At 32.4% G+C, this 121,896-nt stretch overlaps 5 protein-coding genes across 7 annotated transcripts; 2 read left to right on the top strand and 3 right to left on the bottom strand.

Annotated features, from left to right (window-relative positions):
• Positions 1-4,107: 4,107 nt before the first annotated feature.
• LOC114329793 (ubiquinone biosynthesis protein COQ9, mitochondrial) lies at positions 4,108-40,268 on the bottom strand. The gene is made up of 5 exons (XM_028279010.2): positions 39,999-40,268; positions 19,390-19,676; positions 12,302-12,514; positions 11,527-11,736; positions 4,108-4,263 (listed from the first exon to the last, which is right to left on the bottom strand). Exons 1-5 carry the CDS (start codon positions 40,042-40,044, stop codon positions 4,228-4,230), a joined length of 792 nt encoding a protein of 263 aa, XP_028134811.1. The 5' UTR covers positions 40,045-40,268; the 3' UTR covers positions 4,108-4,227.
• Positions 23,041-33,283, bottom strand: LOC126878434 (glomulin). Its single transcript, XM_050662471.1, has one exon. The coding sequence runs from the start codon at positions 33,010-33,012 to the stop codon at positions 31,300-31,302; it is 1,713 nt and encodes a 570-aa protein (XP_050518428.1). The 5' UTR covers positions 33,013-33,283; the 3' UTR covers positions 23,041-31,299.
• A 4,715-nt stretch (positions 40,269-44,983) lies between the features above and the next one.
• Positions 44,984-119,549, top strand: LOC114329788 (F-actin-uncapping protein LRRC16A). Of its 3 annotated transcripts, XM_028279003.2 has the most exons (22): positions 44,984-45,223; positions 45,881-45,978; positions 51,731-51,781; positions 54,277-54,486; positions 54,718-54,947; positions 63,522-63,781; positions 65,627-65,814; positions 65,930-66,007; positions 66,070-66,251; positions 66,978-67,129; positions 71,184-71,536; positions 74,697-74,918; positions 74,979-75,224; positions 75,587-75,762; positions 82,542-82,764; positions 83,940-83,960; positions 85,407-85,623; positions 89,543-89,794; positions 94,023-94,253; positions 95,096-95,341; positions 99,069-99,127; positions 106,542-119,549. In XM_028279003.2, exons 1-22 carry the CDS (start codon positions 45,187-45,189, stop codon positions 106,647-106,649), a joined length of 3,840 nt encoding a protein of 1,279 aa, XP_028134804.1. In that variant the 5' UTR covers positions 44,984-45,186; the 3' UTR covers positions 106,650-119,549. The 3 variants fall into 3 exon arrangements, with proteins under 3 accessions (XP_028134804.1, XP_028134807.1, XP_028134806.1); XM_028279006.2 differs by lacking the exon at positions 99,069-99,127 and having other exon boundaries at positions 44,991-45,223; XM_028279005.2 differs by lacking the exon at positions 83,940-83,960 and having other exon boundaries at positions 44,991-45,223.
• On the top strand, positions 46,104-50,167 carry LOC114329789 (DNA/RNA-binding protein KIN17). The gene has a single exon (XM_050662473.1). It carries the CDS (start codon positions 46,202-46,204, stop codon positions 47,351-47,353), a length of 1,152 nt encoding a protein of 383 aa, XP_050518430.1. The 5' UTR covers positions 46,104-46,201; the 3' UTR covers positions 47,354-50,167.
• On the bottom strand, positions 79,618-80,824 carry LOC114329790 (adenylate kinase isoenzyme 6). The gene is made up of 2 exons (XM_028279008.2): positions 80,383-80,824; positions 79,618-80,086 (listed from the first exon to the last, which is right to left on the bottom strand). Exons 1-2 carry the CDS (start codon positions 80,576-80,578, stop codon positions 79,737-79,739), a joined length of 546 nt encoding a protein of 181 aa, XP_028134809.1. The 5' UTR covers positions 80,579-80,824; the 3' UTR covers positions 79,618-79,736.
• Positions 119,550-121,896: the final 2,347 nt, after the last annotated feature.

The following is a 121,896-nucleotide window of genomic DNA, read 5'->3' on the forward strand; positions in this document are numbered from 1 at the left end:
ATTAAATATGGGAAGTTAAGTATATTTTATCAGGTATTCAAAAGTTTGCAAACAGTCTCAACCTCATGGACTCAATGATGTATAGATATATATAAAAAGTTCAATACTCACAATCTTTATTAAGGTGTTAAAGAAGGCGACCGGTTTTGAGGCTTACATTTTATGCCTCATCTTCAGGCTCAGTGTAAGAGTTTGTTTTGTAAAAACAGTACTAAAAGATATCAGTTAAAACTTCTTAAAACTAATATCTTTTAGTACTGTTTTTACAAAACAAACTCTTACAAACCCCTGAAGATGGGGCATAAAATGTAAAGTCTCGAAACCGGTCGCCTTCTTTAACACCTTAATAAAGATTGTAAGCATTGACCTTTTTTCATATATCCATATATTTTTTATCATTTATGTTATCAATTTTTTTTTCTGAACTCTGTATCTGTAACCAGACAATTTGTTTCAATTGCTGTTATCACTTTTGTGACAATTGTATCTTTATTTTCCTTCTTATTATTATTATAATTGATCAATCTCATCAATATTTGTGGTGTATGTCATACATATATATTTTTTTCTTCTCAAACTATTATTAATTTGGAAACGACAATTTAAATTTATGCTTTCTCTCCATAATCTCTCACGCCTGGTTCTGTTCTTATTTTTGCCCTAATAATTGGTTTTCCGTGCATCCTCTTTATTCCTTAATTTGTTCGTCTTCTCCAAATATTCTCTGCCAGACAGGCTCCAGTATCTAGTATCACTTACTCATAATTTTGTTGATATTTGTAATTTATAAATTTGATCTTCGTAAAATTTTCAAGTAGATTGTGATACTGATTACAAATATTTTTTTTAAATAAACTTGTTTAAGAGATTAAATAGCATTTGCCTGTATCAGTGTTGTGTTTTTGTACAATATATTTTATTTTTATATTGGTGTCCCGCTAGCCTGTCCCTTTATTCGGCGCTGGTTGTTAACTTTCCATATTATGAAACAAATGTGACAATAAAATAGTTGTGAGATCTAGCTCAGTTCTTGGAATAATGGTTACACCTAAAACTAAGCATATTTACGAGTATATAATTAAGTATAAAACTGTAACATAAACGCACAGTACATGGCCTCCTTTATTGTTAAACGTATTAAGCAACAAATTAGATTATAATTTATGATATGGATTGACACTGTGTGTAAAAATAGATTTCTTCTTGTCTGTGTCATTTCTCTGGTTTACATTAAGTGTAAGTTTAGGTCCATATTTCGGCAAGGAATTTATTTTTTTCTTACATAATTCCAACTGAAACATTACTTTTATTCCAAATTTGCAGTTATATACACTGCTCGTCAGAGAAAAGGGCCACCCACAAAAAATTTGGAAATTTTATATTTTTTTATGCAGGGTAGTGAGAAAGTATGGAAACACGATAATTTCTTGGAAACCGCTTGAACGATTTTTATAAATTTTGGCGGGTAAGGGTGTTCTAATGCGCCCGATTTTATAGTGGTAATTGCATTGTCAAATCTTTCGCTTTTCTGGAAATCTAATAAACTTACTTATTTTAAATGAAACACCCTGTATATTTTTTGCGTTTTGAAGTTCTTAAGAAATACTGATTATTTTTCATGTTATATTCCCTATACCTAAATGCCATAATTTCTAAGTTATTGCTACATTTATTAATAAAAAAAAAATTTAACTAATTATAAAAATCAATTTTCTTGGTCACAAAAAGGGTCTTTTGTAATTTTCCACAAAAGTTAATCGTTTCCGAGTTATACACAATTTAAAACTGAAAAAAATCGAAAAATGACAATTTTCTAGGTTCAAAAACACAAGTAGAAAAATTATTTTTGAAACTACGAAGTGCCTAAATACAAGTTCGAACCTTATTGTATCAAATACCGCTAAGTTATTTGGTCTTAAAATATGGAAACATATTTTTTTATACAAAAATATATGCAAAAGAAAAGCAAGAAAAAAAACACGAAGAAAAGCAATTTTGTTTTTTTGCCCCATAACTTTTTCCACAGAGATATAGTATAGGCATTGCTTCAGCGAAAAATAACGACCGTCCTTCCTTTTTAAAATAAAGTTTGGTAAAAGTCTCTAGGATTTATAGTTTCCGAAATAGTATTTTTCAAAGTTCGCCGCTCACAGCATTTTTGGGCCATTTTCCCCATTATTTCGCAAACATTATTCTGTAACTTTTTTTCTACGCAGTTCTAGGTATATGCAATGGTCATTTAATAGAAAGAAAAGTCAATTACCTTTAAAATGGTATATCGTATAAGGACATACGGCTCTTTTTAAGCAAGTTATGCTTTTTCAAGGTTTTATACTTTTAACGATTTTTGATATTTTTAATGATTATTTTTTAAATTTCTCATTATGACTTCTTTTCTTGTACATTTAGGTATATACATTGTGGAATAAAAGAAAGCTTATTTTCTTTACTTTAAAATGGTGTATTGCAAAAAATTCTAGGACAGTTTTTAAACAAGATATCCGTAGGATATCCGAGAGTATCCGTGTTTTGAGAAAAATTGGAAATTTTTTTCAATTAGAAGAATATAATTGCATATGATAACATAATTTTAAATTCCAAATAACTTTTCTTAATAACACTTTTCGATATTGTGAAATATAAAAGTACTTTACTCTTGAGCGAAATTCATATTTTTTAACATACCTCGTACACTATTGATAAAATTTTATATCTGATGATTGCATCTTAGGTTTTAGACTATGCAGAGCATTTTATAAAGGATAATTTTTTTCCATAAAGTTAATAATATAAAAGTTTTCCATATGGTTCCAGCTTAGTGGGACCTATTGCATGTGTATCATGTCTCATTTTGAAAAAGCATATCTTGTTTAAGAATAGTCCTAGAATTTTTTTACAATACACCATTTTAAAGCAAAGAAAGTAAGCTTTCTTTTTATTGTACAATGTATATACCTAAAACCTAAATATACAATAAAAAAAGTTATAATGAGAAATTTAAAAATAATCGTAAAATATATCAAAAATCAATAAAATTATAAAACTTTGAACAACCATATCTTGCTTAAAAATAGTCACACAGCCTTCTACAATAGAACATTTTAAAGGTAATTGACTTCTCTTTCTACTAAATGTACCATTGCGTATACCTAAAGCTACGTAGAAAAAAATTACAGAGCAATGTTTGAAAGGTAACAAGGAAAATGGGCCAAAATCGCTGTGAGTAGCGAACTTTGAAAAATCATATTTTGGAAACTATCAATCATAAAGACTTCTACCAAACGTCAGTTTAAAGAGGAAGGATGGTACTTTTTTTTTCTATGAAGCAATGCCTATACCTATATCCCTGTGGAAAAAAGTTATGGGGCAAAAAACAAAATTGCTATCAATCGTATTATTTTCTTGCTTTTCTTTTGAATATGTTTTTGAAAAAAAATATCTTTGACTTTAAAAGGTGATGTTTCGATAGTCAATTTAACCTGGAACAAATTTCCTGTAGACGTGTTTGTACCAAAAGTGTATAGAACTCACCCTAATTCGCCCTGTGCCTAGGGACTAATTTACCCCTGTCTCAAAAACGCACTCCTTTAAATGGTAACACTCCGCGGGTTTTTCATATTTAGAGGTCCATTAACTAAATGAAACAATAAAACCCCGTTAACGTTGTAGTTCCTCTTTAAAATACATAATCAACAGCCGAAATGGTGTATTGAATTTTTCAATACATTTATTAATTTCTCAAATTTTTCCTTGTTTTCCATTTGTTACTAATGATAATGTTGGGTTACGTGCTACAAGAGTAACTGACTCAGTACATACATTTAATTTGATATTAATAAGAAAACAATTTCTAAAATTTTGTGGGGGTCCGGTTTCTCTGACGCCCAGTGTCTCTTCCAAAATGGCAATATTTTAAAAGTGCAACATGATGCTCTTTTCAATGAAAGATCCTTACACGCTAAGGCAAGTGTAGTAGCTGAGAGTTTTTTGTTTCATTTCCAATTTTCATTTAGTCCCAAAATAGAAATACTTTAAATTGTTATAATTTGTTTCATTTGTTTTATAAATCTGTATTTACAAATTTGTGATAAATAAAACGATTCTCAATAAACTAACAGTGTGTTTATTTATTAAAAATCACAATTTCAATTTTATATCTTACCGAGAGAAGCAATAAAAAATATTAACTCCTAATACTTTCGGTATGATGATCACTCCATCATTATCCTATTTATTCCAGTTGATTCCTAATATATTGCGGGCCTAAAATGAATGATTATTATTGAAATTGATTTTAGGCGAAGCAATAAAGCACTAAACTTTACCTCCGAAAAAAAAACGACAAGACGGATCTTAATAATTCTTTTTGCATTCGATTCGTGAATGCGCCCGGAAACTTTGTGACCCCTAGCCTTGAGATAATATTGAAAAACTGCATACAAAAAAATGCATTCTTAAAGTGCATCTCAAACAGACAATAAAAACATTCAGAACTCGTCAATTATCGGCGGAAATGAGTTCCCTACGGAGTACCCTGGACACCAGGTACTCCGTAGATCACTTACGACGTCATATTCGTTTTCAGCGACCCCAAAAACCCCAGAGTAACAAAATTGAACTCATTTCTGCCGATAATTGACGAGTTTTGAATTTTTTTATTGTCTGTTTGAGATACACTTTAAGAATGCATTTTTGTATGCAGTTTTTCAATATTATATCTTGGCTCGGGGTCTCAAAGTTTCCTGGCGCATTCATGAATCGAATGCAAAAAGAATTATTAAGATCCGTTTTGTCGTTTTTTTTTTTCGTAGGTTCAGTGCTTTATTGCTTCAACTATTAAATTAGGCATACAAATAAACAATTCAAACCACCCATTAACTATTGACTCAACACTTACAAAGTATCCCAAATCAATTAAATATTCCACAGTAATTAAACGTGCTTTTGAGCAGTAATTCTTTAACAGGCTGGTGGGTTGCTAACCGTGCCAATCAACCTCCACGTTTTATCCGGCTTAGGGCCTGCTGTGGTAACCGCAGAGCTACTCGATCCACCCCGCAATAACCCCAGACAGTGTATCAAAAAAGAAAACCCCCATGGTTTAGAGAGGAAGTGAAAAAAGAAGAAATCCTTTTTACAATACAAAACACAACAGGCATATAAACACTATACTATATACTCTGGGCTAATTAGCAAAATACTAGGAAAAGTTATTTACCAGCAATTTTATTGCTGGAATCGAATCTTATGATTGTATATATTAATAATATAAGCATGCAAAGTCAGCAGATAGTGTGCTACTTTTTTTTATAAACAAAATGGCGCCCGAAAATCGTGTTTTTTTCAATTTTTGCTCTATAACTCCAAAGATTTTAACCTTACACCAAAAACACCCAAATGAAAATTCACCGTAATTAAATTTTGCATAGAGATGTGTTTTCCCGATTAATTCGACAAAAATTTCCACGGAAAATGCGGGTTTTTCCAACAAAATCTTTAATTTTCAACTAAAGTTTTAGATAAGTAATTGTTTATCAATAATTAAATAACTTGGTAATATAAAAGATCTTTTCGTATAGATTATAATTCCAGAAGTCGATGGAAATTGAATGAACAGTTTAGCAACAATTGAATTGTTAATTAAAAATTTACGGTCGCTATAATAACCACAATAATTATGATACATAAGAGTAACTATAATTTTTGTATAAAAAGACATTGTACCTATCTAATGTACTTTACAGAATTGAAATTGGACTATATAAGCGGCCTCAGGAATATTTTAAAATTATAAACAATTTTTTGGCTTATAAACAAATAGACTATCTCGGGAAATATTAAATTAAATTAAATCGCCAAAATAGGTATTAGAAAAAAAGCGGCAGCGCTTCTTTTAACAGAAAAAACGTTTAATTCTGATGATTGGTTCCTGAGATACAACCGGTCAAAGTTGACCGGCATTTACGGCAAATATATAAACAATAGGATCATAATTTTCGAATCATCACCTTTTTATTTCGGTCCTCTTTCTCCACACCAATTTTCATATCTATAAAATACTCATAAGATATATTATTATAATAAAAACTATCGATATTACGAGTGAAAATTGCCAAAAATAGCAAAATTCCAATCAAAAATTAGGTTGGAGAAAATGTAATCTCAAAGTTCAAAATCGGTATACGTTAAAAAAATGCATTTTCTCGGCTTCCCATGGAGCAATTTTCTTCATTCTTTTTTGTTCCCAAGTAACTCGAGTAGAGCCATCTAACTAACGCATTATTAAATGTCAAACTTGCTTTTGTTTTGTTATAATAGATTAATTTATTTATAAGAAAAGAAAACTACATATTTTTTCCAGTTGTAGACTTTTTTAGATAAAAAGACTAAGTTTTCACTCTAATGGCACATAAAACAACATAATGCTATTCTACATCCCACCAAAATGAAAACAAGAATGAAAATGGTTATTCATTTTTTTTAGATAAACTTACTACAAGTGTACCTTTTAACGTTAAAAACACAAATATTCTCATTTGAAAGCTGTATAATTATTTAAACAATCTTTATTTAAACAAATTAAAAATTTTTGTTACAATAAATAAATTACTCTTTTTGATTTTGAACTTTGAGATTACATTTTCTCCAACCTAATTTTTTATTGAAATTTTGCTATTTTTGGCAATTTTCACTCGTAATATCGACAGTTTTTATTATAATAATATATGTTATTACTGTTTTAAAGATATGGACATTGGTGTGGAGAAATAGGACCGAAATAAAAAGGTGATGGTTTGAAAATTATGATCCTATTGTTTATATATTTGCAGTTAATGCCGGTCAACTTTGACCGGTTGTATCTCAGGAACCACTCATCAGAATTAAACGTTTTTTCTTTTAAAAGAAGCATCCTGCCGCTTTTTTCTAATATCGTTTTCATGATTTAATTTAATGTAATATTTCCCGAGATATTCTATTTGTTTATAAGCCAAAAAATTGTTTATAATTTTAAAATATTCCTGACGCCGCTTAAATAGTCCAATTTCAATTCTTTAATTACATTCGATAGGTACAGTGTCTTTTTATACAAAAATCATAGTTATTCTTATGTATCATAATTATTGTGGTTATTATAGCGACCGTAAATTTTAAATTAGCAATGTAATTGTTGCTAAACTGTTCATTCAATTTCCATCGGCTTCTGGAATTATAATCTATACGAAAAGAGCGTTTATATTACCAAGTTGTTTAATTATTGATAAACAATTACTTATCTAAAATTTTAGTTGAAAATTAAAGATTTTGTTGGAAAAACCCGCATTGTCCGGGGAAAATTTTCGTCGATGTAAATCGGGAAAGACACGTCTCTATGCAGAATTTAATAACGGTGAATTTTTATTTGATACCGTCATAAGATTCGATTCCAGTAATAAAATTGCTGGTAAATAACTTTTCCCAAAAATGGCCTATTCGCCGATATAATCTGCCCAGACTAATAAACAAATCAGAGATGAAACGAATACTTTAGCCAGACAAATAAAAAAAAAGAAACACTGGCAGATGTTCTTAAACAGATGGAAACCGACTTCTGCGGAACACAAAACGAAATATGGAGAATGACAGAGTACAAAGAAAATAGATGAACGAACTAATAAAAACGAAACACATTCAGAAGGAAACATGGGCAGACTACTTTCGATCTCGAAAGTAGATCGAAAGGGAAGTGGAAAATTTGGATAGAGCAAACAGAGCCGCAGGTTGCCTCAATGAAACAATATGGAGAAATAAAAATATCGGGAAAGAAATGAAAGGGCAAGAGAGGACAGAGAGGTTAAAAAGAATGCTAGAAACAGCGAAGATGAAAACCCTTAGGGTAAGAACAGAACAAGTGGGTCGCGGTGGAGGTGGAGGTCGCGGTCGATGTCGATATCCATGTAAAACAAACACATTGTAGTGAATGGAAGAGAACAGAGCAGGTAAATCGCGGTGGAGGTTTAGCGCGATGCCATCCAGGAGGTTGGCAATAAAATGAGTATGTTTTACATGGATGTCTACTGCGCGGCCTACAAGGATGCTTCCCTGTGATTGGTCCGTTCGAAGCCAAGTTGTCATTACCTGGGCTATCTGAGTTGATACTTTTTATATAATCCCTTTTTTTGTATTCAGTTTATTTTTGAATTTCCAAAGTAATAATTAAATTCAGTAAATTTTTGAAATATGAAGGAGGATCTGGTTATTTACAGCTGACATTTCATCACTATCATCACTTGACTGACACAACATCGCAAAAGCACAGTCTTTTTGTCATTCAAATTTCATTAAACTACTTCACTTGATAGTGGTTCTAGCTCGACTGACAGCGCAGGTGACCTTCTTGCTATGTGCTGTTACTGCGACTTAACTAGTAGCATCCACCACGACCTCCACCTCCACCTCGACCCACTTGTTCTGTTCTTACCCTTAGAAAAATCGACAGTAAGACATTATGGGACAGAGCTAGAAATACAGATATTTACAGAATAGATGAGTACAGAAGTGCTCATTTTTTTTTATTTAGAAAATACAGCCGCATCCACCTTAATGGTGATTAGCGGCGGCTACAGTATACAAAGTTAAATTTTGTAAAATATTCCTATGAGTTATAGAAACTTTACAATATTGTCAAATGGTTAACAGTAACTGGTACATTACATATTTCACATACAGGTAGGTCGCTTTTAGACAATAAATATGAGTGAATAAGTCTCGTGTGTCCAATTCTCAATCGAGTTATCACCAACTGTTCTCTTCTGTTTCCAGTTGAGGGTTCCCAGGCTGTAATGTCATTTTTAATTAGTTTTAGTGACGTTTTTTCACTTGCACAAAACACGATTCTGAATGTAAGCTTTTATATCACTCGCGGTATTTGAACACTCATCTTTTTCTATATCGGCACATACGGCAATTTCACTCGCGCACTGGTCAGCTTTTTCGTTGCCTGCAATTCCAATGTGGGATGGTATTTATATAAAAATATTATGTGGTTTACTGGTTACCCTGAGATGACTCGCCCTCGGATTCAGAGGCCTCGTTACCCAAGTGCCATAGGATTTTCTTTCTGAGAGTGTTGATAAAACGTTTGAAGGATCTGTCTTTCAATTGTGTATAAATTTCAGTTAACATATCGTATAGTCGCATTAGGTCGGAAGTAAAATCTTGAATAATTATATCAATAGGATTTTGCGCGTCACTAATATTGCTTATAAGAAGATTCAGTTGACCAAAGTTGAGGACAAATGCGGGTGAATGATTTTCGATAAAATTTTTGGCTGGTTCAAGGTTATACGATTTTGATGATTTCGTTGCTCTATGCTCCTCGTTGCTTTTAATCTTCTTGGCTTTAGGTTTAGATGAAGGTACAGCAAAGGGTTTTTCTGTATGACTTGTTTCTGGAGAAGTGAGAACCTCATTGATACTGCGTTTCGACTGAAGGTCGGCATTAATGGCTATGGAACTGTCCATGTTGCTAACTTCTTGATTTTTTTCTATATTAGGATTATTGAGATTATTTGCTGAGCTTTCTTCGATAGGAATATGTTCGTTACATGGGAATGTAGCTGTAGGCTGAGACATAGTTTCGGGTGAGGAAGAAGAGATAGGTTGACTGTTACTTGAACTTGCTATTGATTTAATTTTATCGGAACAATTTGCGGCAATCTGTCCAGACTTTTTGCAGCTGTAACAGACCATAGTTTCTTGAGATAAGAAAATTCGATGTGTTGTATTATCGAAGTCTAAGGTAAATGAGTCGGGTAAGGAGATATTGTGAGGACTAACGTATATTTGCCTTCTGAAGCTCAAAATATGATGGTATTCAGGAAGATTGGAACTGATTTTTAGAAAAGTGACTGGGGAGAGAAGATTAAGGCCTATTTTTTGTAAATAATCAATTAACAAACTGTGTGGTATAGTGGGACATACGTGTGATAAAACGATACGTTCGGCTGGATAAATCAGTCTTCTAGCTTGTACAGTATTATTCTCGATTTTTATTTGTCCGTGCTTTTGCATAAATTCGTCCACCAGTTGTTTGCTTGAAAGGTACAGACATATCCTATTGTTCGATAATCGAGACGAAAATATAATATTTGTTGGTTGAATTAGATTGCCCAATGGAATTAAGTAATCTTGCAGCTTCGTATTTTCTAAGCCGCTGAAGACAATCGCTTGAAATTTGGACGGGAAAGGTGTAGAAGTGGGTGAAGAATAGGGTTTATTGGTATTTGTCTGCAGTTGTTGTACATGTTGCGAGTCAGAGAGATTCCGAATGTTAGGTTCCATTTTTAATTTTAACTCGAGATATGTGTTCAAAACTAATACGGACCTGACCAGTAATTAAGCAGGAAATTAAACCAGTAACAAAACTGGAATAAGTTGTTCCTTATATCGTAATTATTGATGTTATTAATAAGAATTAGTTAAAACTAGTTTATTACGTTAGATTAAACAAAGATTATACGATTAATTCACTTACTGGTATCTACTAATATTGTCACTTAACTATTTACAAATAAACTATTACTTTTTCTACAAAAAATTTGCAATTTTGTTGGGACTAGAAATAAACACGCCATTCGGTAGGTCGTTCAGGGCCGGACTCCAAGTGCTCATTTTAGTTTTTCGGAAATGCTTGTTTAGAGATTATGATATTATAGAGTTTCATAATTCAATTTTAGAAAAATGGGACTTAATCCATTATTGCATAACACCATGCAATTAGCACAAATAGTATAAAGAGTTACTCACAAAGAGTAAACATTTTGTTGCAATTGTTGATAATGTTGACTAAGTTAATTAGCAGTCGTTTGTTAATCAACTAAAATCACAGCAAGTTATATTTTCTCATTTATTTACCTTTAACTGGAATTGATTAAATCCAAAACAATAAAATTTTCATAATCTTTGTTATATTATATTTGTATCGTTTGGAATAAAATAAAACTATATTCATATTTCATTGACAAGGAATCCTAAATTATTTACTTCAGTATCTACAGGGACTTTAGTTAAACAATGTCATTATGGCGTCACCTAAACTCTGCCATTTAAGGTTCTACCTACAATTTCCCAACCAATATGGTTGATGGCATGTGATGCCAGGGGTTAATCTGGAAATATTTTTAACATCCTTTAAAATCAGATAATATAATGTAACCCCAACTGTTTAATATCAATTTAAGGGTTTTTACCCGTACATTTTGGTGGCTTAAAGCATGTAAACCTGTAAGTATAACTATCTATTCACTTTTTTACCTTTGTCAAAATTTAACCTCACGTATGTTTTACTTATAGAGTTATACTTATTTTAGGTGATAACATTGATGATGGAATATTGATTCCGAAAACGTTTTGTTGTGATACAGCCCTTTTTAGGGATTTTAAATATACTTTTTACAAGATAAGGTTTTTATTTTTTGTGATTTATGGTATACAGCCAGTACAGGAATTTTTCCTTGTGATATTTTTATTTAATTTGTTTATACTCACTGTAACAAACACTGACTGGACAGTATCCTTAGCCATCTGGGTACCATTTTCTGACTTTAACAATAAATCCTGCAGTTGGACTGCTTCGAGTAATCTCTTATTTAGAAACACCCACGTATTTTTAAATTCCTCTGACTTATCTTGAATCATATACAGTTCTGAAGCTTTATATACACCTGCTATGCCTATTCTACGTAAATACCAATTATGCTGAAAAAAAAATTAGGGAACATTATGAGGGGTGATCAATGTTTACTTGGTCTATCAAATAGTTATTTATGAAACAGTTCGTGAAGTATGCTTTTTTGCGAACGCACGCGATGTTTAGAGCACGAGCGACAACGGAGCGAGTGCTATACAATGCAGGTCAAAAACGAGATTCAATTCAATAATTATGTCCCCCCCCCCACATCATGTTAAAAATAAATTGTAGGAAATCGCATTTGGAACAATTTCAGTACCTACAGTTGAAAATGACAAGAGATATTCAGCAACCACGGTTCTCCCTTAAATTCAAGATGACGACTAACGCAATGGCGGAATTCAGTCGCGATTTTAAATTTACACTAGTATTGACCCCCCTTAAAGGTTAGAATAATCAAATTTCGGGCAGCTCGTCATGCAAGGTCAAAATGCTATCCTGACTGTGTAAATAAGAAGAGATTTTATGATATACAGAGTAAGAAAAAAATGCTACATTATTATAAAACGTTTCTAAAGAACTTGCAACACCAACTACTTATTGCATATATGTATGACTTAAGTTCATACTTACATCTACTGATCTATCACCTGCATAGTAACAAATATCATCGACCATTGTTAATAGAGTCGCTAAAGAATTTGGTACGTTAGGCGGCAATGCCATAATGGCTAGTGCCTGTGGCCATTTTCCTACATACGGTCCGACCATTTTTAAACGTTCTTGAATAGCCCTTTCCGCAAAGTCGGCCGGTGGAATAGGGTTCTCCTTCATATCCTCTTTATACTAAAACAAATCGTAATTAGAGAAAATCACTTATACCCCAAGAAACGAAGCATTTAAAATTATCGAAAAATTCCTGGGTGCTAGTTTTCAACGGGGGAAGTCAACACAAAATGAGTACCATTTCGTGTGTATCGAAATTTTTACTGCGGTGCGGTTTTTTATGATCTAACATTTAAGCAAAAAAAGCGACTTCATTTATGTATTTCAATATTGTCAAAAAACTACGCATTGTAGATGAAAACTTTCAAAAGACGACTTTCTTGAAAATGCTTAAATACTCTTTAAAATTAGATTTTCTAAATTAAAAAATGTTTATACATAAATAAAAAAATCCAGAAAGAATCATTTTTTTTTCAATTATTAGTTATTATTCAAATCAACAATAAAGATATTTAAAACAGATTCCACAATGAGAGTTTTATGTAGTTACTATACAGGGTAATTGATTAGTAGGGTAAAGCTCAATAGCTCCGCTATAGTAATAGATCGCAATAAAAGTTAATAACAAAAATTTTAGCCACCTTTGAGCTTCACATTACAAAATTAGTTAGAATGTTACAGGGTGTTCGATAACACAGTGGCAGACCAAACTTATGTTTTTTTAAATAGAACACCCTATATTTTATTTTAAATTCGAAATCCTGTTAACTTCTCCATCACAAAAATATAAAGGTTTGTTATGTTATACAGGGTATTTACAAAGTTATAACCTATTTTATATGAAAATCGTAACAAGTTCAACTACCTGTATAAATAAAAATAAGCAAAACAACAATGGTTTATTAATGCCATATTTTTTAACGTATTGTCAAAATTTTCAAGAATGGTCGATATTGCTAATTTTCTTTATATCAAATACAGGGTGAGTCAAAACGCAAGTACATTACCGTACTTTAATTTTTAGATAACATTCCCTATGTCTAAATTTATTAGTTTTCGATATTTTCATTTTTCAATGGACCAGTAGCGTGGCCACCCAAATCACCAGAATTTAATAAACTGGACTGATTTTTTTGGAGTTACGTTAATAATGAAGTTTATAAAATACCTCCAACAACAAGGGATGAGATAAAAAATAGAATACAAAGTGTATTTCGATGTGCTAATTTACAAATGCTCCGTAGAGTAAGTAGCTCATTCAATGATCGTTTTTAGGCGTACATAAATGTGTTAGGAGATAATTTTGAACACCTTATGTAATTAAATATTAAAAATATTTTATTAAAAGTAGCTTCTAATTTTTTCAAACATGTTTTTTTGCAAAATGTATTACTGATAAATTATGTTTCGTTCTTTATTTGTTACATTGTTACATTTACATACAAAAGTAGTGTTTATTTGTCTTCACAAAATATTGTATTTTGTGTTTGTGTGTTTTTTTGTAAAATTTATTACTAATTTTCTTTGTTTATTTGTTGCATTTACATAAAAAGGTAGTTTTTAATTGTTTCAAAAATGTTGCATGTAGTGGTTGTGTTTTTGTTTGCAAAATGTATTACTAACAAATTATTTTTATTTCTTTATTTGCTACAGTGTTACATTGATTACCGGATTGATAATCGGTAATCTTCAATTGTCAATTCAGTCATGGCTTACTTAAAACTTAGATAAATTTAAACACCTAAAATAATTTGCTCTGAAAAATGCAAATATCTCGAAAACTAATAAATTTGGGCATAGGAAATGTTATATAAAAATTAAAGTACGTTAATGTTACTTTTCAATAATGATATAAAATACAGGGTGTTCCATTTAACATTACTGAGAAAATAATGTACTTGCGTTTTGACTCACCCTGTATTTGACATAAAGAAAATTAGCAATATCAATAATTCTTAAAAATTTTGACAATAAATAAAAAATATGGCATTAATAGACCATTGCTGTTGTGCTTATTTTTATTTATACAGGGAGTTGAACTTGTTACGATTTTCATACAAAATTAGTTATAACTTTTATAAATACCCTGTATAACATTACAAACCTTTATATTTTTGTGATGGAGAAGTTAACAGGATTTCGAATATAAAATAAAATATAGGGTGTTCCATTTAAAAAAACATAAGTTTGGTCTGCCACTATAATACCGAACACCCTGTAACATTCTAACTAATTTTGTAATGTGAAGCTCAAAGGTGGCTAAAATTTTTGTTATTAACTTTTATTGCTATCTATTACTATAGCGGAGCTATTGAGCTTTACCCTACTAATCAATCACCCTGTATGTGCAAAAGTTGGACCCGATCGGTCGAGTAGTTTTTAAACAATTCTATTTATTTATCCCATTAAAAAGAAAAAAAAGAGGATATTTCCAAATGCTTGTACGGGTGCTTTTCCAATGTTTAGAAGGGCTTTTGTGGTCTCATTCTCTTAGTAAGGTTTTAAATTATCATTTTTTTTAAAAAGTATATTCATTTTTAATTATTCACTTACAAATAATAATAATTGATGCACAATGAATTAATGCATTTTTGCCTTATAAAGAATTAAATTATCTGCGCCGTTTTAACCTGTACAAAACAACAAAATACACCATCTGGAAGGTTCTGGGAAACACACCTTAAAAGAAAAAGAAGACTCATAGAACCGAAGATATTTTATTTTAAGAGCAAACATTAGCGATCAACAGGTAGCAACAAACGCGTTCCAAGATTGCGGTTCTAATTTTGAATATTTTTCGAGATATTAGGCACACATATTCGTAATATAATAAAGAATGGCGGTACAGAGCCCAATTTCAGAATTATGTTAGTATGTGGAAATTACTCTATAACTAAATAAAATATTGAAAAAAGGAGCCTGTACCGCCATTAAGAAAGACAAAAAAATACACTTTCTTCAAATAAACTTTTTTATCCCGTGCCTAGATTTTGTGTCACATTGGAACTACTAAAAATCGACTTTTTTATAACAAGAAATCGAACGTCACTGACTTGGCAACCTTTCGCGCCTATGTGTATAAAAATTAATGTTTTTGATAGTATAAACATCAGTGTCAGTGTCGAATTACCGACGCACTGTTGCCTCACTTTTGAAAGTTCGCAGAACTTTCGCAATCTTGGATGTTGCTACCTGTTGATCGCTACTGTGTGCTCTTAATTCAAAGTTCGCAATTGTTTTATGTTGGTGACTTTTGTCAAAAAAGTTCAATTTTTTGACAAAATTGTCCACAGGCTGAAACTTGTTTTAATCTATAGATTATGATGGCAATATGCCAATGTTTAAAAATTTACCGAAAATTTTCGATTGCAAACTATTTATTTTTTAAACAAATTATTTCTCGATTTTTTTTTTGGTATTTTGGGTTATTTTAAGACTTGTAATTTTTTCGTAAAATGCAAATAAAATATTAAAAATGCCGGAAAAACACAATTCTACCGTTTTTTGAGTAAATAATAAATAATAAACTGACTGATGCCATTTAAAATCAAAATGGAATTGCGCATATTGGCGATGTTAAGTTACAATGACGACCTCTCGTGGATTTCGGCGGAACTAAAATTAAGGCCTTTTTCTTTTTAATGCCCTGCTATAATCGGGGTTTTTAATGTCAAATCGTTGTCAGTATTTTCGAAAATCAATAAAGTGAAAAAGTTAGTAGTTCTATCGATTATTAATCTATCAGCATCAGTAGAATCAAAAGAACGTGTTCGTCCTAAATTTACTCCAAATATTCTGCAACACAACACACACATAAGAACACTTTTGATAAAAGGCTTGTAAGCTTTTAATTAAATCTTTTGTATTAAAATTTATTAATTATACATATTGATTTTCGAAAATACTGACAACGATTTTAACAACGATTTGACATTAAAAACCGCCATTATAGCAGGGCAATAAAAAGAGAAAAGTCCTCAATTTTAGTTCCGCCGAAATCCACGAGAGGTCATCATTGTGACTTAACATCGCCAATTTAAAATGCTTGACTGAGTTTTAACATTATATTTTTTGTTTTTTTAATTCGATGTCCACCCTATTGAAAGTTGTCATTTTCAATTATTTGTAAGCAATAATTAACAAGCTGAAAATGCGAGCATTATCATAACGAAAACTTTAATTGTTTACGTATTTTAATTCGTAATATGGAAAATTGCTATTATGAAAATAGTTTAGAAATAATAATTATGTTTTAATGTGCAATTACATCATTCTAATTTAAATGTTATGAACTATAAAGGTAGTTTACTCTTGATCTAAATTTATATTTTTATATACCTCGTATAAAATTAATAAAACTTTATATAATATGTTGGTTGCATCATAAATCTTAGAACATGAATAGCTTTTTATGAAGAATAACTTTCCTTTGTCAAATTAAAAATAAAAGAGTTATAAATGAAAATGTTGGTATCCATAATTTGAGAAAAATCTTCAAATATTTTTTTCCATTAGAATTGCACATATTAGACCATAATTTTTTATACCAAACAATATTATTTCATATACTGTCGGTTCGCTAAACTCAGACACAACTGGCAAGTGATTGTAGTCAATAATTTTGCCAATTTGGCAAAAAAAATAATTACTAATTACCTAGTTAATAATTACTAAATAATTAGTAATTTTGCCAATTTTGGCAAAATTCGCAAAAACAAAAAAATTACCTACTAATATCACTAGCCAGTTGTGTCGAGTTTAGCGAACCGACTATACAGGGTGTCCAGAAACTCTACCAACAAACGAAGACAGGAGATTCCTCAGATAATTTTAAGAGAATTTAACCACATTCACCTAGTCCGAAAATGTTTCCTAAGGGAGTTAGAGCTCTTTGAAGATAGCGTCTTGTAATTAGTTTTTCTTAAATACCTCCAGAACGCTTTTAGTTAGAAAAAACGAAAATTGGTACACATATTTATCTTCCAGAGATAAATCGATTCCATCTATGGTGACTTTGGGTGGTGGTTTTGGGTGAGGCAACGGTTATTTTATCGCATAACTTTTTTGTCTTTAACTTTTAAGCACTTTTGATACTGGACTATTAAATTGTGAGGTATTCTAGTACTAAAAGGTACTCTTGCTTTAAGTCCGTAGGACACACCGTTTTCTAAAAAAATCGATTTGAAAATTTTTCGTTTCCTGAATTTGAAAATTTTTTTGAAAATTAAAAAAAAAACGGTGTATTTTACCAACTTCAAGCAAAAGTAACTTTTAATACTAGAATACCTCATAATTTAATAATCTAGTGTCAAAAATCCTTAAAAATTAAAGACAAAAAAGGTATGCGATAAAATAACCGTTGATCTACCCAAAACGGACGCATATGACCGGTACTAGAAATTCACAATTAATAAAATCGATTCATCTCTGGAATATAAATAAATGTACCAATTTTGGTTTTTCTAAATATTTTTTTTATTGAATCTTTTTTTGATATTCAAACAACGAAAAATTTTCAAATCGATTTTTCTAGAAAACGGTGTATCCTATCGACTTAAAGTAAGAGTACCTTTTAGTACTATAATACCTTACATTTTAATAATCCAGACTCAAAAGTGCTTAAAAATTGAAAACAAAAAAGTTATGCGATAATATAACTGATGCCCTGCCCAAACGGACGCCTATGACCGGTACTAGAAATTTGCAATTAATGAATTCGATTTATCCCTGGAAGATAAATATGTGTACCAATTTTCGTTCTTCTAAATAGAAGCGTTCTGGAGATATTTAAGATAAACTAATTACCAGACGCCATCTTTAGGAAGCATTTTCGGACTAGATGAATTGGGTTAAATTGTCTTAAAATTATCTGAGGAACCTCCGTTTGTCGGTAGAGTTTCTGAACACCCTGTATTTTAATTTCATAACAAATGGAACAGTACATTTATTATAAAGGGTAGGCCGTATACTCGTAAATATATACCTACTTAATAAATTATTGCTTTTAAAATATACTCAAATTGTATTTTTGAACATCTTATTTATTTTATATAATAATTAAATTCACTATCAAATGTCATTGATGTTTTATTAATACATAATTTAAAATCTAGTTTGACATTCACGAAGTGTCAAACTCAAATGTAAATAAACTATGCTTTGCTGAACAAATTGAGTTTAAAAAGTAGCCTACTTCCTAATCAACCATTTGAGCTGACGTTTAGTGCGTCAGTAGGAAATAACCGGATTGTGACGTCACATTTTAGACTTTGAGGTCGATTATCTCGAAGACGGTTAGAGATATCGAAATGCCGTTTTCAGATTTGGATTCAGAAGGCAAAACTACATAAGAATAAATCGATACACCTGCTCTAAGTATTGCAGGAGCGGCAACGCAATAACACACAGACTTTTGCAAATTTATAAACGAAAAGTTTTCGTTGAAAATGAATATATGTACTTAAAAAAAACGCGAAAACTTGAGTTACTGCGAAGAGGATGAGACCAAAATATTGACAAGGCACCTATACACGGCTATTTGAAAATATCGTTTTTTTTTTCTTAAATGGAATAAATAAATAGAATCGTTTAAAAACTACTCGACCGATCGGGTCCATGTTTGGCACATGTAGGTAGTAACTACATAAATACTCGCATTGTTAAATGTATTTTAAAAATCTTAATAATTATTATCTTAAACATTTTTAAATTTGGAAAATCTCATTTTAAAAATTTAAAGTATATTCAAGAAAGTCTTCTGTTCAACATTTTCATCTACAATGCGTTGTTTTTCACAATATTGAAATGAATGAAAAAATTCACGTAAAAAAACCATGAAGCAGTATAAATTTCGATATCCGAGAGATGGTGCCGCTTTTCTATTGATTTCTCCGAGATATTCCAGTTAAAAAATAACGACCAGTAATTTTTTGATTCTTCAAGTGCTTTTTCGACTTCGTTTCCTGAGGTATTACTCTAAGATAAATAATTTATACCTTTTTTAAAAATTGGACTAACTTAGAATTGGAACTAGTTTGAAAATAGTGTAGTAGATCTCCACCTCCTCTAGAAAACATCCCATGTGTAACCCCGGGATAACCTACGGCTTGTGCGCCTTTGGCTATCGCTTCTTTGGACCATCCTAGTTCAGGTACGTTAGGTAACGAAGCTTCTAGTATCTTATTACGAATATCTTCCTCATAATTCTTATCATCTCCTTGTTCATCTGAGCTTGTTGTCTCTGATGAAAAGAGCCTAATAGTTGACCATATGCAACTGGAGTCTGAAATAATGTAAAAAATATAACTTTTTTTTTTAATACGAACAAATGCTTACTTTATTATTGTCTGAAAAAACATTCAACTTTTGGCAACTGCTATCAAACTCGAATATTGGTGACCTGTTATGAGATCTACGATAATACGCACATCACTCTTAGTCATATTAGTCCAGGAACCGAAGCTTTTTGACCTCGCAATTTTTACAGAATGGATCGATTTGCTTGAAAATTTGACAATAAGTAGTGGATAGTCAAAGGATCAAAATATATATGATGTCGAAAGGCGCTTTTACCATGGGGGTGGTTACCACCTTATCTCGGGGGCGGAAACTTTTTATTATATTTTGACCGCAAAAGTTGATAAAAACATTCATTCTAAAGTAAAAATGTTCTATACATTTTTTTGATAAAATTAATAGTTTTCGATTTATTCGCTATCGAAAGTGTTAGTTTTATATCGAAAAAATCAGTGTTTTTCGATAATATTCATTTACGATTCACTCAATTTTTGCCGTAGAAAAAATATTTTCAAACCAACTTGGGAATTAAATATCCTACAATTTCATATTCAAACATTTTTTCGTATCTATGATGCTAGTCTTTCTATTCTGAAGAAAACGGCATTTTTTTCCAAACTACAAAAATTCGTTATTTGCTTTTAACTCCAGTTTTTTAAAAACTAATCATTCTAATCCAGTCAAATTTCTAGAATCTCTTATTAATACATAAATAAAGAAGAATGAATAAGACCAATGACTAAAAACACCGCTAACTTACATTATTATGCTTCCAATTGGATTTCTCTTTTTTTTAATATATTGATTTTTCAACCGTAACTTTTTTATTTTTTATCTTAGAAAGTTTGGTAAAAAAGAATTTTGTAGGTTTTTACAAGATCTATAAGCCTATTAATATTAAATCTTTTTAAAATCCTCAGTCGCAAAAAGAGGTTGGTAAAGGTGGTTTTTGCATGTTATTACAAGTTTTAATTGTCAATAGCTCACTCAAGTTTTGCCGTAGGAAAAATTTATGCAAACCAGGTTCTTGGGAATTAAATAGCCTACAATTTCATATTTAAACATCTAATCTTTCTATTCTGAAGAAAAGGCCAGTTTTTTCCAAACTAGAAAAATTTGTTATCCGCTTTTAACTCAATTTTTTTAAAACCTTTTTGAAGTTATACTTCTTTACGCGCGATATGAGGGTGAATTTTTATATGTTAAAACCTACGATCCGGGCGCATGCGCATTATAACTTTGTTCTGATTGGATGTTCAAATGACATGTCAAAAATTATCCAATATGGCAGCTGTAGCGCAGCTGTGGTTTGGACGGTTGACGGCTTGGTTATGTATGGTTGTTGCGTTTTAAAATTTGTGGGAAGAGAAACAACAAAGGTTCTTCTTCTTCTTGTGCCACTCCTATCGGAGATTGGAAATCATCAAGGCTACCCTGACTTTGTTTACAGCTGACCTAAAAAGTTCATTAGTGGTGCAGCCAAACCACTCTCTCAAATTCCGCATCCACGACATTCTTCTACGGCCTGGATTCCGTTTTCCTTCCTTAACAAAGGTTAGTTAATAGTTATACTGCCTTTTTAAATAGTTTTCGTATGATATTTTTGAAGTTATACTCCAAATGTTTTAATTTATGTATGTATCAGTCCAGAAAATGCGTGGAAAGAATATATTAGTGTTTTTAAATATATTTTTCTACAAATGTGTTAAAAATGCAATTTTTAGGACTCCATAGGAGCGTTAAAAATGCTACTTTAAGGCACTAGTGCTTTAAAATTTTTAAGGCGCTGCAGTTAAAAGTGAATTGTCAAATTGTGAAACGTCAAAATATTTATATTTCATTTATTAACATTAATATTAATAATAAAACTTGCGCAATTTGAAAAAGGTAGTTTAAAAGGTTTTTTATTATAATTTTGTGTCTTTGGATTTGTCTTCCTTGGGCGTAAAATAATAAAACATCTATTTTTATATTTCACTTGTCACCGTGATGTATAATTATGTATATCTGAAAGGTAAGTTGCATGCGGCTTGATGGCCTTGTTGGTAGAGCATTGGACCAGAGATAAAAAATCGCGAGATTGCGAGTTCAAATCCCTGACGATTCATACTTTTTTCTTTTTTTTTTAATATTTGGCATTGTTAAGTTTTGATTCATTTTTGGTAATTGTTAATTTTTTGTATTGTAACTGTTAAGTAGGTATATTTATTTCGTTGAAATTATATTATAATAGAAGTATAACTTCTTACGTGCGTACAAAGTACACACACATTCTTTTTTTGCTGTCAAAATGCTATAAAGACTTTCTACCCCCGAGTTGGGGTGGCAACCACCCTCATGGTAAAAGCGCCTTTCGGCATCATATACATTTTGATCCTTTAACTATCCACTACTTATTCTCAAATTTTTAAGCAAATCGATCCATTCTGTAAAAATTTCGAGGTTTTGTCCTATTATGACCGATCATATTACCCGTATGCACGCCAATGGTGAATATAAAATTCTTAATTGTATGTCAAAATATGTGCAATAACTACGTCTTAAAACCCACCAAATTTGATTTGCATATCTTACTTGGTTTTAAAGCAATACATAAATCGTCAGTTTGTAAAAAAAAATTGAACATCCCGTATCTCGGAAACGAAGCGTTTGCGGACACATGATTATAAAGCAAACTGTCATTATTTTCTATGTAAAATTACCCCTTAAAGTTTGTCGCACTTATTTAGAAACACCTTGTACTGATGTAGAACATGGCTAGTTGTTAAAGTACTTAACTTTTTTATTATACAACACAAGCGAATAAATCTAAAAACAGAATGTTAAGAAAACCTGCGGCTATAGTTGGTTTTTAATTTCAGTATTTTATAAACGCTTGAATAGTCCACAGGGTGATACGAACTTTGAGAAAAAACACAGTTTGATTCGTACACCCGGTATACAATGACAGTTTACCTGTCTAGCAACAATATTATTACAGCGATATTGTTAATGAATAAGGCTATAACATGGTAAAAAAATCACTTAAATCTGACAACACGTTTAGGAAATTCGAGACATCAAAAATGACCAAATTTTCAGTGGATCGATTTTTTGCACCCGAGTGTATATTACTTTGGTTGATTTGTGAGCCTAGATATATGAACTCTCTTACTCCTTCGATAGTGTATGTTCCAACCGTTAGATCTTCGAGTTTTGCTACTTGATCATTGTTTGTGACCTACATCTACTTAGTTTTATTAGATTAACTTGTAGCCTCAAATGTGTTTTTGCTATGGTGGAGAATCTCAAATTAACTAAAATAGGAAAATTGCATTTTTTTAAATAAAACTAGCTCCATTAGAAATAAAGTGTATTATAAAAATAATTATTGTTAAATTACATTATATTTCAAATTTATAATAGTAAATCTTATCTACATCTAGTCGTCAGAGATAAAAATCAAAACGGGAACTGGTGTATGTTTTCAAAAACTGATAGTGTGTAAAGAAATTTATGATAATTCAGCTAAGTACTTTCAGCATTTTAAATGCCATCATCAGAGCTATCGTCTCATAGTTGTAAATACCTCAAATGAAGAGAAATCATTGAACAAACACATTACAAATTTAAAATTGACCCAGGGATCAAATAATGGCTATCATTTTACAATTAACAGCTGTTACTGACTGAGTGTTTGTTCAATGATTTCGATTCTTTTGATAATTATAGACCAATTAGTCTACTTAGCTCATTTTCAAAAATTTTTGAGTTGGTTGTGCATGATCAGCTGTTTCAATTTTTCCTTAATGAAGAATTATTCAGCCGTAGCCAGCAAGGTTTCTTTAAAGGTAGGTGCACCGAGACTGCTCTATTTGAATTAACTAATGAGATATATAATTGTTTCGATGCTGGGAATGTCTCATGTGGGATTTTTCTGGATTTAAGCAAGGCCTTTGGCTGCGTTAGTTTGATGTTTTATTTGTGAAGCTTGAACACTACGGGGTTAGAGGTGTGGAATTAAATTGGTTAAAGAGCTACATTACTGCACATGCACTAAAAATTAAGGACAGAACAATGCAATATGTGCGGTCAGAGCCTCTGGCAGTGCCCAGGTTCTGGGACCTCTAATATTTATTATCTACTTAAATGATTTGGCATCAGTTGTTAAAACTAAGGAATTCATTATTAATTATGCAGATGACAGTACACTGTTGGTTTCTGCCCGAAATTTACCTGAAATAGTTCTGGCAGGTAACTCTTTGATGTCAGAAGTAGAAAACTGGTTCTTGAATTCAAGACTAGTTTTAAATCCTGAAAAAACTAAAGCTGTATTCTTTAAAACAAACCGAGGTCCAGACACACCTGACAATATTAACCTAAATGAACATCTGATACCCTTTTCTGAGTATGTCAAATGCTTAGGGGTATGGATTGACCAAAACCGTTGACTGATGACGCCAAAACTTAGATTCCACATATATCGAGAATCTTTGCAAAGAACTAAGCAGAGCTTGCTATGGTTTGAGAATTCTTGTAAAAAATGTTAACATCAATGTTTTTTATTTTTCTAATTTTTATTCGAGAGTTCGATATAACATCATAGTATGGGGAGGTAGTAGTTCTTTTAATGAAGTTTTTATAATACAAAAAAAGCAGTACGTGTCATGAAGCAATTAAAATACTCTAAATCATGCAGGAGTCATTTTAAATCGCTAAAGTTACTCACTATACCAGCTCTATGCATATATGAGTGTCTCAAACTCGTATTTACCAATAAGCAGTACTTTCAACCATTTAACATATCCCACAACTTTGACATCAGAAACAAGTTCAACTACAATATCCCTTATCATAGACTCACATTACTGGAAAAAGGAGCTTTATATGCAGGTATACAATTCTACAACCACCTGCCTCTACATTTTAAGATATCTGATGATATCTCCATGATAAAAAGGGAGATTGTAAGCTTTTTGTGTAAATTAGAACCGTATATAACAAACGATTTTATGAATAGTACATGGAACTAACATATCTAAATGTACCTATATAAACTTATGTAAGTAGTGCACCTGCCAATTATTGTTTTTTTTTACTTTTATGTAAATGTCATAATTTTAAACCTGTATCTTTGACTGGCTTTATACATTTCTTTTTTTGTTAAAACTTAATGTATTTAAGTGTAATAAATTTTATTATTATTATTTATTATTTCTCTTCATTTGAGGTATTTACAACTATGAGACGATAGCTCTGATGATGGCATTTAAAATGCTGAAAATACTTAGCTGAATTATAATAAATTTCTTTACACTCGATCAGTTTTTTGAAAACATACACCAGTTCCCGTTTTGATTTATATAGAAGTGTGTACAAGTCAACCAGTCTTTTTCTATTTAGAGATAAAAATGTCACCAAACCTCTAAAAATCATACGAACAGACTGAACTAGAACCCCAAAAAAAGCAAACAAATCCTACCCCCAGGATTATTCCTACAACCACCCCTAGTAAGGGGAAAACGGAAAACATGGATTTACCAAGAATCTGTACGATATACAAAAAATGGTTCAAACAAGAAATGTAGCTGAGATAATTTTAAACAAAAATGTCTATTAGCACTTTTTGTGAAGAATGAACCGTTCTCTCCGAAACAACACTTGAAGCAGCCAGCGATTTTGAATGTTAATTACGCGCGTGATAGAAATTTTTCAAACAAAAATTGTATCAAATCTATATAGGGTGAGGCAGATAACTGGCCTATTAGAAATATCTCGAGAACTAAAGGCCACAAAATCATGAAGATTGGACTGAAGGGGTTTTGAAGGATGATCTATTAAATGAAAATATTTTCATCTCTTTGCAACTTCCGGTATTTATAACTTCGTTTTTTAAATGGGAAACCCTGTATATTTTTACATTTTTGGATTCTCCTTAATATCTTCTTTCTTAAAATATGAGTTTTTGTAATATTATACAGGGTATTTTAAAAGATATTTACGTTTTTTTTTATTAATTTCGTAGCAACATTCACACCCTGTAAAATTGTAATAGTTTGACATTAAAAACTCTGCTTACGTTCAAGTGATTTTTAATATAGTCTACTATTGTTAAGAATCATTAGTATAGCTAATTTTGAAATTTTAGTATACAGGGTTAGTCGAAACTCGGAATGAATATTTTCTGAGTTTTTTTAAATGGAACACCCTGTATTTTAGTATTGTAATGAAATGATATTTCATGGTACTTTTTTATTTTGTAAGTATTCTCTATACTAATTGTTTTAATTTGTGAGTTATTGGTGATTCAAGCTAAACATTAATTGCAACAAAAAATACGTAAAACTTTATTAGGTTGGCCGTGAAAAAATTCTACCACAAATAATTTTTCAGAAATAAATACATATTAATCCAGACTGATCCTTAAAATTATCAATAATGGTGTAGCTATCAAAATACCTACATAGTTAAGATTGTTGGTGCGATTAAAAATTAAGCACAAATTAAAGCAGTTAGGTATAGGGAATGCTTAAAAAATAAAAAAGTACCATAAAATATCATTTCATTACAATATTAAAATACAGGGTGTTCCATTTAAGAAAACTCAGAAAATACTCATTCCGAGTTTCGACCAACCCTGTATACTAAAATTAAAAATTTAGCTATACTAATGATTCTTAACAATAGTAGACTATTTTAAAAGTCATTTGAACGTAAGTAGAGTTTTAGAGGTCAAACTACTACAATTCTACAGGGTGTGAATGTTGCTACAAAATTAATAAAAAAACGTAATTATCTTTTAAAATACCCTGTATAACATTACAAAACCTCATATTTTAAGAAAGAAAACACCGAAGAGAATCCAAAATGTAAAAATATACAGGGTGTCCCATTTAAAAAACGAAGTTATAAGCAACTGCCGGTATAACCGGAAGTAGCAAATAGATGAAAATATTTTCATTAAATAGATGACTCTTCAAAACCCCTTAATTCAAATTTTCATGATTCTGTTGCCTTTAGTTCTCGAGATATTTCTAATAGGCCCTTTATTTGCCTCACCCTGTATATGTAGTCGAAACAATAAAGCACTGAACCTCCGAAAAAAAAAACGACAAGACGGATCTTAATAATTCTTTTTGCATTCGATTCGTGAATGCTCCAGGAAACTTTGTTACCACGAGCCATGATATAAGATTGAAAAACTGCATACAAAAAATGCATTCTTAAAGTGCATCTCAAACAGACAATAAAAAAATTCAGAACTCGTCAATTATCGGCGGAAATGACTTCAATTTTGTTACTCGAGAGGTTTTTGAGGTCGCTGAAAACGAATATGACGTCGAAAGTGATCTCCTGAGTACTTGGTGCCCAGGGTACCTACTGTTTACCTCGTATTGTGAAGTTTTCGGCAAATTCATTAAAAAAATAGTCAAAAATCATTACTAGGGGGTTTTTGGGGTCGCTGACGACGGATATGACATCGGAAGTGATTTCCGGAGTACCTGGTGCCCAGGGTACCTATTGTTTACCTCGTCTTGTGGAGTTTTCGGCAAAGAATTTATTAAAAAATTAGTCAAAATAATTACTCGGGGGTTTTTGGGGTCGCTAACGACGAATATGACATCGGAAGTGTTCTACGCAATACCTGGTGTCCAGGGTACCTACTTCTTCTGGAGTTTTCGGCAATTAATTAAAAAATTAGCCAAAAATCATTACTCTTAGGTTTTTGGGTCGCTGACGACGAATATGACATCGGAAGTGATCTACGGAGTACCAAGGTACCTACTGTTTACCTCGTTTTCTGGAGTTTGCGGCAAATTCATTAAAAAATTAGTCAAAATTCATTACTCGGGGGTTTTTGGGGTCTCTGACGACGAATATGATATCGGAAGTGATCTCCGGAGTACCTGGTGCCCAGGGTACCTACTGTTGATCTCGTGACTAATGATTTTTGACTAATTTCTTAATGAATTTGCCTAAAACTCTAGAAGACGAGGTAAACAGTAGGTAACCTGGGCACCAGGTACTCCGGAGATCATTTCCGATGTCATATTCGTCGTCAAAGACCCCAAAAACCGCCAGACTAATGAATTTTGAGTAATTTTTTAATGAATTTGCCGAAAACTCCAGAAACCGAGGTAAACAGTAGGTACCCTGAGTACCAGGTACTCCGTAGAACACGTCCGATGTCATATTCGTCGTTAGCGACCCCAAAAACCCCCGAGTAATTATTTTTGACTAATTTTTTAATAAATTCTTTGCCGAAGACTCCACAAGACGAGGTAAACAATAGGTACCCTGGGCACCAGGTACTCCGGAAATCACTTCCGATGTCATATTCGTCGTTAGCGACCCCTAAACCCCCGAGTAATGATTTTTGACTAATTTTTAATGAATTTGCCGAAAACTCCACAAGACGAGGTAAACAGTAGATACCCTAGGCACCAGGTACTCCGGAGATCACTTTCGACGTCATATTCGTTTTCAGCGACCTCAAAAACCCCCCGAGTAACAAAATTGAACTCATCTCTGCCGATAATTGACGAGTTCTGAATTTTTTTTATTGTCTGTTTGAGATGCACTTTAAGAATGCATTTTTTGTATGCAGTTTTTCAATATGGCTCTGGGTTACAAAGTTTCCTGGCGCATTCACGAATCCAATGTAAAAAGAATTATTAAAATCCGTCTTGTCGTTTTTTTTTCGGAGGTAAGGCAGATTTTAGTGCTTTATTGCTTCCCCTAATAGTAGAAATTCTAAATCTTTTGATCAGAGTGTCCTATCAACAGAAATCAAAATGCGTTTTTAAGGTCAAGAATGCAGCTTTCGTATGCAGCTTTTGTATTTTGCCGCAAATGAAGTCAGATTCTACAAAGATGTTAAATAAATGTGCGAATTTGGCCATTTTTTTTAAATTCTCATAAGATCAATAAAACTTATCACTTCCATTGACCAGTGAGTCACCGTGGAATTTCACATTACAAACCATTTCACCTGTGGAAGATTTGCTTAAACTTCCATTTGCGGTAACTTATAATTATTGTATCTGACAGCTGCATTTTTCACTTTTAAAACGCATGATAAAAATCGAGTTGAGTTGATATAAATTTTATTTAAAAAACTGATTTCGCGCATATAATTATTGTCATTCAAAATGGCCGGTCGGTTACGTTTCTGTCAGAATGGTTCATTCTCAATGAACTTGAACTGTTGTCAATACGTATGAATGGGCAAGAAGTGAATTTAATGCGGCCAGGATGAGAGAGTTTAGTCAGGGAAGGATAGAAGATAATCGCCATCTTTCGTAAACAAAAAAATTGATCGTGGCAGTCAGGGTTGCCAGCTTGGGGTATTTTCCCATAATTTTGGAGTAATTTGAAAGCGTCTAGAGGAATTTTTCTAAGCAAAAATGGTTGGGGGGGGGGGGGACAATTATGACGGATTTTAAGGGGTTATGGTAAATTCAATTTGCGTATATACATAGAACTGTACCTATATTATACTCTCATATAATCGAAGACGATAGGATCTATGAATTATTTCCAGGGCCTTCTATTGATAAGTAGTATAATTTTGGTTTACTGTTCTCTACAGTTAACTACTAATTTATTAAAATGCGGCAAACATTTAAATTTAATGGGTTTGAGTTTCAATTTGAGGGAATTTCAGTTTCTAAGTGGAGGATTTATAAGATCACATCTGGCAACTCTGGTGGTGGTTATAGCAAATTTTCCCTGGCATGCTCTGTCTCTCTCTAGGACCTCTCACTTGTATGTTGGCCGCAATCTCGCTTCACTGTTTGAATGGGACGGAGCCACTCCATCCGTATTGACAGTTCGTTGTTCGTTGACAAAAACAAGGGAGATACAACAATGTACAAACTACAGGGCTTTAAAACTGCTTAGCCACACCATGAAAATATGGGAAAGAGTAATTGATACGTAAAGAGACCGACATATCTGAGAATCAGTTTGGCTTTATGCAGGGCAGATCAACAACAGATGCGATTTTCATTATAAGGCAGTTGATGGAAAAATACGGGAGTAAAGAAACAAACGCTCATATGGTATTCATTGATCTTGAGAAAGCATATGATAGAGTTCCTCGAGAGATTCTGTGGTGGGCACTCAATAAGAAAGGAGTCCCTGGTGAATATGTAAAGATTGAGGGATATGTATGAGGGAGTACCGACTAGTATTAGGACAGGTGTGGGAGAGACTGATAAATTTCAGAAAATTTCCAAATAACAGAGAAACTACAGGGTAACATTCCATGGTGCTTAATGTATGCTGATGATGTCGTGTTAGTAGGAAATAGTGAAAGAGACTTAGAACAAAAACTGGAACAGTGGAGACAAGTTCTGGAGGAAAAAGGTTTAAAACTTAGTAGGACAAAGACAGAGTATTTGCAATGTTCATTTAAAGATGGAGTTACTACAAATAACATGGTATCTTTGGATGGTGAACTGATGGTAAAAAGCAATCGTTTTAAGTAGCTGGGATCGGTATTACGGAGTAATGGAGAAATAGATGGAGATGCATGCAGTAGAATTAGGGCTGGATGGGTGAATTGGAAGGAAGCGAGTGGTGTGCTGTGTGACAGGAAAATTCCAATGAAGTTGAAGAGAAAATTCTATAAAACAGCCATAAGACCGGCTATGATGTACGGAACTGAATGTTGGGCAGTGAAAAAGAAAGAGGAACAACGAATGCATGTTGCGGAAATGAGAATGCTTAGATGGATGAGTGGAGTGACAAAAAAGGATAAAATTAAAAATGAGTATATTAGGGGAAGTCTAGGTGTGGCACAAATTGATGCCAAAATGAGAGAGCATAGGTTGAGATGGTTTGGTCATGTTCAACGTCGAGACACTAATCACCCAATACGAAGAATTGCTGAAGTGCAGATTCCTGGAAGGAGTAGGAGAGGAAGACCAAAGAAGACATGGGGGGAGACGATTAGGCAGGACATGTTGGTAAAGGGGATTAATATTATATGACTCAAGATAGAATTGTATGGAGAAATGCAATTAGGGAAGCCGACCCCGCATAGGGATAAGGCAAAGAGAATGATGATTGACAGTTCGCTGTTCATTCTACACAAAAAGTACTAATAAACTTTTTTGTTTAAAATCATCAGCTACATTTCTTGCTTGAAATATTTTTTCTACGACGTACAGATTCTTAGTAAATCAATGTTTTCCTTATTCCGCTACGAGGAGGGTTTAGAAGCCTGGTGGTAGGAGTGGAATTTTTTTGCATTTTTTGGGGTCCCAAAATAGATATTCTCAGAAAATTCAGTTTGTGAGTCTAGTTTTTAAAGATCAAATCTCTGACGATCTCTGACGGCTGGACTAACAGGTGAATCCTTACAATCATATTGTTACCTTGGAAGAAGACATTCAAATCTTAAAATTGCTAAATTGAGAAAATCAAGAAAGTTAATGCTGAGCAGTACAACAAAGAAAGAAATATTGAAGTTTTTTTCAGGGGTAAAAACCATCCCAATTGAGTTATGTTAAAGATATTAAAACAATTTAAGAAACATTTATGGGTCATTTTAAGATAAAACAGTATTCTTACATTGTAACTATATCATATTTTATATTTCTTAGACATCTTTACTATGAAAACTAATTCTGTTTAGTCTTATTTTCATTCAAACATATCTTTCCTGCATCTATACACTGCTGTAATCTGCTTAAAATACTATCAATCACATCAAAGACTGTCCAGACCTGATTCAACCTCTGTATCTTCTCAGACTTGCTCAATTGTGACAAACTCTCACCCTTAACCATAATATCCAGATCAGCTTTTTTTGATAAATCTCTTTCTTTTTCAATCTCCATAATTTGAAATTTATAACTGGTTCTAGATACTTCAATGGCTCTTCGTAAAACTTGCAGGTATGTTTTGTCTATAACAGGAAGATAATCCCAAATACCTGTAATATTTTCTGTATCTCTTATTGTTAGATACCTCAAGAAGTTCAAGGAAGCTATTATTTCATCTGACAAATCAGCCAAATCACTATCTTCGTTTAAAGTACAAAACCTTTTAAGCAAACTTAACAGTTTTTTACCTTTTACGTACACAGAAAACTCACTGGGATCTTTCTGCGTTTGAAATTCTTTCACTACGAGATTTTTGTACAATGTAATCGAATAACCCCTCAATCCTGAATGTGTAACAATAGACATAAGGTGGTAAATTAGTAAATAGAATCCTCGTGTCTCAAAAGAGGATAAATACACTGTATAGACGTTCAAACCCAACTTTCTTAAAGATTCTTTTTCGTTGTAAACAATAACGTCTGATAACGCTCTACAAAATTCTTCATGATCATCTGAATCTAATAGAATATAAGGCAGCTGTATGTGTTTTAAATGGCCAAGAAAAGTCATAGCCAATTTCAGTCCCTTTTCTACAACAATATCGTGGCTAACTTTCAAAAACGTAGTTGCTAAAAAGAGGCTTTTTTGAAAAAAATAAACTGGATGGTAGACTCTTGGTGTACCGTAAATGCTTATTCCTTCAGTATATACCAAATAATACAAAGAAGCTAAATCTGCTTTACTAATTCTTAAATCGTCATCAGAATCATTGAAACAGTTATCTATTAAAGATACTGGATCAGTCCTTAGCTGAAATATCACAAAAATTATGCTTTCTGACAACAATCTAGCTTTACTCTTAAAATCATCGAATGTTTCAACATCCAAGTACACTAGTGGTCTGCCTAACAACTGTATTAAGAATTTTAGTCGCATAAAAGATGTTTCCTCTAAAAATTCTAAGTCATCTAAAAAATCAAGATTCAACTTTTCATAAAAACCTAACACAGTCTTATAAATTTCATTAATAGCCTTAGTTTCATCATTATCATCTAGCAGCATCTTTTCTTTGCCTTGTAAATTCGCAGGTTCTGGTATAGCATACTTCAAAAAATATTTATGTACAGCATTTAATGCCCAAGCAAGAAATAATGATTTTTTCTTCCGTATCTTTGAAAGAACTAGCAATAAAGGTTCTAATAGAGCTTGGAACTTAATATCACTGTCCGCCTCTTCTATTTCTTCCAGTATCTGTAACACTGTTTCTTCGGGACACGACATCACTATAACAGCATTTAAGAGTTTTTTAGTATTTAAAAACAGTTCCGAATTTGTATCTACGTCTTTTAGATGTTTGATAAGGGTTGAAATTAGTTCACAGGAACATCTACTGATCTTAGCAGTATTTTCTGAGGCAGAAAACAGTAGTATAACTTCAGATATTTTTCCTTTCACTAACAGATCTTCAATGTTTCTCACAAACTCGTCACTTACACTTTGATCGGACATCTTGATAGGCACAATTCTTTTCACTTTCAACACGAGCGAGCTTCAGAGTCTGTAAAGAGATTTTTGTGTTGGAGACGATAACGATTATATTATATACGGACCCTAACAAATAAATGTTCGGAGATACGAAATTTTATTCAAAACATCCATTTTCACAATTTTAATTATAGACCAGGGCGCATCTGTAAAAATATTAGTACATTTGGACGTTGAGAGGTGACTCATATTTTTTTGCAGAAATTGCTTGAAAATAACTCAAGCAATAATATTTGAGTTATCCTCCCACTCAAAAAGGTCCGGAACATTATTTAAATCATCAAAATGTCAAAAAATTAAGGAAAAATTCGATTTTTTTCTTCGTTTTTTGATTATAACTTTAAAAGTATTCATTTCCGAGAAAAGTTGAACTGGCATAAAAGTTGCGTAATTAAATTTCCTACAATATAGGATTCGTTAAAAATTTTAAAAATTGTCACCCTTGTTGCAAAATAGCAATAATTGCGAAAAAACCATAAAAACAAGTATTTGCATTTTATGTTTTTCAACCATTTATGCTAAACTTAGGACCTTCATATTTTACCCAAAAAAACATTATGATATAATGAAACAATACTGTAAATTTCATTAAGATCGGTTCAATAGATTTTGCAAAATAAATTTTGCAATCCAGCTTTCGCAAAAAAAATTCATTTTTTTAAAATGTGGCAGGACTGAAAATAAAGCAGACAGCAAGTTGATTTTTTTTACATATTAATATATAATAATACTTTATTTGAAATAGGATAACCTAATATAAACATGCTAAAGTACATATAGTCAAAACAATACAAGTATTGATATAGTCCATAACATAATTTAAAAAGTAAAAAACTAAAACTAATTTAAAATGTCAATACCTAAAGCCACAAACATTTGATAATTTAAAATTTAAAAAGTAAAAAACTCAAACTAATTAAAATGTCAATATCGAAAGCCACAAACATTTGAATAAAATATTAATGCGATTAATGTAAGCACAATAAGTATACATATAAGGCAACACAAATACATTCAACACATCTTATTCTCTATAATATATTTTTTTAAACTGTACTTGAATGTATTAATGTTTCTACAAGTTCTTAAATCGAGAGGTAGTTCATTATATTCTTTAAACCCTTTGCAAATTAAAGAATTCATCATAAAGCTATTTTTAAACTCAACAATATGTTGATTATTTGTACCCCTTGTATTATAATCATGTACATCTCTCTGAAAAGAAACATATTTTTGAAAGTAAGATGGAGCCAACGAGTTCAATATTTTATACATAAAAACCATGGTTAGGTAATGCAAACGTTGACGAACTGACAACCATTCCAGTGATTTTAACATAATCAATATTGGCGTTATTCTACTAGCTCTTAATATGATGCGCATCCCTCTATTTTGAAGTTTTTGTAACTGACTAATTTTATTAAGACTGAATAAATATACAATCGATGCACAGTAATCAAAGTGTGGCTGTATTATTGTATCATATACAGTTACTTTAGTCTCAGTCGACAGATTTTGAGCTATTCTGGTGAAAAAATACAATTTTTTTGAATTTTTACTTATATACTCAAAATGTCCATCAAATGACAGCACGTTATCAAGCTGAAAACCATGATATTGAAAGTACTTTGATATTGAAAGCTGATATTGAAGAATACTGTACCTTTCATTTGCAATTCTCAAAATTAAAATCGGTTAATCACTACGGCGTCAGGAATTTTTTTAAATAAACATTATTATTTGGTGCTAAGAGCAGGACAGCGGATAGTTTGCTCTGATTGGGCATTCCAATGACCTTTGATAATGATTGATAAATTTTAATTTTTAGTACATTTCGATATAAATAAATAAATGTGTTTATTGCAAAATAAAAACACATACCCTGTCCTTTGAAATAACACTTTTTTGGCAAAAACTTTCTTTGTCCATATATTTTAAGTTAGAGAATAACATTTTAATATTTTTAAACATATGCGATCGTTTAAACAATATTTTACAAACAATAATCAAATTAGTTTGATTTTTGTGGAATTAAAATATTAAAATACAACAAAATACAGACACATTTGAACAAAATATAGAGTAAGAAAATAATATATTAGATAAAGATTGGAAGAAATTTTGGTGGAAATCAACTTGTGTGAAATGAACACTGCTGTCCTGTGCGTAGCACCAAACATTAATGTTTATTTAAAAAATTTCTGACGTCGTGGTAGTTAATGGATTTTATTTTGCAAATTGCAAATGAAAGGTACAATATTCTTCTATGTGCAAAAAAAAATTCAACTTGCTATCTGCTTTATTTTCAGTCCTGTAACATTTTGAAAAAATGAATTCTTTTTGCGAAACCTGGATTACAAAATTTATTTTGCAAAATCTATTGAACCGATCTTAATGAAATTTACAGCATTGTTTTATTATATCATAAAGTTTTTCTGGGTAAAATATGAAGGTCCTAAGTTTAGCATAAATGGTTGAAGAACGTAAAATGCAAATACAGTGGAACCCCGATAAGTCGGCCCCCGATAACCCGGAACTCCGGCTAACCCGGACCGATTTTTATCAGACAAACATTTCAACAATAAAAATGTATTGCTATTACAAAATCTCGTGAACCTAATTCATTCATTTGGTGACGTCAATATACGAACGAAACGATTGATGAATCCGACATTACTGAAAATATCAGGGTGCAGATGGGACCCTGTCGCGCAATTCGCAGCAAATAAAATAGTCGTATGTTTTTGGCTTCATTTTATTTCGTTTATACATACGCATTTTCAAGGTTCACGAGGTTTTGTACCAACTCTATGTAATATAATATTTGAGAGATAATGGAACCGGATTGAACTACATATAGCATAGTAAAAATGACTCATGGTACACCACATTCATTGTCGAAAACAACAGGAACCTGTATTATCCTTAATTTTTTTGAAACTGTCTGTGTTAGCATTGTTTAGAAAAGACTATTAAAATTCTTTTTTTAACAATGGTCTTAGTCATCACTGTTATTAAATAACATAACATCAGAGACGGTATTGTGTGTAGTAAAGTCGTATTATTGTTCGCTTCCGTTTTGTAATCGTTCGTAAATTTATTCAGATTTTGTGTTTGCGTGTCTTTTGTCTATAAGGGCAACAAAACGTAAAAATGTTGTAGTGACAATGGAAAAGAAACTAGAAGCATTAAGTAGAATTGATAAAGGTGAATCTTGTAGCATTATATTATGGTGTCGGTACATCTACAGTATCGGATTGGAAGAAAAATAGAACTAAAATCGAAGAATTTTTTTTTCAAAATGATAACAAAAGACAGTTTAATCGGTGCAAAGCTAATAAAGCTAAGAATGAGACTTTTGACGACGCTTTGTATGTGTGGTTTTGTGTGGAATGCGAACGTGGTTTACCAGTGTCTGTGTGACAATTATAACGGAGTTTATCTGTAAGCATACCATATTTTATTAATTTTTACCATTTTCTCCGGCTAACCCGGATTTTCGATAACCCGGATCGGCCGCGGTCCCAATTAATCCGAGTTAACGGGGTTCCACTGTACTTGTTTTTTTGTGGTTTTTTCGCAATTATTGCTATTTTGCAACAAGGGTGACAATTTTTAAAATTTGGAACCAATCCTATATTGTAGGAAATTTAATTACGCAACTTTTATATCAGTACAACCTTTCTCGGAAGTGAATACTTTGAAAGTTATAATCAAAAAACGAAGAAAATAATCGATTTTTTCCTTCATTTTTCAACCTTTTGATTATTTAAACAATGTTCCGCACATTTTTGAGTGGGAGGATAATCAATTATTACTATAGGAGTTAATTCCAAGAAATTTCTGCAAAAAAATATGAGTCACCTCTCAACGTCCATCTCAAAACAGATGCGCCCTGGACTATTATGGAATTAACAAACGAGATCAACAATACATAAAAGTCTACCATTAATAATAAAATATTAAAATGGCTTGGTTCCTATAAACTTTGAATTATTGGCGGAAAATAAACGAAAATACTGCATAATATGCTGGCAACTAAATTTTCGGAATTATCTGGTTACTGTGTATAAAATACATAATTTTGACATTAAATTATCATAAAATGTAACCTTAACAGGTACTCCTGACAAACTTCTAGCGAAAAGCTCTGATAAAATATTTATTCCAAAATGGCCAGGGGAACATTAAACTACTACTAAATTTCATCAAATTATAATTAAAAAATATTGTCAAGGTAAAAAAATATGAGGTATTTCTGAAGAATTAGATCTGGCTAAGTCTACAGTTGCGGACATACTTAAGCATTATCGTGCGAGTGCCAACATAAAGGCACGGGTTTGCGTAGACCAGGAATTATGTCTAATAAGGATCGACAATTACTAATGAGAATTTGCAAACATGTCCATCATAACACTTGACAAGCTATGACGGCACAATGGAACGCAGAAATGGGAAAAAATTATCAAGGGAGTGCTGCAGAAAATGGACACATCAATCAGGACTAGGTTTATATAAGGTAGAATTATAATTTTTTTATTGACTTTGTAATTTTTACATTACTCATAATGTGTTTGACGAAAGTAAACCTATGGTAACAGAGAAGCAGAAAAAAAATCACTTCAAATGGGCAAGATCAAAAAATTCCTAGATTGTTGATGACTGGTCTAGAGTTATCAGTGACAAATGAAAATTTGATGTTTGTGTGGGAGACTTTTGAAAACAGGTTATCAGAAGTAAAAATGAAGCATTCCATAAAGATTGCCTCAAAAGAACTGTGAAATTTACCAAAGCAACTAGAATTTGGGGGTGCATGTCATTAGCTGGTCTAGGAAGATATGAGGTGGTGAAAGGCACAATTAATGCAGCAAAGTATCAAGAAAATTTTAAACATAGATTTGTACTAAGTGCTCACGATCTCTACTTGGACTTGAATTTTATATTCCAGCAGGATGGTGTTGCATGCCATATGGCTGAAACAACTAAAAATGGTTTGCAGACAATAACATTAACACCTTGGCTGCCTTACAAGACAAATAGACTCCATATTACACTAACGAGTGGCTGCATCGACTGTGTAGTAATGCACTGTGGCAAAGGTTCACTACGAACATATACAGGGTGTAACGAAAATACAGGTCATCTTACCTTAGTACAAATGTGCATATAAAAAAAGTTACAACCCTTGGGAAGTTACAAAATGAAAATCGATTTTTTTCAATATATCGAAAACTATTAAAGATTTTTTATTCAAAAAGGACATATGGCATTCTTATGACAGTAGCATCTTAAGAAAAAATTATAGTGAAATTTGGACACCCTATAAAAATTTTATGGGGGTTTAGTTCCTTTAAACTCCCCCAAACTTTTGTGTACGTTCCAATTAAATTATTATTGTAGTACCATTACTTAAACACAGTATTTCTAAAACTTTTTTGGCTCTTAGTACTTTTTCGAAAAGTCAGTTTTTATCGAGATATTTTGAATATTTGTCAAATCCACCACATATTTGTATATGGTTAAGTACGATTTTGGAGACTTGGTAATAATATGAAAATTTATGTATGATTTACATTTTTAGGTATATTTTGAACCGTATTAAAAAAGAAGCCATATCTCGATAAAAGGTGCCTTCTCGAAAAAATACAAAGAGGCAAAAAAGTTTTAAAAACATTTTGTTTAACTAATGGTATCGCAGTAATAGTTTAATTGGAGCGTACACAAACATTTGGTGGGTTTAAAGGAACAAAACCCCCATAAAATATTTATGTAAACATATTAAAAAAGAAGCCGCAACTCGATAAAAACTGCCTTATTGAAAAAATACTAAGAGCCAAAAAAGTTTTAAAAATATAGAATTTAACTAACGGTATTACAATAATAATTTAATTGGAACGTACAGAAAAGTTTGGGGGGGTTTAAGGGAACAAAACCCCCATCAAATTTTTATGGGGAGCACAAATTTCACTATAATTTTTCGATAAGATGCTTCTGTCATAAGAATGCCACATATCCATTTTCAATAAAAAATCTCTAATAGTTTTCGATATATTCGCAAAAATCGATTTTCATTTTGTAAATTCAAAGGGCTATAACTTTTTTTCTGTGCATATTTGTACCGAGGTAAGTTAGGTTCATTCGAACTATTTTGGTCGCAAAATATGTGATTTAATTGATGACCTGTATTTTTGTTACACCCTGTATATGCCTAGTAATGAACTCAAGGAAGTTTATAAATATCTCTAAACGCAACCAAGGTGTTAAAGTCCTCTCATGGTCTTCGAACAGTGTAGACCTTAATGTAATTGAGACATTATGACACAAGATGAAACATAAACTGTGTATTGATTCCAAGAGAACTGTTGCCAATTTGACGAGAAAATTAGGTGAATATAGGATAGTTTCTACCCTGATTTGTGTCAATCCTTAATAAGAACCATGTCGGTCAGGACTGTCATGGTTGTAAAGGCACGTGGTGACGTAACCCCCATTAAAAAGGTGTAATTTCTTGAATTGTCTGAACAGCCACTTGCCATAAGATTATGCAATATTTTCGTTTTCTTCTGCCAACACTGTAATTCAAAGTTTATAGAAAAAGGCCATTTCAATACTTTATTATTAATGATAGACTTTAAAACACGTTAAGCACCATGGCACCATTAAGAACCATAGGAAGTTACCCATACTCCATGGAGGTCCCTAGAGACCACTGTGTATTGATGAAACTGCTATGACTAAATGCCTTTGCCCGGGTGGCATTTTTTCAATATTGTGTCTGGCGCTTAACGTGTTAATGTATTGTTGATCTCCTTCTTTAATTCAATCAGCAAGGTTGTGAAGATGAACGTTTTCAATAAATATTCGTTTGTCCCAACATTTAGTTGTTTGGGCTCATATATTAAAGAATACATTACAATATTTTCTTAATGTTTTATTAAAAATCTACTTACTTCTAACTCCTATCCTCCTATTTAAAGGAATAATTATAAAGGACATAGTTCACAGGCTATTAATATTTTAGGAATAATTGTTTTCATCTGACTAGAACTGCTTTGTATATCTAAAAAAACCAGTAAAATACTCGTACTACGCAATTACCTAACTATCAACTGATTAATTCGTTTTTTACTGCACCTGCACGTTGCAGTCGCAAATAATCAAAAAAGTAGATTTTTTTTCTATATTTATTTGTATGAAATTTGACATTAGCTGACATTTCAAATGTGAACAATGTCATTTGATTGCACCAATCAAGTAACAAATACTTACAACCTAACTTCACTACAGTATCTTGTGATTGGTTTACACAATAAAATGTTTAACATGTATTATTAGCTTTATAATGTAAGGTAGTGCCTACTACCCCTAACCTGCTGTAAAATTATTCTAATGGACCATCAGGACAATAATATTTTACCACGACCTGTATTTAATTTAAGTTTCTATAAAGTTTTTACGTTTACATATGACGCATCTCAGACAAAAGAAAATTAATCACAGAAAATGTAAAGTTAAAACCAGGAAATGGAAGAAAGAATTTTAAGGCCCAAACAGAAAGAATTCTAGGATTTTAGATGTGCCTATGATCAGTACAAAGAAACGCACTATACAAAACCATGGTAGAATTCGATATCCCAATACACTTAGTGAAATTAGTGAAAGCAATCCTCTCAACATTCAGTAACCCTCTCTAACTTTACTAACAGTGTAAAGTTAGAGTGCAGAAATGAGTATCGAATTTTCAAGACACAAATAGGATTTCGACGGAGAGATAACCTATCGTGCCTCATATTTAACATTTCTCTAGAGAAAGCTATTGGAAAATCTGTACACGAATACGAGTGTACAAATACTCTGTTATGTTTTTAAACCAGGAAACCTTTTAATATGCCAAATAGATAAAACAGAAAGGAATAATACCAGCTTTCAGAACTAGCAACAACTTAAGCAAATATACATTAAGAACAAATAAAAGCAGAAAGAGAAAGCAATTAGAGTGGTGTTTACAAACTGACATGTGGTGACTGTGCAAAAACTTTACATCGGTCAAACTGGCAGAACCGTTTGCAAACGGATAACAGAACAAAAAAGGGCTTTCAACAATAGAAAAACAGATTCTACATACGCAATTCACCTTCTAGATCAGTGGTTCTCAACGTTTTTAAGTCATGTACATACCTACCAGGATAAAAACCACAGAAAGGGAGTAGGTATAATAATCACAAGCAAATTATCTGCATCGGTAATACAGTTCTTCCCACTCTCAGACCGTATGCATGGCCTTACTCAAACTGAAAGCCAGTCCAGTCAATATCAACATAATTCAGGTTTATGCCTCAACATCGGACTCAACAAGATATAGAAATGTTCTACGCAGAACTTAAACAACTTCTTAGTAATGTTAAGAGACACGATGTAAACCTCATAATGGGCGACTTTAATGCCAAGATAGGGAGAGGTAGAGACGACGATTTAATAGGCCCGTACGGCCTGGGAGAGAGAAATGACCGAGGCGAACGACTATATCAATTTTGCCAAGAGGAAGATATGAAAATATCTAATACCTGGTTCAAGCTACCACCTAGACGCTTATATACATGGAAAGCCCCAGCGGACCGCCCCGAGAGTATAGTTCGAAACCAGATCGATTACATAATGGTTAACAAAAGATTTGGATCATCAATAACTAGAACTTGTACATACCCTGGCGCCGATGTCCCATCAGACCATGTCCTTCTCGTTAGCAGAAATAAAAATAAAAATCACTAATATGAGGAGACGCAAACCAAAACCAACAATAGACTATGCTAAACTTAAAGATGAGAATACCAGAAGAAAATTAAGTATGAAATTAAGCAAAGAACTAACAAAGGATACAAAAGTAGAACTAGAAAGAGAAGTTAATTTGGATAACACATACAGAGCCATAGAGGAAACAATGACGGATACAGTTAAAAAAGAATTAGGTTATAAACAAAAAATACAAAAGAAAAGTTGGATGACTGACGAAATCCTGGCAATATTCGAAGAAAGAAGAAAACATAAAAACCAAGGGAACCGAGACAAATATCGAGAACAACAACAACGTATAAGAAGAGAGATAAGAACTGCAAAAAATAAGTGGCTAAAGAAACAGTGTGAGGAAATGGAACAGTTACAAAAACAACATGATGACCACAATCTACATAAGGAACTAAAGGAGGTAGCTGGAATATACAGAAAAAATAAGTTTTCTAACTTAGAAAATGAACAAGGAAAAATGGCACAAGATGATAGAGAGAGGAAACTCGTATGGGAAAAATACATCAAAAATCTCTTTGCAAACGAGAGGCCTGAGATAGAAGTCGTTCAGGAACAAGTGAAAGATATTAACAACCTATCTGGTCCCGAGATCACAATTGAAGAAATTACTAGAGCAATAAATACCTCAAAAGACGGGAAAGCAGTTGGAACTGATCAAATTCCTGTTGAGTTACTCAGATTGTTAGATAAAGAAGGAATTACGAAACTCCAAAGATTTTTCAACAAAATCTATAAAAAAGGAAAATTCCCTGTCCAATGGCTTGTATCTACCTTTATCCCTTTGCCAAAAGAGAACAACGCAACAAAGTGTCAAGACCACCGACTGATAAGTCTGATGAGCCATTCTTTAAAAGTATTCCTCAAAGTTCTTCACTACAGAATCTCCACAAAATGCGATAAGGTTATTGGTTGCTCACAATTTGGATTTCGAAAAGGCCTGGGTACCAGGGAAGCACTAGTTGCAATCCAAGTGCTAGCTCAGAACTGCTACGATCAAAAGAAAGATGTAATGATGTACTTTATAGATTATGAAAAAGCGTTCGAGCGAGTACAACATCATAAACTCGTACATATACTAAAACAACTCGACATAGATCAAAAAGACATTCGTTGCATACAAGCTCTTTACTGGAATCAAACAGCTGTCGTCAAGGTGGATAATGAAACAACGCAAGCTCAAAAAATTCTCAGAGGTGTAAGACAGGGATGCATTCTCTCCCCACTACTGTTCAATTTATATTCAGAAAGTATCTTCCAGGAAGCTCTTGAGGAATGCGAAAGCGGCATCAAAGTAAATGGTACCTGGGTCAATATACGATATGCGGATGACTCGGTCTTAATAGCAGACAATATAGAAGACCTCCAAAACCTTCTTAATAAAATTGGAGAGCATAGCGAGAACATGGGACTTAGCATCAACATAAAAAAAACGAAGTTCCTTATAATCAGCCGTCAATTATGTCAACATCAAAATGCAAGACTAGCATATAACAACCAAGATGTAGAGCTCATAAGAAAGTTTAAGTACCTGGCAACCTGGCTATGTGAAGACTGGATGTCGGATATGGAAATTAAATGTCGGATAGAAAAGACCAGAAGCGCATTCATAAAATTTAGAAACGTCTTTACGAGCTCTGACTTTGACCTGAACCTAAGACTAAGATTCACGAAATGCTATATATGGTCGGTGCTCCTATATGGCATGGAGGGATGGACTTTAAAAATAAACACAATGAATAAGTTAGAGGCATTTGAGATGTAGATTTATCGACGAATCCTTAAAGTTCCCTGGACCGTACGAATAACAAATGAAGAAATCCTGAGAAGAATTGGTACAGAACGACAACTGCTATACACAATTAAACAAAGAAAAACGGCATACCTGGGGCACCTAATTAGAAACGAAAGATACTTTCTGCAAACCTTAATTGAAGGAAAGATTGAAGAAAGAAGGGGAGTGGGCAGGAAGAAAATGTCATGGCTCCGTAATGTCATACAATGGACAGGACTAAAAACATAGGAGACCTAAGACCTAATACATACTGCAAGGGATAGAGAAAAATGGTCAAACGTGATCGCAAACATCCATTAGTGGATTGTATAAGAAGAAGAAGAAGAAGAAGAAGAAAAAAAAGAAGAAGAAGAAGAAGAAGAAGAAGAAGAAGAAGAAGAAGAAGAAGAAGAAGAAGAAGAAGAAGACATACCTACCACGAAAATATTTTAATTATATTTGGTACCGTATCTCACTGAAATACCTATCGAGCCAGGTAATCTAATTAAATACAAATATGCTAGATTTTGGCTGTTTTTGTGTACCACCTCAAATAATGATAGGTATGTACCACCAGTGGTATATGTAGTACCACAGGTTGAGAACCTTTGTTCTAGAATTCTAGATCATAATCATTCTTTTAATGAACAGTTTAAAATTCTTCATATTCGAAATAAAGGCATTTCAATAAATTGAAACATATACAGATATAATTCTGAATGACCAACTTGAGACAAACAGCTCCCCACTCTTCAACCTATTCAGTTAGACACTTTAAACTGCAGAGACATTGTAAAATAACTCACTTGAAAAAGGCACTATGCCGAAACAGCTGTAGTGACAATTAGATTTTGTGGAAGTACCTACTGAAAGCGAAAGTTTCCAGTGCTTTATTGTTAGATAAAATGAACTTCCATCAAGTAACGGTCGAATCCATTAATTATTAGAATAAACGTAGTTTCAATTAAAATTGTGTGTATTTCCTATTAAAAATTACAGATAACAGAAATCTAAAATTAAATTATGTTCAGATCAAAATCCACATTTTAATGAAAACCAACCGGAGTATAGGTTGACTATACACTGTCAGCGATTAATGGCAGCCAACAGTTATCACCCAAAAAACGTAAACAATTTCGACCAACCAAACCTCACCGTTTGTGACATAGGGCATATCAAAACACAAAAACCTACTAACATCCTGAAGTTTGGAACAGCGTTGCCAGAGTTGTACCAATTTGATACAATTAACAACCAAACTTTTGATACTAGTCTCCTAAAGTAAAAACCTAAAATTTTGTGATATAAGAAATTTGCTTCAAATAACATTAAACGACGTTTTTTTAAGTTTTAGTATAAAATATGTTGGTTTAGTACATTTTGTGTCACTATTCCAGTCATTCCGGTGCATTTACAAAAATTTATCTGGCCTCTGGCAACACTGGTTTGGAAACACTTGGAAATAATGACAGTGACAGCAACATTTAGTGCAAAAATCAGAATTGTTTTTAATTAAAATGATAATATAAAATTTTTCATGTGTTTGTGTTGTGTTTTTATAAAGTATGTCTACCAGATCACAGCTCACTAAAGATCTAAATGGTAAGTGGAGATTTTCTCTGATATTTTCAACAATTTTTTTGTAGTTTGGTGCTCGAAGGGGAGTGTCATACTGACAATAATTTCGCGAATTGTTTACTATTGTTTACATAAAATTAGAATGTTGTATAAATATCATTCTATATTTATCAAGGATTACGCTTATTCAATTAGTTGTGTATCTATGACTCATTCTCCTAATTAATTCTTGAAGGCTACTATGATTTATGGCAAATAGATTATTCTCGGAATTAATTAGTTAATAAATTTTTATGATCTCTGATACAATGACCCATTGACCTCTTATTTAACATCTTGTCACCGCATAAGGACTGTAAAAGGCTCATTAACATAGTTAATTATTATTGAATGCAAAAGAAATAATATTATGTATTCAAAACAATTATATTATGTATCTTTGCATAGTGTTTCTTATTTGAATATGATACACTTTTAGATGTATTTCTATGATAAATTACAAAGTAAAAGACAAAATTATGTGATTCTCGTCACAAATATAAAGTTTTTATGAATTTAGCTGTATTATCCAGTAGTAATATACAATTTCACTAATTTTGAAACGAAAAAATGTATATCCCGCTTTATTATTGTTCTAATAACTTTCAACATATTTTATTTAGTGTTTATTTTCATTTTCAGAAAGTATTAAGTCTTCAGTTGGCAACAAAGTAAAAATTCTATTTAAAAATGTGGTCCGACTGGAAACCAAAGGTGACAAGACTGAAAATAGAGTTTTGGTAAGTTTATCATATTCCAAATATAATTTTTTTATTATTTATGTGACTAATCAATAATTAACCACATTTGAATTATCCACCAAAACCTAGGGAATTTAGTTTTGTATTATTTACATGTCACTGTCAACAAGTGCAGCTAACTTCAGGTTGGTGTGGTTTTGTCAACAAATAGGTTGATCTATTTTTGTGTTCTTTAATAATAATTGAGAAATAATTCGATAAAATGGGTAAAAAGGCAGAAGTAGGTACTCCCAAGTACCTGGCAAATAAAATGAAAGCCAAAGGTCTGCAAAAGCTTCGATGGTATTGTCAAATGTGTCAGAAACAGTGCAGAGATGAAAATGGTTTCAAGTGCCATACAACCTCTGAATCTCACCAAAGACAACTACTGTTGTTTGCAGACAACTCCAAAAAGTATATAGATGACTTCTCATTTGATTTCGCGAAGGGATATATGGAGATCCTTCGAAGACAATTTGGTACAAAAAGAGTCAATGCTAACAGAGTCTATCAAGAATACATACATGACAGGGATCATGTCCACATGAATGGTACTAGATGGGTGACACTTACTGGATTTGTTAAATGGTTAGGTAAAACTGGACAAGCTGTTGTTGACGAAACAGAGAAAGGTTGGTACATCACTTACATAGATAGAAGTCCCGAGACGGTAGAAAAGGCAGAATCGAAAAAGAAAAAAGAGAAAATGGATAAGAACGATGAAGAGAAGCAAATAGAGTTTGTAGAGAAGCAGGCTAGATTAGCACAAGAGAAGGCAGGGCCATCAGTGGAACCAATCTATACAGAATTAGTGAGGGAAAATGAAGAAGAGGTTCTTAAATTAGATATTAAATTAAAAAACGATAGATTAGTAGCACCTGTTGTACAAAATGTGTTTAAAGCTCCAAGTTCCATTCCTTCGGATACAAAAAAGAGGAAACTTGAAGAGAAAAAGAAGTCAGCTTTAGACGAACTTAGGGAATCTGAAGAAAATAAGAAGGAGAAGAGAAACAGAAAAGACTACTGGATAACGGAAGATATTATAGTGAAAATAATTACTAGAAATTTGGGTGACGAATATTATAAAGAAAAGGGTGTAGTGAGACAAGTGATTGACAAGTATGTAGCTATAGTGAAACTTATTGATAGTGGAAAAAAAATTAAAATAGACCAGGAACATTTGGAAACTGTAATACCAGCTTTAGGAAAACTGGTTAAAGTTGTTAATGGTGCTTATAGGGGTGAAACCGCTATTTTGTTAAATGTTGATGAGAAAAACTTTTGTGTAGACATTGAAATACACAATGGGGTATTAAAAGGGAGGAAAGTTAGTGGAGTTCAATATGAGGATATATGTAAACTAAATGATCAATAATTTTTTTGCTAATGATGAACTCATAGTGGCATAATTCGGCTGCCCCAAGTAGAAACACTACATATCCATTTTTTTCAAAATCACTTTTATTGCATTTTTGGATTTAGGGCGTTGTTATCTACCAATTACCAAGGAAGAAAAAAATAAAAAATTAGTAGAACTACAATTTAACATTGCTATGAAACACATTATATCACATTCCATCTTCCCTTCACCAATTTAAAACACATTATATCCATACCCCCAAGTATAAACACTATAAATACGGGATATACAGTGTTTTTATTTGGTTTTTGGGATTTACAGTGATTTACCCTGGGAATCGCATGGTTTACATTTTACATTCGCCAAGACCATTGATATTACCCAGGCAATTTTTAGTTGTTTGTTAGTTATTGATGGTTATTGTGATAAGTGCAGTAGAAATTTGTTGTGTAGGTATAAAATATTTAAGTTTACCTATTGTATTAATTATTTAAAATATATTTTTAAAATTAAACTGGGTGTTACCAATTAATTATCAAATATGAATAAAAATCGAATAATATTTTGACCTGCTGAATTCGAATTTATAACTTTCTTTTGAGCCGGAAGTGACGAGAATTTTATAAACAATTTAATTGTTTAAGTAATTATAATTCGTAAAGTAACAAATATAAAGTCTTTACGAAATTAATTTGGTTCTTAAAAAAATCTACAAAATAATGTTTGGTAAACCTTGACCAATAATTAGAAACACAGATGCTGCAGAAACATTGCAAAATTACAGAATTTAGTCGATTTTTCACTTGTAAGTCGGCTGAATTTTGAGTAAGATAACTTTATAATAGCCCAAATTAATAAAAAAAAAACTACAAGCTGTAAAACTAAACCTTAATATAAATATTAAATAGGTATACAAAGTTATAAGAATAAAGGAAAATTTTTTATTAAAAACTGCATAATATAAGTTGTTTATATAGAGAATTTAATATAATTTGTATAAATATGTACCTATACAAAAATAATAGAGAAACTTATTTCTTTGATGCCTGAAAACAGATGATCTTTTTGGCGTAATTGGTCAGTCTCAGAGACACTAGTGGACAAGCTTTTCCATAACCCTGGATGACAGCAATTACATGACCCAGACACTGACCATTTAATTGTTGCATTTTGTTATATATTTGTTAAAGGAACTTGAATAAAGTATCATTTGTGGTACTTAATATCTTTAAAAAGTGGGAAATTTTATACTATATTTTCAGATTTCCTAAATAAAAACACTGTATGTGTTCAAAACCTAGTCAGGAAATAAAATTCAGAGATAAAAATATTTACTAAAAAACAGGAGTATTTTTTATTAAATTAATGTGTGCTCACTTTTATTTAAAAGAAAATAGTAATTTGAAAAGTTGAGTCCTTTACGTTTTCTACTCTGGTGAACATTTTTCGAATTGGCGCTTACAGTGTTTCTACTTGGGACAGCCGTTATGAAATTTCCAATGTATAATGGAATGAAATGACATCTAATGATGAAATTGTTAAAGGTGGCAATAAGTTCACATATTGAAAAGAATTTGGTCTTCATTGAAAACATTTAAAATATCTTATGCCTAACATGTGTTACTGTTATCCTTTGTGTTTATTACTGGCACCTATTTTGGTATTTTTGTTTGTATTTCTGACATTCTTTAATTATTTTGAGAAGGCCTCAAGCTTTCTGCACCATTCTGTTCTGTCCCTTACAGCAATCTTCTCAACATCCTGTGGTTTCATGTTGATCCACCTCAGCTTTGGTCTGCCCTGTCTACTTATTCCCACTGGCTGCACTGTTAAAATTTTTTTTATTATGTTCCTTTCTTAGTCCTGGGCTACATGTCCTGCCTAATGCAGATGGTTTCACTTATAGTGGTAATATATTTTCCATCAAACTTATGCTTGTAGATATTCTGTAGTTCAAAGTTATGTCTATGCCTCTGTATTCTGTTTTCACAGACCACTCCAAATATAGTATTGTTCTCTCAAAAGTCAATAGAGAGGATTCACCTGTTTTGGTTAGGGTTCCTGCCTCTGATCCATATCTGAGAACTGAAATTATTAGTATTCTATACAGTCTTGTACTAGTTTTTTAAGACCGACAGTTTTTTTGTTAGCTAAGTACTTTGATAGACCATCATAACATCTATTTGCAATTTATGATGAGCTTTTTATTACCCCTGATAAGTTATTATTGGGGTTAACCAATGTCCATAGATATATGAATTCTTTGACTGCTTTATTTTGGTTATTGACAATTAGATCTGGGTTAAGGGGCTAGGGGCAAAATTTTGGTCTATTGCTATTTAAATGCATTCATTTTTTTCAAATCCTAAAAAACTAATTTAGTTAAAACTAATTAAATAAAAGTATTTTTTGAAAAATTTAAACAGAATTAAAGATTACATTATTACTGAGGGCCGAAAGTCCCTGAAAACTTCTACTATGTTTATGTTAATAAGTTACAGGGGTGAAAAAAAGAGAAAATTTAGTGTGATTTTTAATTTTAAATATTTCATTCAAAAGAAACTTTTAGTTTATTCTAAGGGACTTTCGGCACTCAGTAATAATGTAATCTTTCATTCTGCATTTAAATTTTTCAAAAATACATACTAGTTTTCTCAGGATGCAAAAAAAATGAATGCATTTAAATAGCATTGGATCAAGATGCGCCTACCCCCTTAACATACAGTCATTTGTACATACAGTTGTAATATTTTTGAAGAAACTTGTATATAATTTAGATTTTTATAAGAGTAATTTTTAAGTTTGTAAATAAATTTATATATTTATTTAGTTTGATTCTTTCATTATTATTTTATATTTCAGCCTCTAGTATATAATTCACTTTATAAAATTTGAGGAGAAAACCATAGACCACAGACAGGTTCACTGTTTACAGACCACATATGGTCTGTGTACCTTTTGTGGAAAAATTTGATGGTTTTGATGAAGTAAAAAGATACTTATTTGGTAACAATTTGGATTATAATTGCATTAAGTCACAGTGCAAGTCCTTATCTACTCTCATTATGGTTAGATTAGATAAGAGGGAAATTCCAAGGAGGAATGATCATGCATTAAAGATAATGTTAGTACAGAATAATGAAAGGAATTCTAACAAAAAATACGACAAATCAAACAAATGTTCCCCTTACTAGAATGCTTGGGCCTATTAATTCATTGGGCGTTCCAATTAATTCATTATTGTGGTACCATTAGTTAAACACAACGTTTCTAAAAAAATTTTTGCCTCTTGGTATTTTTTAGATAAGCCAGTTTTTATCGGGATGCGGCTTCTTTTTTAATATGTTTACATAAAAAATTTATGGGGGTTTTGTTCCTTTAAACCCTCCAAATGTTTGTGTATGTTCCAATTAAACTATCATTGTGGTACCATTAGGTAAACACAGTGTTTTTAAAACTTTTTTGCCTCTTAGTCTTTTTTTGATAAGTCACCTTTTATCGAGATGTGGCTTCTTTTTCAAAATATACCTAATAATGTAAATTATAAATAAATTTTCAGATTATTAACAGCTCTCTATAATCGTACTTAACCATATACAAATATGTGGTGGATTCGACAAATATTCAAAATATCTCGATAAACACTGGCTTATTGAAAAAGTACTAAGAGGCAAAAAAGTTTTAAAAATATTGTGTTTACCTAATAGTGAAATAATAATAATTTAATTAGAACATACACAAAAGTTTGGGGGTTTAAGGGAACAAAACTCCCATAAAATTTTTGTGGGGTGCACAAATTTCACTTTAATTTCTTTTTAAGATGTTGCTACTATAAGAATGCCACATGTCCATTTTCAATAAAAAATCTCTAAGAGTTTTCGATATATGAAAAAAATCCATTTTCAGTTTGTAACTTCAAAGGGCTGTAACTTTTTTTGTGTGCACTATTGTATATAGGTAAGTGCGGTTCAATCAACCTATTTTTGACCCCAGAATCTGTGGTATAATTTATGACCAATCTTTTCGGGACACCCTGTATATCTTTACAGAACTGCTCGAATAGTAGCAAATTTGGAACTTTTACAAAATTAATTCTTCAGTGTGTCTTAACACTTAAGCTGTGGAAAGTTATTTCAGAACTATCCCCCTGTGTAGCATGAAATTTTTGATAGCATATTCAATGTGCATGTGCAGATAATGCCAGATGGCGCTGTCTGAGAGATAAGAAAGAAGCCATATGGCAGGTTCTCCAACGAAAGTGTCAATGGTTGTGGAATATTTCTAAAAACTCTGTGAATAACTTTTAAAAGAATAATGAGTCATCAGAAATATTACACAGCACTACAATTGTTGGTACAATACTACAGCACTACAATATTTAATATTTTGTAGGTATTTTCACCATGCAGGATACTTCTACTTACAGCAAAAGTGCCAACCAAGGTAAGCTTTTCTATTAATCTATTAAAAATAATAAAATTTAGATTGTCAATTTTAAGAAAACAAAATTCATCCGAAGGAGAAACAGTTCCAACAAGTCTAATAATTTTCTAACTTTTATCATTTTAAAAAAATTACAATTTTTTTTTGTAAAGTCATACAGCTTCTTTTAGTCATATTCTACTTTTATTATGCCATTTTTTCAAGTTCTAGTCCATTTCGTAATGCAGCACTCTGCAAACCTCTCATTTTGTCCTCTGTACACTTTATGTCTTCAGAAAAGATATATTCTGGTCTCGTCAGAACAAAATAGACTTGCACTGCTTCAATGTCCAATGTAGCAATGAACTTGTGAACAATTCAGGTGTGATTGATGCTGCGCTGAAGTTATTAGCATATGTATCTTTGCCATCTATGGAGGGATGTCAGATATATACGTATTGAAGAGGATTGGGGTAATCACTGATCCTTGAGGAAGCCCATTTTTGCAATTTCCATACTCTGACCTTACTGCCTCACAGAGCTATCGCAGAGCACATTGTTTAGTAGGGTATCAACTCTGTCATACAGTATAGTATTGAGAAATTCAAAGATAAGTCCATATGGTGTCGTAAGCAGCAGTTAGTGGAACACTATAAAGAATTACTTACTATCGAAGTAGAAGATCCAAATCAACCACCCCCAGGAGCAAGCAACAATACACCATTAGAACCTCCATCAATTCAAGAAGTAAGGGATGCAATAAAACACCTGAAAAATAATAAATCTCCAGGAAGTGATGGTATACCGTCGGAACTTATTAAATATGGAGGTGCTACTCTGGCTAATCAAATATATAAAATAATAATGAGAGTCTGGAATGAGGAACAAATCCCGGAAGAGTGGTGTATTGGAATCGTTTGCCCGTTACACAAAAAGGGTGATCAATTGGAATTTAGAAACTATAGGGGAATAACCCTCCTTAATACAGCCTACAAAATATTTTCGAGTATCTTATATAGTCGCCTAAGTGCACATTCAGAGGAGCTTCTTGGAGAATATCGAAGTGGTTTTAGGTCTGGTCGATCAACAATAGACCAGATCTTTGTTCTAAGACAAATACTGGAAAAAACCAATGAATTCAATATCGACACATACCATCTTTTCGTAGATTTTAAATCGGCGTATGATAGTGTTCTAAGAAATAAATTGTATGAAGCCATGGATGAATTCCACATCCCTGATAAACTGATAAGATTGGTTAAGGCTACAATGCGTAAAGTTGTTTGCAAAGTCGAAATACAGGGCGAACAATCACAGGCGTTTGAAACGCATGTTGGGTTGCGACAGGGAGATGCGCTGGCGTGTCTCCTCTTCAACATAGCGCTGGAAAAGGCGGTCAGCGATACCCGAATAGACAACAGAGGAAATATTTTTAATAAATCATCCCAAATTTTGGCATATGCAGATGACGTGGACCTAGTTGCCCGCACATCACTAGAAGAAATGTATACCACCTTCTCAAATGCCTCAAAAAATATGGGCCTGCAAGTAAACGAGGAGAAAACCAAGATGATGGCATCAACACCCAACAATAGAGCCAGAAACATCGGTCACCAATTCACGGTTGATAACTCTAACTTTGAAGTGGTGGACAAATTCACATACTTAGGCTCCCTGATCACCAAGGAGAACGTCATGACGGAAGAAATCAAGCGAAGGATAATCCTAGCAAATAAATGCTATTTTGGACTGAGTAGACTTATGAGAAGCAGAAACTTAAGCCTAAAAACAAAAATAACCATATACAAAACCCTTATACAACCAGTGTTGACATATGGATCAGAGGCATGGACCATTTCCAAGGCAGATGAAAACCTTCTGCTTATATTTGAACGAAGGATTCTGAGAGGAATATTCGGTGGTATCTGTGAAAATGGTGTCTGGGAGGAGGAGGTACAACTACGAGGTATACCACAGATATAAACAAAAATTTGGTAGTAAAGACGTAGTATCTCTTATAAGAATAGGAAGACTAAGATGGGCAGGACATCTAGCAAGATCACAGCAGAACAACCCTCCTAGAAGAATCCTTATGTCACAACCTGTGGGAAGTAGAAATAGGGGTAGGCCAAAACTGAGATAGAAGGATGGTGTGGATGAGGATGGGAGAAAAATAGGCGCAGCAAACTGGCAACGGTTGGCAATGGATAGGACTGACTGGCGTAATAGACTTGGGAAGGTCGAGGCTCTTTCATAGGGCTGTAGCACCATTGATGATGAACTCATACTTATATACGTTTCTTGTGTTTTTAGTTGCTACACTCTCATACACACCATATATTCTGGATCATTTTATGCTCATGATAAAAAAACATCTATTACACTTTTTCAAGTTTTATTTTAATTTTGACATAATTTCTAAAAATAAATACATTCAAAAATAAGGAAGTGGACCGATTTCTATGAACGTAATTGTATTTTTAATTATTTCGTAGCTGTAATTAACGTTTTTTTAGATCGACTCTCACTTTCATTACTTGGAGATCCAAGCCTTGGAAAGCAAAAGAGGAAATCAGCTAAGCTTGACAGTCAATGACAAAGTATACTCCTTTTTGGTTGGGGAAGATTCGAAATGTAGCACGGAAGTTGACAATATGATAGGAGCCCTCAACAATGCCATTAGAAATATTTTTCCTACTGTACCGTTACAACATATTATTAGGAAGGTAAGAATTGTTATTTTTATCTTCTTCTAAGACCCGGCAACGCTACTCTTAGATAAACGTACCTTCGAAACAAATTGTTTTGGTGGCCCGGCCTACTAATATAACTATATCGTTTTAAATATGTTTCTCCCTTGTCCTACCGTTAAAAGCGCATACTTACCAGAAATTATTTCCGATACTGTATAAATAACTACCCATTGTCAGTAATTCCTACGTATTTATTTCTTTCAGATTGAAGTGATTCCCAATACGAGGCTTCAACAACTACGGGATCTAGAAGCTATAGCCAGCAGCAGAAGAGAAGTGGGTCCATGCGGCGGATTCTCGAACCAATACGCTTGCATGTGTGACTTTCACGGAATGACGTATAGAGAAGAAGTGGCGTGGGATATTGATAATATTTACGTCTCATTGAATACTCGTGAGCTTAGCCTTAAGGACTTCGAATACCTCGATCAAAAGTAAGTGTAATGCTCATTTCCAACTACTAGCTATGCAACCCCAGTCCAGAACTTGAGCCACTGGATTCCTTCTTTTTAGCGAAAAGATTGGAAGCTTGACATTCATTCAGAGGCCTTCATAGTTGCCATCTGTTACTTAGACAAACTTGCACTCACTATTGATTCATTATTATGATTTACTTTATCAATGTCGCTAAAATGGATTCTTTTAAAACTTGCCCAGTATCAGAAAATTCCATCTTTTCTTCCAGTTAGACATTCTTCTTCTTCTTTTTGTATAGACATGACTGTCTGTTTTTCAATGCGCCTCCAGTAAGTTGTCGTTCCATCATTTTTGTGTTCTCCTCACTGATCGTTTTCCCATTGGAGCATCGTCTTTACTCACGGTTATTAGACTTTATTACGGTTGTCTTGTCCGACGGTGGTGGGGAGACTTATATTTTTGACTTTACGTCACAAGAGTTTACATTCCCATATTTTTAAATTATTTTCGATCATTGAATGTGTGTTATTGTGTATATATGTGTATTATTTGTGTTATTATGAAATAATAAGACAAATAGACATAAAGACATTTTATCTAATACCGGGTGGTGAATCGTAAAAAGGGCCATAGGAAACTCAATGTAAAATTCTGAATTGTTGAATTCCTGCTTCCCTAATTATTCTACATCAAAAGTCATGAGAAAATACTTGTAGAGAATTAAAATCTGTATTCAAATCAAAAGTTAAAATTGTTCTACGATTTAAATGCATTCCAAAATTTTGAAAAATATGATACATTTGCCACAATGGGTATGCGTGTAAAAGTAAGGCCACACGTTACTATTTAACTGACAGTGCTCACACCATTGACTGAATAAAAAAATCTTTATTATTAATCCTTTCTCCGCAACTGATGGTATCTTATCAACTGTATTGTTTTTAAACAATAGATGATAAAATAAAAATATTGACAGTTCAAAAATGTGAACATTATTGCATTGTGTGTGGCCTAAGTTTGGGCTGAAAACTAAAATGTATTACATTTTTACAAAATTTTGGAATATGTTTAATTACGTAGACCAATTTTAACAGTTATTTCCAATACAGATTTCAATCCTCTTCAAATAGTTTCTAATGTCTTTTGATGTAAAATAATTATTAGGGAAGCTGGAATTCAACAGTTCAGAATTTTACATTGAGTTAATGCAAAACCTTGACGCATGTCAAAATTCCCAATGTGTTTTAATTGTATTCATTTTTTTCGAATCCTGAGAAAACTAATAAATATTTTTGAAAAATTTAAACTCAGAATGAAAGACTACATTATTTCCGAGGGCTGAAAGTCCCTGAAAACTTCTATAATGTTTATTTTAATAAGTTACAGGGCTGAAAATAAAAGAGAAGTGTGATATTTAATTTCAAATATTTCGTTCAATAGAATCTGCTTGTTTATTCTAAGGGGCTTTCCGCCCTCGGTAATAATGTAATCTTGCATCCTGCGTTTAAATTTTTCTAAAATAATTGGTTTCCTCAGGATTCGAAAAAAATCATATTACGATTCAAATGACAGTAAACTCTCGTGACGTAATCTCACCCTTAATGTTCATTGGTTAGTCGATTTAGGCTACCGTAGTAATGTCTAAGAACCGTGGTCTTTACTACACTATTTGTTGTCATTCGGTTTATGTGGTCATTCCATTCTACTCTTCTGTTTTTTCCCCAGTTATTAATGTTCTCCACCTTGCATTTCAGCCGTATATTGTCCTTTTCATGATTATTTTTCAGTGCGTAACAAATGATAGGAAAAAGGGTAAGTCCGTGATAATACACATTTATGACATTTATTCTAACATGACATTTTAGTTAAATCTGACAGTTGTCACATTTTATTTTCAATTTGGAATAAAAACAAATCAAATGTGTTTCTTGCATTTATAAAATGGCATTTTCTTTGATTTGTATAGTCTTATAAATTATACAGATTATATTTGTAATATTATTATCTAATTAAAAAAAATATTTTTTTATTATGGCGCCATCTATCGACAACTAGAATAACTAGAAGAAATGTTATAAAAATGTCACCGACGAAATGTAATCACCGACGTGCCTTTTTTTCTGTCACATACAATTTAATGCGTTAGAAAGAAATCGAAAAACTGTGACGCACTGAAAGATGATCATGAGAAATACTGTATCTATACTTCCTGCTCCATCCCAGTGTCTTACCATCGATTTTATATTACCAGGATTTTCATCTCTGCTGTTTCTAGCATTCTTTTTCTTCTCTCTGTATCAGTATTTTTTAATTCTTCTCTCTGTATATCATTATTTGTAAATTCTGCCTTTCATTTCTTTCCTAATAATTTTATTTCTCCATTCTTCATTCAGGCAACCAGCAACTTTGTTTGCTCTATAGGGCTTTTCATTCACAGTCATTTGTTTCGAGCTTCTGTTATGTGGCACACAATATTAATATATCTACTTCATACGTTATTGGTATATACCAATGATAGAAACCAAAGACGTATGACGTAGATATATTAATATTATGTGACACATGACAGAAGCTCCAAACAAATCACAGTCGATGAAAAGCCCTATTCACTTGATCTTTCACTTCTGTTTCGAGCTTTCCGTAGCTAGATAGTGTGATGATGCCTAGATTTAAATTCCATCACCAACCTGTTCTATAATCTGATCCTCCAGCTCTAATTTACATCTTAGTAGATTTGCTATTATAACCATTCATTTTGTCTTTTTTTTGGGGAAATTAATATGTTAAATTTTCTGGCGTTTATGTTAAATTGGTGCAGCATACGTTGTAAATCATCTTCACTTTAAGAAATTTGTATTGCATCGTCTGCATAGCAGATTATAAGTTGTTTTCTTCCATTTGCTATCTTTTTTTAGTTCCTACTTTTTTTATTATTTCACCCAAGATCAGGCTGAAAAATAAAAACTTAGGTACATGGGCGCCCATATAAAAATTTTCAGGGGGGAGGGGCAGACGTGAAGATTTTTCACATTACATTTTGTACACTATGGATAACAATATACAGGGTGATTGATTAGTGGGGTAAAGCTCAATAGATCGGCTATAGTAATAGATAGCAATAAAAGTTAATAACAAAAATTATAGACAACTTTGGGATTCATATTACAAAATTAGTATAAATGTTACAGGGTGTTCGATAACCGAGTGGCAAACCAAACTTATGTTTTTTTAAATGGAACACCCTGTATTTTATTTTATATTCGAAATCTCCTTAACTGCCCCATCACAAAAATATAAAGGTTTGTTATGTTATACAAAGTCAAAATGTCAAAATTTTCAAAACTGATTAATATTGCTAATTTTCTTTATACCGAATACACGGTGAGTCAGAACGCAAGTACATTATTTTCTTAGTAATTTGAAATGGAACACCCTATATTTTATATCACTATTGAAAAGTACTATTACCATACTTTCATTTTTATGTAACATGATATTTTCATTTTTCAGAGCAAATTATTAGTAAGTCTAAATTTTTTCAAATTTTAAGTAAGCCATGACTGAGTTGTCGAAAACTGGCAGTTCATCGTGATAAAACTGTTATTGTGTTATTAAATAGTTGAGATGAATTTTACTATTGAGGAAATGGTAAATCTGGCCGGATATTGGGGGAGTGCAATAAAAATGCATTGTTATCAGTAAGAATTTATCATGAGCGGTTCCCTGGAAAACGACAACTTACAAAAGCAATTTTTGAAAGATTGAATAATCGGTTTAACCGCACTAGTTCAGTTAGGTATGAAAAACACGAACGAACAAAAAGTACTGTAACAGAGGAAAACGAAATAGATGTGTTGGTGGCAGTTACTGAAGATCCACATACAAGTATTCGAAATATTTCCAAAGAAAAAGAACAAACTAACTACTCTGTGCAAAAAATTTTTGCAAAAAACAGAATGCACCCTTACCGAATTTAAATGCACCAAGAATTAATTCAGGAAGATTTTGTAAAGAGAATATTATTCTGTGAATGGGCCTTAAATAAAATCAATCAACAGATAGATTTCTTGGATAATGTACTATTTGGAGATGAAGCTACGTTTCATAAAAACGGTTCAGTCATTGCTTACTTAAAATTTGGAAAAATTTAGACACCTAATTAATAATTTGCTCTGAAAAATGAAAATATCTCGAAAACTAATAAATTTAGACATAGGGAATATTATATAAAAATTAAAATACGGTAATGGTACTTTTCAATAGTGATATAAAATACAGGGTGTTCCATTTAAAATTACTGACAAATTGATGTACTTGCATTTTTTACTCACCCTATATTTGATATAAAGAAAATTAGTAGCATCAATCATTTTTGAAAATTTTGACAATCAATAAAAAAATATCGCCAATAAACCATTTCTGTTGTGCTTATTTTTATTTATACAGGATGTTGAACTTGTTACGATTTTCATATAAAATTGGTTATAACTTTGTACATACCCTGTATAACATAACAAACCTTTATATTTTTGTGATGGGGCAGTTAAGGAGATGTCAAATATAAAATAAAATACAAGGTATTCCTTAAAAAAAAACACAAGTTTGGTCTGCCACTAGGTTATCGAACACCCTGTAACATTCTAACTAATTTTGTAATATGAATCTCAAAGTTGTCTACAATTTTTGTTATTATAAATGTATTTGTAAATACCCTGTATAACATAACAAACCTTTATATTTTTGTGATGGAGAAGTTAACAGGATTTCGAATTTAAAATAAAATATAGGGTGTTCCATTAAAAAAAAACATAAGTTTGGTGTGCCACTGTGTTACCGAACACCCTGTAACATTTTAACTAATTTTGTAATGTGAAGCTCAAAGGTGGCTAAAATTTTTGTTATTAACTTTTATTGCTATCTATTACTATAGCGGATCTATTGAGCTTTACCCCACTTAACTAATCAATCACCCTGTATGGGTGATTCCATTTCAAATCACTCAATTTTGGAGCAAAAAAAATTTTGGATCTCCGATTTGTCTGAAAATCGGTATATAGATTCTGCGGGACGTAAAAATGAGATATGTAAGGTCAAAAATTCTTCTTCTTTTTTTCTCAAAATGTTATTTTATGCGATTTTACAGTGATTTGGTGTTTATTTAAACAAATTTGCATTTTCTATCGTAAAGTATCAATGGAAAACATAATATTTTAATAGAAGGGACTCAAAAATGTCATTATATGGCATTATAACAAGTTACTTTGATTCAAAACAAGTTTTTGATCAAATTTTATAGTGTAGAAAACGTTAAAATACAGTTTTTACATTTTTCTCCATTCCCAAAATACATCATAATCGATTTGGCTGAAAATTTGCCCACAGATAGCCAAAACATAGGACAAGTGGTTAGAAGGATTTGAATTTTATTACAATACCAAAAAGTTACATGCAGTAATATTAGACTCAAAAGAAGAAGATTTTTTTACCTTAAATATCTTATTTTTACGTCCCGCGGAAGCTATACGAGTATACCAATTTTCAGACTAATCGGAAATTTAAAATTTTTTGCCTGAGTGATTTGACATGGAATGTACTATATTATAATTTAAAGCACCCGAAAAGCCAGGGGCGCCACGGCCTTCCCTGCCGCCTATGCTCAGGTAATTCCCTTGTCTTATCCCATTGACGATTCGCATTAAGATTGCAGGGGCCAATGCGGTATCAAATTGAACCGAGCTAAGAGCCATTATAATTGTTTACATCTTGTATTTGATAGTTCTTTCATTTATCAATTTAGAAGCAATACAAAATTCAAGATATATCCTACAAATATATGGAAAATATACAATAAAAAAAATCAAAAATATTATGGGCAAATACAAATGAAATGGCCGTTTTGATTTTATTTGTAGTTTTTGCATTTTTTGATAACAGTCTATTAATAATGGAAATTGATTTTGAATTTTGCTTTAATATGTTTTCAAAAATAAAACATAATTATTTTTACGTACACTATCTTTGTAAAGAATAAAAAACAGTATTTTTATTTATTTATTTACCTAATAATTCTACAGTATGTTGACAGTAAAATACATACCTACTTACATATTAAAGACTCGATTGACAGCCCGTTGGAAACATTCCAATAAAGTCTAATTCTCTCTCTTACATATAATTTTTAAAGTTTATAAAGAATAATTGTAAAGTTATGAATACACTAATATTTCAATCAACGATACACTTTAACCGTTTGTAACCCTGAATTAGTCAAAACAAAGTTAGGTTGGTAAAAAATATTTTGCAGTTTATTTGGTCTGTATGTAAGCAACAATGCTCGAAAATATGAATTTTGTAAAAAAACAAAATGTAATTTTTATATTGATGAATAAGTATGTATTGAATGCACTCTGTTAGTTCATGGAACAAAAACGCCTCTGTATTGTTAGATATCGTTGCCAAGTTTCGAGACGAAATAAACTGTACTGAAGTTAGTACTTACTGTAATTACAAATTTTATTTCTTACTAAGATTTGAATAAAACAGTAGAAAATAGAAAACTCCTCTTGTCTCTAGTGAAAAACAAAACAGTTTCTGCTACTAACAAAGCATAAATGTACAACTGTACATTTGCCACTACATCTTAGATCTAAAGTTTTTGATGCATGCATTATTCCGATATTAACATATGGGGCACAAACATGAACAATCACAAAAAAGAATATGAACATACTCAACACGCGATGGAAAGAGCAATGCTTGGCATATCACTTAAGGAGGGGGTATGGTTTGAAATCAACATATCAAGCACATTTTTGTGAATTTTTTTCGAAGCTATGGTAGAATTATTTTATTTTTAAATTAAATAAGCATATTAAGTACAATTCAAAGAATATGTTAGAAAAAAATTCAATCCAAAATATTGAAAAATAATCCATTGGTGACAAATTTTGACAGGCAGCTCACAAAAAAATGGATTTTGCGGTGGACATCAGAACTCGACACTCGATCATACGAAACAAAAAATTCAAAAAGATTTTATTAGCTTATGAGTTTCACGAGGTCACAACGTCGAGTTTTTTATTATTTTTAATGATTTTTGAATTTTTGGTATCACTCAGAAATCAAAAAGAATAAATTTTTGGTAAAAATTTTGTGAAAATCAACAGATTTATTATTGTTGAACAAAAATAAGCAGAAAAAGAAAAATATCTCGACGTTGTTACCTCATGAAATGTCTAAAGAAAATCTGTGCAAAATATCAGATAGATCGGCCTAGTAGTTTTTCAGTTACAATGTCCACCGCATTTGAAAAAGCAGTTTTGAGAAAAATGCGTTTAAAGTTTTGACAACTGCATCTTCATCTTCTTATTTGTCTGCCAAATCGTAAAGTGATGCACATTGGAATATGTTTTTTGAATCGAGGAATAATCTACAAAAGAGAAGGCGAACAGTTGTTTAACGTTTCTCACTACGCTCAAGCGTGCTGGCGCGAAGTCGCGGCAAAGCGAGTCGAAGGTAGGGATATTCAACACCCTGTATCTCTGGTAATTTTACTCCGATTATTTTGAAATTTTCAGAGTGTATTCTTGAAAGTATGCACTTTTATTTGAAATAATAAAAAGAAATTAAATATTTCAAACCATACCCCCCCCCCTTAAGGCAGGAAAACAAACACATGGATAAGACAGAATACCAAAGTCACCGATGTGATACAAAAATCATTAAAATTGAAATGGGAATACGCTGGGCATGTAGCTAGGAGCGATCTAAACAAATGGCACAGAACAATTCTAACCTGGAGACCATACCAACACAAAAGACCCAGAGGCAGACCTCCTATGAGATGGACAGATGATATGAAACGAACTGCCGGGAAAAATTGGCTACAAGTAGCGTACAACAAAAAACAATGGAAAGGAAGACTTGAAGAGGCTTATGTTCAGATGTGGACGTGAATGGTTAGACGAAGAAGAAGAAGACATTTGCCACACATGAGTTACGGTACAATGACCGCTCATGAGTGGCTATGATCCAGTATATTCTATCACTCGAATTCAATAAGAGGTTACCGCCTGTCAACATTGAACATTCTGGACTCTTGCAGTACTAATTGCGACGTACTGGAACGTCATATTCAGCATTTCTAGTGATTATAAAAAAGCATGTCAAAACCACCTGAGTTTCAGTCTGATTCGTTTTCTTTGGTTTTGGGAAGAGATGTAAACTTAATTCTGGGTTCCTTTTAACCCAAGAATTACAACGGGAACACAACAATAGTAATTCATTTTTAAAGCTAAAATAAAGTCTCGATAAAAACTCGAAAACACAGTATACTTTTAAGGTAAAAGAAAATAAATAATGGATCTTAGCTCGGTTACTGCAATAGCCACTAGAGGGCGTATTGCTTAGGACGAAATGCCAATTGCTAGTTTCAGTTGGGTCAGTTAGTTTTTCTTCTACTTTTACTTTTATTGTATTGTTCTGGTAGATATTTTCGATCGTTTTGATTATTCTTAGAGGTATCTCTGTTTGGAGAGGATACTTGTTAAATTATAAAATAACACTAACATAATCTTCTTTTTCCTTTTTAGGGATTTAATCCCAATAATCAGTGCTCTAGAATACAACACGTGGTTTACAAAGTTACGGGCGAATCAAGTGAAGTTATCCCACGATAACATCGATAGGATTTTGCACGTTTTACGCAAGTCCCTCAATCTGGAAGAAATTTATCTGGATAACTTAGGTCTAAAGGCTGATTTTTTGAACAAGCTGTCCAGTGTTCTTAAGCTTAATCTTGGATCCGCGTTACATACTATAGATGTATCGTGTAATCCAATAGAAGATAAAGGTAAGTGCAATTTTTACAGTTTAAACTAACAATAAAACACTGAAAATTGTTGTTTTTAATATTTCCAAAAAAAATTTTTTACAAATTAATATCACTACAGCTGTTTCGAGCTATAGTTAGGAATAGAGGAAAAACACGTTTGTTTCTTCCAAAAAAAAATATCAATGCAGTAACCTTTTTGGACAATTTCGACCACTTCACGTGCTTCGGGTACAACAACCAAGTTGTTTAGTCTGCCCTTTGCCGTTGACGTTTAGGATCGTAGTCAACCTAGGCTGTAGTTAGGACTTGAGAAAAAAACCCATATGGTTTTTCAAAACACTAATGCAGTAACCTTCTTGGACGCTTTCGACCCCTTTAGCTGCTATGTTGCGAAACAATTGAGTTCAGTTTACTCTCTGATTTATTGTTGACATTTATGATTGTAGTGTTAACTGCAGCATCCATCTTATCTAGCCTTTCCAGACCTAGTTCATTGATAAAAATTCAGTTGAGATGCCTAATTTAACCCCTGTTCAATCGTCTATCACCTTTCCTAAGTAAGTAAATTTTGAAATGAATTTCGACTCGATTCAAGTTCTCTGTTTAACCCAGGTATGACAATACCAAGGCACCTTTTAGTATTGTCATACCTGGGTTAAACAGAGAACTTGAATCGAGTCGAAATTCATTTCACTTATTCCCCGTTAGAGGGCGTTCTAACCAAACTGCGATATAAATAGTTTTAATTTATATCGAGTCGCCGTTGACAGCCCAACGCAACGTTGCCAAGCAACTCAGAAACTTTCAATTAAATACACATCAAAACTAAGGTCGTGTTGGTGTAAATTTGTCTTCCTCAGAGCCTCCTTGACAACAGGTAGACCTAGAAATAGTACTATCGGAGGATGGAGGGAGACAGATTTAAATCAAAACGAAACCGTAGATTTTCTTATTTTAAGTAATTTTTGTATCATTAAGATTTCACAAAGACGTTGAAATACTAAAGCCTATTTGCATAACATTATTTCTTAAGAAGATATGATCATATTCGATATGAGGCTCCATAGCACAGGCCGACAAAATTTGACCAATCATCGGGCCCGGTGATCAGAATATACTTTTCAGAAGGTTTTTAGTGCACTGAATCCGAATCTGATCTCCAAATTGCCAAATTTGTTCTGGTTTCTGAGATATCTTAACCTAAAAGTTTAAAAATAGCTGCTTTTGGATGGGTTTTGGTTGTTTTGAGGTTGTGTAGCATCGTAATATTATTTTTCTCCTAGAAACCGCAATAACCATCTTAAAGTATATCCCAATCTTTTAAATGACGTATTTCTTTATCAAAAAACTCATCGATTGTATCACGTCTGTTATCTCAATGGATTTTCAGGTATAAGAAAATTCACAAAAATGAAAACTTATTCAATATCTCAACAAAAACTCAACTGAGCATACTCAACCGCATTTGAAAGAGAAAGACATACTTTAAGATGTTAAATTAACGGGTTTATATAACCTCAAAAATAGCAAAAACAGCTATTTTTGCACTTTTAGGTTAGATATCTCAGAACCTAGACTCAATTTGACAGTTTTGAGCTCCGATTCGTATTCAGCGCACCAGGTATTTTCAGAAAAGTTTAGTCTGTTTTTTTTTTGTATCTCAGTCTTGTCGGCTGAGGTAGTCTTTAAACCGTCTAAAACTTCAAATTTTGTGCTTATTTTGAATCCGTTTAACTTTAATACAATTATAAATTGTTTAGAATTTAAAATATAATTTTATCAAAGGCTGATTTTATAAGCAGCTATTTAAACGTAAAAACCTTTGAAATTATACACTAACATACCGTTTACGTGTGTTTTTAGGTGCTACTTATTTGGGAAGTTGTATTCCCAAGCTCAATAAAGGTCTAGTCCATTTAAATTTGTCTCATTGCGGTTTAAGCTCAAAAGGAGTCAATAACTTGTTTGCGGCGCTCTGCAACAACACAAGCAGTTTTACCACCCTAACGTACCTCAATTTGAGTGGCAATAATCTAAAAGACGATATAAGTGTAAGTATATACGAAGCAGGGTAAAATGAAAGTAAAATATCCACTAAAACGTGCAGTATGAATGCATTAGTCTAGTAAAGTTTATGGTAATGACATATGCTCCTTGTTGTTTCAGAATTTTCACAACTTTTTGTCTCAACCGAACTCTCTTCAATACATTGACATCTCTTCCACTGACATCATTCTTGAAAACGTAAGTGATCACTCAATAATCATTAATAAACACGATGTAATTATTTTGGATGCTTTTTTTAGCTTTTTGGTGCTTTAGTAAAAGGCTGTACGACTAATCTAGTTCATTTAAACATTTCTAAAAACCCATACAGTAGCAAAAAGAACAAAGAAGCTCCGATATCCTTCAAGCAATTCTTTAGCACTACGCTTAATCTCAAATATCTCAACATGTCGCACTGTAAATTGCCGCAAGAGGCACTAAAGTAAGTTTATTTTTTATTTTTTGTTATGTCGTGCTTACTTATCAGATACGGTTTAGAGTGGCCCCCAAGATCTCCATATCTTACACCACGTGATTTTTTCTTAAATTACTTAAAATCAAAGTTTATATCGATCGACCACAAAATAAACAAGATCTAAAAATATAATTATTAGATTATTAATAGAAATATTTCTAATATACTACATTAACCACCGTACCGTCATAAAGCAGAGTTTAGTTGCACCACGATGTGAAATTCCGTCTCCAGATCATTATATTTATAGGAAACATTGATTTCCTAATAATGTACTATCTCTTATCCTTATTACCCGCCTTTACAGCTATTTTTCCAAATGAAAATTATCGTAATTTGGCAATTGTAACATATAATTTCAGCAAGACCTCCGCACTTTGCACTTCCTTTTCGTGGTTTTTTAGATGTTTTAGGAGATTGGATTGGTAGCCGCGACACATTAGAGTGGCCCCCAAGATCTCCAGATTGTACACCATTTGATTTTTTTCTTAAATTACTTAAAATACTACACTTATAGCTCCTTTTAGTAGTTCTTCGATCATTTCATGCCATTTGATAATTTTTTACTCATATTAACATTATATTATCTACATATTTTAGATGAATTTAAGTCGGTTTAATAAACCATATGCTATAACAAATATTTCTATTATCACTATTTGAACTAAGACATTATTTTAATCTGTGTTGTAGAAATTTATTGTTGGGATTGGCCTGTAACGAATTTACCAAAGAAATGACGTTAGATATTAGCAATTGTGGACTCGGCAGTCAGGGGGCACACGTTCTGGAATCATGTGTGCACGGCGTTAGGTGTATCTCTAGTCTTGATATTTCTGAAAACAGTAAGTATAATCATTTACGGAAAATAACCTAAAATATATAAAAAATCAGACTATAAAGTACTCTGGGCTAATTAGCAAAATACAAGGAAGAATTATTTACCAGCAATTTTATTGCTGGAATCGAACCTTATGATTGTATATATTAATAATATAGGTATGCAAAGTCCGCAGATAGTGTGCTACTTTTTTTATAAACAAAATGGCTCCCGAAAATCGTATTTTTTTCAATTTTTGTTCTATAACTCCAAAGATTTTAACTTTACACCAAAAACACCCAAATAAAAATTCACCGTAATTAAATTCTGCATAGAGACGTGTTTTTCCCGATTTCCTTCGACGAAAATTTTCCCCGGAAATGCGGTTTTTTCCAACAAAATCTTTAATTTTCAACTAAAATTTTAGATAAGTAATTGTTTATCAATAATTAAATAACTTGGTAATCTAAAATCTCTTTTCGTATAGATTATAATTCCAGAAGCCGATGGAAATTGAATGAACAGTTTAGCAACAATTGAATTGTTAATTAAAAATTTACGGTCGCTATAATAACCACAATAATTATGATACATAAGAATATCTATGATTTTTGTATAAAAAGACACTGTACCTATCTAATGCACTTTAAAGAATTGAAATTGGACTGTTTAAGCGGCCTCAGGAATATTTTAAAATTATAAACAATTTTTTGGCTTATAAACAAATAGAATATCTTTAGAAATATTAAATTAAATTAAATCATGAAAACGGTATTGGTAAAAAAGCGGCAGCACGCTTCTTTTAAAAGAAAAACGTTTAATTGTGATAAGTGGTTCCTAAGATACAACCGGTCAAAGTTGACCGGCATTTACGGCAAAGATATAAACAATAGGATCATAATTTTTGAACCATCACCTTTTTGTTTTTGTCCTCTTTCTCCACACCAATTTTCATATCTTTAAAATACTCATAACATATATTATTATAATAAAAACTAGCGATATTACGAGTGAAAATTGCCAAAAATAGCAAAATTCCAATCAAAAATTAGGTTGGAGAAAATGTAATCTCAAAGTTCAAAATCGGTATACGTTAAAAACATGCATTTTCTCGGCTTTCCATGGAGCAATTTTCTTCATTCTTTTTTTGTTCCCAAGTAACTCGAGTAGAGCCATCTAACTAACGCATTATTCAATGTCAAACTTGCTTTTGTTTTGTTATAATGGATTAATTTATTTATAAGAAAAGAAAACTACATATTTTCTCCAGTTGTAGACTTTTTTTAGATAAACTTACTACAAGTGTACCTTTTAACGTTAAAAACACAAATATTCTTATTTGAAAGCTGTATAATTATTTAAACAACATTTATTTAAAAAAATTAAAAATTTTTGTTATAATAAATAAATTAATTTATTATAACAGAACAAAAGCAACTTTGACATTTAATAATGCGTTAGTTAGATGGCTCTACTCGAGTTACTTGGGAACAAAAAAAGAATAAAGAAAGTTGCTCCATGGAAAACCGAGAAAATGCATTTTTTTAACGTATAGGTACCGATTTTGAACTTTGAGATTACATTTTCTCCAACCTAATTTTTGATTGGAATTTTGCTATTTTTGGCAATTTTCACTCGTAATATCGATAGTTTTTATTATAATAATTTATGTTATGAGTACTTTAAATATATGAAATTTGGTGTGGAGAAAGAGGACAAAAATAAAAAGGTGATGGTTTTGAAAATTATGATCCTATTGTTTATATCTTTGCCGTAAATGCCGGTCAACTTTGACCGGTTGGAACCACACATCACAATTAAACGTTTTTTCTTTTAAAAGAAGCGCCCTGTCGCTTTTTTCCAATAACGTTTTCATGATTTAATTTAATTTAATCTTTCCCGAGATATTCTATTTGTTTATACGCCAAAAAATTGTTTATAATTTTAAAATATTCCTGAGACTGCTTATATAGTCCAATTTCAATTCTGTAAAATGCATTAGATAGGTACGGTGTCTTTTTATACAAAAATCATAGTTATTCTTATGTATCATACTTATTGTGGTTATTATAGCGACCGTAAATTTTTAATTAACAATTCAATTGTTGCTAAACTGTTCAATAAATTTCCATCGGCTTCTGGAATTATAATCTATACGAAAAGAGATTTTCTATTACCAAGTTATTTAATTATTGATAAACAATTACTTATCTAAAATTTTAATTGAAAATTACAGATTTTTTTGGAAAAACCCGCATTTTCCGGGGAAAATTTTCGTCGAAGTAAATCGGGAAAAACGTCTCTATGCAGAATTTAATTACGGTGAAGTTTTATTTGGGTGTTTTTGGTGTAAAGTTAAAATCTTTGGAGTTATAGAGCAAAAATTGAAAAAAACACGATTTTTGGGCGCCATTTTATTTATAAAAAAAGTAGCCACTATCTGCTGACTTTGCATACCTATATTATTAATTTACACAATCATAAGATTCGATTACAGCAATAAAATTGCTGGTAAATAACTTTTCCCAAAAATGGCCTATTCTCCGATAATCTGCCCAGACTAAAATGTAATATAAAGTCAATTCTAGATTAGGTTAAGTAAAAATTAAAATTATTTGCCAGGGTTGTTATTGCTTCTTTTGATATTTGCTTGTCTCTTCCCATAAGTACTATGTCATCTGCATATGCTACTATCTTTGTTGAGCAGTGGGATATAGTTCCTTTAATCCCGCTAGCCTTGACTGTTCTTTCTACTGTTATGTTTAATAGTGTGGTTGACAGTGAATCACCTTGTATTTCGCACATTCTGAATCGCACTCTTGCTTGTTTCTATTGCAATTATTGTGTTTGTGCTACCTTCTTCTGTTGTTATTTTAGCTCGGGATCCATCCATAGTCATTTTTGTTAGTCTGATTAGCTTTGCCGACATATTTTGATTTTTTTTTCATTATATTAAATAATTTATTTCTTTCAATACAGTCAAAGACTTGTCTGAAGTCTATGAAGAGGGTTTGGCGTTCTATGTTGTATTCGTGGCATTTCTCAATTGTTTGTATAATAGGGAACTTGCGCATTTTTTTTATTACATAATAATGTTCAGTTTTGTATAAAAATGAGATTTCCAAAATTTCACGCTTCAAAAACTCATAATAACTTAGAAGTACAAATTTAAAGTCTTCTGTATTTTAAAATAGTTTAAACGACCCATGACGTTACACAGTTTAACTATATGGTTCGTTTTATGGTTATAATTAGGTATATTCTTCTTTAGTTTATTGGTCTCCACCTACTTGGGTATTTAGCCAGCTCGTCGTCGCGTAATAAAGGAAAAATATTTATATTCTAATGACATTTATCGTATGTCATTGTAATAATATATACCAGTTTGTTGAGATTGGAGTTTGATACAGTTTTTGAAGGAAAGGAAAGAAGGTTTACTATGAAAAATAAAACCATTTTGTAAAAGTACAAGTTTTCTATGAATAGTTCAAACGATCAAAAATACTTGTAACGTCACATAACTGTATTTTCTACTGAAGTTTATAATGTCTAATTTAAAATTATATACAATTTTGTTTACGAATGTAAACATATAACCCCGTGACGTCAGTCACGACGCGTTTTGGGCTGGCTGGTATAAGTTGAATTTTTAATCGTCTTTAGGGGCCAAACGAAAGACAAACAAAACTTTTTTATCTTTGATACATGTTTTAAATTATGTTCTGTTGTGATTTATAACATTTTTTTCGGATTTAAAATTTTATGCAAGTTCACTATTATGTGGATCGCATGTGTAGTGTATCTGCCTTCCCTGAATCCTTGCTGATAGTCCTCAATTTTTTCTATGTGAATTGAGTTTTTGTCTGATGAAGTCTGTTAAATCTTTGTATTTTGTACTAGGTAGACATTCCTCTATAGTTTTTGGTATTCTTATTTGATTATCTCACATGTCTTTTGTTGCGCATTCCTCCTCTTCAGGGCTTTCTTCTTCAGTTATGTGGTGAATTGTGTTTCCCATGATCTATTGTAAATTTTAACCACATTTTTTAAAATTCATTTAAATATTTATTTCATTTTAGATATGGATTCAGATCTGTGCAATGTTGTGATAGCAATAAGTAAAAATAAGTCTCTAAAACATTTAAACATGGCCCGTAGTATGAAAAAACACATGTCGTTGATCATGGATTCGGTAGTTCAGATAGTTCAAGACGACGAATGTCTTCTGCAATCGCTGATTATACCCGACTGTAGGTTGCGCGGGGATCTTTACAATCTGTTGAATGCTCTCGGAGATAATAAGTCACTGGAGGTGCTAGATATAAGCGGGAATTTGATCGGAGACTCTGGAGCTCGATTGCTAGCGAAAGCGTTGCAGATCAACAGCAAGCTGAAGAGTATCATTTATGATCGGAACAACATTACTTTACAGGTTAGTAGACAAACCTTTATTTACTAAAAAGGCTAGTTCCCTAGGTTGGCTGTATACCATATAGTTAAAAAAACTCTACCATGAAGTAAAAACCACTTCTATGTAATTGGTATATTTATTAAAAATTTTAAAAATCCCAATGGATTGAAAAAATGTGTCCAATTCAGAACGTTTTCGGACCTATCAGTCCATCATCAGTGAATCTAAAATAGAATAAGTAATCCCACTATTAAAATCGAAAGATGGTTGAAATTTTCAAAATTTTCAAAATTTCAACCATTTTTAAATTTTAATAGTGGGACTACTTATTCTATTTTAGATTCACTGATGATGGACTGATAGGTCCGAAAACGTTCTGAATTGGACACATTTTTTCAATCCATTGGGATTTTTAAAATTTTTAATCATCATCATTCTCTTTGCCTTATCCCTATGCGGGGTCGTCTTCCCTAATTGCATTTCTCGACACAATTCTATCTGGAGTCATATCAATGTTAACTAGTCATTACTCCCTCATACATATCTCTCACAATCTTTACATATTCGCCAGGGACTCCTTTTTTATTGAGTGCCCACCACAGAATCTCTCGAGCAACTCTATCATATGCTTTCTCAAGATCAATGAATACCATGTGAGCGTTGGTCTATTTATTCCTGCATTTTTCCATCAGTTGCCTTACAATGAAAATTGCATATGTTGTTGATCTGCCCTGCATAAAGCCAAATTGATTATCGAATATTTCGGTTTCTTCACGTATCCGTCTATCAATTACTCTCTCTCATATTTTCATGGTGTGGCTAAGTAGTTTTATAGCCCTGTAGTTTGTACATTGTTGTATGTCTCCCTTGTGTTTGTAGACAGGTGCTAATATACTGCTTCTCCATTCGTCTGGCATTTGTCCAACTTCCATAATTCTATTAAATAGACCTGCTAACTTATTCCTGTCTCTCCCAATGCTCTCCATACTTCCCCAGGGATATCATCTGGTCCGACTGCTTTTCATTTCTTTATTTTTTGAAGTGCTTGAGGTACTTCTTCGTTTGTTATTCTGGTAACCATTGCTGTTACTGTCTCCGTTAACTTCACAGGCTGTCTGTCAAATTCTTCATTTAATAAACTGTCAAAATACTTTCTCCATCTCTTTTTGACATCCTTTTCGTGAATTAGTATTTTATTATTTTCATCCCAGATACATCTAATCTGATTAAAATCTCTTGCTTTCTTTGCTCTCTGTTTGGCTATTTTATATATCTTTGCTTCGCCTTCCCTGGTATCAAGTTGATCGTATAGGTTTGCATTACACAAAACACTATCAATAGTTTTTTACCAATTGGTAAAAAAATAACAGAACACTGTACTGCATTGTACAACATGATCGAAGTCGCAGGCCAGCCAATCAATATCAACAGGCAACAGACCTAAAAAGCAATAACGTTACAATTAAAAAACGGCCGCGCCCCAGGACCGCAACGAATACCTGCAGAACTACTAAAAAATGGTACCGACAAATTAGCAAAAATAATAACAATATTATCTAACAGATTTTTAAAAGGAGAACCGGTATAGTCCTGTCGCCAGTGGCCGACTTACGGATGGTTATGGATGTTTTTTTTTATGTATTTTGACCCGTAGAACACGAAGTTTTTGGGTAACAGTCGATTCGGATGTCGATAAGATTGTTATAAAGAAAGAACTTGAGGAATCACATAACAGCGATTTTCCGCAAAACAAAACATGTTTTTTGTATTTTTTGGATCATTCTAAGCAAACAATGTTTTTACAAGTTTTTTCGTAGCATGCATAGTTTTCGACATAAACGCGGTTGAACTTTCAAAAAATCGAAAAATTGCAATTTTTGAACCCGAATAACTTTTGATTGAAAAATAAAATAGCAATTCTGCATACCGCATTTGAAAGTTCAAGTCAAATTCTATCGGTTTTAATTATTTTCATTGCTAAAAATTAATTTTTTTATTGTTAAACAAAGCTATAAACACATAGTGATTGAATGATATTTTCAATGCATTTCTCATTTGAAATCGAACGAGTAGGCGCGCATACAACAATTTCTACGTAGATTACGTACATTAAAACGCATGCATTGGGCACGGGAAACACTATGTGTTTATAGCTTTGTTTAACAAATAAAAACTTAATTTTTAGCAATGCAAATAATCGAAACCGATAGAATTTGACTTGAACTTTCAAATGCCGTAAGCAGAATGGCTATTTTATTTTTTAATTAAAAGTTATTCGGGTTCAAAAATTGCACTTTTTCGATTTTTTGAAAGTTCAACCGCGTTTATCTCGAAAACTATGCATCCTACGAAAAAACTTGTAGGACCATTTTTTGCTGAGAATCGCCCAAAAAATACAAAAAAATGTTTCGTTTTGCGAAAAATCGGTGTTATGTAATTCCTCAAGTTCTTTGTTTATAACAATCTTATCGACATCCGGATTAACTGTTACCCAAAAAATTCGTGTTCTACGGGTCAAAATACATAAAAAAACTTGGGTAAGTCCATCTGAATTAAGGAGGACGTTGTACCCCCTGGCGACAGGACTAGTACCACAGATATGGAATGAAGGATGGATAACATCTGTAGGTACATAAGAAAGGTATTAAACAAAAGCCAAATATCTACAGAGGTATCACCGTAACTGGCACACTGAATTGGCTGTGCAGAAGACTATTAAAAGATCTCATATGTCAAGAGTACCAGTCATACGAATCAGAGGAACGAAGCGGCTTTAAGGCAGATAGATCAACAATAAACAACATTTTCTGTATAACCCAAGTAATAGAAAAAAGCCTGTCAAGAGCCCAAGGGGTATCAATTACTTATGGTAGATCTAACGCGGGCATATGACACGGAACCCATCAATAGATTATGGGAAGTAGTACTAGAAAAAACCAGTATGTGTGGTCACACAAAATTCCATGTAAAACAAGTGGAATTTCAAACAATGTTTACATTTTTTTGCTCCCTTATTTGTCTCCACCTAGCGGACAACACGCGAACTAAACCTTAAAAATCGGCTTCACTTATTGCCCTCCAGTTCTACATATACCTTATTATTACTACACTTATGCCTAAAACTGACACTTGTCTATACGCATTCCATCCAAAGTATATTTATAGTTTCGGTCTCTTTCAGGGTTATCACGATATAGCATATGCTTTGGAGAGTAACTCAACAGTTCAATACATGCCGTTTCCAATTTATGATATTACACCGTGCATGAAGGCCAATGCTGAAAGAACAGAGTTAATTACGAGGAAAATTCAAGACTTGCTCAATCGCAACGTTTCTCAGAAACAACAATCCCTCAAAAGCTTTCCGATGCAACCAGGGTTCTTGCTAACTTCAAAACAGCAGGTAAGGAAATTTTGATCGAAGTTTTATAATAAAATACTTAAAATTCTATTTGATGGCTAGGCCCTGGAAAGATTAGTACAACAAACCCAAGATGCAATCAAGAATTTAACTAATGAGTCAATAGCTTCTACGAATGATGTGAATCATGCTACGGGCGTGATACAAGATGCTGAAAATGCTAGGCAGTTATTGGTGAGACTTCAGGAAGTGGCCCAACATCGAGATGATAAACGGCCCAATCCAGTAGAAGAGAGACTTCAGCAAGCAGCCTCTGACATTCACGCCAGTATTTGTGATTACATCCAGGTAAATATGTATTATCTTATATCTCTTAATATAAGAACTACATACTTTATCCTCAGAAGGAAACAGGTTGATTACCACTTTCCATCTTCTATTTTCCTCCAAACTATAAAGCATTTCTGTCTTCATTGATTTCTCCCCAGTTGTCCTGTTATAGTGCTTCAGATAAATGCAAATAATTTTTTTAAAGCTCTACCATTGTATAACTAGACCATTGTGTAAATAAACAATGGCTCTACATTAAATTTAACTTATAATATACATCCTTATCTAAAAAGTTTCTTTTATATTTGTGCTAACATGACATACCAGCTCTTATTTATGATACTCATACTGTTATATAATTTTTAACTGTTTCCATTCAGGCAACAACTGAGAAAATGTTGAAGTGCTGCAAAGAACAATGTCCCTATGTCTTACACGATGAAGAAACTGTCCAGGAAATAAAGAGGGAGTGTAAGAAGAAGAAACAGATTCCCTTTGATTTTGTTACCACCTGTATAAAGCAACAATCTGGAGTGGACATTATGAATAGAACGAGGTAAGCATAACTATGAAAATAATAGAATTCCGGTATACAAATTTGAATATTTTATTGATACTAAGAAACAAAAGGTCTCCAGTAAGTATACATGCTTATTATTCCAAATGTTTTGTTTCCCTACGTTCCTTAATTCGAATTTTTGCATACCTATTGCTTCTGAGTGATAATTACTGCATTGCAGTACAGAACAGTATATTTTTAATTTACTTTTTAACATTATGCTACCTTATTATGCCTTATCTAATATTATTTACAATATGTATAACTATTTAACTAAATGCCAAAATGTTTTGTTTCCCTACATTCTCTAATTCAAATTTTTGCCACAGCTGTGTTGTCTCTTTCGTTTGGCAATATGGATACATACCTATGTTTCTTCTTCTTCTTTTTATATAGACATTACTCTGTCTGTTTTTCAATGTGCCTCCAGTAAGTTGTCATTCCATCTTTTTCGTGGTCTTCCCACTGATCGTCTTCCTATTGGGGAACCGTCTCTCGCCGTCCTTACTACTCTATTTGTTGTCATTCGGCTTATGTGGTCGTTCCATTCGGCTCTTCTGCTTTTCACCCAGTTATTAATGTTGTCCATCTTGCATCTCCTTCGTATATCTGCACTTCTAGCTCTATCCCACAGCGTCTTACCATCGATTTTTCGCAATGTTTTCATCTCTGCTGTTTCTAGCATTCTTTTTGTCCTTTTATCAGGTCGTGTTTCTGCCGCGTATGTCATTATTGGTCTGATGACTGTTTCGTAAAATCTTCCTTTTACTTCTTTTCCGATGTTTTTATTTCTCCATATTTTATTTATTTATTTATTTACGGGTTTCCCCAATTTTATAAAAAATATACATATATAAACAATAAGTAGAAGTAAAAGTAGTAGTAGTAAAGTCCAGTAAAACAGTAAAAAAAAAACAAAAAATAAAATAATGAATTAAATGAAAGTGTGACAGCATAAAACTGTAGTAAGTACATACAATAAAACTAAATTTAACGTACACACAATCCACGTTATGCAGTGAAAATACATAATAATAATATAATATAAACCGACATTAATCAACTAACTATAGACAATAAAAAGTTAATAAATTACATAATACAAAAGCATTGTCCATGGCAAAAATTAACAAATCTATCTACTGAAAATATAATATTAAACATTAAACGTAAGTGTTGACCGGAAAAAATGATTTTAGTCGGTTTTTAAATACTCCACTGGAAGAAGAGAATAAATCGATGTCCAAATCATTCAGGCGACTCAAAGTTCTATCTATTGGTGAGTTAAGACCATAGTTTGTTGAATGATGAGGTACTTGGAACAAGTTATTATTTCTCAGATCATGGTTTGGAATATTAAAGTTTATTAATTTTAATAAATCAGGGCAATTGATTTCACTATTTAATAGTTTATAAATAAAAGCTAGATCATTTATAATTCTACGGTCTTTTAAGGAGTGCAAATTGAGATCACTACGGATGATGGTATAGTTGTGGTTTAGTTCAATAACATTATATCTCAATCTGTACGCTGCAAATCTTAAAAACTTATTTTGAACTCTCTCGAGACAAACAACATGAACATTATAAAATGGTGACCAGACAATAGAGGAGAATTCTAATAATTCTAATATAGATATAACGAATGATGAGTAAACAGCCTTTATTGTATTAAGGGAAAGATCACCACAACTGCGAAGTATATAACCCAATACTTTTGAAGCCTTTGCTGTCACATAGTTAATGTGATCCACAAACGTTAAGTTTTCATCGAATATTACTCCTAAATTCTTTACTATTTTAACATAAGAGAGCGCTTTACTGTCGATGACATATGATGATTGATATTTTTTTGCAACTTTGTGGAAGCTAATGAAATGACATTTATTAACGTTTAAAAAGAATCTGTTTTTGTTACACCACTCAACTAAATTATTGAGATCGTTTTGAAGGAGACTACAATCTTCATGATCTTTGATAGATCTGTACATCTTTAAATCATCAGCAAATAGCAAGTACTTAGAGTGATTAACACATTCACCTATGTCGTTAATAAATAGATTGAACAGAAGGGGCGAGCAATGAGCACCTTGTGGAACTCCAGATTTTATTTGTATTGCATCTGACATAAATGAACCCAGTTTGACTTTTTGTGTGCGACCTATTAAAAAGCTAGCAAACCACTTTAAAAGCTGATCGCTGAAAACATATGCCTAAGTTTATGTAACAGTAAGTAGTGGTCAATCCTATCAAAGGCTTTTGAAAAGTCTGTGTATACACAATCTACCTGACATTTTCTTTCCAGATCTCTGATAATAGATATTTCATAAGATAGTATGTTTGTAGTTGTGGATTTCTTGTGCATAAAGCCATGTTGATAATTATTTATTAATTGTTGACAAGTAAAACTAATATGGTTATAAATCAACTTATCAAGTAGTTTAGGAATGGTCGATTGTTTAGATATACCTCTGTAATTTTCTATATTTTCTCTTTCGCCAGATTTAAAAATTGGAATTAAATGGCTAGTTTTTCATTTATCAGGAAGAATGCCTAATTTCAATGATAAGTTATATAGAACAAACAATGGTCGAGTTAGACTGTAAGCACAGTTTTTCAAGAAAAAATCGGGAAGTCCATCTGTTACATTATTAGAAAGTTTTGACAAACCGTCATAAATAACTTCCGCTGTCAAAGAATCACACTTTATAGGTGAATAATTATTAAATGTTTCATGATAACTTACATCCAGGGAAGAAACATAAACTTCAGAGAAGTAAACAGCAAAAAGTTCACTTATCTGATCACCATTCACAGCTTTTTTATCAGCTATTAGATACATATTATTAGGAACATCATATAGATTTTTTTCGGCTAAAAAAATCTCCAAAATGACCTGGGATCGGTATTAAAATTATTTTCAAGGTCTTTTTTGTAATTCATAAAACATTCTTTAGATAAAATATTACATTGACTACATAAACTTGAAAACTCTATGTAATAACAGCAATTGCCAGTATTCTTGTAATTTTTGTGAGCTATTTTCTTTTGGATGATTAAATTTCTCAACTCAGCATTGAACCACTTTGGGAAAGTTGATACCTTACTTTTGTACATATATTGTTTCATTCAGGCAACCTGCAGTTTTGTTTGCTTTATTCACCTGATCTTCCACTTCTGTTTCGAGCTTTCCGTAGCTGCATAGTGTGATGCCTAGATATTTAAACTACATGACTTGTTCTATTAATTCCCCTCCAGCTCTAGTTTACACCTTATTAGATCTGCTGTTATAACCATGCATTTATGGTTATATTAAATTCGTGCAGCATACGTTGTAAATCATCTTCACTTTGAGAGATTAGTATTGCGTCGTCTGCATAGCAGATTATTTTAAGTTGTTTTTCTCCCATCTGGTATCCTTTTTTAGTTCTTACTTTTTTTTATTATTTCGTCCATGATCAGGTTCAACAACAGAGGACTCAGGGAATCTCCCTGTCTTATCCCATTGCCAGCTTCAATTGGGTCAGTTAGTTCTTCATCTACTTTTACTTTTATTGTGTTGTTCTGGTAGATATTTTCGATCGTTTTAATTATTCCTAGAGGTACCTCTCTTGCATACAATAAATGGATAACGTCCTTGAATTTTACCCTGTGAAATGCCTTCTTAAGGTCCACGAAACATAAGTATGCCGGTTTGTTGTATTCTAACGATTTTTCTTGAATCTGCCTCATTATAAATATAGCGTCGGTGCTATGTTTTTCAAGTGGTCAAAATTTCAACTATGTACTAGGATAATGAGGGCCCATATCTTTAACATTATAACCTTAAGTCCTTCAATGAGGAACAAGAGATTGAAACTTTTTATTTTATTGAATAAAGTTACTATATTAACAAATATATTTACATTCCTTATATCTGGTGGGTACAGATGATCAATAAAAAAAATTTATTCTTGACACATTACAAATAATCAACTAGTGTTATCTTTAAACCACATTTGCAACCACACACAAATTCTATTAATATTGTCCTGTAATTCTTCAGTAGTCCTACTGTATAGTTCGTGCACTATTTCTTCTTTATATGATGCTTTTGCTTCTTCCAATATAGTTTGGAAAATTTCACACTGCACATTATCTTCTAGCTTCTTTCCTGTGTAGCCTCTTGTAATTAATCTGTCATAAAGCACTGTGTTTTCTGCCCTTAAAACAAATACTACATCGAACCATCTTTCTGGGAAAAATTCACAGCTGTGGTAGTCTACTATGTTCCCTCCTTTGCACATTGCTTCTTCCAGTCCGTCAAGTAACTTATCTTCATCTAAAAATAAAGTAGACAATAAAACTAATCATAATTGCATTAAAATACTGTAAATAAATAAAAACAATAATTAAAGCATAAATATAGACATTTTTTGATTATTATTATCAAAACGATAACACTCTAGGAGCCAAGGGACGATTTTTAGTGCATATATTTGATTTTTTGAAGGTATGAGGCTGAAAACGGGATAACCTCTATATTTTTGATTATATTGAAATCTAGATTAGATCATATAGTAGATCGTAAATCAATGTGTATATTTGACCTATTCTCTTAAATATATGTTCCATTACCTAAAACTGGACACTGATACACTTCATCAAACTCTTCTAAACAGTTGTAATCTTTTGCTATTTTTGATATTTCTAACCATTGTAATCCCGTGACTTCTGCCAACTGTGAACATAAAGTCGACTTTCCAACTCCAGGAGTCCCTGTCACTAATATATTTGGGGCGTTTCGTTTGATATTCGGCACATTTTGTGCCATTTTTATCAAATTATTTGCGTTTGTGTACAACACGTTTTACCACCTTTAATAATTCATAACCTCATTTTGTTATGATGTTATGATGACATTTCTCGAATCGAATTAACCTCGTTTTGTTATGATGACAGGGATACGACATAAGCGATGATTTTGTATTTACTAAATGGGACCACTTGATTTGACACTTTTGTGCTACATCCAATATGGCGACGGGCAGGTTTTTATACGTTACATATGGAATATGGTATTAATTAGGTATTAAAATTATTAATTATTTATATATTTATATAATGTAATATAATTTTATAATTATATATTTTATATAGAGCAGAATATACTACCAAAGAGTTGTTCCGCCATATTGGATGGATCGTTTTTACGAGTGAAACCGAGCCCATCTACTTCACCGTATGCCGCATCCCCTCCCTCCCACATCACTGTGATGACATTTCTGAAATCGATATATTTTAATCGATTGTTGGGTGTTGGTCGTGTCTCAACTGCCGGTGCCGGATTTTACATCGACTATCGGCAGTGTCACCGTGTCTACATTGACGCTATTGTTATAATTATTATTAATAATTATAGATTCATGGCCGTTTTTATTTGAACAGACCGTCGTAAATACAGGGTCTAATTATAAATATAGTAGTGGTCCTATAGCGGGAAAATATAATGTTAAAGAGTTTTGTTTGATAAAATGAACATAAAATATTATTTATTTTACTTATACAAAGTGAGTCTGTAATTTGGAATAAATTCAATAGTTCAAATACTAATTGTTTTTTTGCAAAATGCTTAGACCTGTCGATTAGTATTTCAAATTGACATTGTTTACATACAATAATAATGTATACAGGATGTCCAAATTTAGAGATATGACGTTATTTTATAAATTTTATATTTTATTATACATTTTCTTAAATGGCAACACTGTCATTTTTATAGCTATTTTGATGAGTTTGTAAAGTTATACCTAACTGCAAAATATCAAATTTTTATTCCCTATCATTTACAAGGTATGTAATAAAAAATAACAAAGTTATGAAAAACAAGAGTCTGTAATTTGGAATAAATTCAATAGTTCAAATACTAATTGTTTTTTTTTTGAAAAATGCTCAGACCTATCGATTAGTATTTCAAATCGACATTGTTTACATACAATAATAATGTATACAGGGTGTCCCAATTTAGAGATATCACGTTATCATTGATTTTCTGAAATGGCAACACTGTCATTTTGATAGGGTTTGTAAAGTTATACATAATTGCAAAATATCAAATTTTTATTCCCTACCATTTACAAGATAATAAAAAATAACAAAGTTATGAAAAACAAGTAATCAAAAAATTGAATTTAATTATTGCAAATGCTCATAATGTTTCCCATTGACTATTTGACAATATCCTAAACGCGATCGAAATTCGTTTTGAACAGTATGAGCATTTGCTTTTGAAATAATTAAATTCAATAATTTTATTACTTGTTTTTCATAACTTTGTTATTTTATATTATCATGTAATTGGTAGGGGATAAAAATTTGATATTTTGCAGCTATGTATAACTTTACACACCCTATCAAAATGAAAGTGTTGCCATTTAAGAAAATCAACGATGACGTCATATCTCTAAATTGGGACACCCTGTATACATTATTATTGTATGTGAAAAATTTCGATTTGAAATACTAATCGACAGGTCTGAGCATTTTTCAAAAAACCAATTGGTATTTGAATTATTGAATTTATTCCAAATTACAGACTCACTCTGTATAATAGACACAGTCATTAACTGACAGTTTGAATTTAACTTTACACAGATATTTTTATAGGACCTCTCTGCCCTGTGGCCAAATTTCAATGTTCTGGTCTTGTATTACGGGGGATACGTTAAAGTAGAACATTTTTTAAATTAATAATTAAGCAATGAAGATATATTATTGTGATAAAAATTATTTTTTAGAGAGTTAAATATAATGGTTGCCAACCAGCTGTCGGAGCAAGTTACCGACGAGGTTTACGAAGCGTTAATGAGAAGTTATAAGATTTTAGTGGGTGATGCAAGTGCAATAAGAATCGACTCACCTCCGAGGAGATCTAGGTTAAGTAGTTCCGATAGTTCCCGACATGGTGCCAGTGATATTTCTATCACGGACAGTAGTCATCAATCAGACTTGTCTCCTTTGGTAAGCTTTTTTTATATCAGTGTCTTATTAGAGAGATATCGCAAATGCAAACGATAATATCGTGTCAAGACGTAAATAACGTATAACGTTCTATTTCAGCACAGGCAACAAGAGAGTTATCGCAAATGTTCTGGGGCGGGGCTTAACGTTATTATGACAACCGACGTTTGGTATTACAATGTAACCTAGAAATTAATTTTGAGGAATACTGTAATTGTTTTTTATTGAAAAATGAATTTGGATATTGAGCTGGTTGACATGCATTTTAATTTTAATGATTTAACCAACAATAAATATAAATAGTTAGTATAAAAATAATATAAAATATCTGAATAAATAATATCCTAACCACAAAAAGTAGTCTATTGTAGACAAAATAAAAATGCACGTGTTTCCCAACATAAGATGATTCACAGTATTTAGTTTATAAAATTTGTATTCTATACATTATTTTTATGTTTCATCCCAAATGTCAAATTAGCGTTAACGTTATTACCGTCCCTTATTTCAACCTAAATAGCGGGACACGCTATCCGGTATTAGCGTAACATTCATTCTGCGCTTGCGTACATGTCAAAATAGCGTATTCCGCTATTAGCGTGCGATAAAAATGCATTTGCGATATCTCTCTATTAACGATTAAGTTTGCGGTTAGTGTGTATTTAGCAGAGACATGTTAACCATAGACGAGTCTAGTCATATGCCACTCAATGCATCGGGGAGTAACGCCAATATCAAGTACGGTGGTCTAGCTATCTTTGTCTGTCGTACGAGTGTGAGCGGAGCCTATCTACCAAGAGGTGGGAGTAATGGAACGACACAAACGCAGAGGCGGCCATCATATGCTAGAGAGAGAAATCTAAGCGCCGGTAGAGAGAGATAGATAGACCACTGACCCGAACTGCTCCGCTTTACGCTATTTTTCGGACTTGCCTAATCTATGTGTTATTACATCTATGGTATTTAGTCACCATTATATATTTTTATTGTGAACGAATTCAAATTCGTTACATATTTGCCTTTATTTCTTATTTTCGAAATCAAAGTTGGAATAAAGTCAAATACTAAATGGCACTGGATTAAAATTAAAAAGTGTACATATTTTAATTTATATAATTACTTCTTGTAAGATAAATGTTTTTAAAATAATATTTTTAACGTATTTTGTCACGCAGAAGCTGGAATATTTGAATTTAGTAAGTATACCTACGATGACCCAGATAAGTGTTGTTTTAGTAGATTTTTTGTATTCATTTCTTTTTATTAAAGGTTTTATATTCTTTGCTCAATTTTCACATTTTGTTATTCAAAATGTTCACATTTTATTCAATAAGTTATTGTTTAGTATTATTTTCCTGTGTTGTAGATTATAATTATTATACTCCTTCTTGTTAATCTTTGCACATGCGCCATCATTAAATTTATGCGAACTAAATTGTTTTTAGGTTTTAGTTAAGCCACTGCTGTCTTTAATTCGTCGGACCGTAATATTAGATGTGGCAACATTGTCGATCTGTTAAATAGAGGGCCTATTTATAGATATAATAGCGGGAGGAATACAAATTTTAAAGAGTTATGTTTTATTAAATTAACACAAAATATTATTTATTTTATTTAGATGATAGACACAGTCGTTACTATACAAAATACACTAATTATAAATGTTATATAATAAAAATATCTTAAAAGGTAGGCAATCAAGATTAAACTAGTATATGAAAGAAATGTGTTAATCACTTTAAAACTTAGATGTTTGTCTTTTTTGCGCACTTTTCGTTTTTATCACTTTTGCCTTTGTCTTTTTGTCAGTTGGTATTTGATCTTGAATTGATTTAGTATAATTATTAATAAAAATATTGTGTCAGAGCCTTAATGTAATGTTAATTTTCTAAGGGATTTTGTGGTGAAACTTTTAATGAAGAAGAAAGTCTTTGTAAATGTCTAGAATTGGGTAAATAAGAACTGTTATTTTTTCGTTGTCAAAACTCCTATGAGTCACCGCTTTTTGTGAATAAAGCCATAGGTACATGTGCAAAGAACGAGTTTACGAATCTTATTTGTATTTGTTTTGTATACTACGCACTGTGGGAACACATAATAACCAATAAATAGTAATGTCTCCCACTGGCAACTTTAAAATTTAGAGTCGTAGCCCAATACAACAGCACAGACTACATTATTTGCGAACTAACATCAGATATTCGATCATAAATTTCCTTTGCTTTTAAACGTTCCAAAAATAAAAACTAAAACTCAATCACGGCACGATTTTTGATTGTTTCCATTATAAAAAAATACTGTGACATGGCGATACAAAATGGCTTGTAAAAAAATTAATTGCCAGATTGAAATGAAACTTCACACATGTTCATGTGAAGAATATACCAACGTAACAAAATAAAATTAGGCTAGTAACAACGCCCTCTATTATTGAACCGCAAATCTTATTTAACAGCATGAGCTCAGTAAGATATGCGTGACCTTATCAAGATTGCAGAAAAACACTACTATTCATTGGTTATACCTTGGTTGAAATACAAGCAAAGTCTGAATAATTGCTGGATTCTATGTAGATGTGTTTTTTTTGTTACATACAAAATACGCGGCTAGTACTTCGATTTTAACACATACCTGCATTGTAGGCTACTCCACATCTCTCCATAAAGCGTAAGAGTCTACACGGACGCAAACTACGGCCTAAGTCAGTGGTAGATAGCGTAGAAGGCATCTCCGCTGACGACATACCAAGTCTGTTACCATCTCTTCCGGGTAATTCCGAAGAAGAAGACTCAGTTACCGAATTGCCCAACACCAGCCATCAATTACAACATCTAGTCAAGGGTATTTTCCTCAACAAAGGTTAGTTCATTTTTATTTAATACAATATATATACACTGAAAGCAAAACAAAACCATTGCATGTATATTTCAGTTATTACCAAACCGTTCTCGCATCCATAACATGTCTCTAGTGTGTCTTTTTAGAGAGGAACACATGGGCGAATGAAAATAAGCTTTGTTTCCCATTACTATTCTCCTCTGAATTTCTGGTTCTTCTGTTCCATCCGTGTTGAATGCAACTCCCAACTATGTGAAACGTTCTACCGTGTCAATATCGTCCTCTAATACAACTGTGCATCTGTTTCTCCTAGCTCGTGCCTGTCTTAGCTTTGTCTTTTGAATATTTATTTCTAGCCCGACTTCTTTTGCCACTGTTCTTAGTTGCTAATGTTATGTTTCTGCCGCCACTTCCGTTCTGCGAGACATAATGTTGATGTAGTCGGCATAGGCGGCAATCTGTATTGATTAATTTGTCAGGAGTTTGGTTCTTTCTATATTTAACTCTCTTATCACATATTCAAGTCAGGTGGAATAGTATTGAAAAGTTGTCAGTGAGCTTATTTTGTATTCTGACAGTTGCTGTTGACAAGTCCATTATTGCTTTTACCAGTCGGATGTATTTTTAGGGGATATTACATCTATGTAATATTTGACATGATTTGTGTGTATTAATTGAATCGTTTCAAATATGTTGTAGACATCACCGTCGTATTCCCACAATTTGTTTAGAATTTGTTTCACTATGAATGAGCGGGAACATGTAAACAAGATGAAAGCACACTATACTATTCTGGAAGTGTAGAAGATGACGTACATCATAGGAATGGAGTTGGCATATTTATAACATGTAAATTCAAGAAATATGTGAAAAATTTTGTACCTGTGAATGACAGACTAGCGATACTCCAATTAAATAGTAAACCATTTAATGTCAATGTTATCCAGATATATGCCCCTACTTCAGAAAAGAAATATGATAATGATGTGGAATCATATATAGTCAATTAAAACAGACACTTAACAATCTAAAAAGGAACGAAATCACATACCTATATTATTGGAGATTTTAACACGAAAATTGGTCAAGGACGAAGATCTGACCTGATAGGTGAATATGGACTAGGGGAGAGCAATGAAAGAGGCGATAGATTATACCAGTTCCGTCAAGAACATGACATGATAATCGCAAATACATGGTTCAAATTACACAAAAGAAGATTATACACATGGAAGGGACCAGGAGATAACTCACTTCATATAATTAGAAATCAGATAGATTATATTCTAGTAAACAAGAGATTTAAGAATAGTGTCAAGAGATCAACGACATATCCTGGTGCAGATATCGGTTCAGACCATAACCCTCTAATAGCTGACATCCAAGTGAAGCTCAAAAAAGTCGAAGAAAGCCCAAAAACACCAAAATGACATATCTCAACATCCAACAAAACGCTAATAGAAAATGACCTGAATAATCAGCTAAAGAATTCAACAAATGAAAACAATACATAAATATGGAACACGTTTAAAGATCTTACCTGGAAAGTAATGGAAAAATATACAACAACGATGCGGAGGCACAAAAAACAACAATGGATGACTGATGAAATCCTGGAATTGATGGAGCAGAGAAGAAAACTGAAAGATAACAAGACAGAATACAAAGAAAAACAGAAACTAATTAAACAAAAAATAAAGGTAGCTAAAGAAAAATGGATGGAGGATAAATGCAAGGAATTAGAAAAGTTGAATGAAAAACATGATACGTTTAATATGTTTAAAAAAGTTAGAGAAGTAGCTGGTCTTTATCATAAGAAAACTCCACATCCTATAAAGGATTCGTCGGGAAAAATGATAATAGACGAACACGAAATTCGAACTACCTGGTATAATTATATAAATGAACTTTATAATGATGATAGACCCGAAGAACTGGAGACTTTAGATGAAGGTGAAGGACCAGAAATACTAAAATCAGAAATACTACATGCTATAAAATTGGCAAAAAACAAGAAAGCCGTTGGTCCTGACAACATACCTACAGAAATGTTAAAGCTCATAAATGAGGAAAACATTGGAACACTAGTCAAACTTTTCAATGATGTTTATTCGACTGGTGATATCCCTGAAGATTGGTTAAAGTCCGAATTCATAACCCTACCAAAAAAACAACGTCCGAAAAACTGTAGCGATTATAGAATGATAAGCCTTATGAGCCACACTTTGAAAATCTTTCTACGTATCATCCACAGTAGAATCAGAGATAAATGTGAAGAAGATCAGGATGAAACACAATTTGGCTTCAGAAATGGACTGGGAACCCGGGACGCACTCTTTGCACTAAATGTATTATTGCAGAAATGCCGAGATCAAAGGAAATACGTCTTTGGTGTATTTATTGACTATGAGAAGGCCTTTGATCGAGTACAACATCACAAATTAATTAAAATATTAAAGGATAAAGGAGTTGATAGTCAAGATATACGAATCATAGAAAAATTATACTGGCGTCAAACAGCGACAGCTTGCATAAATGGAAAATCAACAGAAATATGCAAAATACAAAGAGGTGTCAGACAGGGTTGTATACTGTCCCCACTGTTATTCAATTTATATTCAGATAGAATATTTAAGGAAGCGCTGCATAATTTGGAATGGGGTGTGAAAGTTAATGGAATTCTTGTAAATACAATCAGATATGCAGACGATACAGTTATTTTAAGTGATGATATGAATGGATTACAACACCTTTTAAATGCTATTGACACAGTGGGAAGAGAGTTTGGCCTAAACATAAACTGTTCAAAAACAAAATACATGGTATTTAGCCGTTTGGCCCATCAAGATTCACGGTTATATGTTGATGGTCATATAATTCAAAGAGTACCCAGTTTTAAATATCTTGGTTGCCATATTACTGAACAACTAGATCCAGATAAAGAGATAAAATGTAGAATCGAGATAGCCCGCACGACATTTTTAAAAATGAGGTCATTCTTTTATAATGATAACTTGCAACTTCAACTTCGAAAGCGCATGATTAAATGTTACATTTGGTCAGTCCTCTTGTATGGTGCCGAAGCATGGACATTAAAAATATCCACCATTAATCGTTTGGAGGCCTTTGAAATGTGGCTGCACAGACGTACACTGAAAATACCATGGACGGCTATGCTAACAAATGTGGCAGTCCTTAAGAGAGCAAATGCTGCCCGCGAGCTGCTTAATAACATCAAATATAGAAAGATGGCCTATTTTGGACACGTAGTAAGGGGAGACCGGTATAATATTCTTCAACTTATTATGATGGGTAAAATCGAAAGACGCAGAGGAATTGGTAGCAAGCAAGCCTCTTGGTTGAAGAATATCCGGGAGTGGACAGGAATAAAGAAAGCAGAACAACTATTTAGAATAGCTCGAGACAGAGACAGTTTCGCCATGTTAATCGCCAACGTCAAGGGGACTTGATAGGGCACGTTAAGAAGAAGAATGAATAGCTGATCAGTTGTAGATTTTCCTTATCGGAAGTCGGTTTGACATTCCCTACCAATATTTTCAGTTAATTGTTGTCGTTTGATTCTTTGTACGCTGTACACAAGAGGGTTATGCCACTATAATTTTCGCATTTCGGTTTTCTAGTCGCTAGGGATCTTTTTATGATTATAAATCTTGTTTATGAGAATATGCATTTATCCTCTTAAGCGTTCGCCACCTAATTTATATAGCTCAGAGGGTACGGTGTCAATCCCTAGAACCTTGTTTCTCTTTTGTCCTCGTATCGCTTGTTTTACCTCTTACATCGTCGCGAGTTCTATATTTTCGGTGTCTCCCTCAATGTGATGCATGTCCATATGCTTTTCTTTTTCTCGCGTCCCTAAAAGAGTTTGGAAATAGGTTTTGTGGACTAGGAGATTTATTTATTAATCAATAATTTACAGGTCGACCCAGAAGAGCGAAGACCAGAGCTCCCACCCGACCTGTGGTAAATCCTCCCGACACCACAGACTCGGTGTCTCAAGATTTGGTCGAAGGTTTGGATTCTTTCTTCCGTCCTGGATCAGTCACACCGACATCGGATGATTGCCATTCGTTCCACACTGCCGGAAGTCCAAATCACGATTTTTCGTCGCCGACTCTCAGCGAAGATCGCAAAACTCCGAAATTGAGCAGAAACTCACCACTTTTAAGAGGTAAGTACTTTTACTCTTTTTTTTATTCCCGCCAATTGAAGCGCTTATTGTATAAAGGGTATAAGTCCACAATACTTAGTTTTGAGAAACACGAAAAAAACTATTTAGTTTAGAAACTTGATGACCTATCAAATTTTGTTCTACAGATGAAATGTAGAAGGAGACTAGTAGAGTGACATGTGATACAACAAACTTGGCTTTGAAAACGATTAACCCCTTCGGTACGGTGATGCACCCGTGTGCATCATGCTTGACTGTCCGGTCAGTACGGTGATGCACACGGGTGCATCATGAGTTTTCGATCGCCATAAGGCGGTGAGACCATCTTCATCATATTTCAGGTATTTTTGTTCCGTCCGAATTACCTTATTCAAATCTAAAAGTGGGGAAACCACGCCCAAAAGTGGGTGATGTCCAGAAGGAGATTAGATTTAGTTAATTTGATTGGTGATAAGGTTATTTGGATATTTGACTGATGGGATTGTGTGGGAGGTGAAGGTACTGTGCTGCTGTTTACAACTTACCTTACTATCCCTTGCAAGATAATTCGGATGGAATTTCCCAGATTAGGAGACTGGGACGATATCAAGCACAAAGTAATCTCGGGAATTACATCCGAATTATCTTGTTTATCTTTTTTACTAATTTTTGTTTAAAATGGTATTTTATGGATAAAATTTAATTTAACTCACATACTATGTAGAATAATAAATTTAATAAAAATAGTTTTATTTCTAAAATTAGTGTTATTATTACATTAACTTTAATTAGTTGTAGTATGATACGTGATACTGTATTTTAACCGACCGCGCGAAGCCGCTCGGTAAACGGTCGAATCCGTATATAGGAGCCGACTTGCCGAATGACGGTCCGGCACGAAGGGGTTAAGGCCAAAAAGTCGTTTTTAAAGGCTGGGACTTGATTCCTTTATACAATCAATGAATAAAAGACGAACAAGTGCTGCTTTTCTACAGTTAAATTATCAATTTATTTATAAAAAAAGGTTTATTATTACAAACAAGACCTAAAATACATCGTAAGACTAACTAACGTAAGCTAACCGAAGTAATAAAATAAACGACTCTATAAACAAAATGCCACAAACGATGGTGGCGCCATCGAGAATTATTGTATAAAGGTAATCAGTCCCGGACTAGTTCCCTTTATACGCTCAACAAATATTTTATCGTGCGATATTTCGCGTATGGTGAGAGATACAAATTTGCTTTATAGACTCATCGATCCGTCGACGTTGGTTTAACAAAATGTATATTTCACTTTAATTTCGTACAGAAGTGGACTTATTCCCTTTATACAATAAGTGATTCAATTGTTCTGATTCCATCCAATTTTTTTTGAGCTCCTCCAATTTTATCGTACCTCCCTCCTGTTTTATCCTGTCTTCCTCTAACTTTTCTTGACTCTCTCTATTTTTCCTGTCTCTGATGAGACTGTCGCCTTAGCCGAAAATATTGAGGATCTTCAGAGGCTTGTGACCAGAATAGCGGAGTTTGGACAAAAATACGTTCTAACAATGAACGTCAAGAAGACAACGTTCACGAGAATATCGAAAACTCAAAGATATATCGAGAATCTCTTCATAAACAGATCCAATGTCGAACGAGTCGACCAATATGTATATCTTAGAACAATGATCAACTCCACAGGTGATTACTTCTAGGAAATCAAAATCGGGGGCCTGATTCTAATTCAAATTTCGAATCGAAACAAGTCGCAATCAATATGGCGACGTTGAAATGCGACTGAGCGAGCCTTGTGGATTTTAGTTGAACTAACGAAATGATGTCATAAAATAGCGATTTATCGAAATTAATAGCGACTCCAAAAAAGTGGTTGATATTATAATTTCTAGCCGAAATTATTGTGACACGGGCATGAATGAATGGCCGAAAGCGAGGTTAGGTTTAGTTTAGGAGATGTGTTTTGTTTGTTTCTTGCAAGGAAAACTAAAGCAAAAGGTATTAATATGGCTGGGTTTTAGGCAAATTTGCTGGTTTTGGAGGAATTAGATAGAATAGTATTAAATTAGAAATATAATAATTGAGAATGTTCACAACGTGAATTATTATCAACTCAATGAAAGATGTAAGGTGATAATCTGGGAAAATTAGTATAAAACAAGAAAAATTATGTACCAGCTATTTTATTGCTGGACATGCTGGAATCAAATCTTAAGATTTCATATATTTGTAATATAGCTATGCAAAGTCAAATCTATGCTAAAACAAATTATCGCTCCGAAATCTTTTTTCAATTATTGCTCTCTAACCCAGAAGATTTTAACGCTAAACCAAAAACACTCACATAAAAATTCACTGTAATTTAATTCGGCACATAGATATTTTTTTTTTTCGATTTCCTTCGGCGGAAATTTTCCTCGGAAAATTCGGGTTTTCCAAACAAAATCTTTCATTTTCAACTAAAATTTTAGGGAAGTAATTATTTATCAATAATTAAATAACTTGGTGACATAAATCTTTTTTGTTATGAGTGTTTTGAAGATATGAAAATTTGTATGTACAAAGAGGACCGGAATAAAAAGGTAATGGTTCAAATATTGAAATCCTGTTGTTTATAACTCTGTCGCAAATGCCGGTCAAATTTGACCGGTTATATCTGGAACCACTCAATTCGATTTTTTTTTCTTCGAAGAAGAAGCCGTGCCCTTTTCAACAGCGTTAACTTAATTTAATTTAATCTGATATTTTCTGAGTGGTTCCATTTGTTTATAAGCCAAAAAAGTGTTTCTTTATAACATTCCTGAGACCGCTCCAATAGTCCAATTTCAATTCTGTAAAGTACGTTGAATAGGTAGAGAGCTTTTTTATACGAAAATCATAGTTATTCTGGTGTATCATGTTTCTGGTTATTATTTCGACCGAAATTTTTTAATTAACATTTTAATTATTGCTAAACTATTGGTTAGATTGTCGCCGGCCTCCTGATATGTAATCTACTATAAAAAAATCTTTCATGTCATCAATTTATTTAATTATTGATAAATAATTACTTCCCTAAAATTTTAATTGAGAATTGCAGATTTTTTTGGGAAAACTCGCATTTTCCGAGTAAAATTTTTGTTGAAGGAAATCGGAAAAAAATAACTTTGTGCAGAACTAAATTACGGTGAATTTTTATTTGAGTGTTTTTGGTTTAAAGGAAAAATCTGAGGAGCTACAGAGCCCTAATTAAAAAAAGAAGATTTAGGAGTGCTAATTTGTTTATAAATAAAATAACACACTTTCTGCGGACTTGTCATACCCCATATTACTAATATATGCAATCTTAAGATTCGATTTTAGCAAAAAAATAGCTGGTAAATAACTTTTCCCAAAAATGGAATTTTTTCGATAGTTTTCTCAGACTATCAACAAATGTTGCGGTGGTTGCGTAGCCAATAAATCCAATAAACCGGAGCGCCAGCTAAAATTTTGAGCAGTGTCAAAATGATAACGTTAATATCCCCAGTTGTAACTAATATCGAAATGAATAAGAATCGCTATAAATTGCGACCATCATGGCGGAGTCGAAATTAAACTGTCACCTCGAAATGAATTAGAATCAGGCCCCAGAATAGAAAAGGCTAGAGCAAAGTTTAACAAAATGAGAAAGTGCTATGCACAAGAGATTTAAAGTTGGAGCTAAGAGTTAGGTTGGCTAGGTGCTACGTTTTCTCGACTTTGTTTTATGGAATGGAGGCGTGGACCTTTGAATGCCGCATTAATGAAAAAACTAGAATCATTTGAACTGTGGGTGTACAGAAGAATTCTGAAAATATCGTGGACAGAACAGAACAGAACAAAATATCAAAACAAAAAAATTAGAATATCTCGGACATATTACACGTGGAGAGAGATACAACTTGCTCCAATTGATTATGCAGGGAAAGATTCAAGGTAAAAGAAGCATAGGGAGACGCAGAACATTTATATTTAACTTTCTTTTCGCTCTTGAAAATGTGACGTACAACTGTCCATGTATGTCAGTTGGAAGTTCAGATTTCTTTCCTAGGTGGCGCTAGTAGTTATCGTCCCGGACAAACAGCGTTTCCTCTTGACCTGTCGTCCTAGCCGTTTATTAGATTAGATTAATGTAATGAAAACGAACGGAAAATAAGAAAAAATAATATTTATGGGGTGTACTATACAGAGAAACTAAGAAATATGTGCAAATTAGAAAATATAACATTTATGTAAAATTATTTCAGGTTTAATGACACCTACACCCAGATCTCGGTCCATAGACAATCTGGAAAAGTTCTCTCCTTCGTCTTTGAGGAAAAACAACGACACCACTTCGTCCCCATTGACTAGAAGACTGACGGGCGAAAGCATAGTTTCCAGAGACAGTAGTGATGGTAGCATTGCGGCAGAATCCAGTTTCGACCATTCACCGGGAAGTACATTATCTAAAGGGATGTCTTCTGATGGATCCAAAGGTAAGGGATGATTTGATGCATTAGAATCAACATGCACAGATATAAATAGATGGCGTGATTTTTTTAACGTTTTGCGGGTATAGTATTTACTAATAAGTACTTATCACTTGTCAGTTGTCATTTACATAATGACGAAAATATCAGAGGAAAGAGTTGTAATATTCAAAGTACGAAATATTTTTTGTCAGTGCCATCAGTGCAGTCAATTAATAGGGTATTTCCTGCCTAGTAGTAGATAAGGCAATCAAAACATACACCGTGGATTGCCAAGTTATCTGAAAAGATCAAAAAACATCATATAGTGTTGCCGTTTGGGAACGAGTGTACCCAATCGGGTACATTTTTACATATTTTCTGTCATGCAAAAGTGTATTTTAAAATACTAAATGCTTCTATATTGAATGTTTAAAACTGTTTTTGTTGTTTTAGAAAAGTGTGACAATATCAAGCAACAGATGAAACAGCTAAAGAGTTGTCCGTCAATAGCTCCCAAGCCGAGACCTTGGATTATTTACTATTATGTACTTATCACGTGTCAGTTGTCATTTACATAATGATAAAAATATCAGAGAAAAATACTCAAAGTACGAAATATTTTTTGTCAATGCCATCAGTGCAGTCAATTAATAGGGTATTTTCTGCCTACTAGTAGATAAGCCTATCAAAACATACACCGTTGATTGCCAAGTTATCTGAAAAGATCAAAAAACATAATTCACTGTTGCCGTTTGGGAACAAGTGTACCCAATTGGGTACATTTGTACATCTTTTTTGTCAAAAGTGCATTTTAAAATACTAAATGCTTCTATATTGCATGTTTAAAACTGTTTTTGTTGTTTTAGAAGAGTGTGACAATATCAAGCAACAGATGAAACAGTTAAAAAGTTGTCCGTCAATAGCTCCCAAGCCGAGACCTTGGTCTATGGTGAATTCCGAAGGCAAATCTAGTGATCTCGGCTTGCTGAGTGATGGATCGTCTCCTAACAACTCAACAGGAAACACTCCAGATTCTGCAGAGGCTTTGGATAGTTCGGAATCTTCGTCTATAGACAGACGACTTGCGAAGGAAGTTAAACTGAAAAGGAGCAGTAAGTAGAAAGATTATTTGGGGCTAAAAACATTTGCTTTGGGTGTTTCATTTAATGAAATTATTATGTTTTCATAGAAATATGTTCCTTTGTGTTGTTGATCCTGTTTTTTGAATATTTGCTTACCAGGGGGTATTTTTCGTCTCTAATTCTCAAACACAGATAATTTTTTATTCTTTATGTGATATAAATAACGTGTTATATTAAAAAACGGCGATCTTCCTTTCAGTAACAGTTGGCTGGTGTCTTCCGTAGGACTCTAATGTCCTTTTTTGGAGCAGTGATCTGTATTTTTCTTTTTCTGAACAGTTGTATTTACAATATATAATCTAGAGTTTATTAGATCTTGCTATGTGACTAGTTTCAATTAATATTATAATGCTGTCACTGATGATGGTCTGATAAGACCGAAATTGTTCTGAATTTTTTTATCCTTTTTTACAATTTAAATTGTATGATAAATATATATCATTGTACAGCTACATCCGAAGTTTTTTCTTCATTGTAAGGTTTTTTAAACTATGGTATACAAGCAACCACTGGGATTTTCCTTTTATTATTCTATTATATTTTATCATATATGTTGTCTTTGATTTCCCCTCTCTTCATTGTAAAACAGAAAATGTTTTATGAAAACATAATAACCGTTTTTTTCATGAACATGCTTTAGCTTTTTGCTATAAAAAATATTAATTTTTGTATTTATTACATTCAGTTATTTAGTTATTTGTTTAAACTTCCTAAAATTACTAGTTTAAACGAACTCTTTGAAAAATATGGAAGAACGTTTATTAAAGGGTGTCATACTAATTACAAGTATATGAGGTTGTACAGAAATGTAAAGAAATGGAAATAAAGAGAGGAGTCAGGCAAGGCTGCATACTATCACCTCTATTATTTAACGCTTATTCTGAAGAGGTAATTCGAGAAACTCTGGAAGATGAAACAGTCGGCATAAGAGTAAATGGAGTCCTAGTTAACAACATCAGATATGCAGATGAAACAGTAATAATAGCCGATAGTTTACGAGACCTGGAAAGACTCATGAGTAAAATAGTAAGGCGTAGTAGGGAGTACAGACTCTCTCTCAACATCAAAAAGACGAAGTTTATGAAAATTAGTAAAAACAACCATAATTCTATCGAAACTTATAGAACCTATAGAAGAATTATGAGGGTTTCCTGGGTAGATAGAGTTACGAATAATGAAGTACTGAGAAGAATAGGTAAAGAAAAGGAAGTTGAACTTACAATTAAAGAAAGAAAGCTACAGTATCTCGGACATGTGATGCGGGGCGAGAAGTATGGCATCCTGCGACTCATAATGCAAGGAAAGATAGATGGCAGAAGAAGCATCGGAAGAAGACGAATTTCATGGCTGAAGAACCTGAGAGAATGGTTTGGATGCAGCTCAAAAAAACTATTTAGAGCTACTGCCTCAAAAATTAAAATAGCTATGATGATTGCCAACCTTCGTAGCTGAGATGGCACCGGAAGAAGAAGAAGAGGTTGTACAAAATATACAATGTGCTATATATACAGTTTTTATACTCATCGCTAGAGAAAAAGAGAAAAATTTGGTAAAAAGCACAATAATTAAGAAAAAAAAATGGCATTGAGAACTAAACTTTTTAAGAATGTAACATTCGAACTACGACAGAAAGATAAGGGTTAATGTATAAAATAAAACTCCAACTAACTATGAGAGCCGATTGTTAAGGCTTCGTCTAGCGTCTAGCTGTCACTCAGGTGTGAGTTCATATTATCTTAGTTGAAAAAGTGAACAAGGAGTCTTGGAAGGAACAAATAAAATATAAAGACTAAGCATATTTATTTAACATTTAACAATGAAACGGAATGAGATTTTAATCTAACAAGCAAATTCTGCCTACAGCTTTATAAGAGATTTAAGTGATACTTATGGCACTGTTGGATTGCTTGCTGGAAGTGGATGATGATGATGATGGACGTAGTTGGCTTTAGATGGTGTAGGTAGATCCAGGTGTTTGCCATGTGTCTTCAAGTAGCCGTTGTGTTATTGAAGACAGTTAGAGTTTTTAAATCAAAAATGAATAACCATTTTCAATTTCGTTGCAACACGAAACTGCATCAGAGAGTGCAACAAGCACCTCTACCGGTTTCGAAACTTATTAGTCTCTCATCAGGAGGCACATTTGCTGCTCTCTCTGACCCAACTAGGACAAACCCCGGCGTGCAGTCACGGATTGCAATGAACGAAATGGCAGGGATGCCCTAGCGGCAACTGCTATCAAAAAACTAGTATTCAATCTAATAGCACATAAAACAACATCCAAAAATGTTATTTTACATCCTACCAGACTGAAAACAATGGGAACCTTATCTGGTAACACCTCCGAGGCTTCTACAATTTGCAAGCCGTAACGGATGCTAAGACTAAGGAAGGTGAGAGAATTTTACAATTTATAATTCCCGTCCCATTTGCTCAGCGCGGTAAAGTTCCAACGAGAATGGTTCCCTTCGTACTCCAATGGGAGTAAACTTGTGAATCAAAAATGAATAACCATTTTCAATTTCGTTGCAACACGAAACTGCAGCCGCATCATTATTCCAGTTCAATCAGAGAGTGCAGCAAGCACCTCTACCGGTTTCGAAACTTATTAGTCTCTCATCAGGAGACACATATGCTGCTCTCTCTGACCCAACTAGGACAAACCCCGGCGTGCAGTCATGGATTGCAATGAACGAAATGGCCGGGATGCCTTAGCGGCAACTGTTAATCAACTATCAAATAACTAAGTTTTCAATCTTATAGCACATAAAACAACATTTAAAGATGTTACTCTACATCCTACCAGATTGAAAACAATGGGAACCTTCTCTGGTAACACCTCCGAGGCTTCTACAATTTGCAAGCCATAACGGATGCTGAGACTAAGGAAGATTAGGGAATTTTACAATTTATAATTCACGTCCCATCTGCTCAGCGCGGTAAAGTTCCAACGAGAATGGTTGGATTACAGTTTTTTAGTTTATGCTTTTATTCCACATGATTACATCGTCGACAACGTGTTGTAGGCTTCAAAAAAAGGGGACAAAAATATATATCTATTAAGGTCAAAAACCCCAAAAAGTCTTAACGAAATAAAAAATGAATTTTAGGGTCAAACATGTTTAATAGATGAAGATTTATATAAAAATATTTCCTTTCTACTTAAGCGGAGACTGCCATGACAGAACGGAAGTCAAGAGTTGTCAACTGACAAATATATTTTTTCCCTTGGAGTAAGGCGGACATCATAGCGGGGGAAAACACATGGATAGAAAATAATTGCAAAATAAAATAAGATATTTAGTTGAAAAAAGAATTGGGCGCCAACTATTTTTAAAAGAAAAATAGTAAATACAAAACAGAAAGTTAAGAAATGAATAAAATCAATCGAAAATGGAAGAAAATAATTATTTAAATAAAATTAATAAACAAGAGGTTTGTTCGTAGAACGATCAGCAACCGTTGCCAACCATCAGACGCATGCGCGTTCGTAGTATACGAACGCTAACTGTTAACTGCGTAACGCTAAATGTTAACTGCGCATGCGTCTGATGGTTGGCAACGGTTGCTGATCGTTTGGATCGCACTACGAACAAACCTATTAACTTTATTGTTTGTTCGCATGATTATGTTTTTTAATTTGACGTTATGTTCAGTTGCTCATTATTTTAATTTAAATTATTTTCCTTTCCATAAGGTGGTTTGCAGAACTATTTTCCAGATCGGGGAGATTTTTCGTTTTTCTCCCGTTACAAGGTATATTTTATTGTTTATTTTTATTTAGCTTTTGCCTGCGTTCATTTTTCATGCTCAGTCGTTTGTTTTAGTATAAGATATTAACAATAAAATTGCAAAATGTCTAAAGTTTTTAAATATGAATTAAGTAATAGCTAGAAGTCACATATTGAGCTTAAAAATAGTAATATTAATCTATTACGCCAATGAAACATTACAAATGTCTACTGTTAAGCCTAAATTTACAGAAGTATACAGTGCGTTCATAAAGTGTGGAAACGTTCTATTATCTCATGATTTAATTATATTCAGAGTTAAAGCTCTAACATTCGATTTTTAATTTTAAATTATGATTTTTTGACGTATATCCCATAATAGTGACGTCATAGATTTGGGCGGGATGACGTCATTGATTATTTTTTAAATAGGAATAGGGGTCGTGTGATAGCTCATTTGAAAGGTGATTCAATTCTCTATTCAGTAATATAAACATTAAGATCAATATTAATACAGTGTGGCCATAAATAATTTTTGAATTAAATTAATTGACGCAAAAAGAAAAATGAATGTCATTTATTTAATTTAAAATACATTTTACTGATGCCAGAAAATATAAAAAAATGTTTATTTCATAAATAAGCATTGCTTTTCGCATAAATTAAATGGATAGCGCTTATCAAAAAGGTACCAACAGCCATTTTGCAGTTTTGAGTAAATTAAGATTAAAGATTTATCAGTTTTAAAAATCGGCATTTTATCATTTTTTAGGTTTCTCAATTTTTTTAGGGGAAAGATTGAGTTTAGATATTTGTCTTCTATAAAAAAATATAATAAAATAGTTTTTCTCTTTTTTGTAGTATGAAATGGCGCTTGGTTCTTTTTTGATAAAATCTAAATAATGTATATGAATCTGTTTAAATACTAATTTTAGGATTTGGATCTTTTTATATAAAACTACTGTTTACTTGGATCCTTTTATTAAATAACAGAACATTAATAAGTTGTTCGTACCATTCAATTATAACCTTTTTTTAATAACCTGTCAACATTCATTAAACGTTCATTACATTTTAATGTACATTTACACTGAAAGTCGATATATGTTTTTGTTCCTTCAATATTCCTTTCAGTGTGTAGTGTTTTTTGTTACCGTCTTTTAATTTTTTTTCTGGATTTAAAAGACTGTCCGGGATATTTTGCAAATCCCCCTTTCTTTAGTCGACCTGTTAGACGAGTGTGGTGTTGTGGTTCGTCTTCTTGTTCATCATCTTGTTCTTGGTCTGTAGAGTCAAATCAGACTCATCAGCTTCTTTCATCATTTTATATATTTCAGCACTTCTTAAAGATGATGATTATCAGAAGGACTTTACGAAAACACGTTAATCAAAAGAAAACCAAATGATTGAAATGAAGAATGTCAAAAGGAATCCTAGCGACATGCGACATGATAAAACTTTCGTCGCTTGGATCCGTTTAGAGATAAACAGAGTCCTATAATTCATAACACGCAACTTGGTAACCTTTGCCAAAAGAGGTCTCTGACGTTTAGTTGGTGCTTGGGACTTTTTAGATAAACAAAGTTTAATATTATCGGCCAGTTAATGTAATTAAGTCAGAAATGGCAATTTGGCGCTTGGTACCTTTTAGATAAGCGCTATCCAAATGTCAAACAGTCACCCGCCTCTTAGTTTAAACATTTAATTTAAGCTAAAAACAATCTCTATTTGTCAAACAAACATTTTTTTCTCTTTTCTGACAGCCGTAAAATGTATTTTGAGTTGAATAAATTACATATATTCTTCTTTTTGCGTCAATTAATTTAATTCAAAAATTATTTTTGGCCACCCTGTATAAATAATTATGTTAATGTTTATATTACTGAATAGAGAATTGAATAAGTTTTCAAATGAGCTACCACACGACCCCTATTCCCTTTAAAAAGTCATTAATGACGTCATCACTCCCAAATCGATGACGTCACTATTATGGGATATACGTCAAAAAATCATAATTTAAAAACAAAAATCGACCTGTCAGAGCTTTATCTCTGAAAATAATTAAGTCATGAGATAATATACCGTTTCGACACTTTATGAACGCACTGTATATTAAGAAGAGGCACAGACATAGTAGACAATCATATGTATAGAAGAAGAGGCAGCGCCGAAAAGTCTCTTTGAATTTACTAAAGCTAGTTATTTCACAGTTGATTACTGTGATTGTGTAGAGAAACATAGTGCGGTCGGTCAAGCGAAACGTAGAACAGGGGCCGGATTACGAACACTCGATACGAATCGTATCCGCCATGTTTTCCCATAAGGCGCTACGGTAAAACATGGCGGATACGACAGCTTGTCAAAGTTGCTTACCTGAGGAGGTAATTAAATCCATTTACTAAGTATTATAGTCGATCAGCTGTATGACGGGACAGAGCCGGTCGGTCGGTCCCAATGAATGTACAAAATTATTCACTATATTTTGACCCCCTTGTAAACTGCTTTATTTACAGAATTAGAAAAAAATGTAAAAAACAAAAGTTATTCGATTTTTTAATTATGATTTTTTGACATATATATCGTACTAGTGACGTCATCCATCTGGGCGTGCTGACGTAATCGACTATTTTTTTAAATGAGAATAGGGGTCGTGTTCTAGCTCATTTGAAAGGTTATTCAATTCTCTATGCAGTAATATAAACATTAAGATCATTATTTATACAGGGTGTCCAAAAAAAATTTCAATTATTAATTAAACAATTAATTAAATAAAAAAAATTTTTGGACACCCTCTATAAACAATCATGTGAATGTTTATATTACTGAATATGAAATTGAATAACCTTTCAAATAAGCTAGCACACGACCCCTATTCTCATTTAAAAATTAGTCGATTACGTCATCACGCCCAGATGAATGACGTCACGATAGTACGATATACAGGGTGTTTCATTAATAATTGTCCATACAGTAACTGGAGAAACCTTAGCACAAAATACGAAGATTTAACCTAAAACACTTAAATAAAATGTGGTTCATTACTGAGTTACAGGGTGTTTTATCTAAAAAATTAAAAACTATTTTTGCTCAGCATTTTAAAACTATTCGACATATCCTTTTCATACTTAGCAGGAAGTATAGGTATAGTACAAACTACTAAATTATGTTAAACAAACGTTTCTGTCTATTACCAGAGGCGTACGACGGGGGAAAGTGAATGGTTGACCCTTTACAAATTCTACGCCACTGGCGGAATTGCTATTTTAGTTCAATTTTTGGATTCTCCAATACTTTATATGAAAATAATATACTCTTGATCCGTAACGATAAAGTCATTAGTTTTCGAGATCTTTGAAGTTAAAAATGAAACGACACGGTTATTTTGATTAATGTATTGTGTCGCTTCATTTTTAATTTCAAATATCTCGAAAACTAATCATTTTATCGTTACGAATGAAGAGTATATTATTTACATAAAAAGTATTGAAAAATCAAAAAATTACACTAAAATAGCAATTTCGTCAATGGCGTAGAATTTGGAAGGGTCAACCAGCCACTATCCCCTGTCGTACGCCTCTGGTAGTAGCTAGAACCGTTTATTTATCTTAATTTAGTAGGGTGTACAGTACCTACACTTTCTGCCAAGTATGATAAGGATACGCCAAATAGTTTAAAAGTACTGGGTACAAATAATTTTTAAATTTTAATCATATGAATCACATCATAAATGAATCAAAATAACTGAGCCGTTTCATATTTAACTTCAAATATCTCGAAAAGTAATGACTTTATCGTTACCAATGAGGAGTATATTATTTACGTAGAAAGTATTGAAAAATCTAAAAATGGCACTAAAATAGTAATTCCACCAGTGGCGTAGAATTTGAGAAGGGTCAACCATTCACTACCCCTTGTCGTACGCCTCTGGTAGTAGCTAGATACGTTTGTTTATCATAATTTAGTAGGGTGTACAGTAGTCTCACTTTGTGCCAAGTATGAAAACGATACGTCGAATAGTTTTAAAATTCTGAGCAAAAATAGTTTTTAAATTTTTAGATAAAACACCCTGTAACTCAGTAAGGAACCACATATTATTTAAGTATTTTAGGTTAAATCTTCGTATTTTGTGCTAAGGTTTCTCCAGTTACTATATGGACAATTATTAATGAAACACCCTGTATATGTCAAAAAATCATAATTTAAAAATTGAATAAGTAAGGGGGGTCAAAATATAGTGAATAACCCTGTACATTCATTGGGGCCGACCTACCGGCTCTGTCCCGTCATACAGCTGACCGACTATAATAACTTTTATTTATATTCAATTTAGAATGTGTGTACTGATTTTTACTCCATTAAAATGTTACATTTTTTAAGCCATACCTTGCATTTGTTAGAGGAGTCAATTTTATTTTTTTAATGTGTAGGGGGGATTAGTTGAAGCTTAAGTTCAAGTTTTTGGGGTCGCCACCCTTGTCCCCCGGCCGCCATCTTGGAAATGGGGTGCAAAGGGGTTTGCGTTATATCTCGTAAACTACCAACCCTACGGAAAATCTAATTAAACATAAAATGTAGCAAATTAAATTTTCTATAATTTTGTTTCTATTACTTTTTATCGTCAAGTGACCAACACAAAAGATATAAGCAAAAATATGTAAAAAAATTTTAACAAGTTTCCTTTTGGAGGTTATAACTTTTTTTCAGTTCATTTTAAAATAAAATAATATAGCAATTTTGTAGAGGGTTTTTCAGCGAACAATTTCCACTATAAGATTGTTTAATTCTATTTATTTATATAGGTTTTACAGCGCTTCAAACTTGACCAGATTTTCGAATGCTCATAGGAATACAATAAAAACAAAAGTTAGGCTTACTTTTCTATCTGTATATTTTTTATTCATACAATTTATTATGATTTTAACATTCTTATGCTATTATTAATCTGTTTTTGACCTTTCTCCCCACTATAAAACTTATAACCTTAAGCATATATAGAAAAGGCCCAAGAAGTTGTTTGAGGACAAATTCGCCGGTTCAGAAGAAGAATGACGCAACTTCAAAATCCAAAATTCTTCCAAAATTAGCCATTCGTCACATTGTGGTCAGGATCTCGAGATATAAGCGTTTTTTGGGGTGTGCCGCTTGTTTGTGAAGTAACACACCTTTTTTCCTATTGTATATTTTGACTTGAAATTTTCCAAAAAACTTCTTCATGAATTATATTTTATTGTTGCGTTGGTTAAAATTATAAACTATAAAGTTTGTCACTCAACTTTTTTAAGTAAACATGAAACTAACGAAATATGATGACAAAATGTTTAAAAACTAACAACTCATTTTTTAATATGTTTAAACATTTTGGACAAATTTCATTGTTATCTACATACTTCAAAGATGACCCAGTAAAATTTTCAAAAGGAAATATTTACAGCAACCAAAGATACAGCGAGGTAAATTTGAAAAATCATCAAAATTGATTTTTGATATTTTTGTATAAAATATCAAAATTGATTTTTGATATTTTTGTATAAAATTTGATTTTTGAACATGTTCCACCAAATCTAGATAAAAATAAACTTCATATTCGGTTTCAGCGACCTCGAAAACATAAAAATAGACCAAAATTGGTCATTCGCCTTAAATTTGATTTTCGTGGTCGGCATAGCGATTGCTTCCGCTCGACTAATATAAAGTATTTTTGAAGTTATTCTTCTTTTGGCGCGATTGAGAGTAAAATTTCATAAATCTGCGCGCATGCGCACACAGACAGTATGGCGTTTAGTTGCTAATCTTTCAAGATAGGTATGTATGTTATGTATATTATTTATCAGCGCAAATATGTCATTAAAAGAATATATTAGTGTTTTTAGTAAATGTATTATTTATTATAATTTTTGGATTTGTCTTTCTCTGTAGTAAGATAATAAAATATTATGTAGGTATAACATTTTTATATGTTTATTGTCACCGTGTTGTGTAATTATATCCGAAACTTACCTGTCACTTAAAAGCAGCTCCTTAGCGTAGTTGGTAGAGCGGTGGATCAGAGAACGGAAGCACACGGAAGGTCGCGGGTTCTAACCCTGGACGATTCATATATTTTTTTTTAAATTTGTGGTTGTTTTAATAAAAATTTTTTGAAAGTGGTATACCTGTTAAGTGTATTTACTTCGTTGAAATTATATAATAGAAGAACAACTTCTTACGTGCGTACAAAGTACACACACATTCTTTTTTATCGTATTCCTACGAGAATTCGAGAATATGGTCAAGATTGGAGCGCTGTAAAACCTAGATAATAAATAAAATTAAACAACTTGATAGTGAAAATTGTTCATTGAAAAATCCTCTACAAAATCGCTATGATGGTATTTTGTTGTGAAATGAACGGAAAAAAAGTTATAACCTCCAAAAGGAAACTTCTTACAAAATTTTCTCATATTTTTGTTTATAACTTTTTTGTTGGTCACTTGACGATAAAAAGTAATAGATATAAACATGATACTATAAATAACTTTATTTATAGTATCATGGATATAAAATTGTAGAAAATTTAATTTGCTACATTTTATGTGTAATTAAATTTTCTGTAGCATTGTTAGTTTAGGAGATACAGCGCAAAAGTCCTTTGCACTCCTTTTTCCAATATGGCGGCCGGGGGACAAGGGTGGCGACCCCAAAAACTTGAACTTAAGCTTATACCATTGATTATAAATATTCCCATTGATTATAAATATTGTACTTATTAATCAATGCTTATATTGAACCACCCTACACATTAAAAAAAAATAAAATTGACTCCTCTAAGAAATGCAACCCTAAATGTAACATTTCAATGGACTATTTCAGCCTTAGTAAATGTATTTAATTACCTTCGTAGGAAAGCAACTTTGATACCCTCTCAGTAACCCCTGTTCTACGTTTCGCTTGACCGACCGCAGTATGTTTCTCTACACAATCAGAGTAATCAACTGTGAAAAATTTAGCTTTCGTAAATTCAAAGAAAATTTTCAGCGCTGCCTCTTGGACTAGTACAGCAACAATAAAATTTGGTGTAATGGACATTTTGCAATTTCCTCAGACTAATACTAAATTAATAAAATATTAAGGGCCGGTTGTTCGAACGCTAATCAACATTGATCACTATCAAATATTTAATTACTGTCACAACTGTCAATGTCAACTTTGGTTGGGTTGCTGAAAACATAGTTAATTATAATTATGAGATTAGTTAGTCAATTAACATAACAATTATTAACATAATTGATTAACTAATTTCATAATTGTCATCAATAATTATGTTTTCGGCAACCCAACCAAAGTTGACATTGACAGTTGTGACAGTAATTAAGTATTTGATAGTGATCAATGTTGATTAGCGTTCGAACAACCGGCCCTTAATGTATCATTTTTAGTGTAAATTTTAATGATTTTCGCAGGCGATAACGTCTAAGAAGTCGGAACAATCCGTCAACAACGGCGTAGGGGCAAGAAGAGACAGCAATTATAATTGTAGAGAAGCGGAAGATGCACACATAGGTAGATAGTTTTCAGAATTTCTAGGATTAACCCAAAAAAAATTAGGATCGGAATACTTCCTTGTTGTATTTTTGTTACCTTGGCTTTTATAGTAGGCATCTATTTTCGAAATGAAAAATACGAAAATACTTATCTTATTGATGAGGGGATCGAAGGGGGTGTATCAAGCTTTTAAGTGGTGTTTTTGAATTCGATTTGAAATTTTTGATATATTTAAATTTTACCAGATAAGTACATAATTTTTTACAATTTGTTCATATATATTTGAAGTACAATTAAATTGTACAATTTAACTCCGTACGGTCGAAAACATTTGTACAAATATTTGAAGTATGTACTACAAGAAAAAACTGAAAAATACGTTTTTTTTTTTCTTTCAAAAATCTATCGAATGACACCAAACACGACACTCCCCTCCACACCTTGGAGGTGGGGTTGGGATAACTTTAAAATCTTAAATAGGAACCCATCATTTTTATTGCAGATTCGCATTGCTTACGCAAAAATAAGTAACTTTTATTCGAGACAATTTTTCGAATTGTGGATAGATGGCGCTATAATCGAAAAAAACTATTTATCCCCTAGGTAAATTATTGAAACAGTCTAATATCTCGAGAAATACACTTACAAATGAAAGACCAAAAAACACGTGTTTAATATTTTTCAAAAACCTATCGAATAACACTAAACACGACCCCGCCATCCCATGGAAGTGGGGTGAGGGTAACGTTAAAATCTTAAATAGGAACCCCCATTTTTTATTACAGATTTGAATACCTCATAAAAAAAAGTAAGTAACGTCTATTCGAGACATTTTTTAGATTCGTTGATAGATGGTGTTAATAAATCGTATTTTTCAAATTACAGCGCCATCTATCAACAATTTTAAAAAAATGTCTCGAATAAATATTCCTTATTTTTTCCTATTTAAGATTTTAAAGTTACCCCCACCTCACCTCCATGGGACGGAGTGGGAGTAGTTTTAGTGTTATTCGATAGAATTTTGAAAATTATTCAACACGTGTTTTTTGGTTTTTCATTTGGAAGTGTATTTCTCGAGATATTAGACCGTTTCTATAATTTACTTAGTGTATCAGGATAAATTGTTTTTTCCGATTGTAGCGCCATCTATCTACAATTCGAAAAAATGCCTCGAATAAAAGTTAGTTATTTTTACACAAGGAATCCAAATCTGCAATAAAAAACTGGGGATTCCTATTTAATATTTTAAAGTTTTCCCCTACATCATTTGCAGGGGTGGAGGAGGCCGTGTTTGGTATCATTCGATATATTTTTGAAAAAATTGAAAACGTATTTTTCAGTTTTTAGATCGGATGTTCATTTTGCGAAATATTCGACCATCCCACTACTTTTGGGTATATTAGAATGATATAAGGTACAAAAAACTGTTGAACGTCTTATTCTGTTTTATAAAGAATTTTCGTGACTTTGTCACAGTCACAATAAAAATAATAATCTGTTGAATATCATATTCTGTTTTATAGGGAAGATTCATGACTTTGGGTGCTGTGGATTGTACTCATTTACGTAAGTGATTTCACGGATAAATTGCTGTAACTCAGCTGTAACGGTAGCTCTCTCTTAGACACCAGACTTAGTAAAACATAAGTTTAATTTAAATAAAAATGGATTCTTAATACAGTAACAAAAATAAAATTATCTTCTCCGTATAATAAGAAGTAACATTAGTTATTGTTAGTTAGTATACACACACACATCAAGGAGAAAGAATGATCGGTACTGGGTACTGGTATAGGATTAGAGGTGAGACGGATCAATCAATACTCGATCCAGTAAAGAACGGCGAAAGGCAAATCAATACTTGGCCGTCGTCGCCGTGGCAGGACGGTTTGGCCTTAAATCAACACTTTTAGAGCCCGGTTCCGAAGCCACTACTCAATCAATCCTTTAGCAGAGGCGATTGGCCAATGGAGTTGTTACCAAATCAATTCTCCGGTAGGACTCTCCCTCTATTCTGGCGAGACATGTTTAATAATAAAGTTTGCTGAAACATGTTAACACGGCAAATAAAAACGATGAAAAGTGTGAAATGCTATTTAAATAAACCATTCTTCATTTTATTTTAATGGGTACTGTTAGCGCACGGTATTTAGATGATGATTTCCTTTTTGAACTGTACAATAACAGCTCTTCCGTACTCTGCGCGTTGATATTACAGCCGTGTGTTTTTGAAGTCTAATTTAAATATTTAGCGGCAAAAGTGGTTTGCGCTATAACAGGTACACATTTTTTATTAAAAAGATTTGTCAATAAAAAGCTTGATACCCACCCAAAATCCCAAACTAGTATTTAATGTTCTTGACTGCCATGTTTTTATGATAGTGACAAAGTTATTTTTTAGACTTTCACGTATTTTACTATGACTCGATTCGAGAATTACCGTTTAATTATAGGAGTAGGGATGGCAAAAAATATACATATGATATATCGAATGAAGATATTGATATCTGATATGTATCGGAAAAAGTATATCGATATGACGATATAATATGCAATATATCGATATATTCTTGAGTAATTAAATAACATAAAAATTTTCACACTGTGTTGAGATACAGATAAGATAATAATAATAATAAAGGAAATAAAAGGACAATAAAACAAAATTTAAAATGACGATTGACTTCGACAGCAACTGCTGACACATCAATAGATTATTAAATAATCTATTGATGTATAAGCAGTATAAGAAATTACCTGTTCTGGTTCTGATATTATCCTCTTCTGGGTTATGTACGGGTGCCAATATGGTACATTAATTCTGTGTGGGTGAAACATCGAGTCTCAAATATCGATATGTTCCGATATATCGAGAGTTGAATATCGATACAATTTTGATGTATCGATACATCGTTGCCATCCCTATATAGGAGTATTCGAAGTTTGCGAATTTAGATAGTTGTAATTCGGCTTTTTATGATTTATGATCGGAGACAGTTATGCTTCCTTTTGGAAATTATTTAATGATAAAGAACCGATAATATGATTATTCTTTTTTGGGGGAAAATAATAGCAGAATTATTATGTTCCACTTACAGATCTTCGTGCATAAGCAGTCAATACTACAATTCTATTAAATACTATTTTATATGGGACTATACGACAATTAATTGTAATGAAACTTAAATTTTACATTTGCTTTGATAGCTGGTGGGTGGTAACACCAATTTGACAGTTGACTTACTTGGTGATAGAGATTAGCCATATTGCCATATCAAACAAGACACAAGAGGCATCGAACTAAAGGCAGATGAAATCATCAAAAGTGTCAACAAAGGAAGAGGATACAGAATAGAAAGTAAAGAAGTAAAAATATTCTGTTACGCAGACGACGCAATATTGATAGCCTAAGATGAAGATAGTCTGCAAAGATTCGTCTAACAAATTGAATTTAATATGACAATCTCATCTCATAATACTAAAACAATAGTAATCAGCAAAGAACCAATCAGATGTAAAATAGAAATTGATGGCATCAGTATTGAACGAGTAATGGAAATAAAATATCTTGGAATTTGTAACGAGGTCGTTGCGTTGTTGCTCCAGGTAACTAAATCAGTCGAAGAAAATAGTTCGCTTTTTAAGACATTTTTATTTGGAATCAAAACATACAAAAGATAAGATAATTAGCCTTAATTATTCGTTAATAAAATATATTTATAATCTACGCATTGAACTTTCTGTTCGGGCCGATGTGACGATATTTTGTACATGAATGAATGATTTTGACGATCGCGTGAAATAGGAATTGCTTTTATTAATACGACATGAATGTATAAGGAAAGGGAAGCAAAGGAATCTCGCTCAGCTCACCAGATGAAAAGACATATTAGGAATATACGATCACCGCTCGTATAAGTATAGGTAAAAGGAGAGGTAAGAGGAAAACTGTCGGATTCGCTCAGCTCGCCAAAACGATAACGGAAAATGGTCGGGAACTACTACCTACATAAACTCACCTCTTGTACCTCGCTGTTGTTTATTATTCTTCGATCAACGCTCCAAGAATAATCATCAACTAGGCTTTTCGTTCCGACTTTTCTATCGTCCAAGACGGTACAAAAACACGTTTTACTTAATTCATTGGCGTACTCTAGACGATAAAATTATATTATCGTCACAAATTACACTGTCCAGCTATGGAGACCTGGAAAAGAAGTGAGACATCAAGTACAAAAAGCAAATATACTGGGAGGATGCCCTAATAACACTATACGGTGAAACCGATATATTAACACTGAGTTGAAGTCAAGATCAAGAATTTATAAAGTCAATGTAAGACCAATTATGACATGCATTAGAAACATGATCCGACACAGCCACAACACAAAGACTACTGAAAACGGCAGAGATGAGAGTACTAAGAGAATTACAGGAAATACACTGTAGTCCAGGAACCGAAGCTTTTCACCCCGCAATTTTTACAGAATGGATCGATTTACTTGAAAATTTGAGAGTAAGTAGTGGATAGTCCAAGGATCAAAATCTATATGATGCCGAAAGGCGCTTTTATTATGGGGGTGGTTGCCACCCCATCTCGGGGGTGGAAATTTTTTATTATATTTTGACAGCAAAAGTTGATAAAAACATTCATTCTAAGCAAAAAATGTTGTATACATTTTTTTGATAAAACTAATAGTTTTCGATTTATTCGCTATCGAAAGTGTTAGTTTTGTATGGAAAAAATCAATGTTCTTCTATAGTATACTCATTTACTATTCACTCAATTTTTGTCGTAGAAAAAAATTTTTTACACCAAGTTCTTAAGAATTAAATAACCTACAATCTCCTTTTTAAACATTTTTTCTTATCTTTGATGCTAATCTTTCTATTCTGAAGAAAATGGCATTTTTTACAAAACTAAAAAAATTCTTTATTCGCTTTCGACTTCAGTTTTTTAAAAACTAATCATTTTAAGCCAGTCAATCTTCTAGAATCTATTAATAATACACAAATAAAGAAGAATGAATAAGGCCGACGCCTAAAAACACCGCTAACTTGCATTATTATGCTTACAATTGGATTTCTCCTTTTTTTTCTCAAAAAAATATGTTGATTTTTTAACCGTAACTTTTTTATTTTGTATCTTACAAAGTTTGTTATAAAAGAATTTTGTAGGATTTTACAAGATCTACAAGCCTATTAATATTAGATATTATTAAAATGCTTAGTCACAAAAAGAGGTGACTTTGAAAGGGTTGGTAAAGGTGGTTTTTGCATGCTATTACAAGTTTTAAATGTCAATAGCTCACATAATTTTTGTCATAAAAAATTTTTTTTCATACCGTATTTTTGGAAATTAAATTAGTTACAATTTAATATTTAAACATTTTTTCAAATCTCTGATGCTAATCTTTCTATTCAGAAGAAAAAGCCATTTTTTCCAAACTACAAAAATTCGTTAATAGCTGTTAACTTCATTTTTTTTAAACGAATCATTCTAAGTGGGTCAAACTTCTCGAACTTATTAATAATACATAAATAAATAAGACCAAATAAGGTCAATGACTAGTTTTAATTAGGGTGGTGATTACGGGGTTGCTTCCGACCACTTTTGCGCTGAAAAAAATAGGGAATGACATTCTTTTCATTATAAGTCACTTAATTTTTGAGCTAGAGACTTCTTTTTTATTTCTGAAGATAGATATTCTTAAATTCTTTAAATTAGTTTTTACAAGTTATTCTCGAAAAATGCATATTTTTCCCATCTTTTGACTTTGAAACTACAATATTTAACATTTGACAAAGGAGAGCTAACATATATCTTGATTACTGTTGGTCTTAAAGAAAATTAAAAAAGACGGTTTTCTTTATTTTTTCAAATAGTACATTTTTGTTAAGTAAGGTTGTTTTGATAAAACGAAAACTTTTGGAGTTATTAGCAGAAAACTGATTAAAAACATTAATTTTTCGATATAATACTAACACTTTCGATAGCGAATAAATCAAAAACTATTAATTTTATCAAAAAATGCATAGAACTTGTTTTGCTTAGAATGAACGTTTTTACCAACTTTTGCGGTCAAAATATAATTAAAAATTTCCACCCCCAACAGGGGGTGGCAACCACCCCCATGGTAAAAGCGCCTTTCGGCATCATATAGATTTTGATCCTTGGACTATCCACTACCTATTTTCAAATTTTCAAGCAAATCGATTCATTCTGTAAAAATTGCGAGGTTTTGTCCTATTTCAAGCTTCATTACTTGGACTACTGAGAGATCTAAAGGGTCGTTTAAACACAGCGATAAATCAAACAACTTATCAAGGTCAATCGAGTTGTTGCAACTTATCATTGTGTGTAAACGGTGCATCGCACAACTTATCAAAGCTGGAGTTGGGTTGAAGGTGGTATCGCATTGAATCGCAGCGTCTAAACAGTGTTTCAACTTGTCATCACAACTAGTTGCTGTGACTTATCGTTGTGTTTAAACGACGCTTAAAGAGGAGTGAAGACTGAAGAAAATGTAACTACAGTGTATAAACGAATGGACACTAAATAAAAAAAAGAGTGTGTGTGTACTTTGTACGCACGTAAGAAGTTATACTTCTATGATTTCTTAAAAATAAATATACTTTAAACAGTTTGTTTTAATTTTTTTTTAAACACCAAACTAATTTTGTGCTTACCGCTTTCAAAAAAATAAAAAAAAGTACAGGATTGCACTGGATTCGAACTCAAGACCTCTCGATCTCTGGCCGAATGCTATACCAAATGCGCTACGACTGTGTCTGTATCGGTTCGGACGTACCTAATGACAATTCACGGTAACAAACAGACAAGGTGACGTATAATAAATATACAATGAAATGTTTTAATAATACTCATCTTACTCCTGAGGAAGACAAATCCAAAGACACAAAAATTATAATAAATATATTTACTAAAAACACTAATATATTCTTTTTACACCTTTTCTTGCACTGATATATTTATACATAACTAGAAAGATTTAGCAACTAAACGCCATACTGTCTTTGTGCTCATGCGCGCAGTATTATGAAATTTTACTCTCAATCGCGCCTAAAAAAGAATAACTTCAAAAAATAATGAAATAACCTCATAAGCAAAATGGTGGAGACCCGTATGATCAAAATAGCAAGAGATAAATGACAGAAGAAAAATCGGACGATCCTGCAAAAGGTGACAAAAGTGACAACCAATGACGAAAATATAAACATCTTATATTTTACATGTTAAACATGTTATATTTTACGTAATTGGTGATGACCTTGGATAGAGGTATCAATCAGCCAAAGAGGAGGAATAAGAAAACTTAGTGGTTTTGAAGTTTCTCATAGATAAAAAAATTGTTGCATTCAAAAGAAAAACCGCTTTTTGGATATGATATGTGCGCACGCATAATAATTCTGCTGTCATTTCCCGAACAATTGATATTGTTTTTTTATATAATTTACGGAATCAATAGACTGATATTCTGATCGCCAGACTCGAAATTTTTTTGTTGAACAATGTTACAGGTTAGGTGAACACCTTCAACTTATAGTGTCATATCTTGCAATTAGATTTTTCGGATAAAGACAGTATTATACGGTTGCATTTTGTTGGTGCTACTATAGTATGCGGTCTACCCTGAGGATGCGGTCTACCTGTGCATTTAGCTCTATTATAGTGTATCGATCGCAAATGCAAGAAAACTCTCGTAGAAAAAATATTTATTCACAAGTAATAAACATGTGAAGGAAGATATATGTAAAATGAAAGGGGACTAATAATTAAAAAAAAATGCGTCCCAACTGTTTACAAAAATTTATATGTAACCTAATTATTTACAAAACGATACAGCCTAATTCAGGCAATTTAATTTAAGAGAGAAAGGCAGTAAATGATTTTAGCTTAAAAAAATGATGCATGCACCCTAACCACTGATTATGGTGTTATTTATACAGGGTGTCCCGAAAAGATACCACAGATTCTGGGGTCAAAATTAGGTTGATTGAACCTCACTTACCTATATACAATAGTGCACACAAAAAAAGTTACAGCCCTTTGAAGTTACAAAATGAAAATCGATTTTTTCCATATATCGAAAACTCTTAGAGATTTTTTATTGAAAATGGACATGTGGAATTCTTATGGCAGCAACATCTTAAAAAAAATTAAAGTGAAATTTGTGCACCCCATAAAAATTTTATGGGGGTTTTGTTCCTTTAAACCTCCCCAAACTTTTGTGTACGTTTCAATTAAATTATTATTGTGACACCATTAGTTAAACACAATGTTTTTAAAACTTTTTTGCCTCTTAGTACTTTTTAGATAAGCCAGTGTTTATCGACATATTTTGAATATTTGTCGAATCTACCACATATTTGTATATTGTTAACTACAATTATAGAGACCTGTTAATAATCTGAAAATTTGTTTATAATTTACATTTTTAGGTGTATTTTGAAAAAGAAGCCACATCTCGATAGAAGGTGACTTGTAAAAAAATACTACGAGGCGAAAAAGTTTTAAAAACACTGTGTTTAACTAACGGTACCACAATAATAGTTTAATTGGAACGTATACAAACATTTGGGGGGCTTAAAGGAACAAAACCCCCATAACATTTTTATGTAAATATATTAAAAAAGAAGCTGCATCTCGATAAAAACTGGCTTATCGAAAAAATACTAGGAGGCAAAAAGGTTTTAAAAACGTTGTGTTTAACTAATGGTACCACAATAATGAATTAATTGGAACGTACACAAAAGTTTCGGGGGGTTTAAGGGAACAAAACCCCCATAAAATGTTTATGGGGTAAATAATCTTCACTATAATTTTGTTTTAAGATGTTCCTTCCATAAGAATGATACATGTCCATTTTCAACAAAAAATCTCTATTAGTTTTCGATATATTGAGAAAAATCGATTTTCATTTTGTAATTTTAAAGGGCTGTAACTTTTTTTATGAGCTCATTTTTGATAAGGTACGTTAGGTTCAACTGAACCATTTTTGACCCCAGAATGTATGGTATAGTTTATGACCAATATTTTCGGGACACCCTGTATATAATAGTAAAGAAATAAGTTTATTGTGTATTCCTGAAAATGTTTTAGTACACAGCAATAAACATTTTGCCTCCAACCGGTTTGCTGCCTTTCATTATTTTGCAAACCCTTCTGAGAAAACGTTATGGTATTCTTTAGCCGCACAGTAGACCGCAAGCTCTGAAAAACGCGACGGTAGACCGTATACTATAGTGGCAACGGTTTTTTACCTTTTAACTTTTTTAAAACACCCGTTTTTAAGACGTCGTATTCAGCAAAGTATTTCGGATAGTAAATTTCGATTCTTGTTCGTGTTATTATTCGTCCGTTTACAGAATAATAATAGGAATAGATTTTTGAGCAATATCCGGTACGTTAAAAGCTGTTTACATCACACTTGTAGTAAAAGGTTTACACAATGCGCATTTTTACATGAATTCTTTCAAATTTCAGAATAACAATACAAATTTGGGTTTTGTAGACAATAAAAAAATTATTTTTGTCTTTTCAACCTAACTATAGATGAAGAATACGTGCAGTTTGTACTGGATATTGAGGTATGTAGGGCAGAGCCAATAATTTTTGAGTCCAAAATAAACCATTATACCAAAGAAACCATCATAAAAGAAAGAAAATGTAACTAAAATCAAAGGAAAAATAATTTACGGGCGATCTGTGGCCAGGAAGTGGAAGGGGGTGAGTTCTTGAGGGTAAAAACGGCTTTCCAAAAAAGCAAAATGGAAAAAATGAAATTGCAAAGTTGTACCTACAAAAAATTTTTTTCACAACATTTTGTGAACTTCCGTTTTTATTTCCCAAACAGACCATCTAATTATCAATCGAAAATTCTCGACATCATTCACAGACCAACCTGTCCATTGAACTGGCAAGAACCACACGTTATCATCGAGCATTTAATCATGTTGCCCTTTGAGCACTTTTAAATTCATCTTTTAACATCGACTTAGAGTCGCTACTAACAACAGTTTTTCGAAATGTAAATCATATTTCTCGATGTCACCTATTCTATAAGGTTGCTAGTTTCATCTACTAAACAGAACGCACTGAAGATGATCTGATCTAGATCGAAATCGTTTTGCGAATCCTTTTGGATGACTTTTTAATAGTTTTTCAATAAACTTTTTATACCATTATACAAACGAAGTTTTTACTTGTTTTGTATGATTATTAAATTAACCTTAAGAACATCTGTTTGTGTTTCTGGATATCCAATCGCTCAGCATGTACGTCTCATGCCGGATCTTGTATGTACTAATACCATGGTGAACTTTGACACCTTGACAACTTAAACTGCACAACAAACGTTTGAAATATTTGTCAATAAACTTTTTCATTAATGTTGTTTTTATTCTTTAAGTTTTCATCAGAAAAATGCTCATTGTGTACCTGTTTTGTATAATGTCATATAATGGGGTATTTTTACCAAAATTTCATACAGTATGTTTAGATTAAAAGAACATTTTACTGGTTTTACTAGATGGTTGGGTAGTCAACTATAATAAGTTTTATTCACTGGTGCTTGTTTAATATCTTAGTAATGTAAGCAATGTATACAAAGACTGCATTATTGCCAATATAATTGAAATAGTTTCTACAAATCTTCGCAGATTATTCCTAGAAATATCCCTCTTACGTACAATAAGTGGACAGTGTCTTTTAATTTGATCCTGTCAAATGCCTTCTTAAGGTCCACGAAACAAATATGTCGATTTATTGTATTCTAATGATATCTCTTGCACACCTGACTAAAGTATTCGTTTCGTTTCTGTTTGGTGTTTTTCTTTTTTGATACGTTAGATTTCGTTACTTTTCTCTCTCCAAGTGATTCTGTTGCTGCGTTAATTATGTTATTTTTGAGTTTTCCCAGCTTTTCCCGATGTTATCTTTTTCTATTAATTATCCGCAATCTTCCCTGATATTTTTTTCTGTATAAATATTCCGTGGATTCCGTATTTAGTCCCATTCGACTCTGATTTTTGTTTGTGTTGGTGCCGTTACCTTGGATGTGAAATATTTCATGATAATTCTTATTTTAAAAATAGAAAATCTACGGTTTCGTTTTGATTTAAATTTGTGTCATGCCATCCCCCAGTTTCCTGCCATCCCCATGTAAATCAAATCGAAACCGTAGATTTTCTAAACTGCGCGTCATAGAAAACGGGCACCCTAAAAAATGGGTCATTTTTGATGTCGCCTATCTCCTAAACCTGTTGTCCGATTTAAGTGATTTTTTGAATATGTTATAGCCCTATTCTTTGTCAATATCACTATTAATATTTTTGCAAAACAGGTAAATTTTCATTACCTACCGGGTGTACGAATCAAACTGTGTTTTTTTCTCAAAGTTCGCAACACCCTGTGGCATATTCTAGCATTTATAAAATACTGAAATTAAAACCCAACTATAGCCTCAGGTTTTCTTAACATTCTGTTTTTTGATTCATTCATGTATGATGGATAATACAAAAGTTATGTACTTTAACAACTAGGCATGCTCTTTATCAGTACAGGGTGTTTCTAAAGAAGTACGACAAACTTTAAGGGGTAATTCTGCATGAAAACATAATGACCGGTTGCTTTATAAACATATGTCCGCAAATGCTTCGTTTCCGACATATAGGATGTTGAATTTTTTCTTAAAAACTGACGATTTATTTATTGCCCTAAAACCGGTTGAGATATGCAAATGAAATTTGGTGGGTTTTAAGACGTAACTTTTGAACATTTTTTGATATACAATTAAGAATTTTTTATTCACCATTGGCGTACATTCGAATAATATGATCGGTCATATTACCCGTATGCGCTCCAATAGTGAATATAAAATTCTTAGTTGAATGTCAAAAAATGCGCAATAACCATCTCTTAAAACCTACCAAATTTCATTTGCATATCTCAACCGGTTTTAAAGCAATAAATAAATCATCAGTTTGTAAGAAAAAATTTAACATCCCGTATCTCGGAAACGAAGCTTTTGCGGATATATGATTATAAAGCAAACTGTCATTATTTTTAATGCAGAATTACCCTTTAAAGTTTGTCGAACTTATTTAGTCCCTAAAACACTTTAGACTTATAACACCCTGTACTGATGAAGAACATGGCTAGTTGTTAAAGTACATAACTTTTGTTTTATCCAACATAAGCGAATGAATCAAAAAACAGAATGTTAAGAAAGCCTGAGGCTATAGTTGAATTTTAATTTCAGTATTTTATAAATGCTAGAATAATCCACAGGGTGTTGCGAACTTTGAGAAAAAAACACAGTTTGATTCGTACACCCGGTATACAATGAAAATTTACCTGTTTTGCAAAAATATTATTACAAAGATATTGACAAAGAATAGGGCTATAACATATTCAAAAAATCATTTAAATCGGACAACAGGTTTAGGAGATACGCGACATCAAAAATGACTCATTTTTTAGGGTGCCCGTTTTCTATGACGCGCAGTTTATATTTAATAATGCCATACTCTGTATTAGAGTACAAAGACTCGATTCATACAGGTTCTCTGAACCGCACATTGGAATATTTTCCTAGCGGTGCCTTTTGGTATTGTCATACCTGGGTTAAACAGAGAACTTGAATCGAGTCGACATTCATTTTAATTCTCATTTTACATAATACTAGGCTATAGTCGCTACCTACATCTGCTGAGTTGAGGCATCTTACGTCGATTATTTTTGATTGATGTATATCTCTGTTGGTTATAACACATTTTATCCTAGATCTTTGTTCACGGGTGTTATTGAATGTATATTTGTGTTGCTCTTTGTGGTCAAAATGCGTTGTTTATTCTAAGGTCGATATTTGTGCAAAATTCTCCATTTTCGCTTTTAATATTCTCGTTATGTTTTTACTTGAACGAAGAAATTGTATAATTAATAAATAAAAAGAGAATCTTATCAGTGATAAAAAACGAGTCTTTGATGAGGACTCAGACAGCACTCGAAGGAGAAATCTCTAACTCTTTGATAGCTTTCAGCTCCCGTCTGCTGAGATCCATATGATTAGTCTTTTGTCCAATACTTCAAAATTCATTTGAGACAAGCTTAAATCTCAAGCTTAGGCGTATTCCTGACAAGGACCTTTGAAGAAGCTTGGGATTGAGTTAAAATTAGGGGCGTATCAATTTAATCTGCTGAACTTTTCTAAATCCTTTTTTAACAAATAATTTACAATAAACATATATACAATTTTTATTCAGTTGCAATGCAAAACCAAAACTGTCTTAATTTTTACTTATAGTGGAGTCAATGAAGGTAGATATGAGTTATTACCTCAGATTTCGTTGAACCTCCATCGATTTTCATAAAAATTGGTGAGTGGTTAAAGGATACCTCAAGGAACAAAGGTGACATAGTGCCAACTTGCGCTTTTTGCATTTTAGGGGTGAAATACACCCCTTTCTTAAAAATTATTTTTTAGATTTCTGAAAGTGCAGTCACTGTAAATTTTCACTTTTTATTTCGTTGAACCTTTATCGATTTTCATGAAAATCGGTAAGTAGTTAGAGGATACCTCAACAAATAAAAGTTATATAGCATCAACTTGCGCTTTTGCCTTTTAGGGGTGCAATACACCCCTACTTTTTAAATTGTAAAAAATGCAGATTTCCGCATTATGGCGCAAGTAATCTCGTTTAATTAAGAAAAATAAATATTTTTTTTATATTTATGTGCATGAATTACATTTTTTTTATTTGTCAAACCTTATAGCAACCAAAAATCCGAAAATTAACAAGTCGAAAATCACGAAAACCTTATTCTTCTATATTTCTGAAAGTGTAGTCACTGAATGTTTTCACCCACGATTTCTTTGAACCTTCATCGATTTTCATGAAAATTGTTGAGTAGTTAGAGGATACCTCAAAAACAAAAGTGATATGGCACAAAGTTGCGCTTTCTGCATTTTAGGGGTGAAATCCACCTTTTTTTTTTAATGATAAAAATGCAGATTTCTGCATTCTGGCTCAAGCAATCTCGTTTAATTAAGTAAAATAAATATTTTTTTACATTTATATGCATGATTTATAATTTTTATTAATTTTTCAAACCTTATAGCAACCAAAAATCAGAAAATTGACAAATTGACAATCACGAAAAAAATTATTCTTTTATATTTCCAAAAGGGCAGTCACTGAAGGTTTTCACCCCTGATTTCGTTGAACCTCCATCAATTTTCATGAAAATTGGTAAGTAGTTAGAGCATACCTCAAGAAACAAAAGTGATGTGGTACTAACTTGCGCTTTTATCCTGGGGGTGGATGTTACCCCTTCTCATGGGTGAACACTATTTTATTAAAAATAACCCCATAATTAGATAGAGGAGTAAATTCTAAGAAAACTTTCTTTTATCAAGTTTATAAATTTGTTATTTAAATAATGTTTCATAATTTAATAAAATATTATTGGTACAGTAAAACCTGTCAATAACGGCCACTAAAAATAAAAGACAATTGGCCGTTATAGAAATGTGGCCACTAATGCTAGGTTTCCTTTTCCACAAATACATAAAATATAATTGAAAATTTATTTATTTTAGTAATTAAAGCAAATCTAATTAAATATAATTCTACAAACAAACGGAACATACCTTTCATTAGATATCGCAAATCACTTTGGCTGATTTTGTCTGCATATATATTATGTTTGAGGAATCCCTTTTTTTGTGAGACTGGATATAGGACATTTCTCAAGTATGAATTCACATTCATGGTATATCGTTGCTATACAGGGATAATAATATATGCAATGTTATGGTACAGGCTACGTTAAATATGAAGTAAATGTGGAAGATATACACTGGTTATTCATTTCAATTTAATTTGATTGTTTTTTAATCGTTTACAATATTTAAAATAATTAAAGATATAAAGTTAGGAATTTCAAAAATAAATTCAGTTCTCACTGGCAGGGTGGGAAATAATAAAGTGCCATAAAATAGCATTTCATTACAATGCTCATTACAGGCATTACAGGCTGCTCCGTTTGAGAAAACTCATACTCTCAAACTTTGAGAAAACACTCATTCAGTTTCGACCAACCCTGTATTACCTAAAATTAAACGTTTTGCTAGATTAATAATTTTTAACAATAATAGACTATATTAAAAATCACTTGAACATAAATTGATTTTCTGATGTCAAATCACTACAATTATACAGGGGGTGAAATAAAACATAGAGGAGAAT

This window comes from Diabrotica virgifera, chromosome 9, assembly GCF_917563875.1.
Source record: "Diabrotica virgifera virgifera chromosome 9, PGI_DIABVI_V3a".
Taxonomy (NCBI): domain Eukaryota; kingdom Metazoa; phylum Arthropoda; class Insecta; order Coleoptera; family Chrysomelidae; genus Diabrotica; species Diabrotica virgifera.

Bases quoted from the DNA above. Each gene is read 5' to 3' on its own strand.
- LOC126878434 (XM_050662471.1), bottom strand. From the start codon at position 33,012: ATGTCCGATCAAAGTGTAAGTGACGAGTTTGTGAGAAACATTGAAGAT.
- LOC114329793 (XM_028279010.2), bottom strand. From the start codon at position 40,044: ATGTCCTTTATAATTATTCCTTTAAATAGGAGGATAGGAGTTAGAA. The intron at 12,515-19,389 runs GTATAAATTATT...GATTTGTTTTAG, and splicing joins TAGTCCAATTTTTAAAAAAG to TATAAAGAGGATATGAAGGA. The intron at 4,264-11,526 runs GTGAGTATAAAC...CATTCATTTTAG, and splicing joins TCCAGTCAGTGTTTGTTACA to GCCCGCAATATATTAGGAAT.
- LOC114329788 (XM_028279003.2), top strand. From the start codon at position 45,187: ATGTCTACCAGATCACAGCTCACTAAAGATCTAAATG. The intron at 83,961-85,406 runs GTAAGTATACCT...CCTGCATTGTAG, and splicing joins AGCTGGAATATTTGAATTTA to GCTACTCCACATCTCTCCAT. The intron at 99,128-106,541 runs GTATATTTTATT...TGATTTTCGCAG, and splicing joins CGTTTTTCTCCCGTTACAAG to GCGATAACGTCTAAGAAGTC.
- LOC114329789 (XM_050662473.1), top strand. From the start codon at position 46,202: ATGGGTAAAAAGGCAGAAGTAGGTACTCCCAAGTACCTGGCAAATAAA.
- LOC114329790 (XM_028279008.2), bottom strand. From the start codon at position 80,578: ATGGCACAAAATGTGCCGAATATCAAACGAAACGCCCCAAATATATTA. The intron at 80,087-80,382 runs GTAATGGAACAT...CTTTATTTTTAG, and splicing joins GTATCAGTGTCCAGTTTTAG to ATGAAGATAAGTTACTTGAC.